This window comes from Schistocerca serialis, unplaced genomic scaffold (genome assembly GCF_023864345.2).
Source record: "Schistocerca serialis cubense isolate TAMUIC-IGC-003099 unplaced genomic scaffold, iqSchSeri2.2 HiC_scaffold_1362, whole genome shotgun sequence".
NCBI lineage: Eukaryota > Metazoa > Arthropoda > Insecta > Orthoptera > Acrididae > Schistocerca > Schistocerca serialis.
In genome coordinates, this window is record NW_026047583.1 from 61,109,878 (window position 1) to 61,254,056 (window position 144,179).

Genomic DNA, 144,179 nt, shown 5'->3' on the forward strand with positions numbered 1-144,179 from the left:
CTATCGTCATTTGGAGGCGCTGAACGTTACAATTAACTTTCAGTTATGCGTTGGATTCGAAAATGTAGACTTACAGGAGAACGACCATAAGGTGCCCGAGGCAGCAATATACCCTTGGAGACAAGTTGGCTGAATGACGATGTATTTAATCTCGATGCAATTTGACTGTTCCGTCGTCATTAGCAGGCCCTGAACGTTACTATTAACTATCAGTTTCGCGTCGAATTCAAAAGTCTTGACTCACAGGAGAAGGACCATATGGTGCCCGAGGCAGCAATATCACCTTGGAGACAATTCGGCTGGAGGACGATGTATTAAATCTCGACGCAATTTGAGTGTTCCATCGTCATTAGGAGGCCATGAACGTAACAATTAACTATCAGTTTTGCGTCGGATTCGAAAACTAGACTCACAGGAGAATGACCATAAGGTGCCCGAGGCAGGAATATTGCATTTGGGCTTAATTAAATATGATTGAAAATACTTTTTAGTAACTATATGTCCGTTTACGCTGTTTCTCGTAAACGGTTGGCCCTGACTAGTATTGTTACGCTATCTGACTGCAAAGAACAACAACAAGAATGAAATGAAATTTTTCGTTGACACAATTAATTAATTGAGTCCCCAGCAACTATAAAACCTACAAAACCAATAAGCTCAAGAGTAACTGATCTGTATGTGGGAGTGTGACTCAACGTACACATCTGGCACGGTTCTTCTCCAACAAGACAAGAATTTTTAAATACCATTTATACAGAAGTAACTAAAGGTAATAAAAATACCATGATTACTCAAGAAAACCAGAATTACACTCTAATACAAGAACACAAGCCAGATGCTTTGTTGACTGAACCTTTCATGACGCATTATTTAAAACATGGAAGTAATGAAAAAAAACACGCAATATTTTACCTTCATATATATTGACGAAAAGCACTCTGATCGTTACAATGTCTTCATTAAAATAACATCTGCTATCTCTCCCATCAAATAACTGGATAAAACATGGAACAAACACTCCTTACTACAACCTCTCGACAAGCCTTGCCCACTCGCACAACTCAACACTGACTGTCTTCTACAAGGTCTGCCCACGCACTGACTACTACAAGTTCTCTCCAAGCACTGTGGAGGCGGCTTAATAATACTCTATGGCGCAATCTCTGGCGCAGTGGCTCAGTGTAGCCACCTTTCATATGCCCTTCCTCCACAGGCCAGAATTTGATGGTATTTCTGCCAGCATTGGTGGTGAAAATACCACCAAATTCGTCCACAAGAATACAGACAAAAATAAAAGATAATATTAATACCTAAATATCACATAATTAGTTAAAATTTTGGCTTTGCACTGACCTTTCAGTAACCTAATATATAAAATACAGTAGGCAATACAAATTCTTTTCATACATGTGGCTTTACATAATAGTTTACACAATACATAAAAAAATCAGTTTATACAAATGTTCACATAAAATGCTTTCAATGATTAGATTATACAAAAAAAAAAAAAAAAAAAAAAAAAACACCAACAGGTGACATCTTTTCAGTAGAAGCAGGCTATCAGTGGCACCCAGTAAAGTTTAGCAGGTACACCCAGCAACAAGTCACGTTAGTTCAGTAGAAGCAATCCATCAGAGGCACCCAGCAATGTTGAGTAGGTGCAGACAGCAACAAGTGACTTCATTTCATTAGTAACAGTTCATCAGTTGCACCCAGCAATGTTGAGCAGGTGCAGACAGCAACAAGTGACTTCATTTCAGTAGAAACAGACTATCAGTTGCACCCAGCAATGTTGAGCAGGTGCAGACACCGACAAGTGACATCATATCAGCAGAAACAGTCCATCAGTTGCACCCAGCAATGTTGAGAGCAGGTGCAGACACCAACAAGTGACATCATTTCAGTAGAAGCAGTCCATCAGTTGCACCCAGCAATGTTGAGAGCTTGTGCAGACACCAACAAGTGACATCATTTCACTAGAAACAGTCCATCAGTTGCACCCAGCAATGTTGAGCAGGTGCAGACACCAACAAGTGACATCATTTCAGTAGAAGCAGTCCATCAGTTGCACCCAGCAATGTTGAGCAGGTGCAGACACCAACAAGTGACATCATTTCAGTAGAAGCAGTCCATCAGTTGCACCCAGCAATGTTGAGCAGGTGCAGACACCAACAAGTGACTTCATTTCAGTAGAAGCAGTCCATCACTTGCACCCAGCAATGTTGAGCAGGTGCAGACACCAACAAGTGACATTATTTCAGTAGAAGCAGTCCATCAGTTGCACCCAGCAATGTTGAGCAGGTGCAGACACCAACAAGTGACATCATTTCAGTAGAAGCAGTCCATCAGTTGCACCCAGCAATGTTGAGCAGGTGCAGACACCAACAAGTGACATCATTTCAGTAGAAGCAGTTCCATCTGTGGCACCCAGTAAAGTTGCAGAGGTACACAGCAACAAGTCACATTAGTTCAGTAGAAGCAGTTCATCAGTGGCACCCAGCAATGTTGAGTAGGTGCAGACAGCAAGAAGTGACTTAATTTCCATACAAGTAGTCCATCAGTTGCACCTAGCAATGATGAGCAGGTCCAGATAGCAGTCCATGATATTCACTATCACTAATCACACTGTTCATCAGCAGAAACTAAACATGTCCTAGTGACACCAATCATGTAGATAAAGTACAAGTAACAGTCCATAATATTCACTATCACTGATCACTCAGTTCATCAGCAGAAATTAATCATTCCTAAGTGTCACACATTACGTTGAAAAGTGCAGGTAACAGTCCATAATATTCACCTTCACTAATCTGACAGTTCAGGCATGAACAATAGTTTGAAAACACATACAAATGCTTTTACAATGCTCTTACACTAAACATACAAATCATAACAAACACACAAATGATGTCAGATAATTTTCATATTAACTATTACAAATACTCAAATATCAGTAAACCTATAATATTTATGGGTGTCAGTGCAAGCCATTACAAACAAATAAAATAATATTTACGAGATAGGTGGGTAGGATTAGGAAAGGAAGACACACAAAACACACTCATTCATCTTTCATCCACATTAAGTACTACTGTGTAATTAAATGGTGTTAACTGTGTAAATGTAATTCTGTCAGAATCTGATGTTCATCATGTGTATCAAGTAGTAGTGGCAGCAATGTATAACAGACAATAATAGTTAGGTCAACGTCATAGTCATCATGTCAAGACCAATGTTTGCCAAGCCAGATCAAATGTACTGTTGTTGAACAACTGTCAGTGAGCCAAGATATGCAATTACTTCCTCTCTTCAAAAAAAAAGTATATACTGCTTAGTGATTTAACAAAGTGTGTGTATAGACTATCTTCCTTCTACTTTAGTGTTCTAGTCTGCTATCTTCATCCTCCTTGTTCCATAAGACCAACAAAAAAAAGATGCATCTCACTTACTTTACCTCTTATACACCAAAACTCCAATAATCATCAGCATCACATAATCTCAATACTTCACTAATACTTCTTACGTCGATACATATAAATCTTATCATCAATATCATTTACCTTACTTCTTGTCTACAAAAACTCCAATAATCATCAACTTCATATAATCTCTATACCTCAATAATACCTCTTTAATACGTCGATAAATATGAACCTTATTACCAATATCATTTCACTTCCATAACAACTCTTTCCTCTAGTCAGTCTCCTCGAACAAGTACAGATAAAATCCTAATGCAAACCTCATCATCCCATACAATCTGAAGACACATTGCCAACACACAACCTCTGTGTAATCCATCTGACCCAAATCTTCTGCTCATTATGAATTATAAACAAAGGAAATGCATACATGACCTCTAACAGACTCAGTTCGAATAACTCTCAGTAATTAAGTACGATTACGTAGTGTGAATGATCATAATATTTCACAGTGTGTACACCACTTCAAGAATTATGGCAAACAGAAGCAAACATGTGGAGTATTTCTTGTGTCAAGTGTCACTTCCTATTTCAATTGCTCACGAAAAATGCAGTGTAATAACTGTCAATGGTCTAAACCTAGTTTTGGTATGTCATGTCGTTAGCTTCCTTCCTATTAGCATACATTTATACAGCTTCCATAAAACCTCAGCTCATGTGACTTCTATGAAGTTTCTTGAACTAATGTAGTTCGTCGAATTATAGCAGTTCATTTTCTTATCTTAAAAATATAAGGCACTGAGCGTAAGCAAAACAAGCAATAGCGAGTAAATATACCAGTAGAGAATAGAATGTCAAAAAGTGGATGCAGCACAAATCCTACAACGAGGCTCTGCCAAGCGAACAATCTATAACCTATACCATAGTGTAACCTAAACTCTATATTCGTACACTGTACATCAGCATTTCAATACACCAAATTAAAGAGTAGTTATGACAACAACAGATATGTATAAATATGCAATCCATACGTAAAGCAGTAAACATGTCATTAGCATCATATCAGCATAAGCAAATAAATGTTCATATGTCATCCTAATAAGTAAACATGAAGGCGCAAGCAGATAAATCACAAAGTACAACTTACATACATATCAGCGCAACTAATCAGGTGACAATTATAATTTAAATAAATAAGCACAGCAGGCACACAGTTAAAAAAAAATGACATCAGTGAAAAAGCAGTGCAGCCAAGCGATGCATAATATATACAAGTTACAACCCAGTTCATTAATAATCATTGTCAAAGTCAGTTAACGTACGCAAGCACGTAGCTTCACACGTAAATTCATAGAACATAAAATTCAGCACAAAGTATGAATCACGTAATCGCGAGCAGCAAATTACGTCTAAAGTACGTACCTAAGTGGAAATATGTTATCTGAAAAATGAACTCAATTAATAGTTACCCTTTTAGTTTATTAGTTTCTTCTTCGAAATTACATTCTTCCTGAAAATTTCTCGATAGCAAGTCCTCTTAACGTCGGACACGCACAGAATTTACCTGAAGTTCTTAAATATTTTATACAACCGTATCCTGAAAAATACTGAATGTTAATAACAGAATTCATCAAGTCACTATAGCTTTATACTGAATTTAGTCGGAGAAATTAAACTGTGTATTTGTTTACGGCTGTCAGTGCATTCGCACTGAGCGCTCGATCAGCTGTAGGCGCGTGACGTAGGAAGCAATTGTTCGCGGTCAACGACTGCCTTGTGCGGCGCGCAGACTTGACTGTTGCTTTGAGTATGTGCCGCCGCCAAAACACAGCGCGGTATCCTTGTACTCTCCGCATTTTTACATGTAGCTGTTAGTTTCTCACAAGTATGTCATTCTACAAACATTTTTTTTCAAAGTATATCATTCCACAAAAATTTTTACGTTAGATATATGATGTATTCCCTTAGAGCGTCGAGATTTAAGAGTTTCTACTTCGACAGTGTTATCATGAATAATTTTACGAATTCTATATGGACCGTAATAAAGCAGAAAAAATTTGCGACACAAGCCTTTTCCTTTGTGCGACAAACGATGAGACTTAATTAACACTTTTTGACCAACTGACAAGATTTTTGAACGACCAGGACGCTTAGCTGATTTCTCTCTTCTAGCAGCCGCAGATGCAATATTTTGCAGAGCCAGGTTGACAACTTCAGAATGCCGCAGTTTCCGTGAAGGCGGAAAAGGAACGATTTCAGATATGCGATTTGTCGGTGCTTTATTTTTTAATACCAGTATAGGCGGTAAAGAAGTTGAATCATTAGAGAGTTCATTCAGAATGTTTTGAAAAATATGAAGATACTGATCCCAAGTTCTGTGATTCTGATGACAATAAAGACGACACAATTTATTGATTTCCTTCATCCATCTCTCTGAAGCGTTTGATTGAGGGTGAAAATGTGAAATGAAGATTGGTTTAATTTTACGACGCCGTAGAGTACGAAGCCAAATTTTAGAACGAAACTGTGATCCATTATCTGATATAACCTTATCAACATGACCCACTTCTTTAAGAAAATGTTTGATGAAAGCGTTAGATACTGAACGAGCTGTTGCTTTGCGTAAAGGTGTAAAACATACATATTTTGATGTCAACTCCACTGCTACGAAAATGTACGCAAAACCATTAGTAGATCGAACCACTGGACCGAACAAATCGACTGCAGCCATCTCCTTTAATTTCGCTGGAATGATAGGAAACATCGGTGCTCTGTGAGAAACTGTTGGCGGCTTAGCCTTTTGACATAATTTGCATTTGGCCAGAACAGATCGAATACGTTTTTCCATATTACTGAAATAGCAATTTTCTCGTAATTTGTGAAAGCATTTTCTGGGACCAAAGTGTGCATAACTGAAATGCGTATACCAAATCAATTTATTGACCCACTCATCAGGAATACAAACTAACCAAACGGAGTTGTTGACCGATTTTCGTTTAAAAAGAATGTCATTGCGAACTGAATAGCATCTAGTTTCTTTGGATCAGGAAGAATACCTTCTGTAGCAATAATGTGACCGAGAAATTTCATCTGAGAACGACCAAATTCAGATTTTTCCAAGTTCTTTGTAATACCAACTCTTGCAAAAATACGTAACAATGAATCCAAAATTTTGTTGTGTTCACTCCTAGAACGTTTAGCGATAAGAATATCGTCGACATATGAAGTAATATTGTTACGAAGATAAACAGGTAAAATTTCATTTAATCTACGAATGAATGCTGCAGCAGATATAGTAAGTCCACACGGTAATTTCCGAAGTCACTTTTGGGTAAATTAGTCATATCAGGTTATTGTTTACTTACTCACTAGATAGATTGATAGTCGAAGAGTTGGTTTGACAGATGCAAAGAATAGTAAAAGAGTAGGCAGCGGTGTAGAAAACTAAAAGAGAAACAGCACCACTACAGCTCGAGGCCCTATGCTCTCTACGGCACATATTCACTTAGAGTAGTGAATCCCCTGAGGACTTTAATAGCCGCACATAATTTCCAGTTTGTGACTTTGTGGCACATCTGACGGAAGTGCGTACGTAAATTGATCTAGCCATGAACATGGATGTATGTCATTCTTAAAATTGCGGAGGATCTTAAATTTCCGAACAGTCAAAAAGTGTTTATAGTCAAAGTTTTCGCCTCGTGGTGACAAAGACCTACCGCGTCTGTCCCAGTCCCAATGTCGATTATTCTCAAGTTCGCGCGCCTGGCGCTCTCTTGTTGCTTCTCGTAAATGAAATAAATTTCTTTCTTCATACCCCTCTGCTATCTGTGATTCTAAGTTTCTTCTACCGTCATTTCCTACTATTTCGCCTTCAATTTGTTTGACTTGCTTTTTTAAAGCCTCAAATTCCCTTTTCACGCGTTCATTAAATTTTCCCTGATTTTCAACATGTTTATTTACGTTCTGATACTCTTCGGTTTCTGCAAATGGCAATGGTGCTGTATCATCCGAATCTCTGTCCCCATGTAAACTAAGATTTGTCAGTTTATCTGAAATTTCCTCAACTCTTTCCGATAAGTCACCTTATTGTTCTTTCTGTTTATTTACGTCTTCCGTAAGTGTCGCGACTCGGGTTTCAGTATTGTCACATTTGGTAGCTAGCTGTTCATATTGTTGTGTTAGGTTATTTAATCTGTCATTTGGTACGGATTCCTCGATTCTCTCAAATATTTCTTCCTTATCCTTTGCACGTTGTAAATTTAACTCTGAAAATTTCTGTACTATCACGCGATCTCTTTCTTCCTGTTCTCTATCCTGTTCCCTTTGTCTGATTTCTACTGCAATTAATCTATTATTGTGAGCATTCAAAATTGGTTGTACTTCTTCTCTGATTTCTTTCTTTAATTCATCTTTCATATTTTTGAAACATGTCCCTATTCGTGAGTCTAACCGTGTTTCCAAAGTTCCCATCTCTGATTTAAATTCAGATCGTAAAGTTCCCATCTCAGTTTTAAATTCAGATCCCATCCGTGTTTCCATTGTTCCCATATCAGTTTTTAATTCAGATCGTAAAGTTCCCATCTCAGTTTTAATTGTTCCTATTTGTGATCCCTGTGAGTCTAACCGTGTTTCCATACGTGCTCCCAAATTTAATATAGCACTCATCAACTGCTCCATGTTAACTGTTTCAAAATTCTTTTCGCCCCTAACATTTCCCGCAAAACCAGCTTCCTTCGTCATAGCTGTAAAGCTATCTGTGTTCGATACTATTTCAGAATCTTCTATCGTTAATCTCGTATTCTGTGAATTTTCTGATTGAGAAAAATTTTGAAATGGTTCCGGACTATTTTCCCGACTTATTACATTGTTTTACACTTCATTATTCATCACACTGTTCTCCTGCGTTGGCGAGTTCGCCATGTTAACAATTTCATCATTCTCACTATCCATCATTTTTGCCTTTTTCATCGATCGCGTAATCATTTACAAAACATACAAAAAATTCGTCACTGTACGGAAATTACACACAATGCCACCTTATCTCCAACAATACCATTCATATGAAATGTTTCCCTCAAACACGATTAACAAACAATTGACACAATTGCACTAGATTGTCAAACGCGTATACAAGACAACAAATCAAATTCTGAGAAAAAAATACCATTAGAAGAATGACAATTACCAAATCTACACATGCAAAATAGACTACAATTACTAACTACAAATTACTACAACAATTCTACCATCTACTATTTTTACAATCAGAAGATTTCCAAGGGACGATCCGAAGCAGCGGCCGCCACGTGCATGGGGGCTTAATTAAATATGATTGAAAATACTTTTTAGTAACTATATGATAGATTACGCTGTTTCTCGTAAACGGTTGGCCCTGACTAGTATTGTTACGCTATCTGACTGCAAAGAACAACAACAAGAATGAAATGAAATTTTTCGTTGACACAATTAATTAATTAAGTCCCCAGCAACTATAAAACCTACAAAACCAATAAGCTCAAGAGTAACTGTTCGTATGTGGGAGTGTGACTCAACGAACACATCTGGCGCGGTTCTTCTCCAACAAGACAAGAATTTTTAAACACCATTTATACAGAAGTAACTAAAGGAAATAAAAATACCATAATTACTCAAGAAAACCAGAATTACACTCTAATACAAGAACACAAGCCAGATGCTTTGTTGACTGAACCTGTCATGACGCATTATTTAAAACATGGAAATAATGAAAAAAAAAAAGAATATTTTACCTTCATATATATTGATGAAAAGCACTCTGATCGTTACAATGTCTTCATTAAAATAACATCTGCTACCTCTCCCATCAAATAACTGGATAAAACATGGAACAAACACTCCTTACTACAACCTCTCGACAAGCCTTGCCCACTCGCACAACTCAACACTGACTGTCTTCTACGAGGTCTGCCCACGCACTGACTACTACGAGTTCTCTCCAAGCACTGTGGAGGCGGCTTAATAATACTCTATGGCGCAATCTCTGGCGCAGTGGCTCAGTGTAGCCACCTTTCAATATACCCTAGGAGACAAGTCGGCTGGAGGACATTGTATTGAATCTCGACGCAATTAGAGTGTTCCATCGTCATTAGGAGGCGCTGAACGTTACAATTAAATATCAGTTATGCGCCGGATTCGATAATCTAGACTCACAGGAGAACGACCATAAGGTGCCCGAGGCAGCAATAGACCCTTGGAGACAAGTCGGCTGGTGGCCGATGTATTGAATCACGACGCAATTTGAGTGTTCCATCGACATTAGGAGGCCCTGAACGTTACAATTAACTATCAGTTTTGCGTCGGATTTGAAAATATAGATTCACAGGAGAACGACCATAAGGTGCCTGTGGCAGCAATAGACCCTTGGAGACAAGTCGGCTAAAGGACGATGTATTGAATCTCGACGCAATTTGAGTGTTCCATCGTCATTAGGAGGCCCTCAACGTTACAATTAACTATCAGTTTCGCGTCGGATTCGAAAATCTAGACTCACATTAGGATGACCATAAGGTGCCCGAGGAAGCAATATCCCCTTGGAGACAAGTCAGCTGGAGGACGATGTATTGAATCTCGACGCAATTTGAGTGTTCCATCGTCATTAGGAGGCCATGAACGTAACAATTAACTACCAGTTTTGCGTCGGATTGGAAAATCTAGACTCACAGGAGAACGACGTGCCCGAGGTGGGAATATCCCCTAGGAGACAAGTCGAATGGAGGACGATGTATTGAATCTCGACGCAATTTGAGTGTTCCATCGTCATTAGGAGGCCATAAACGTTACAATCAACCATAAGTTTTGCGTCGGATTCGAAAATCTAGACTCACAGGAGACGGATCATAAGGTGCCCGAGGCAGCAATATCCCCTTGTAAACAAGTCGGCTGGAGGCCGATGTATTGAATCTCGACGCAATTTGAGTGTTCCATCGTCATTAGGAGGCCCTGAACGTTACAATTAACAATCAGTTTCGCGTCGGATTGAAAAGTCTCGACTCACAGGAGAAGAACCATATGGTGCCCGAGACAGCAATATCACCTTGAAGACAATTTGAGTGTTCCATCGTCATTAGGAGGCCCTGAACGTTACAACTAACTGTCAGTTTTACGTCGGATTTGAAAATCTAGACTCACATAAGGACGACCATAAGGTGCCCGAGGCAGCAATAGACTTTTGGAGACAAGTCGGCTGAATGACAATATATTGAATCTCGACGCAATTTGAGTGTTCCATCGTCATTAGGAGGCCCTGTACTTTACAATTAACTATCAGTTTCGCGTCGCATTCGAAAATCGAGACTCACAGGAGAAGGACCATATGGTGCCCGAGGCAGTCGGCTGGAGGACGATGTATTGAATCTCGACGCAATTTGAGTGTTCCATCGTCATTAGGAGGCCATGAACGTTACAATTAACCATAAGTTTTGCGTCGGATTGGAAAATCTAGACTCACAGGAGACGGAACATAAGGTGCCCGAGGTAGCAATATCCCCTTGTAAACAAGTCGGCTGGAGGACGATGTATCGAATCTCGACGCCATTTGAGTGTTCCATCGACATTAGGTGGCCCTGAACGTTAGAATTAACTATCAGTTTTGCGTCGGATTTGAAAATCTACAGGAGAACAACTATAAGGTGCCCGAGGCAGCAATAGACCCTTGGAGACAAGTCGGCTGAATGATGATGTATTGAATCTCGACGCAAATTGAGTGTTCCGTCGTCATTAGGAGGCCCTGAACGATACAATTAACTATCAGTTTCGCGTCGGATTCAAAAGTCTATACTGACAGGAAACAATTCGGCTGGAGGACGATGTATTAAATCTCGACGCAATTTGAGTGTTCCATCGTCATTAGGAGGCCATGAACGTAACAATAAACTATCAGTTTTGCGTCGGATTCGAAAATCTAGACTCACAGGAGAACGACCATAAGGTGCCCGAGGCAGGAATATCCCCTAGGAGACAAGTCGGCTGGAGGACGATATATTGAATCTCGACGCAATTTGAGTGTTCCATCGTCATTAGAGGCGCTGAACGTTACAATTAACTATCAGTTATGTGTCGGATACCAAAATCTAGACTCACAGGAGAAAGACCATAAGGTGCCCGAGGCAGCAATAGACCCTTGGAGACAATTCGGCTTGTGGCCGATGTATTGAATCACTACGCAATTTGAGTGTTCCATCGTCATTAGGAGGCGCTGAACGTTAAATTTAACTATCAGTTTCGCGTCGGATTCGAAAATCTAGACTCACAAGAAAAGGAACATATGGTGCCCGAGGCAGCAATATCTCCTTGGAGGCAAGTCGGCTGGCGGACGATGTATTGAATCTCGACGCAATTAGAGTGTTCCATCTCATTAGGAGGCCATGAACGTAACAATTAACTATCAGTTTTGCGTCGGATTTGAAAACCTAGACTCACAGGAGAAAGACCATAAGGTGCCCGAGGCAGCAATAGACGCTTGGAGACAAGTCGACTGGTGGCCGATGTATTGAATCTCGACGCAATTTGAGTGTTACATCGTCATTAGGAGGCCCTGAACGTTACAATTAACTATCAGTTTTGCGTCGAATTCGAAAATCTAGACTCCCAGGAGAACGACCATAAGGTGCCCGAGGCAGGAATATCCCCTAGGAGACATGTCGGCTGGAGGACGATGTATTGAATCTCGACGCAATTTGAGTGTTCCATCGTCATTAGGAGGCCCTGAACGTTACAATTAACAATCAGTTTCGCGTCGGATTGAAAAGTCTCGACTCACAGGAGAAGAACCATATGGTGCCCGAGGCAGCAATATCACCTTGAAGACAATTTGAGTGTTCCATCGTCATTAGGAGGCCCTGAACGTTACAACTAACTGTCAGTTTTACGTCGGATTTGAAAATCTAGACTCACATAAGGACGACCATAAGGTGCCCGAGGCAGCAATAGACTTTTGGAGACAAGTCGGCTGAATGACAATATATTGAATCTCGACGCAATTTGAGTGTTCCATCGTCATTAGGAGGCCCTGTACTTTACAATTAACTATCAGTTTCGCGTCGCATTCGAAAATCGAGACTCACAGGAGAAGGACCATATGGTGCCCGAGGCAGTCGGCTGGAGGACGATGTATTGAATCTCGACGCAATTTGAGTGTTCCATCGTCATTAGGAGGCCATGAACGTTACAATTAACCATAAGTTTTGCGTCGGATTGGAAAATCTAGACTCACAGGAGACGGAACATAAGGTGCCCGAGGTAGCAATATCCCCTTGTAAACAAGTCGGCTGGAGGACGATGTATCGAATCTCGACGCCATTTGAGTGTTCCATCGACATTAGGTGGCCCTGAACGTTAGAATTAACTATCAGTTTTGCGTCGGATTTGAAAATCTACAGGAGAACAACTATAAGGTGCCCGAGGCAGCAATAGACCCTTGGAGACAAGTCGGCTGAATGATGATGTATTGAATCTCGACGCAAATTGAGTGTTCCGTCGTCATTAGGAGGCCCTGAACGATACAATTAACTATCAGTTTCGCGTCGGATTCAAAAGTCTATACTGACAGGAAACAATTCGGCTGGAGGACGATGTATTAAATCTCGACGCAATTTGAGTGTTCCATCGTCATTAGGAGGCCATGAACGTAACAATTAACTATCAGTTTTGCGTCGGATTCGAAAATCTAGACTCACAGGAGAACGACCATAAGGTGCCCGAGGCAGGAATATCCCCTAGGAGACAAGTCGGCTGGAGGACGATATATTGAATCTCGACGCAATTTGAGTGTTCCATCGTCATTAGAGGCGCTGAACGTTACAATTAACTATCAGTTATGTGTCGGATACCAAAATCTAGACTCACAGGAGAAAGACCATAAGGTGCCCGAGGCAGCAATAGACACTTGGAGACAATTCGGCTTGTGGCCGATGTATTGAATCACTACGCAATTTGAGTGTTCCATCGTCATTAGGAGGCGCTGAACGTTAAATTTAACTATCAGTTTCGCGTCGGATTCGAAAATCTAGACTCACAAGAAAAGGAACATATGGTGCCCGAGGCAGCAATATCTCCTTGGAGGCAAGTCGGCTGGCGGACGATGTATTGAATCTCGACGCAATTAGAGTGTTCCATCTCATTAGGAGGCCATGAACGTAACAATTAACTATCAGTTTTGCGTCGGATTTGAAAACCTAGACTCACAGGAGAAAGACCATAAGGTGCCCGAGGCAGCAATAGACGCTTGGAGACAAGTCGACTGGTGGCCGATGTATTGAATCTCGACGCAATTTGAGTGTTACATCGTCATTAGGAGGCCCTGAACGTTACAATTAACTATCAGTTTTGCGTCGATTTCGAAAATCTAGACTCCCAGGAGAACGACCATAAGGTGCCCGAGGCAGGAATATCCCCTAGGAGACAAGTCGGCTGGAGGACGATGTATTGAATCTCGACGCAATTTGAGTGTTCCATCGTCATTAGGAGGCCCTGAACGTTACAATTAACAATCAGTTTCGCGTCGGATTGAAAAGTCTCGACTCACAGGAGAAGAACCATATGGTGCCCGAGGCAGCAATATCACCTTGAAGACAATTTGAGTGTTCCATCGTCATTAGGAGGCCCTGAACGTTACAACTAACTGTCAGTTTTACGTCGGATTTGAAAATCTAGACTCACATAAGGACGACCATAAGGTGCCCGAGGCAGCAATAGACTTTTGGAGACAAGTCGGCTGAATGACAATATATTGAATCTCGACGCAATTTGAGTGTTCCGTCGTCATTAGGAGGCCCTGTACTTTACAATTAACTATCAGTTTCGCGTCGCATTCGAAAATCGAGACTCACAGGAGAAGGACCATATGGTGCCCGAGGCAGTCGGCTGGAGGACGATGTATTGAATCTCGACGCAATTTGAGTGTTCCATCGTCATTAGGAAGCCATGAACGTTACAATTAACCATAAGTTTTGCGTCGGATTCGAAAATCTAGACTCACAGGAGACGGAACATAAGGTGCCCGAGGCAGCAATATCCCCTTGTAAACAAGTCGGCTGGAGGACGATGTATCGAATCTCGACGCCATTTGAGTGTTCCATCGACATTAGGTGGCCCTGAACGTTAGAATTAACTATCAGTTTTGCGTCGGATTTGAAAATCTACAGGAGAACAACTATAAGGTGCCCGAGGCAGCAATAGACCCTTGGAGACAAGTCGGCTGAATGACGATGTATTGAATCTCGACGCAAATTGAGTGTTCCGTCGTCATTAGGAGGCCCTGAACGATACAATTAACTATTAGTTTCGCGTCGGATTCAAAAGTCTATACTGACAGGAAACAATTCGGCTGGAGGACGATGTATTAAATCTCGACGCAATTTGAGTGTTCCATCGTCATTAGGAGGCCATGAACGTAACAATTAACTATCAGTTTTGCGTCGGATTCGAAAATCTAGACTCACAGGAGAACGGCCATAAGGTGCCCGAGGCAGGAATATCCCCTAGGAGACAAGTCGGCTGGAGGACGATATATTGAATCTCGACGCAATTTGAGTGTTCCATCGTCATTAGAGGCGCTGAACGTTACAATTAACTATCAGTTATGTGTCGGATACCAAAATCTAGACTCACAGGAGAAAGACCATAAGGTGCCCGAGGCAGCAATAGACCCTTGGAGACAATTCGGCTTGTGGCCGATGTATTGAATCACTACGCAATTTGAGTGTTCCATCGTCATTAGGAGGCGCTGAACGTTAAATTTAACTATCAGTTTCGCGTCGGATTCGAAAATCTAGACTCACAAGAAAAGGAACATATGGTGCCCGAGGCAGCAATATCTCCTTGGAGGCAAGTCGGCTGGCGGACGATGTATTGAATTTTGACGCAATTAGAGTGTTCCATCTCATTAGGAGGCCATGAACGTAACAATTAACTATCAGTTTTGCGTCGGATTTGAAAACCTAGACTCACAGGAGGAAGACCATAAGGTGCCCGAGGCAGCAATAGACGCTTGGAGACAAGTCGACTGGTGGCCGATGTATTGAATCTCGACGCAATTTGAGTGTTACATCGTCATTAGGAGGCCCTGAACGTTACAATTAACTATCAGTTTTGCGTCGAATTCGAAAATCTAGACTCCCAGGAGAACGACCATAAGGTGCCCGAGGCAGGAATATCCCATAGGAGACAAGTCGGCTGGAGGACGATGTATTGAATCTCGACGCAATTTGAGAGTTCCATCGTCATTAGGAGGCCCTCAACGTTACAATAACTATCAGTTACGTGTCCGATTCGAAAATCTATACTCACAGGAGACGAAACGTATGGTGCCCGTGACAGCAATATCCCCTTGGAGACAAGTCGGCTGGAGGACGATGTATTGAATCTCGACGCAATTTGAGTGTTACATCGACATTAGGAGGCCATGAACGTAACAATTAACTATCAGTTTTGCGTCGGATTTGAAAACCTAGACTCACAGGAGAAAGACCATAAGGTGCCCGAGGCAGCAATAGACGCTTGGAGACAAGTCGGCTGGAGGACGATGTATCGAATCTCGACGCAATTTGAGTGTTCCAACGTCATTAGGAGGCCCTCAACGTTACAATTAACTATCAGTTACGTGTCCGATTCGAAAATCTATACTCACAGGAGACGAAACGTATGGTGCCCGAGACAGCAATATACCCTTGGAGACAAGTCGGCTGGACGACGATGTATTGAATCTCGACGCAATTTGAGTGTTCCATAGTCATTAGGAGGCCCTGAACATTATAATTAACTATCAGGTTTGCGTCAGATTCGATAATCTAGACCCACAGGAGAACGACCAAAAGGCGCCCGATGCAACAATAGACCCTTGGTGACAAATCGGCTGGAGGACTATGTATTGAATCGCGACGGAATTTGAGCGTTCCATCGTCATTAGGAGGCTCTGAACGTTACAATTAACTATCATTTTGCGTCGGATTCGATAATCTAGACTCAAAGGAGAACGACCATATGGTGCCCGATGCATCAATAGACCCTTGGACACAAGTCGGCTGTAGGACGATGTATTGAATCGCGACGCAATTTGAGTGTTCCATCGTCATTAGGAGGCACTGAACGTTACAATTAACTATCAGTATCGCGTCGGATTTTATAATCTAGACTCACAAGAGACGGACCGTATGTTGCCCGAGGCAGGAATATCACCTTGAAGACAAGTCGGCTGGAGGACGATGTATTGAATCTCGCGCGCAATTTGAGTGTTCCATCGTCATTAGGTGGCGCTGAACGTTACAATTAACTATCAGTTTCGCGTCGGATTCAAAAGTCTATACTGACAGGAGACAATTCGGCTGGAGGACGATGTATTAAATCTCGACGCAATTTGAGTGTTCCATCGTCATTAGGAGGCCATGAACGTAACAATTAACTCTCAGTTTTGCGTCGGATTCGAAAATCTAGACTCACAGGAGAATGACCATCAGGTGCCCGAGGCAGCAATATCCCTTTGGAGACAAGTCGGCTGGAGGACGATATATTGAATCCCGACGTAATTTGAGTGTTCCATCGTCATTAGGAAGCCCTGAACGTTACAATTAACAATCAGTTTCGCGTCGGATTGAAAAGTCTCGACTCACAGGAGAAGAACCATATGGTGCCCGAGGCAGCAATATCACCTTGGAGACAATTTGAGTGTTCCATCGTCATTAGGAGGCCCTGAACGTTACAACTAACTGTCAGTTTTGCGTCGGATATGAAAATCTAGACTCACATAAGGACGACCATAAGGTGCCCGAGGCAGCAATAGACTTTTGGAGACAAGTCGGCTGAATGACAATATATTGAATCTCGTTGCAATTTGAGTGTTCCATCGTCATTAGGAGGCCCTGTACGTTACAATTAACTATCAGTTTCGCGTCGCATTCGAAAATCGAGACTCACAGAAGGACCATATGGTGCCCGAGGCAGTCGGCTGGAGGACGATGTATTGAATCTCGACGCAATTTGAGTGTTCCATCGTCATTAGGAGGCCATGAACGTTACAATTAACCATAAGTTTTGCGTCGGATTCGAAAATCTAGACTCACAGGAGACGGAATATAAGGTGCCCGAAGCAGCAATATCCCCTTGTAAACAAGTCGGCTGGAGGACGATGTATTGAATCTCGACGCCATTTGAGTGTTCCATCGCCATTAGGTGGCCCTGAACATTACAATCAACTATCAGTTTTGCGTCGGATTTTAAAATCTACAGGAGAACAACTATAAGGTGCCCGAGGCAGCAATAGACCCTTGGAGACAAGTCGGCTGATTGACGATGTATTGAATCTCGACGCAAATTGAGTGTTCCGTCGTCATTAGGAGGCCCTGAACGATAAAATTAACTATCAGTTTCGCGTCGGATTCAAAAGTCTATACTGACAGGAGACAATTCGGCTGGAGGACGATGTATTAAATCTCGACGCAATTTGAGTGTTCCATCGTCATTAGGAGGCCATGAACGTAACAGTTAACTATCAGTTTTGCGTCGGATTCGATAATCTAGACTTACAGGAGAACGACCATAAGGTGCCCGAGGCAGGAATATCCCCTAGGAGACAAGTCGGCTGAAGGACGATATATTGAATCTCGACGCAATTTGAGTGTTCCATCGTCATTAGAGGCGCTGAACGTTACAATTAACTATCAGTTTTGCGTCGGATTTGAAAATCTACGGGAGAACAACTATTAGGTGCCCGAGGCAGCAATAGACCCTTGGAGACAAGTCGGCTGAATGACGATGTATTGAATCTCGACGCAAATTGAGTGTTCCGTCGTCATTAGGACTCCCTGAACGATACAATTAACTATCAGTTTCGCGTCGGATTCAAAAGTCTATACTGACAGGAGACAATTTGGCTGGAGGACGATGTATTAAATCTCGAAGCAATTTGAGTGTTCCATCGTCATTAGGAGGCCATGAACGTAACAATTAACTATCAGTTTTGCGTCGGATTCGAAAATCTAGACTCACAGGAGAACGACCATAAGGTGATCGAGGCAGGAATATCCCCTAGGAGACAAGTCGGCTGGAGGACGATATATTGAATCTCGACGCAATTTGAGTGTTCCATCGTCAATAGAGGCGCTGAACGTTACAATTAACTATCAGTTATGTGTCGGATACCAAAATCTAGACTCACAGGAGAAAGACCATAAGGTGCCCGAGGCAGCAATAGACCCTTGGAGACAATTCGGCTTGTGGCCGATGTATTGAATCACTACGCAATTTGAGTGTTCCATCGTCATTAGGAGGCGCTGAACGTTAAATTTAACTATCAGTTTCGCGTCGGATTCGAAAATCTAGACTCACAAGAAAAGGAACATATGGTGCCCGAGGCAGCAATATCTCCTTGGAGGCAAGTCGGCTGGAGGACGATGTATTGAATCTCGACGCAATTAGAGTGTTCCATCTCATTAGGAGGCCATGAACGTAACAATTAACTATCAGTTTTGCGTCGGATTTGAAAACCTAGACTCACAGGAGAAAGACCATAAGGTGCCCGAGGCAGCAATATCCCTTTGGAGACAAGTCGGCTGGAGGACGATATATTGAATCCCGACGTAATTTGAGTGTTCCATCGTCATTAGGAAGCCCTGAACGTTACAATTAACAATCAGTTTCGCGTCGGATTGAAAAGTCTCGACTCACAGGAGAAGAACCATATGGTGCCCGAGGCAGCAATATCACCTTGAAGACAATTTGAGTGTTCCATCGTCATTAGGAGGCCCTGAACGTTACAACTAACTGTCAGTTTTACGTCGGATTTGAAAATCTAGACTCACATAAGGACGACCATAAGGTGCCCGAGGCAGCAATAGACTTTTGGAGACAAGTCGGCTGAATGACAATATATTGAATCTCGACGCAATTAGAGTGTTCCATCGTCATTAGGAGGCCCTGTACTTTACAATTAACTATCAGTTTCGCGTCGCATTCGAAAATCGAGACTCACAGGAGAAGGACCATATGGTGCCCGAGGCAGTCGGCTGGAGGACGATGTATTGAATCTCGACGCAATTTGAGTGTTCCATCGTCATTAGGAGGCTATTAACGTTACAATTAACCGTAAGTTTTGCGTCGGATTCGAAAATCTAGACTCACAGGAGACGGAACATAAGGTGCCCGAGGCAGCAATATCCCCTTGTAAACAAGTCGGCTGGAGGACGATGTATTGAATCTCGACGCCATTTGAGTGTTCCATCGCCATTAGGTGGCCCTGAACGTTACAATTAACTATCAGTTTTGCGTCGGATTTGAAAATCTACGGGAGAACAACTATTAGGTGCCCGAGGCAGCAATAGACCCTTGGAGACAAGTCGGCTGAATGACGATGTATTGAATCTCGGCGCAAATTGAGTGTTCCGTCGTCGTTAGGACTCCCTGAACGATACAATTAACTATCAGTTTCGCGTCGGATTCAAAAGTCTATACTGACAGGAGACAATTTGGCTGGAGGACGATGTATTAAATCTCGACGCAATTTGAGTGTTCCATCGTCATTAGGAGGCCATGAACGTAACAATTAACTATCAGTTTTGCGTCGGATTCGAAAATCTAGACTCACAGGAGAACGACCATAAGGTGATCGAGGCAGGAATATCCCCTAGGAGACAAGTCGGCTGGAGGACGATATATTGAATCTCGACGCAATTTGAGTGTTCCATCGTCAATAGAGGCGCTGAACGTTACAATTAACTATCAGTTATGTGTCGGATACCAAAATCTAGACTCACAGGAGAAAGACCATAAGGTGCCCGAGGCAGCAATAGACCCTTGGAGACAATTCGGCTTGTGGCCGATGTATTGAATCACTACGCAATTTGAGTGTTCCATCGTCATTAGGAGGCGCTGAACGTTAAATTTAACTATCAGTTTCGCGTCGGATTCGAAAATCTAGACTCACAATAAAAGGAACATATGGTGCCCGAGGCAGCAATATCTCCTTGGAGGCAAGTCGGCTGGAGGACGATGTATTGAATCTCGACGCAATTTGAGTGTTACATCGACATTAGGAGGCCCTGAACGTTACAATTAACTATCAGTTAATTGCCTCGGATTCGAAAACTAGACTCACAGGAGAACGACCATAAGGTGCCCGAGGCAGCAATAGACCCTTGGAGACAAATCGGCTGGTGCCCGATGTATTGAATCTCGACGCAATTTGAGTGTTCCATCGTCATTAGGGGGCCCTGTACGTTACAATTATCTATCAGTTTCGCGTCGGATTTGAAAATCTAGACTCACAGGAGACGGACCATAAGTTGCCCGAGGCAGCAATATCTCCTTGGAGACAAGTCGGCTGGAGGACGATGTATTGAATATCGACGCAATTTGAGTGTTCCATAGTCATTAGGAGGCCCTGAACGTTATAATTAATTATCAGGTTTGCGTCAGATTCGACAATCTAGACCCACAGGAGAACGACCAAGAGGCGCCCGATGCAACAATAGACCCTTGGTGACAAATCGGCTGGAGGACTATGTATTGAATCGCGACGGAATATGAGCGTTCCATCGTCATTAGGAGGCTCTGAACGTTACAATTAACTATCATTTTGCGTCGGATTCGATAATCTAGACTCAAAGGAGAACGACCATATGGTGCCCGATGCATCAATAGACCCTTGGACACAAGTCGGCTGTAGGACGATGTATTGAATCGCGACGCAATTTGAGTGTTCCATCGTCATTAGGAGGCCCTGAACGTTACAATTAACTATCAGTATCGCGTCGGATTTTATAATCTAGACTCACAAGAGACGGACCGTATGTTGCCCGAGGCAGGAATATCACCTTGAAGACAAGTCGGCTGGAGGACGATGTATTGAATCTTGCGCGCAATTTGAGTGTTCCATCGTCATTAGGTGGCGCTGAACGTTATAATTAACTCTCAGTTTTGCGTCGGATTCGAAAATTTATACTCACAGGAGAATGACCATAAGGTGCCCGAGGCAGCAATATCCCTTTGGAGACAAGTCGGCTGGAGGACGATATATTGAATCTCGACGTAATTTGAGTGTTCCATCGTCATTAGGAGGCCCTGATCGTTACAATTAACAATCAGATTCGCGTCGGATTGAAAAGTCTCGACTCACAGGAGAAGAACCATATGGTGCCCGAGGCAGCAATATCACCTTGGAGACAATTTGAATGTTCCATCGTCATTAGGAGGCCCTGAACGTTACAACTAACTGTCAGTTTTGCGTCGGATTTGAAAATCTAGACTCACATAAGGACGACCATAAGGTGCCCGAGGCAGCAATAGACTTTTGGAGACATGTCGGCTGAATGACAATATATTGAATCTCGACGCAATTAGAGTGTTCCATCTCATTAGGAGGCCATGAACGTAACAATTAACTATCAGTTTTGCGTCGGATTTGAAAACCTAGACTCACAGGAGAAAGACCATAAGGTGCCCGAGGCAGCAATAGACACTTGGAGACAAGTCGACTGGTGGCCGATGTATTGAATCTCGACGCAATTTGAGTGTTACATCGTCATTAGGAGGCCCTGAACGTTACAATTAACTATCAGTTTTGCGTCGAATTCGAAAATCTAGACTCACAGGAGAACGACCATAAGGTGCCCGAGGCAGCAATAGACCCTTGGAGACAGGTCGGCTGTAGGACGATGTATAGAATCTCGACGCAATTTGAGTGTTCCATCGTCATTAGGAGGCCCTGAACGATGCAATTAACTGTCAGTTTTGCGTCGGATTCGAAAATCTAGACTCACAGGAGACGGATCATAAGGTGCCCGAGGCAGCAATATCCCCTTGTAAACAAGTCGGCTGGAGGACGATGTATCGAATCTCGACGCAATTTGAGTATTCCATCGTCATTAGGAGGCCCTGAGCGTTACAATTAACAATCAGTTTCGCGTCGGATTGAAAAGTCTCGACTCACAGGAGAAGAACCATATGGTGCCCGAGGCAGCAATATCACCTTGAAGACAATTTGAGAGTTCCATCGTCATTAGGAGGCCCTCAACGTTACAACTAACTGTTCATGAGACCCAGAAAATATTAGATACAGGCTCCCAGGTAGATGCTATTTTTCTTGACTTCCGGAAGGCGTTCGATACAGTTCCGCACTGTCGCCTGATAAACAAAGTAAGAGCCTACGGAATATCAGACCAGCTGTGTGGCTGGATTGAAGAGTTTTTAGCAAACAGAACACAGCATGTTGTTATCAATGGAGAGACATCTACAGACGTTAAAGTAACCTCTGGCGTGCCACAGGGGAGTGTTATGGGACCATTGCTTTTCACAATATATATAAATGACTTAGTAGATAGTGTCGGAAGTTCCATGCGGCTTTTCGCGGATGATGCTGTAGTATACAGAGAAGTTGCTGCATTAGAAAATTGTAGCGAAATACAGGAAGATCTGCAGCGGATAGGCACTTTGTGCAGGGAGTGGCAACTGATCCTTAACATAGACAAATGTAATGTATTGCGAATACATAGAAAGAAGGATCCTTTATTGTATGATTATATGATAGCGGAACAAACACTGGTAGCAGTTACTTCTGTAAAATATCTGGGAGTATGCGTACGGAACGATTTGAAGTGGAATGATCATATAAAACTAATTGTTGGTAAGGCGGGTACCAGGTTGAGATTCATTGGGAGAGTGCTTAGAAAATGTAGTCCATCAACAAAGGAGGTGGCTTACAAAACACTCGTTCGACCTATACTTGAGTATTGCTCATCAGTGTGGGATCCGTACCAGGTCGGGTTGACGGAGGAGATAGAGAAGATCCAAAGAAGAGCGGCGCGTTTCGTCACTGGGTTATTTGGTAACCGTGATAGCGTTACGGAGATGTTTAATAAACTCAAGTGGCAGACTCTGCAAGAGAGGCGCTCTGCATCGCGGTGTAGCTTGCTCGCCAGGTTTCGAGAGGGTGCGTTTCTGGATGAGGTATCGAATATATTGCTTCCCCCTACTTATACTTCCCGAGGAGATCACGAATGTAAAATTAGAGAGATTAGAGCGCGCACGGAGGCTTTCAGACAGTCGTTCTTCCCGCGAACCATACGCGACTGGAACAGGAAAGGGAGGTAATGACAGTGGCACGTAAAGTGCCCTCCGCCACACACCGTTGGGTGGCTTGCGGAGTATCAATGTAGATGTAGATGTAGATGTAGATGTAACTGTCAGTTTTACGTCGGATTTGAAAATCTAGACTCACATAAGGACGACCATAAGGTGCCCGAGGCAGCAATAGACTTTTGGAGACAAGTCGGCTGAATGACAATATATTGAATCTCGACGCAATTTGAGTGTTCCATCGTCATTAGGAGGCCCTGTACTTTACAATTAACTATCAGTTTCGCGTCGCACTCGAAAATCGAAACTCACAGGAGAAGGACCATATGGTGCCCGAGGCAGTCGGCTGGAGGACGATGTATTGAATCTCGACGCAATTTGAGTGTTCCATCGTCATTAGGAGGCCATGAACGTTACAATTAACCATAAGTTTTGCGTCGGATTCGAAAATCTAGACTCACAGGAGACGGAACATAAGGTGCCCGAGGCAGCAATATCCCCTTGTAAACAAGTCGGCTGGAGGACGATGTATTGAATCTCGACGCCATTTGAGTGTTCCATCGCCATTAGGTGGCCCTGAACGTTACAATTAACTATCAGTTTTGCGTCGGATTTGAAAATCTACAGGAGAACAACTATTAGGTGCCCGAGGCAGCAATAGACCCTTGGAGACAAGTCGGCTGAATGACGATGTATTAAATCTCGACGCAATTTGAGTGTTCCATCGTCATTAGGAGGCCATGAACGTAACAATTAACTATCAGTTTTGCGTCGAATTCGAAAATCTAGACTCACAGGAGAACGACCATAAGGTGCCCGAGGCAGGAATATCCCCTAGGAGACAAGTCGGCTGGAGGACGATATATTGAATCTCGACCCAATTTGAGTGTTCCATCGTCATTAGAGGCGCTGAACGTTACAATTAACTATCAGTTATGTGTCGGATACCAAAATCTAGACTCACAGGAGAAAGACCATAAGGTGCCCGAGGCAGCAATAGACCCTTGGAGACAAATCGGCTTGTGGCCGATGTATTGAATCACTACGCAATTTGAGTGTTCCATCGTCATTAGGAGGCGCTGAACGTTAAATTTAACTATCAGTTTCGCGTCGGATTCGAAAATCTAGACTCACAAGAAAAGGAACATATGGTGCCCGAGGCAGCAATATCTCCTTGGAGGCAAGTCGGCTGGAGGACGATGTATTGAATCTCGACGCAATTAGAGTGTTCCATCTCATTAGGAGGCCATGAACGTAACAATTAACTATCAGTTTTGCGTCGGATTTGAAAACCTAGACTCACAGGAGAAAGACCATAAGGTGCCCGAGGCAGCAATAGACGCTTGGAGACAAGTCGACTGGTGGCCGATGTATTGAATCTCGACGCAATTTGAGTGTTACATCGTCATTAGGAGGCCCTGAACGTTACAATTAACTATCAGTTTTGCGTCGAATTCGAAAATCTAGACTCCCAGGAGAACGACCATAAGGTGCCCGAGGCAGGAATATCCCCTAGGAGACAAGTCGGCTGGAGGACGATGTATTGAATCTCGACGCAATTTGAGTGTTCTATCGTCATTAGGAGGCCCTCAACGTTACAATTAACTATCAGTTACGTGTCCGATTCGAAAATCTATACTCACAGGAGACGAACCGTATGGTGCCCGAGACAGCAATATCCCCTTGGAGACAAGTCGGCTGGAGGACGATGTATTGAATCTCGACGCAATTTGAGTGTTACATCGACATTAGGAGGCCCTGAACGTTACAATTAACTATCAGTTATGCGTCGGATTCGAAAACTAGACTCACAGGAGAACGACCATAAGGTGCCCGAGGCAGCAATAGACCCTTGGAGACAAATCGGCTGGTGCCCGATGTATTGAATCTCGACGCAATTTGAGTGTTCCATCGTCATTAGGCGGCCCTGTACGTTACAATTATCTATCAGTTTCGCGTCGGATTTGAAAATCTAGACTCACAGGAGACGGACCATAAGTTGCCCGAGGCAGCAATATCTCCTTGGAGACAAGTCGGCTGGAGGACGGTGTATTGAATATCGACGCAATTTGAGTGTTCCATAGTCATTAGGAGGCCCTGAACGTTATAATTAACTATCAGGTTTGCGTCAGATTCGATAATCTAGACCCACAGGAGAACGACCAAAAGGCGCCCGGTGCAACAATAGTCCCTTGGTGACAAATCGGCTGGAGGACTATGTATTGAATCGCGACGGAATTTGAGCGTTCCATCGTCATTAGGAGGCTCTGAACGTTACAATTAACTATCATTTTGCGTCGGATTCGATAATCTAGACTCAAAGGAGAACGACCATATGGCGCCCGATGCATCAATAGACCCTTGGACACAAGTCGGCTGTAGGACGATGTATTGAAACGCGTTGCAATTTGAGTGTTCCATCGTCATTAGGAGGCCCTGAACGTTACAATTAACTATCAGTATCGCGTCGGATTTCATAATCTAGACTCACAAGAGACGGACCGTATGTTGCCCGAGGCAGGATTATCACCTTGAAGACAAGTCGGCTGGAGGACGATGTATTGAATCTCGCGCGCAATTTGAGTGTTCCATCGTCATTAGGTGGCGCTGAACGTTATAATTAACTCTCAGTTTTGCGTCGGATTCGAAAATCTAGACTCACAGGAGAATGACCATAAGGTGCCCGAGGCAGCAATATCCCTTTGGAGACAAGTCGGCTGGAGGACGATATATTGAATCTCGATGTAATTTGAGTGTTCCATCGTCATTAGGAGGCCCTGAACGTTACAATTAACAATCAGTTTCGCGTCGGATTGAAAAGTCTCGACTCACAGGAGAAGAACCATATGGTGCCCGAGGCAGCAATATCACCTTGGAGACAATTTGAGTGTTCCATCGTCATTAGGAGGCCCTGAACGTTACAACTAACTGTCAGTTTTGCGTCGGATTTGAAAATCTAGACTCACATAAGGACGACCATAAGGTGCCCGAGGCAGCAATAGACTTTTGGAGACAAGTCGGCTGAATGACAATATATTGAATCTCGACGCAATTTGAGTGTTCCATCGTCATTAGGAGGCCCTGTACGTTACAATTAACTATCAGTTTCGCGTCGCATTCGAAAATCGAGACTCACAAGAGAAGGACCATATGGTACCCGAGGCAGTCGGCTGGAGGACGATGTATTGAATCTCGACGCAATTTGAGTGTTCCATCGTCATTAGGAGGCCATGAACGTTACAATTAACCATAAGTTTTGCGTCGGATTCGAAAATCTAGACTCACAGGAGACGGAATATAAGGTGCCCGAGGCAGCAATATCCCCTTGTAAACAAGTCGGCTGGAGGACGATGTATTGAATCTCGACGCCATTTGAGTGTTCCATCGCCATTAGGTGGCCCTGAACGTTACAATTAACTATCAGTTTTGCGTCGGATTTGAAAATCAACAGGAGAACAACTATAATGTGCCCGAGGCAGCAATAGACCCTTGGAGACAAGTCGGCTGAATGACGATGAATTGAATCTCGACGCAAATTGAGTGTTCCATCGTCATTAGGAGGCGCTGAACGTTAATTTTAACTATCAGTTTCGCGTCGGATTCGAAAATCTAGACTCACAAGAAAAGGAACATATGGTGCCCGAGGCAGCAATATCTCCTTGGAGGCAAGTCGGCTGGAGGACGATGTATTGAATCTCGACGCAATTAGAGTGTTCCATCTCATTAGGAGGCCATGAACGTAACAATTAACTATCAGTTTTGCGTCGGATTTGAAAACCTAGACTCACAGGGGAAAGACCATAAGATGCCCGAGGCAGCAATAGACCCTTGGAGGCAAGTCGGCTGATGGACAATGTATTGAATCGCGACGCAATTTCAATGATCCATCGTCATTAGGAGGCCCTGAACGTTACAATTAAGTATCAGTTCTGCGCTGGTTTTGAAATTCTTGACTCACAGGAGACGGACCATTTGGTGCCCGAGGCAGCAATATCCCTATGGAGACAAGTCGGCTGGAGGACGATGTATTGAATCTCGACGCAATTTGAGTGTTCCATCGTCATTAGATGGCCCTGAACGTTATAATTAACTATCAGTTATGCGTCGGATTCGTAAATCTAGACTCACAGGAGAACGACCACAAGGTGCACGAGGCAGCAATAGACCCTTGAAGACAAGTCGGCTGGAGGCCGATGTATTGAATCTCGACGCAATTTGAGTGTTCCATCGTCATTAGGAGCCCCTGAACGTTACAATTAACTTTCAGTTTTGCGTCGTAATCGAAAATCTAGACTCATAGGAGAACGACCATATGACGCCCCAATCAGCAATATCCGCTTGGAGACAAGACGGCTGGAAGACGATGTATTGAATCTCGTCGCAAATTGAGTGTTCCATCGTCATTAGGAGGCCCCGAACGTTACAATTAACTATCAGCTCTGCGTCGGATTCGAAAATCTAGACTCACAGCAGAACGACCATTAGGTGCCACAGGCAGCAATAGACCCTTGGAGACAAAACGGCTGGAGGACGATGGATTGAATCGCGACACAATTTGAGTGTTCCATCGACTTTAGGAGGCCTTGAACGTCACAATTAACTATCATTTTTGCGTCGGATTCGAAAATCTACACTCACAGGAGGATGACCAAAAGGCGCCCGAAGCAACAATAGACCCTTGGAGACAAGTCGGTTGGAGGACAATGTCTTGAATCGCGACGCAATTTGAATGTTCCATCGCCATTAGGAGGCCCTGAACGTTACAATTAAGTAACAGTTTGGGTCGGATTCGAGAATCTCGACTCAAAGGAGATCGACCATAAGGTGCCCGAGGCAGCAATAGACCCTTGGAAACGAGTCGGCTGGAGGACGATGTATTGAATCTCGACGCAATGTGAGTGTTCCATCGTCATTAGGAGGCCCTGAACGTTACAATTAATTATCAGTTTTGCGTCGGATTCTACAATCTAGAGTCACAGGAGAACGACAATAAGGTGCCCGCGGCAGCAATAGACCCTTGGAGGCAAGTCGGCTGAAGGGCACTGTATTGAATCTCGACGCAATTTGAGTGTTCCATCGTCATTAGGAGGCCCCGAACGTTACAATTAATCATCAGTTTTGCGTCGGATTCGAAAATTTAGACTCACAGGACAACGACCATTAGGTGCCACAGGCAGCAATAGACCCTTGGAGACAAAACGGATGGAGGACGATGTATTGAATCGCGACACAATTTGAGTTTTCCATCGTCATTAGGAGGCCTTGAACGTCACAATTAACTATCAGTTTTGCGTCGGATTCAAAAATCTAGAGTCACAGGAGAACGACCATAAGGTGCCCGAGGCAGCAATAGACCCTTGGAGGTAAGTCGGCTGATGGACAATGTATTGAATCGCGACGCAATTTCAATGATCCATCGTCATTAGGAGGGCTTGAACGTTACAATTAACTATCAGTTTTGCGTCGGATTCGACAATTTAGACTCATGGGAGAACGACAATAAGGTGCCCGAGGCAGCAATAGACCCTTCGGGACAAGTCGGCTGGAGAACGATGTATTGAATCTCGACGCAATTTGAGTGTTCCATCGTCATTAGGAGGCCCTGAACGTTACAATTAACTATCAGTTTTGCGTCGGATTCCATAATCTAGACTCACAGGATAACGCCCATAAGGTGCCCGAGGCAGCAATAGACCCTTGGAGACAATTCGGCTGGAGGACGATGTATTGAATCTCGACGCAGTTTGAGTGTTCCATCGTCATTAGGAGGCCCCGAACGATACAATTAATTATCAGTTTTGCGTCGGATTCGAAAATTTAGACTCACAGGAGAACGACCATTAGGTGCCACAGGCAGCAATTGACCCTTGGAGACAAAACGGGTGGAGGACGATGTATTGAATCGCGACACAATTTGAGTGTTCCATCGTCATTAGGAGGCCTTGAACGTCACAATTAACTATCAGTTTTGCGTCGGATTCGAAAATCTAGAGTCACAGAAGAACGACCATAAGGTGCCCGAGGCAGCAATAGACCCTTGGAGGCAAGTCGGCTGATGGACAATGTATTGAATCGCGACGCAATTTCAATGATCCATCGCCATTAGGAGGCCCTGAACGTTACAATTAAGTATCAGTTCTGCGCTGGTTTTGAAATTCTTGACTCACAGGAGACGGACCATTTGGTGCCCGAGGCAGCAATATCCCTATGGAGACAAGTCGGCTGGAGGACGATGTATTGAATCTCGACGCAATTTGAGTGTTCCATCGTCATTAGAAGGCCTTGAAAGTCACAATTAACTATCAGTTTTGCGTCGGATTCGAAAATCTAGACTCACAGGCAGCAATAGACCCTTGGAGACAAATCGGCTGGAGGACGATGTATTGAATTGCGACGCAATCTGAGTGTTCCATCGTTATTAGTAGGCCCTGAACGTTACAATTAACTATTAGTTTAGCGTCGGATTCGAAAATCTAGACTCCCAGGAGAACGACCATAAGGTGCCCTAGGCAGCAATATCCCCTTGGAGCAAGTCGGCTGGAGGACGATGTATTGAATCTCGGCGCAATTTGAGTGTTCCTTCGTCATTAGGAGGCCCTGAAGGTAATTAACTATCAGTTATGCGTCGGATTCGAAAATCTAGACTCACAGGAGAACGACCACAAGGTGCCCGAGGCAGCAATATCCCCTTGGAGACAAGTCGGCTGGAGGACGATGTATTGAATCTCGGCGCAATTTGAGTGTTCCTTCGTCATTAGGAGGCCCTGAAGGTAATTAACTATCAGTTATGCGTCGGATTCGAAAATCTAGACTCACAGGAGAACGACCACAAGGTGCCCGAGGCAGCAATAGACCCTTGAAGACAAGTCGGCTGGAGGCCGATGTATAGAAATCTCGACGCAATTTGAGTGTTCCATCGTCATTAGGAGGCCCTGTACGTCACAATTAACTATCAGTTTTGCGTCGGATTCGAAAATCTAGACTCACAGGCAGCAATACACCCTTCGAGACAAATCGGCTGGAGGACGATGTATTGAATTGCGACGCAATTTGAGTGTTCCATCGTCATTAGGAGACCCTGAACATTGCAATTAACCATCAGTTTTGCGTCGGGATCGATAATCTAGACTCACAGGAGAACGACCATAAGGTGCCCGTAGCAGCAATAGAGCCTTGGAGACAATTCGGCTGGAGGACGATGTATTGAATCTCGACGCAATTTGAGTGTTCCATCGTCATTAGGAGGCCCCGAACGCTACAATTAATTATCAGTTTGGCGTCGGATTCGAAAATTTAGACTCACGGGAGAACGACCATTAGGTGCCACAGGCAGCAATATACCCTTGGAGACAAAACGGGTGGAGGACGATGTATTGAATCGCGACACAAATTGAGTGTTCCATCGTCATTAGGAGGCCTTGAACGTCACAATTAACTATCAGTTTTGCGTCGGATTCGAAAATCTAGAGTCACAGGAGAACGACCATAAGGTGCCCGAGGCAGCAATAGACCCTTGGAGGCAAGTCGGCTGATGGACAATGTATTGAATCGCGACGCAATTTCAATGATCCATCGTCATTAGGAGGCCCTGAACGTTACAATTAAGTATCAGTTCTGCGCTGGTTTTGAAATTCTTGACTCACAGGAGACGGACCATTTGGTGCCTGAGGCAGCAGTATCCCTATGGAGACAAGTCGGCTGGAGGACGATGTATTGAATCTCGACGCAATTTGAATGTTCCATCGTCATTAGGAGGCCCTGTACGTCACAATTAACTATCAGTTTTGCGTCGGATTCGAAAATCTAGACTCACAGGCAGCAATAGACCCTTGGAGACAAATCGGCTGGAGGACGATGTATTGAATTGCGACGCAATTTGAGTGTTCCATCGTCATTAGGAGGCCCTGAACGTTGCAATTAACTATCAGTTTAGCGTCGGATTCGAAAATCTAGACTCACAGGAGAACGACCATAAGGTGCCCGAGGCAGCAATATCCCCTTGGAGACAAGTTGGCAGGAGGACGATGTATTGAATCTCGGCGCAATTTGAGTGTTCCTTCGTCATTAGGAGGCCCTGAAGGTAATTAACTATCAGTTATGCGTCGGATTCGAAAATCTAGACTCACAGGAGAATGACCACAAGGTGCCCGAGGTAGCAATAGACCCTTGGAAACGAGTCGGCTGGAGGACGATGCATTGAATCTCGACGCAAAGTGAGTGTTCCATCGTTATTAGGAGGCCCTGAACGTTACAATTAATTATCAGTTTTGCGTCGGATTCGAAAATCTAGAGTCACAGGAGAACGACCATAAGGTGCCCGCGGCAGAAATAGACCCTTGGAGGCAAGTCGGCTGAAGGGCACTGTATTGAATCTCGACGCAATTTGAGTGTTCCATCGTCATTAGGAGGCCCTGAACGTTACAATTAACTATCAGTTTTGCGTCGGATTCGACAATTTAGACTCACAGGATAACGGCCATAAGGTGCCCGAGGCAGCAATAGACCCTTCGGGACAAGTCGGCTGGAGAACGATGTATTGAATCTCGACGCAATTTGAGTGTTCCATCGTCATTAGGAGGCCCCGAACGCTACAATTAATTATCAGTTTTGCGTCGGATTCGAAAATTTAGACTCACAGGAGAACGACCATTAGGTGCCACAGGCAGCAATAGACCCTTGGAGACAAAACGGCAGGAGGACGATGTTTTGAATCGCGACACAAATTGAGTGTTCCATCGTCATTAGGAGGCCTTGAACGTCACAATTAACTATCAGTTTTGCGTCGGATTCGAAAATCTAGAGTCACAGGAGAACGACCATAAGGTGCCCAAGGCAGCAATAGACCCTTGGAGGCAAGTCGGCTGATGGACAATGTATTGAATCGCGACGCAATTTCAATGATCCATCGCCATTAGGAGGCCCTGAACGTTACAATTAAGTATCAGTTCTGCGCTGGTTTTGAAATTCTTGACTCACAGGAGACGGACCATTAGGTGCCTGAGGCAGCAATATCCCTATAGAGACAAGTCGGCTGGAGGACGATGTATTGAATCTCGACGCAATTTGAAAGTTCCATCGTCATTAGGAGGCCCTGTACGTCACAATTAACTATCAGTTTTGCGTCGGATTCGAAAATCTAGACTCACAGGCAGCAATAGACCCTTGGAGACAAATCGGCTGGAGGACGATGTATTGAATTGCGACGCAATTTGTGTGTTCCATCGTCATTAGGAGGCCTTGAATGTCACAATTAACTATCAGTTTTGCGTCGGATTCGAAAATCTAGAGTCACAGGAGAACGACCATAAGGTGCCCGAGGCAGCAATAGACCCTTGGAGTCAAGTCGGCTGATGGACAATGTATTGAATCGCGACGCAATTTCAATGATTCATCGTCATTAGGAGGCCCTGTACGTCACAATTAACTATCAGTTTTGCGTCGGATTCGAAAATCTAGACTCACAGGCAGCAATACACCCTTGGAGACAAATCGGCTGGAGGACGATGTATTGAATTGCGACGCAATTTGAGTGTTCCATCGTCAGTAGGAGGCCCTGAACATTGCAATTAACCATCAGTTTTGCGTCGGGTTCGATAATCTAGACTCACAGGAGAACGACCATTAGGTGCCACAGGCAGCAATAGATCCTTGGAGACAAAACGGTTGGAGGACGATGTATTGAATCGCGACACAATTTGAGTGTTCCATCGTCATTAGGAGGCCTTGAATGTCACAATTAACTATCAGTTTTGCGTCGGATTTGAAAATCTAGAGTCACAGGAGAACGACCATAAGGTGCCCGAGGCAGCAATAGACCCTTGGAGGCAAGTCGGCTGATGGACAATGTATTGAATCGCGACGCAATTTCAATGATTCATCGTCATTAGGAGGCCCTGAACTTTACAATTAAGTATCAGTTCTGCGTTGGTTTTGAAATTCATGACTCACAGGAGACGGACCATTTGGTGCCCGAGGCAGCAATATCCCTATGGAGACAAGTCGGCTGGAGGACGATGTATTGAATCTCGACGCAATTTGAATGTTCCATCGTCATTAGGAGGCCCTGTACGTCACAATTAACTATCAGTTTTGCGTCGGATTCGAAAATCTAGACTCACAGGCAGCAATAAACCCTTGGAGACAAATCGGCTGGAGGACGATGTATTGAATTGCGACGCAATTTGAGTGTTCCATCGTCATTAGGAGGCCCTGAACGTTACAATTAACTATCAGTTTTGCGTCGGATTCGAAAATCTAGACTCACAGGCTGCAATAAACCCTTGGAGACAAATCGGCTGGAGGACGATGTATTGAATTGCGACGCAATTTGAGTGTTCCATCGTCATTAGGAGGCCCTGAACGTTACAATTAACTATCAGTTTTGCGTCGGATTCGAAAATCTAGACTCACAGGAGACGGACCATTTGGTGCCCGAGGCAGCAATATCCCCCAGGAGACAAGTCGGTTGGAGGACGATGTATTGAATCTCGACGCAATTTGAGTGTTCCATCGTCATTAGGAGGCCTTGATTGTCACAATTAACTATCAGTTTTGCGTCGGATTCGAAAATCTAGAGTCACAGGAGAACGACCATAAGGTGCCCGAGGCAGCAAGTCGGCTGAAGGACAATGTATTGAATCTCGACGCAAATTGAGTGTTCCATCGTCATTAGGAGGCCCTGAATGTTACAATTAACTATCAGTTTTGCGTCGGATTCGAAAATCTAGACTCACAGGAGACGGACCATTTGGTGCCCGAGGCAGCAATATCCCCCTGGAGACAAGTCGGTTGGAGGACGATGTATTGAATCTCGACGCAATTTGAGTGTTCCATCGTCATTAGGAGGCCTTGATTGTCACAATTAACTATCAGTTTTGCGTCGGATTCGAAAATGTAGAGTCACAGGAGAACGACCATAAGGTGCCCGAGGCAGCAAGTCGGCTGAAGGACAATGTATTGAATCTCGACGCAAATTGAGTGTTCCATCGTCATTAGGAGGCCCTGAACGTTACAATTAACCATCAGTTTTGCGTCGGATTCGAAAATCTAGACTCATAGGAGACGGACCATTTGGTGCCCGAGGCAGCAATATCCGCTTGGAGACAAGTCAGCTGGAGGGCGATGTATTGAATCTCGACGCAATTTGAGTGTTCCATCGTCATTAGGAGGCCCTGAACGTTACAATTAACCATCAGTTTTGCGTCGGATTCGATTATCTAGGCTCACAGGAGACGGACCATTTGGTGCCCGAGGCAGCAATATCCCCTTGGAGACAAGTCGGCTGGAGGATGATGTATTGAATCTCGACGCAATTTGAATGTTCCATCGTCATTAGGAGGCCCTGGACGTCAGAATTAACTATCAGTTTTGCGTCGGATTCGGAAATCTAGACTCACAGGCAGCAATAGAACCTTGGAGACAAATCGGCTGGAGGACGATGTATTGAATTGCGACGCGATTTGAGTGTTTATAAAATAAATAAAATAAATAAATAAAAATATATTGTTATTTAGATATTGATTATTCTATCTGTATGATGGTGATTGTGATTGCTATTGTGTTTGCTTATCTGGAACGTGGACGTTTGATTATTCGTTATCAGACGCTTGACAATGGCTTTTTCGTAAAGGCAATGTTACTCGTAGTTGATCGTGAAATAAAACTGAATAATCGGACTTCGTAATTAAATCGTTTCCAAAGACTGCTGCTGTAGGTGCGGACTCATAATCTAAATCTCAATATTACAATTATTTGCCAGCCATGCCAATACGTCGTACGGAGGTGATTGTCTACTAAACATAAAAAAGTTACACAGTTAGTTAAATCAGATATATTCAATGAATAAGCCTACAGTTCATAATCCTACTTACTTTTATAAATATAAATTCTTTACAGAATCGAGTGCCTAGTGTGGTTGCAACTCGCAATATTCTTCTATAACATGAAATATGGCGGTGTGCCAGACAATAAAATAAAATACGTGCTTCTCCCACCACTTCAACCAGAGCTCTCCCTTTCTTAATGAAACATAAGAGTAACGTAATTGTGCTTTTGTTTTATCAGCGACACAGCGCTGCAGTTGTGTGCCATAGGCTTTATTTATTTGTCACTGATTATTTATTTAATTAATATTTCGCGTTTCCGAGGAAACTCACGCTCGGCATGCAAATGTGCCTTTATATTGCCCCCTGAATTGCGAGGCGAGAGGACACACCTGCAGGCGAGCAATTCACCTAAAGGCACAAGAAAATCTAAGTTATCTACAACTATTTACTTGACTTACATTACACATTATACACATTATATACAAAATTTGAATGACCGCGGGTGCGCCGTAAAAGATCTTATTTTGGCATATAGAGTGCGCGCATGCGCAGAAGTGTCTGTGTAAACGGCACTGCCGTTATATCGTACAGTTAGATCACGCGGCACAGTATTGCAGATCATATTGTTCGTGTGCGCGCGTTTTTCAGTCGTTGCACAAAGAAAATATTCAACCAGGATTACATATGAAGACTACGTTATATGACAGGTAACTTAGTTTTAAATTTACAATATTTGTTATAACACAATACAACTTAGATTGTTGAATGTTCTTAGTTACATAGTATTGTTTTGAAATACTTCAAAGAAAAATGTCCGTATTTTTCAGGTGCGTTGACCTATACACACCGTGTCGTTATTACAGTTCATATTCATCCGCTGCACAATAATTTTTTACAGGTTAGTATCGTCGTGGTAAAGTTTTTTGATCACAGTAACATCGTTGTATAACAACGTGATTAATACATAAGCGTGTCCATTTCTCATTTCCATTATAGTCGTAGTGATGCAGTTCGTTGTGACTAAAAGCATTGCTTATTACAGATCAGACGTGACCCGTCGAGTAATTGGTCCACGTGCAGTTCGTTTTTTACATTCCGTGGAAGCTTGGCTGCAGAACCTCGGACGGCACATAACTGGCGTCGATCCTTGGACAGTCCAGGGAAGAGTGTCCGTCACATTTCGAGAACATTTCATTCCCTGAAGTTCCAACCAAAATTCTTCTACCCGTCGTGTTGTTTTCTGGACAGGCACTTTGTGTCCATTTAATCCAGTTAACATGTTGCAGTTGGGTACTGTAGTAATATCACTAGACGATGCACGAATTATGCACTTCACATTTTCAGTTTTTTGCTGAATATAGCTCACCTAAATGTTCGTAGTTATTAATCAAGGAAATCGTTCATCGCGTTCACATAGATACGCTGCATAATGAATGGCATTAACAGTTTCTTTCACATAGGTTTCCGCGTAGTTGCAGAGTTAGTAATGTTCGTTAATGTCCGTGAACAGTGGTTCACTATGCAATGTCTTTTTGGCACTCGTTTTGTTCAAATTTTTTACATAGTAACAGTTACACTATACATCAGTTAAAAAAATAAGTAATTATACATACACACGTCACATATTTTCTTAGCATAAACATAATATAGTTGCACATAAACATGTTTACATCATCATTACATCGCTATAGGTTATTACATTGTGTCACATTTGATTACATGAATTGCAGATATTTACATCCTCTTTAGCGGTTTTGCTGGGATATTATCGATGTTTTTTGTGATGTCATCTGAAATTAAGATAGGTTAGACACAACATTCATTACATCATTAGGCAAGACCAGGCGTTTTCACTACTCAATAAATATTCAAAATAGTAAGAGAGAGAAAATGTTCGATTCCTCGCGTTTTGTGCGTGTGTGTAGAGTGTCTATGTGGCCTTGACTACTGATAGATGCTTTTCGTGTTGAGAGATGTGCGTCTAATCTATTTCTCAAAGTAAAAGATCGCTTCACAGATGACGTCTGTCAGTTCGTCAGATGTCACATCAAGTCAGTGGTACCTTCAGTAACAAATGTTCCGTGAAAAATTAATATGTCATCCACTGCTACGTAATCATAAATTTTACTTTAATATTCCGTCTTTCAGGTGGAGGCGCGCGCTGAAAGAAGAGTTCTTCTGTCTTCAACTGCATCACTGGAACCGCTGAAATGAAAATTTCTATACTACTTATTATCTGTGTTGTAACAACAGAGTTTTTCGAGTTGCTTAGCAATATTTTGATGGGTATGACTTTGACATTATTCAGCATGAAATGCTCTAAGATCTCGGTGTGCGTATAGCCCAATAATTTTGTTAGTTCTAGGATGTTGTAACAGATACGCACCAGGATGCGGTATGTTAACAATTATATAAGGTTCTTCATATAGCAGACGCCACTTAGCGTTGCGTCGTTTGAGTGCTACAGATTTATGATGAGTACGAAGTAGTACAAGCATTCCTACCTCGAATTTTTGTTTTCTTTTTATTATGTTTCTGTGATTTTTGTTTCGTATTTGTGCGTGATGTGTCAATGTAGTCAATACTTCTTTTATTTTCTGTTCAGGTGTGATTTCCTTGTCTGACAACTTAGGTAATGGTTCTATCCACTGATCGTTCTGTTTGCAATTGAACATGATCTCGTTAGGTGTGTAATTCGTATCGTAAGTATTTAAGTTATTGTGTACGTCTTCGAAAAGACTTAGGTAGGACACCCAATTAGTATGTTTTGATGAAATATAGGTCCTCATGAATCGATTTAATTCTCGGAAAAGTCTCTCAGTCGCGTTACATTGTGGACTAAACCTCGAAATAAATATACTTTTAATGTTATTGTCCTTCAAGAAATTTCTCCATTTGTACCCAGAGTAGTATGCTGCATTATCTGATAGAATTGCTTTAGGTTTTCCCACGTGCGTCAGGTAATCACTTGAGAATCTTCGTATTATAGCATTTGCAGTGGCGGATTTTAAAGCATAAAGTTTTACATGTTTAGAAAATATATCGTAAAAAGTTAAGATATATTTGACGCCTCCAGAGCTTGCTGGATGCGGTCCACTGATGTCAGTACACAGAATTTCCAGGGATTTACTAGGTACAATAGAATGTAGATCTGTTTTTGTAGATAAATTCTGAGGTTTTGATTTTTGACATATGACACATGTTTTCAGTTCCCTGTAAATTTTTCTTCTCATATTGCTAAAATAACAGTATGTACTGAGCTTTGCCAAACACTTTTTCATCCCATAATAACCCCAAACTAAGTGTGTGTGCCAAATTAGATTACGTTCAGACTCTTTGGGAATGCATACACACCAGTTAGTAGCATTTGGATGTCGGCGGTAAAATAGCACATCATTGTGTAACTTGTAATACTTAGTCAAAGGATGATTGTGTTTTTCTACCAGTAATGTTATTATCTTATACCAGTGAGGATCAGATTTTTGTAATTCAGCCATGTTTCTGCACATATCAATATAATACTGGTGATACTGCTTGTCTTGCATTAAGAGAATCCTGTAGTCATTTATATTTTCTGAGTCACTGTTGGTATCATTCATACCTTGTGGAAGTCTAGACAAAGTGTCTGCAATGGTGTTGTCCTTACCTCTTATGTACTTAATTTCAAAAGAGTAGTTCTGAAGTGTAACTGCCCATCGTGATAGTCTAAGATGTACAAGTTTACAAGTTAACAAAAATGTCAGGGCCTGGTGATCGGTGTAAATTACCGTATGTTTTCCAAATAAATAATAATTGAATTTCTTGAATGCCCATACTATGGAAAGTGTTTCTAACTCAGTAGTGGAGTATGTACGCTCACATTCAGTTAGAGTGCGACTCGCAAACCCAATAATTCTTATCTGTTCCTCCTCTTTATTCTTTACAACTTGAAATAAGCAACAGCCCAAGCCAGTACGTGAAGCGTCACAAGTCATACAAAAATCTAAATTGAAATCTGGATGGCTCAATATGTTAGCATTCACTAAAGCATGTTTAATTGTATTAAAGTCATTCTGGCACTGTTCCGACCAGATCCAAACTTGATTCTTTCTGAGTAGATTTAGCAGATGTTTACTGTTCAAAAGTGGTTGTGGCAAAAAACGTCTGAAAAATGAACATAGCCCAAGGAATGATTTTAACTGCTTTTTAGTTCGAGGGCTAGGAAAGTTTCTGATAGCATCTAATTTACTGGGATCCGGACGTATGCCCTGTGAATTAATGATATGTCCTAAATACTTTATCTCACTGCAACCAAATTTTGATTTTCTTAGGTTGGCTGTGACTCCAGCTTGTGCAAATTTTTCTACAATTCTTTGAAGAGTGTCAACGTGTTCATTCCAAGATTGTGTAGCTATCAGTATATCATCTACATAGTGTGTGACTGTCTCAACTAAATCGTCGCCAAGCACGGTATCCAGGGCTGTAATGAATACCCCAGAGCTGACATTCAGTCCGAAGGGTAGAACACAAAACTGATAGGTTCGCCCCCCGAACATAAATGCAGTATATTTCCGAGAATCAGGAGTGATACCCACCTGCCAAAACGAATTAGCGAGATCTATTGTGGAAAAATATTTTGCATCTAGAAATTTCTGTAATTGCTCTTCTAAATTTTCAGGTTTTGTGTGAACCGGTAAAATTATTTCATTAATAGCTCGTGCGTCTAACACTAACCTAATGCTTCCATTTGATGTTTTGACAACAAGTAGAGGACTACAATAAGGTGAGGTGGATGGTTCAATGACCTTCCAGTCTAACATTTGTTTTAATTCTTGCCACACAGCAGGTCGTTGAGATAACGGTACGTTATATGTCTTATGGTAGAAGATCTTGTGAGGCTTAACTTCAATCTTGTACACATACGTGTTGATAACACCTAATCGTTTGGTAAAAACTTGTAAATATTTGGATAACACTTCCTGTAGTTTTATACGTTCATGTACACTGAGAGCTGTAGCTTCACTTATCTTATGATCAAGCAATGTTTTCAAGTCCATTAGCTCTGTGTCAGATGAGTGTGTTTGCATGTCTTGAATGTCATTGTCAAGTACTAACTGAACCTTGTACCCTGTACAGTGTTTGTCTTGCTTTAGAGTTCTCCTGTCCAAATCAATAATAATTACACTGCCTTTATCATTTAAAATACATTTACCTTTGGAGAAGTCTATAATGCAGTCCTTCTCTCTCATAATATCTATTCCTAATATGCAATTTGTCACAAGGTTTTGTACAACCAGGAATGGCCATTGTACGGTTCCATTACCTATTTTAACGTTTACAAAAACTTGCTTCGTAACCCTACATGACTTATTACCTAGTGCAGTAGTTATTTTACAGTTTTGGGCAGGAAACTCAGGCACAGGTTCCAATTCACACATCTTTTTATATAAATTAAAAGACAAAACGCTTACAGCTGCACCTGTATCTAGGATAATAGTAGTTGGAATCCCACCTACTACACCAGTAGTAGATGCTAAAACAATTTCATTTGTGTTCAAACGACATTGTGTACTGTCTTGTAAAAGTTCATCTGATATATTGTTATTGTGGTTGTATCTTATAAATAAAACAGGTAGTTTTTGTTTAGAATTACTCGGCATATCATTATTCTGTTGTTCAAGTGTGGTGTCAAATAACTGATTAACATTGAAGTCGCCCCCCAAGAATTCTTCAGCCACGACCTGGGGCAAGGTAGTGACTGTTTCTAGTTTGTTGGATTATCATTTGTACTAGGTACTGACACAGATTGAGGTTGTGCATCAGGTGTCATTTCTATTATATTCACATTCGGATATTGCCTATTATGATCTCCAAACTTTTGCGGTTGTTGTTGCTGTTGCGCATTATAACTTACCTGTCGGTCGTAAGGTATGCTCCGATTTTGACCTGGTGGCTGCTGTGGTAAAGCAGAGTTTGAATGAAAGTACTGATCGTTACGAGTCCAACCTTGATGCTGTCTTGGCTCGTAGTTATTATTATTTCTATTTCTGTTTGTGTTTTTGTTATTACCTTTGTATCCGTTGTTACCGTTGTAGTCATTACCGCGGTGCCTTTTGTATGGATTGCCGCATGAAATGTTATTACTGTTGTAACTATTGTTTGTATTGGAATACGCGTGTTGATTTTGATTTCCGTACTGAGACGGCATGTGAGTTTGCTGTTTTTGTTGTACCGCGTATCCAACTGTGGGCGCGCCAGAATTGAGTTGGCAAGCCTGCATGTTTTGCACACCACTAGTGTAAACATTGTGGATGCTGTTTTGCCGCGCGAAGCGCTGATCTTCAAGTAACATGTCAACCGAATCTAAGGCTGTTAAAAAATAATCTGAATCGTCATCCGGGATATGTAGGAGTTTTTCTTTAATGCTGAAAGGCAATTTGGCCTTCAACGCACGGAGTATATCACGCGTTGCGACTGGTTCGTCTAAAAAATGTCCCATGTTCAAGTATTTTTCAAAATATCTGCGTAAGTTACCATTTTTACTGTTAAAAGTTTCAGGTTCTAAAATTTGTCTCCTGAGTCGCTCCTGGACGGATTGCGACCAGAATTTGTTCAGAAAAGCACGCTCAAACTCACTGTACGTGGTACATACGTCAGCTTGACTGTATGCCCAGACAGCTGCATCGCCTTGGATGTAACCGACAATATATGAAATCTTTTTCCGGTCACTCCAAGTGCGTGGAAATGCGTTACTAAAAGATTTAAGAAAAATCACCGGATGAATGGTTCGTTTTTCTGGGATAAAAATCTGAAATTGCCTGTGTTTCATTAAGCTTTCATCTTCCTTCGCATTGTGATATGGATTTATTCCACTGTAATTACTGGTATGTTCAGCTGGCGAGTAATTACGATAATGTTGCTGTGGTTTACCATGATAATAGCTTGTGTTTGTGCTTCCACATCGTGGTATGTGTTGTAGTCGTGGTGTGTTTTGTTCTTGTGTATTTGTCGTGTGCGGAATGTGTGTATCATACTCGAATGTATATTGGTTTCTGAACTGCACATTTTGACTGATATTTTCGTTACATTCAGACTGTAGTTGATCGGTGAATTGTCTCATGGGTGCAGTGATGGATTGTACTGCGTCACTGATCAGCTGTTTGTTATTAGTAATGTATTGCGCTACGGAGTCGTGCACAATTGTTGGTAAATTTTCACGTAAGCATCTATCAAAATGTTTGTCTTTGTTCTCAACCCAATCATGAAATTCTTTATTAATATTTTGAAAATGAGCTGTGGCATCTGATTGTAAGATGTCAGTCAGGTGTTGTTCAACATTGTCAAATTTATTATGTACGTCAGTAATTCGTTTTTCAAGATTGTCATGTACTGAAGGATATGTTTGAATTTGTTCAGTAAGAACTTCACACGTGGCATTAAGGTTTTTTACTTGTGTCTGTAAAAGTGCTACGTCAGTTGTAGTCTTTTCTTGTCTCGTATTGAGCTGGGAAAATTTAGTACTGAGTTCGGTCATCTGTTTGGTCAGTGTGGCGTCTATAAGTTCCACACGCTTACATAAAGTGTCATTACCTATCTTGATTGCTATGAGATCAGATTTGATTTCGTCATTTTGTGTTTTTAACTGTTCATTTTGTGTCTCTAATTGTGCCTTTAAGGTTGCCATGTTTTCGGCGTTTTGTTTCATTAGCATTTGTAACATGTCGGCAATGTTTACCGTTTGCAAGGTCTCTGCCCCCGCCGCGCCATTAGACGTGACGTCATGCATTAACATGGGCTCTGATTGAGATTTTGAAATTTTTGTAGTGGACGGCCTATCGTCAAAATTTTCGTCAACACTTGCGTCAATGTTTGATGAATCGTCACTACCGGTTGCTGTCGTAAAGTCATTTTCTAACACTTGTCTCACGTCCGAGTCGGATTGCGTCTGAATAGTACGTCCTTGCTGTTCCATTTTTGCGTATTGTTTTCTAGTTATTACCATGCCACACGTGATATATGTTTCAAGAAAATTTTTGACACTGATTTTAAAATAAAATGTAGTTGAGCATGAATCGCTCGTAGCAACAATGGCTGTCTGTTAATTTAAAAATATAAACTGAATTTGAGATTATTGGTAATGGCTGCTGGCCATGTTACATGATATCGTACAGAAGTCGGCCATATTGTACACTCGTGTATTGGTATTGTTGCATACGTTATTGTTTAGGGAAAAGTACTGAGAATGAAATTTATCACTGAAACTGTTATGCGGAAAAGAAACACTACAGAATTTACTGAAATGCTAATACACTGAATTATACGTCTGGTCAAGCCTACCAATGCAAAGATGCTGCGTCTTACCTTATTTTGCTGGAAGTTTCATTGCGTCTTCCCGCAAAATTTCAGAATTGGAAAATATCTTCAGATTTTGTTATCTCTCATACACTGACGTCCAGGTCCAGAAAGTTGATTTTTTACATGAAACAAAGAGAACAATGTAACAAATGACAAAATAACAAGTCCGACACGCAGTCGCCAATATTAAATAAATAAAATAAATAAATAAAAATATATTGTTATTTAGATATTGATTATTCTATCTGTATGATGGTGATTGTGATTGCAATTGTGTTTGCTTATCTGGAACGTGGACGTTTGATTATTCGTTATCAGACGCTTGACAATGGCTTTTTCGTAAAGGCAATGTTACTCGTAGTTGACCGTGAAATAAAACTGAATAATCGGACTTCGTAATTAAATCGTTTCCAAAGACTGCTGCGGTAGGTGCGGACTCATAATCTAAATCTCAATATTACAATAATTTGCCAGCCATGCCAATACGTCGTACGGAGGTGATTGTCTACTAAACATAAAAAAGTTACACAGTTAGTTAAATCAGATATATTCAATGAATAAGCCTACAGTTCATAATCCTACTTACTTTTATAAATATAAATTCTTTACAGAATCGAGTGCCTAGTGTGGTTGCAACTCGCAGTATTCTTCTATAACATGAAATATGGCGGTGTGCCAGACAATAAAATAAAATACGTGCTTCTCCCACCACTTCAACCAGAGCTCTCCCTTTCTTAATGAAACATAAGAGTAACGTAATTGTGCTTTTGTTTTATCAGCGACACAGCGCTGCAGTTGTGTGCCATAGGCTTTATTTATTTGTCACTGATTATTTATTTAATTAATATTTCGCGTTTCCGAGGAAACTCACGCTCGGCATGCAAATGTGCCTTTATATGTTCCATCGTCATTAGGAGGCCCTGAACATTACAATTAACCATCAGTTTTACGTCGGATTCGATAATCTAGACTCACAGGAGGACGACCAAAAGGCGCCCGAAGCAACAATAGACCCTTGGAGACAAGTCGGTTGGAGGAGAATGTATTGAATCGCGACGCAATTTGAATGTTCCATCGTCATTAGGAGGCCCTGAACGTTACAATTAAGTATCAGTTTGGGTCGGATTCGAGAATCTAGACTCAAAGGAGATCGACCATAAGGTGCCCGAGGCAGCAATAGACCCTTGGAGACGAGTCGGCTGGAGGACGATGTATTGAATCTCGACGCAATGTGAGTGTTCCATCGTCATTAGGAGGCCCTGAACGTTACAATTAATTATCAGTTTTGCGTCGGATTCGAAAATCTAGAGTCACAGGAGAACGACCATAAGGTGCCCGCGGCAGCAATAGACCCTTGGAGGCAAGTCGGCTGAAGGGCACTGTATTGAATCTCGACGCAATTTGAGTGTTCCATCGGCATTAGGAGGCCCTGAATATTACAATTAACTATCAGTTTTGCGTCGGATTCGACAATTTAGACTCACGGGAGAACGACAATAGGCTGCCCGAGGCAGCGATAGACAATTCGGGACAAGTCGGCTGGAGAACGATGTATTAAATCTCGACGCAATTTGAGTGTTCCATCGTCATTAGGAGGCCCTGAACGTTACAATTAACTATCAGTTTTGCGTCGGATTCCATAATCTAGACACACAGGATAACGCCCATAAGGTGCCCGAGGCAGCAATAGACCCTTGGAGACAAGTCGGCTGGAGGACGATGTATTGAATCTCGACGCAATTTGAGTGTTCCATCGTCATTAGGAGGCCCTGAAAGTTACAATTACCTACCAGTTTCGCGTCGGATACGAAAATCTAGTCACAGGAGAACGACCATTAGGTGCCACAGGCAGCAATAGACACTTGGAGACAAAACGGCTGGAGGACGATGTATTGAATCGCGACGCAATTTGAGTGTTCCATCGTCATTAGGAGGCCTTGAACGTTGCAATTAACTATCAGTTTTGCGTCGGATTCGAAAATCTAGAGTCACAGGAGAACGACCATAAGGTGCCCGAGGCAGCAATAGACCCTTGGAGGCAAGTCGGCTGATGGACAATGTATTGAATCGCGACGCAATTTGAATGATCCATCGTCATTAGGAGGCCCTGAACGTTACAATTAAGTATCAGTTCTGCGTTCGTTTCGAAATTCTTGACTCACAGGAGACGGACCATTTGGTGCCCAAGGCAGCAATATCCCTATGGAGACAAGTCAGATGGAGGGCGATGTTTTGAATCTCGACGCAATTTGAGTGTTCCATCATCATTAGGAGGCCCTGAACGTTACAATTAACCATCAGTTTTGCGTCGGATTTGAAAATCTAGACTTACAGGCAGCAATAGACCCTTGGAGACAAATCGGCTGGAGGACGATGTATTGAATTGCGACGCAATTTGAGTGTTCCATCGTCATTAGGAGGCCCTGAACGTTACAATTAACTATCAGTTTAGCGTCGGATTCGAAAATCTAGACTCACAGGAGAACGACCATAAGGTGCCCGAGGCAGCAATTTCCCCTTGGAGACAAGTCGGCTGGAGGACGATGTATTGAATCTCGGGGCAATTTGAGTGTTCCTTCGTCATTAGGAGGCCCTGAAGGTAATTAACTATCAGTTATGCGTCGGATTCGAAAATCTAGACTCACAGGAGAACGACCACAAGGTGCCTGAGGCAGCAATAGACCCTTGAAGACAAGTCGGCTGGAGGCCGATGTATTGAATCTCGACGCAATTTGAGTGTTCCATCGTCATTAGGAGGCCCTGAACGTTACAATTAACTATCAGTTTTGCGTCGGATTCGAAAATCTAGAGTCACAGGAGAACGACCATAAGGTGCCCGAGGCAGCAATTTCCCCTTGGAGACAAGTCGGCTGGGGGACGATGTATTGAATCTCGGGGCAATTTGAGTGTTCCTTCGTCATTAGGAGGCCCTGAAGGTAATTAACTATCAGTTATGTGTCGGATTCGAAAATCTAGACTCACAGGAGAACGACCACAAGGTGCCCGAGGCAGCAATAGACCCTTGAAGACAAGTCGGCTGGAGGCCGATGTATTGAATCTCGACGCAATTTGAGTGTTCCATCGTCATTAGGAGGCCCTGAACGTTACAATTAACTATCAGTTTTGCGTCGGATTCGAAAATCTAGACTCACAGGAGAACCACCATAAGGTAACCGAGGAAGCAATATCCCCTTGGAGACAAGTCGGCCGGAGTACGATATATTGAGTCGCGACGCAATTTGAGTGTTCCATCGTCATTATGAGGCCCTGAACGTTACAATTAACTATCAGTTTAGCGTCGGATTCGAAAATCTAGACTCACAGGAGAACGACCATAAGGTGTCCGAGGCAGCAATATCCCCTTGGAGACAAGTCGGCTGGAGGCCGATGTATTGAATCTCGGCGCAATTTGAGTGTTCCTTCGTCATTAGGAGGCCCTGAAGGTAATTAACTATCAGTTATGCGTCGGATTCGAAAATCTAGACTCACAGGAGAACGACCACAATGTGCCCGAGGCAGCAATAGACCCTTGAAGACAAGTCGGCTGGAGGCCGATGTATTGAATCTCGACGCAATTTGAGTGTTCCATCGTCATTAGGAGGCCCTGTACGTCACAATTAACTATCATTTTTGCGTCGGATTCGAAAATATAGACTCACAGGCAGCAATAGACCCTTGGAGACAAATCGGCTGGAGGACGATGTATTGAATTGAGACGCAATTTGAGAGTTCCATCGTCATTAGGAGGCCCTTAACATTGCAATTAACCATTAGTTTTGCGTCGGGTTCGATAATCTAGACTCACAGGAGAACGACCATAAGGTGCGCGTAATAGCAATAGAGCCTTGGAGGCAAGTCGGCTGGAGGACGATGTATTGAATCTCGACGCAATTTGAGTGTTCCATCGTCATTAGGAGGCCCTGAAAGTTACAATTACCTACCAGTTTCGCGTCGGATACGAAAATCTAGAGTCACAGGAGAACGACCATTAGGTGCCACAGGCAGCAATAGAAACTTGGAGACAAAACGGCTGGAGGACGATGTATTGAATCGCGACGCAATTTGAGTGTTCCATCGTCATTAGGAGGCCTTGAACGTTGCAATTAACTATCAGTTTTGCGTCGGATTCGAAAATCTAGAGTCACAGGAGAACGACCATAAGGTGCCTGAGGCAGCAATAGACCCTTGGAGGCAAGTCGGCTGATGGACAATGTATTGAATCGCGACGCAATTTGAATGATCCATCGTCATTAGGAGGCCCTGAACGTTACAATTAAGTATCAGTTCTGCGTTGGTTTCGAAATTCTTGACTCACAGGAGACGGACCATTTGGTGCCCAAGGCAGCAATATCCCTATGGAGACAAGTCAGATGGAGGGCGATGTTTTGAATCTCGACGCAATTTGAGTGTTCCATCATCATTAGGAGGCCCTGAACGTTACAATTAACCATCAGTTTTGCGTCGGATTTGAAAATCTAGACTTACAGGCAGCAATAGACCCTTGGAGACAAATCGGCTGGAGGACGATGTATTGAATTGCGACGCAATTTGAGTGTTCCATCGTCATTAGGAGGCCCTGAACGTTACAATTAACTATCAGTTTAGCGTCGGATTCGAAAATCTAGACTCACAGGAGAACGATCATAAGGTGCCCGAGGCAGCAATTTCCCCTTGGAGACAAGTCGGCTGGAGGACGATGTATTGAATCTCGGGGCAATTTGAGTGTTCCTTCGTCATTAGGAGGCCCTGAAGGTAATTAACTATCAGTTATGCGTCGGATTCGAAAATCTAGACTCACAGGAGAACGACCACAAGGTGCCCGAGGCAGCAATAGACCCTTGAAGACAAGTTGGCTGGAGGCCGATGTATTGAATCTCGACGCAATTTGAGTGTTCCATCGTCATTAGGAGGCCCTGTAAGTCACGATTAACTATCAGTTTTGTGTCGGATTCGAAACTCTAGACTCACAGGTAGCAATAGATTCTTGGAGACAAATCGGCTGGAGGACGATGTATTGAATTGCGACGCAATTTGAGTGTTCCATCGTCATAAGGTGGCCCTGAACATTGCAATTAACCATCGGTTTTGCGTCGGGTTCGATAATCTAGACTCACAGGAGGACGACCAAAAGGCGCCCGAAGCAACAATAGACCCTTGGAGACAAGTCGGTTGCAGGACGATATATTGAATCGCGACGCAATTTGAATGTTCCATCGTCATTAGGAGGCCCTGAACGTTACAATTAAGTATCAGTTTAGCGTCGAATTCGAGAATCTAGACTCAAAGGAGAACGACCATAAGGTGCCCGATGCAGCAATAGACCCTTGGAGACAAGTCGGCTGGAGGACGATGTATTGAATCTCGACGCAATGTGAGTGTTCCATCGTCATTAGGAGGCCCTGAACGTTACAATTAACTATCAGTTTTGCGTCGCATTCGAAAATCTAGACTCACAGGAGAACCACCATAAGGTAACCGAGGAAGCAATATCCCCTTGGAGACAAGTCGGCCGGAGTACGATGTATTGAGTCTCGACGCAATTTGAGTGTTCCATCGTCATTATGAGGCCCTGAACGTTACAATTAACTATCAGTTTAGCGTCGGATTCGAAAATCTAGACTCACAGGAGAACGACCATAAGGTGTCCGAGGCAGCAATATCCCCTTGGAGACAAGTCGGCTGGAGGACGATGTATTGAATCTCGGCGCAATTTGAGTGTTCCTTCGTCATTAGGAGGCCCTGAAGGTAATTAACTATCAGTTATGCGTCGGATTCGAAAGTCTAGACTCACAGGAGAACGACCACAATGTGCCCGAGGCAGCAATAGACCCTTGAAGACAAGTCGGCTGGAGGCCGATGTATTGAATCTCGACGCAATTTGAGTGTTCCATCGTCATTAGGAGGCCCTGTACGTCACAATTAACTATCATTTTTGCGTCGGATTCGAAAATATAGACTCACAGGCAGCAATAGACCCTTGGAGACAAATCGGCTGGAGGACGATGTATTGAATTGAGACGCAATTTGAGTGTTCCATCGTCATTAGGAGGCCCTTAACATTGCAATTAAGCATTAGTTTTGCGTCGGGTTCGATAATCTAGACCCACAGGAGAACGACCATAAGGTGCGCGTAATAGCAATAGAGCCTTGTAGACAAGTCGGCTGGAGGGCGATGTATTGAATCTCGACGCAATTTGAGTGTTCCATCGTCATTAGGAGGCCCTGAACGTTACAATTAACTATCAGTTTTGCGTCGGATTCGAAAATCTAGACTCACAGGAGACGGACCATATGGTGCCCGAGGCAGCAATATCCCCCTGGAGACAAGTCGGTTGGAGGACGATGTATTGAATCTCGACGCAATTTGAGTGTTCCATCGTCATTAGGAGGCCTTGATTGTCACAATTAACTATCAGTTTTGCGTCGGATTCGAAAATCTAGACTCACAGGAGGCGGACCATAAGGTGCCCGGGGCAGCAATATCCCCTTGGAGACAAGTTGTTGATTAATACTGTCAATAATAGTAGTTACTTCCCTTGTAGAGCAAGTTTGTGATAATTGTAATCAGTTTTTAACATTTTCTTATTGTAGTAGCGGAACTTAGATAAAGTTGTTTTCTTGTTTGAATAATTGTGATATTTTACCATGAGTGAGAAGTGTGGGCTTTGCCATAGGTTCGTGAGTAGTGGATTGCGGTGTTAGACTTGTTCGAAGTATTTTCACTGGGGGGAATGCAGTGGGGAAGCCAGTGGGCATTCTGGTGAGATCCTCTCCCGGAACTGCAGGTTATGTAGCAAGAGTAAATTGATAGAGGAGCTCGAGCGTAAGATCTGTGCCCTTCAGGTGCAGTTGAAAAACGCACAGGAGGAGCTAGATAGGATGAGGAGGGAGAAGGGGGTTAGGGAATGGGAGCTGGCTGTTGGCAAGAGATCTGCTGGAGAAGGAGATTTTCAGATAGTTTTACTATTGGTGTATGTAATAGATATGACCAACTGTCAGAGTCTAGTGGAGAGGAATCTCTAGTAGCTGTAGATGTAGGAAGTATGCAGCAGACCTCAGCAGTTACGGTGGCTAGGACAGTTGCAAAGTCTAAGAGAAAGAAGAAGGTTCTGCTGTTAGATAGTTCTCATGGTAGAGGTGTAGGCCAGCAGTTGCAGGAAGTTTTGGGGAGTGAGTACCAGGTCACCAGCATTGTGAAGCCTAATGCAGGATTGGCTCAGGTGACTTTTAACATAGGGGGGTTATGTAGGGATTTTACTAATGAGGATCAGGTAGTGATTGTGGGTGGGGCTGGTAATAGTATTGATAGGGATGGGGAGTATGACGTAGATGGTGACCTGGAAAAGATAGCCACTCAGACTGGCAACACGAATGTGCATTTCGTGAAACTGTTTCAGCGTCACGATCGGCCTCATCTTAATACAGCCGTCAGGCGTAATAACATGAGACTTGGGGGTGCGCTGATGACAGAAGGCATGAGTCACATTTCGGTGGTGTCGGTGGAGTCTATCAGTAGTACGGGTTTCACTAGACATGGCCTGCACCTCAACAGGTATGGGAAGGGGAGGTTGGCAAAACTTATAGGTGACAGCATAGTTGGGGGTGGTGGGATCACTCATGGGAAAATTCCGGTAGTTGTGGGTGTTAGAGCTGTACCTTTTTTAGACTGAAGTCAGCTGATAGGTATTCCTGCTTATGGGAAGTCTCTCTAACAAAGAAACCACTTTCTACAAAGCTTGGGTATCCAATTAATGAGGGAATTAGTATATTTCATCAAAATATACAAGGTATTAGAGATAAAGTTAGTGAACTGCTTATAGATGTTGACTCTGAAATTATTGATGTATCTGAACACTTCTTAAATAAGGAGATAATTCAGAGGCTTCCTTTACCAGGATACAGGTTGGCTGGCAGCTTTTCTAGGAGCTCTTTGCGGTGTGGGGGAGTAGCCATGTATGTGAAAAACGGTATCCCATTTGAGTCAATTGATGTTTCAAAGTACTGCACTGAAAAGGTGTTTGAATGTTGTGCGGGTGTGGTTAAATTTAGTGGAGCTAAACTTCTTACTGTTGTTATTTATAGATCCCCAGACTCCGATTTCACAACATTTTTGCTAAAGCTACAGGAGGTTCTTGGTTCACTTTATAGGAAATACAAAAAGTTAGTTATATGTGGTGACTTCAATATTAATTGTATAAGTGATTGTGCAAGGAAAATAATGCTGGTAGACCTCCTTAATTCATATAATCTTATGCAAACCGTATTCTTTCCAACGAGAGTGCAAGGGAACAGTAGAACAACCATAGACAATATTTTTGTTCATTCGTCATTATTAGAAGGGCATTCTGTTAGCAAAAAGGTGAATGGCCTTTCAGATCATGATGCACAAATTTTAAGTATAAAAGATTTTTGTGCTGCAACACATGTTAAATATAGTTACCAACTTTTTAGGAAAGCTGATCCAGTTGCTGCACAGACTTTTGCAAACCTTATCAAGGAACAAGAGTGGCAAGATGTTTATAGTGCTGATACAGTAGACGATAAATATAATACTTTCCTCAAGACTTTTCTCGTGCTCTTTGAAAGTTGCTTTCCGTTAGAACGTTCAAAACAGGGTACTAGCACAAACAGGCAGCCTGGGTGGCTGACTAAAGGGATAAGGATATCTTGTAGAACAAAGTGGCAATTATATCAAAACGTTAGAAACAGTCAAAATCTAAATGCAGCAGCCCATTACAAACAGTATTGTAAGGTGCTTAAAAAAGTTATTAGGAAGGCAAAAAGTATGTGGTATGCAGATAGAATAGCTAAGTCTCAGGATAAAATTAAAACCATATGGTCAGTCGTAAAGGAAGTGGCTGGTCTGCAGAGACAGGTCGAGAATATAGAATCAGTGCATAGTGGGGATGTCCGTGTTACTGATAAGTCTCATATATGTACAGTACTTAATAATCAATTTCTGAATATAGCAGGTGAACTAAATAGAAACCTAGTCCCAACAGGGAATCATATAGCGCTCTTAGAAAAAAGTGTTCCGAGACTGTTACCTGAAATGCTCCTCCATGATACTGACAAGAGGGAGATTGAGTTAATAATTAAATCACTAAAGACCAAGAACTCTCATGGATATGACGTGGTATCTAGCAGAATACTGAAGTATTGTTCCACGTATGTTAGCTCAGTACTTAGCCATATCTGTAACTTTTCCTTTAGGAGTGGTCGGTTTCCTGACCGATTAAAGTACTCGGTAGTGAAGCCACTTTATAAAAAGGGAGACAGGGATAATGTTGACAATTATAGACCTATTTCTATGCCATCGGTGTTTGCTAAAGTTATCGAGAGGGTTGTATATACAAGGTTACTGCAGCATTTAAATTCATATAATTTGCTGTCAAATGTACAGTTTGGTTTTAGAAATGGCTTAACAACTGAAAATTCTATAGTCTCTTTTCTCTGTGAGGTTTTGGACGGATTAAATAAAAGGTTGCGAACGTTAGGTGTTTTCTTTGATTTAACGAAGGCTTTTGACTGTGTTGACCACAAAATACTACTGCAGAAGTTGGAACATTATGGAGTAAGGGGAGTAGCTTACAATTGGTTCGCCTCCTACTTTAAGAACAGAAAGCAGAAGGTAATCCTCCGCAATACTGAGAGTGGTAATAATGTTCAGTCCCAATGGGGCACTGTTAAATGGGGCGTTCCCCAAGGGTCGGTGCTGGGGCCACTGCTGTTCCTTATTTATGTAAATGATATGCCTTCTAGTATTACAGGTGATTCAAAAATATTTCTGTTTGCTGATGACACCACCTTGGTAGTGAAGGATCTTGTGTGTAATATTGAAACATTATCAAATAATGTAGTTCATGATATAAGTTCGTGGCTTGTGGAAAATAATTTGATGCTAAATCACAGTAAGACTCAGTTTTTACAGTTTCTAACCCACAATTCAACAAGAACTGACATTGTAATCAGACAGAATGGGCATGTTATAAGCGAGACGGAACAGTTCAAGTTCCTAGGCGTACGGATAGATAGTAAGCTGTTGTGGAAAGCCCATGTTCAGGATCTTGTTCAGAAACTAAATGCCGCTTTATTTACCATTAGAACAGTATCTGAAATAAGTGACATTTCAACACGAAAAGTAGTATACTTCGCATATTTTCATACGCATATGTCATATGGTATAATTTCTTGGGGTAATTCTTCTGATTCAAAAAGGGTATTTTTGGCTCAAAAACGGGCTGTTCGTGCTATGTATGGTGTAAGTTAGAAAACCTCTTGTCGACCCCTATTCAATAGTCTGGGAATTTTGATATTGCCCTCACAGTATGTATTTTCTTTAATGTCGTTTGTTGTTAGCAATATTAGCTTATTCTCAAGAGTTAGCAGCTTTCACTCAGTTAATACTAGGCAGAAATCAAATCTGCATGTGGAATGCACTTCCTTGACTCTTGTGCAGAAAGGAGTGCAGTATTCTGCTGCATCCATTTTCAATAAGCTACCACAAGAACTCAAAAATCTTAGCAGTAGCCCAAACACTTTTAAGTCCAAACTGAAGAGTTTCCTCATGGCTCACTCCTTCTATTCTGTCGAGGAGCTCCTGGAAGAGCTAAAAAATTAAGCAAATTCCAGTGTTACATTCTTGATTTTCTTTATTTAAACTAATGACTTGTCGCCTGAATATGTTTCTTCTATTTCATTTTATCTGTTTCTACAATCATGTTATAATTTCATGTATTGACTCGTTCCATGACCAAGGAGACTTCTCCTAAATATGGTCCCACGGAACAATAAATAAATAAATAAATAAACAAGTCGGCTGGAGGACGGTGTATTGAATCTCGACGCAATTTGAGTGTTCCATCGTCATTAGGAAGTCCTTAACGTTACAATTAACTATCAGTTTTGCGTCGGATTCGACAATCTAGACTCACAGGAGAACGACAATAAGGTGCCCGAGGCAGCAATAGACCCTTGGAGACAAGTCGGCTGGAGGACGATGTATTGAATCTCGACGCAATTTGAGTGTTCCATCGTCATTAGGAGGCCCTGAACGTTACAATTAACTAACAGTTTTGCGTCGGATTCGAAAATCTAGATTCACAGTAAAACGACCATTAGGTGCACCAAGCAGCAATAGACCCTTGGAGACAAATCGGCTGGAGGATGATGTATTGAATCGCGACGCAATTTGAGTGTTCCATCGTCATTAGGAGGCCCTGAGCATTACAATTATCCATCAGTTTTGCGTCGGATTCGAAAATCTAGACTCACAGGAGACGTACCATATGGTGACCGAAGCAGCAATATCCCCTTGGAGACAAGTCGGCTGGAGGACGATGTATTGAATCTCGACGCAATTTGAATGTTCCATCGTCATTGAGAAGCCCTGAACGTTACAATTAACTATCAGTTTGCATCGGATTCGAAAATCTATACTCACAGGAGACGGACCATAAGGTGCCCGAGGCAGCAATAGACCCTTGGAGACAAATCGGCTGGAGGCCGATGTATTGAATTGCGACGCAATTTGAGTGTTCCATCGTCATTAGGTGGCCCTGAACGTTACAATTAACTATCAGTTTAGCGTCGGATTCGAAAGTCTAGACTCACAGGAAAACGACCATAAGGTCCCCGAGGCAGCAATATCCCCTTGTTGACAAGTCGGCTACAGGACGATGTATTGAATCTCGGCGCAATTTGAGTGTTCCATCGTCAATAGGAGGCCCTGAACGTAATTAACTATCAGTTATGCGTCGGATTCGAAAATCTAGACTCACAGGAGAACGACCAAAAGGCGCCCGAAGCAACAATAGACCCTTGGAGGCAAGTCGGTTGGAGGACGATGTATTGAATCTCGACGTAATTTGAGTGTTCCATCGTCATTAGGAGGCCATGAACGTTACAATTAACCATCAGTTTTGCGTCGGATTCGAAAATCTAGACTTACAGGAGAACGACCATAAGGTAACCGAGGAAACAATATCCCCTTGGAGACAAGTCGGCTGGAGTACGATGTATTGAATCTCGACGCAATTTGAGTGTTCCATCGTCATTAGGAGGCCCTGAACGTAATTAACTATCAGTTATGCGTCGGATTCAAAAATCTAGACTCACAGGAGAACGACCACAAGGTGCCCGAGGCAGCAATAGACCCTTGGAGACAAGTCGGCTGGAGGCCGATCTGTTGAATCTCGACGCAATTTGAGTGTTCCATCGTCATTAGGAAGTCTTGAACGTTACAATTAAGTATCAGTTTTGCGTCGGATTTGATAATCTAGACTCACAGGAGACGGAGCATATGGTGCCCGAAGTAGCAATATCCCTTTGGAGACAAGTCGGCTGGAGGACGATGCATTGAATCTCGACGCAATTTGAGTGTTCCATCGTCATTAGGAAGCCCTGAAAGTTACAATTAACTATCAGTTATGCGTCGGATTCGAAAATCTAGACTCACAGGAGGACGACCAAAAGGCGCCCGAAGCAACAATATACCCTTGGAGACAAGTCGGCTGGAGGACGATGTATTGAATCGCGACGCAATTTGAGTGTTCCATCGCCATTAGGAGGCCCTGAAGGTTACAATTAACTATCAGTTTAGCGTCGGATTCGAAAATCCAGACTCACAGGAGAACGACCATAAGGTGCCAGAGGCAGCAATATCACCTTGGAGACAAGTCGGCTGAAGGACGATGTATTGAATCTGGACGCAATTTGAGTGTTCCATTGCCATTAGGAGGCCATGAACGTTACAATTATCCATCTGTTTTGCGTCGGATTCGAAATTCTAGACTCACAGGAGACGGACCATAAGGTTCCCGAAGCAGCACTATCCCCTTGGAGACAAGTCGGCTGGAGGGCGATGTATTGCATCTCGACGCAATTTGAACGTTCCATCGCCGATAGGAAGCCCTGAACGTTACAATTAACTATCAGTTATGCGTAGGATTAGAAAATTCTAGTCTCACAGAAGAACGAACAAGAGGCGCCCAAAGCAACAATTGACCCTTGGAGACAACTCGATTGGAAGACGATGTATTGAATCTCGACGCAGTTTGAGTGTTCCATCGTCATTAGGAGGCCATGAACGTTACATTTAACCATCAGTTTTGCGTCGGATTCGAAAATCTAGACTCACAGGAGAACGACCATATGGTGCCCAAGGAAGCAATATCCCCTTGGAGACATGTCGGCTGGAGTACGATGTGATGAAGCTCGACGCAATTTAAATGTTCCATCGTCATTAGGAGGCCCTGAACGTTACAATTTTGCGTCGGATTCGAAATTCAAGACTCACAGGAGACGGACCATATGGTGCCCAAGGCAGCAATATCCCGCTGGAGACAAGTCGGCTGGAGGACGATGTATTGATTGCGATGCAATTTGAGTGTTCCATCGTCATTAGGAGGCCCTGAACGTTACAATTAACTGTCAGTTTTGCGTCGGATTGTAAAATCTAGACTCACAGACAGCAATAGACCCTTGGAGACAAATAGGCTGGAGGAAGATGTATTGAATTGCGACCCAATTTGAGTGTTCCATCGTCATTAGGAGGCCCTGAACTTTACAATTAACTATCAGTTTTGCGTCGAATACGAAAATGTAGACTCACAGGAGCACGACCAAAAGACGTCCGAAGCAACAAAGGACCCTTGGAGACATGTCGGCTGGAGGACGATGTATTGAATCTCATCGCAATTTGAGTTTTCCATCGTCGTTAGGTGGCCATGAACGTTACAATTAACCATCAGTTTTGCGTCGGATTCGAAAATCTGGACTCACAGGACAACGACCATAAGGCGCCCGAAGCAGCAATATCCCCTTGGAGACAAGTCGGCTGGAGGCCGATGTATTGAATCTCGACGCAATTTGAATGTTCCATCGTCATTGAGAAGTCCTGAACGCTACAATTAACTATCAGTTTGCATCGGATTCGAAAATCTATACTCACAGGAGACGGACCATAAGGTGTCCGAGGCAGCAATAGACCCTTGGAGACAAATCGGTTGGAGGCCGATGTATTGAATTGCGACGCAATTTGATTGTTCCATCGTCAGTAGGTGCCCCTGAACGTTACAATTATCTATCAGTTTAGCGTCGGATTCGAAAGTCTAGTCTCACAGGAGAACGACCATAAGGTGCCCGAGGCAGCAATATCCCCTTGTTGACAAGTCGGCTACAGGACGATGTATTGAATCTCGGCGCAATTTGAGTGTTCCATCGTCAATAGGAGGCCCTGAACGTAATTGGCTATCAGTTATGCGTCGGATTCGAAAATCTAGACTCACAGGAGAACGACCAAAAGGCGCCCGAAGCAACAATAGACCCTTGGAGGCAAGTCGGTTGGAGGACGATGTATTCAATCTCGACGCAATTTGAGTGTTCCATCGTCATTAGGAGGCCCTGAACGTAATCAACTATCAGTTATGCGTCGGATTCGAAAATCAAGACTCACAGGAGAACGACCAAAAGGCGTCCGAGGCAACAATAGACCGTTGGAGACAAATCGGCTGGAGGACAATGTATTGAATTGCGACGCAATTTGAGTGTTCCATCGTCATTAGGAGGCCCTGAACGTTACAATTAACTATCAGTTTCGCGTGGGATTCGAAAATCTAGACTCACAGGAGAACGACCATAAGGTGCCCGAGGCAGCAATATCCCCTTGGAGACAAGTCGGCTGGAGAACTATGTATTCAATCTCGACGCAATTTGAGTGTTCCATCGTCATTAGGAAGCTCTGAACGTTACAATTAACTATCAGGTATGCGTCGGATTCGATAATCTACACTCACATGAGGACGACCAATAGACGTCCGAAGCAACAAAAGACCCTTGGAGACAAGTCGGTTGGAGGACGATGTATTGAATCTCGACGCAATTTGAGTGTTCCGTCGTCATTAGGAGGCCCTGAATGTTACAATTAACTATCAGTTTAGCGTCGGATTCGAAAATCTAAACTCATAGGAGAACAACCATAAGGCGCCCGAGGCAGCAATATCCCCATGGTGTCAAGTCGGCTGGAGGACGATGTATTGAATCTCGGCGCAGTTTGAGTGTTCCATCGTCATTAGGAGGCCCTGAACGTAATTAACCATCAGTTACGCGTCGGATTCGAAAATCTAGACTCACAGGAGAACGACCATAAGGTGCCCGAGGCAGCAATATCACCTTGGAGACAAGTCGGCTGGAGGACGATGTATTGAATCTCGACGCAATTTGAGTGTTCCATCGTCATTAGGAGGCCCTGAACGTTACAATTAATGTATCAGTTTTGCGTCGGATTCCATAATCTAGACTCACAGGAGAACGACTAAAAGGCGCCCGAGGCAACAATAGACCCTTGGAGACAAGTCGGCTGGAGGACGATGTATTGAATCGCGACGCAATTTGAGTGTTCCATCGTCATTAGGAGGCCATGAACGTTACAATTAACTATCAGTTTTGCGTCGGATACAAAATTGTAGACTCACAGGAGGACGACCAAAAGATGTCCGAAGCAACAATAGACCCTTGGAGACAAGTCGGTTGGAGGACGAAGTATTGAATCGCGACGCAATTTGAATGTTCCATCGTCATTAGGAGGCCCTGAACGTTACAATTAACTATCAGTTTTTCGTCGGATTCGAAATTCTAGACTCACAGGAGAACGACCATAAGGTGCCCGAGGCAGCAATATCCCCTTGGAGACAAGTCGGCTGGAGGACGATGTTTTGAATCTCGACGCAATTTGAGTGTTCCATCGTCTTTAGGAGGACATGAACGTTACAATTAACCATCAGTTTTGCGTCGGATTCGAAAATCTAGACTCACAATATATAATGAATTCTACTCTGTAAATGATGAAAGTCTATATGAATGCAGCTTGCCGCTAACTTGGTGTAATGTTTTGTCTGTACAGAAGTGTATCTGTCGCCTTTATCGCTCTTTCACCCTCACACATAAATCGGTACAATAAAGTCAGGGCTTCGTGTTTTCTTTTTAGGCTGATCCGTGAAAAGACAGACAAACAATTATGCTAATGGAGGATTCTGAGTAATTTCTCGAATTTCATTCGCTCTCTCTCTCTCTCTCCCTCTCTCTCTCTCTCTCTCTCTGTCCTTTATCTGTGTACAGTTTAACTATATTATTTACGTGAAATCAGCCTAGTAGAATCTCTGGTGGATCCCTTCGTCTTAATGTTCAGCGGCTGGCTTGCTGGAAAAGATCTTTACAATTGTTATTATTATTAAGCGCTGCATTCAGTTGGGAAAATCGATCGTTTGAACACTTCGTTCAGTTTACGACAGATCTAAAATTTCAGATGTGGACGAAGCCTTTTTGGACGATTTATAAAAACTCAGAGATTGCAGGCTCTCTTCGTCACAGCTGAAACTTCCCAATTAATTACAGGGCCCAGACAATCATCAATGGTTCAGACAGAGAACTCATTCGTCATTCACTCTAGAATAAAATGGTCACAAACCTTATTTCTGAGGAAAGTTGTATATTAAATCCATTTCCGTACATGTTCCGTTTTCTGTTGGTTCCAAGACTCATGTAATTTTCTTTTACAGGGTTTTCTTTCTTTTTATCTGTCACGCTAGCGGCACAAACTTTCCTATCTCGCTTTAGCGCGAAGAAGAGTAAAAAAATCTCTTTTAGCAGTCCGAAAACCCTCCAAGCGATACTTCCGAAGATGTTCCTTTCTCCCACTATAATAACCATGGAGCATACATTTCTGTACCTCTGTTGTTCCAAAGAATAAACGTGCTAGAAAAATACCTTGGCGTCGACGAGCTGTCGGTGCATATATTACTAGAAAATCTGATCAGATACTTTTCAAACGTAAATACATGTGGATGATTTGGTTGACCATTATTAATTATTGCGTGGTAGAGGGTAATTTTCCGTGGGGAGATTACAATGCCCCATCAGCGAGCGAAGTTTGTGAGCTCAATTTTGATTCACCGAACACACTTCGCGAGCTATCTATTAGCGTGGATAACCCGGAAGTGATGATTGTCAGTCCTCCGACTGAAAAAGAATACTATATTTGAGACAGACGAAGAAAAGAAATGTTGAAAACAGAAGAAATGAAGAGACCGGTACCGCGGCTGTATTGAGAAATGAAGAGACCGGTACCGCGGCTGTATTGCTTTTACGTGCATCTAGGTGTTCTATTTGCTGTGCACAACCAAGGAAGATGATCTTTCATGAACTGATGTCAGGGTCTACCCATTCGGGAACTTTCTTAAGCAGGGAAACCTTGGAAAACCTCTTAAGCCTAGGCCCCCAGCCAACGGTACGTAGAAGATAGGAAAGCCTATAGAAGAAAAAAAAATATAATTTTGAAATAGATCTCTGAAGGAAAGACAGGGATCAATTTGTATCACGGTTTGGAGAAGAGTGGTTTGTGCCTCTAGCAAAAAAAAAAAAAAAAAAAAAAAAACGTTTTACAATAAATGACGTGAATTCTCGTTTTACAGTCTTGCTCCTGGTACAATATCTTGCGGTGCTAAACTCCCCCGGGTCTTGCATGTCCCCGACGTCCACATTTTTACTCCCTTTTGAATACTCCTTTTGACTTTGCCTCCCCACTTGTGCTTATAAGTCCATAAGTTCTAACACATTTTCTATCACTGATTTGTTCTTCGTAATTTAAAGGATTCATGTAACTTACTATAGATTTTGGATTCAAATCATCGAATAATGGAAAGTGTAGTTCATTTTATACCAAGACATCATCTATATTTCCTTGATAAGTCATATAATTTAGCTATACTCAAAACTTTTTATTCTAAATACATATATTTCTTCGCTTGAGTGCTGAAATGTAAAAGTTATTAGCATTGAGGAATGCGGATTCGCTTCTTTCAATTCCTCTCTGATTCATACGGTGTTCATCCACGCTCATATATGGAAATGGATTTTTCACACAAAATTCCCAAACGAACACGAACCATTAAATTACTACTGAATCTATGAATATTACTTTCTTTAATCATTCATTAATAAATTAAAAACTCGTAACTTCTAATTATAACACCTATTCCTTTTAGAGTTCAACATGAATCAGTTTATCCTCGCGTTTGTTGCGAGTCTCTTACAAAGCATATCTGTATCGTCTATATCGATTTTAACTCTCGCGCCAACGTCAACTGTTTTGCGCGGGAAATTATCTTTGCGGCGTTAACCGTCACTCACGATTCACTGCCACAACACATCCCTTCACACGTTTACACATGTAAGCGTTCATATGAGATTATATATGAATCTTCACTCGAACCTCTTTAGATTATTCAGCGTCATTTGCGGGAAACATTTCATTCTTCTTGAAAGTCAGTTAGATCCTTAATCATTTTTGAGGACATTAGCAATGCTAAAGTTCTATGTTGACCCATACCACAGGTGAAGCCTATCTCCACTATCTTCTTTACAACACTCGATAATAATAGTTAGTCACTATTTCTATACTCTATGTCACTGCTTAACTATTTCAACTTAAAGGTTTCTATCACTACACACACAGTTTATTGTTATGTTTTTTACGAGCGTTCATTTTGCTTTTGGCACGACCAACAATTGGGGAGCAGTATGGGCTTGTAGAGGGTTCGATCAAACCCCATTTCAACATGCAATCTGTTTCTTTTTGAACTTGAGCCTTTAACCTCCAGGGAACAGGATAGAAAGTTCTACAATACGTTTCGTGCGGCTTAACGTAGAGATGGCATATGTATCCCTTAATTACTCCTGGCCTTTCGTCAAACACGTTTTCATACGCTAATAATAATTCTTTGAGCTGCTGCTTCTGATCTTCAATAATGCAGTCGGATTCATTTAACTTCTCATACACTAATTGACCGAAATCTCCTTTGACTTGGAACTCATTATTTACGTGCTGTTTAGAATTTTGTGCAGTCCTGATTACTTGCACACTGATCCCACTATTATATTTTGTGGTAAGGCTTTCCTTTTTCAACAAGTCCAACTCAATTTCTTGTTTATTTACATTTAACCAAATTTTTCCCGTTTTAAAATCTATTCTGCGTCCGTATTGACGTAGGCTGTCGACTCCTATAATGCTGTCTACCACCAAATTTTTTACAACAAGGAATGTGCTTAATATTGCTACATTTCCGACTTCTACACTAAGTAGTGACTGCACTTTTACATTAGCCGATCTTGCCCCAACGGCGCCTATTATTCTGCAATTTTGAACTGGAAAAATTGGTACTCGTCTTATATTTCTGATCTTGTTGAATAGAGCCTCCGAAATAACATTTGTGGTTGCAGCTGTGTCCAAAACCGCCACTATCGGTACAGTCTCTAAAATGACTTGCACTTCGGCTACTGCCACCTGTTCCTTATCCTCATCTTGGGGTTCTAAGTCCTCGGTCAATTCATCTGCCAGTAATCGTCCATCATTATACGTTAGCATGTGTACACATATCCTGTTGCCCCTCAACCAATTGTTGACCGCTCCTCCGGGGCACGAGTGGGTCCTTACAAGTTTGTTGGATTTTGATTCGCCTGGTGGTTGACATCGTCCGTCACTTCGGTAATTACCGGTTGATTCGCAGATGTCCGTCCCCACTGATGTTGGTTATTTGAGTTTATTCCCCCCGGTTGATTCCACTTTCATTACCGTTATTGTTCCAAGCTTGCGGTCTGAAATTCCTTTCGTTTGCCCATACGGGATTGTATCTTTTCCCATTCCTGTTGTTCCTTGGATAGCCCCTCGCAAGACTATTGCCGGTATTATTGTTGAGATTTTGAGGGGTTTCTCCACTATTTATCGATCTCTGTGCGTTTACTTGCCTACCATTTGGCGGAGGTTCTATCTCCCTATATTGGAATCTGTTGTTACGGGCTTTCTGGTTGTTCTCTTCTATAGTGTCTATATGATCTAACGTCGTGAGGAACGACTCCAAGTCTTTATCGTTCCCGTAAATTAATTGATTCCGGATGTTAGTTGGTAATCTTGCCTTAAGTATGTTTATTATGTCTGGCAAAGGCATAGGTCTGTCCCAATATCTAGTTTTGTTTATATATTTTTCAAAATACTTCCTAAGGCTTCCTTTTGAAAAAGAGAAAGGCTCTGGGTAGAGCACCTCCTGCCTTAGGCGTTCCTGTACCCCTTCAGACCAGAATTTTGCTAAAAACGCTTTCTCAAAATCGTCATATGTCGAGCAAACAGAAGTCATGTCCGAGGCCCAGATGGCCCCCGAACCTTGTATATACCCAGTCACGAAACTGATCTTCTGCCACTCCGACCAATTTCTGGGTAGTACTCCTCTAAAACTTCGAATAAAAACAATCGGATGGACCCCCCTTTTGTCAGTGTTAAAAATCTGAAATTGCCGATGATTTAGCATTTTTTCTTCGGCATGGCAAAGGCTTTCGTAATCTCCGTCAGATAAAACTTCACGCGAACAACTAGCTCGTGGCAATTTAATATTCGAGTTACTCACACAAGTCGGTACCGTGTGCGAATGTGCAGTAACTGGCTCTACAGTCGCTGCCAACTTCTGCTGCTGGCCTGTATTCATTTGTTCTGAGCCTTGTTGTGAAACGCGTATCGACTCTGCTATCGTTTGTTTCCAATGCTCGAAATCAGCCCCTAACTGCTGTCGCACTTCCTCAAGTCCTTTCGCAAACAAATTCTCCTCCTGTTTGCCGCATAGACTCTGGAATGCTGCTTTAACATTTTGCTCAACGTTTTCACACATTAGCCTTTTGTTTTCTAATGTGGTTTCGGATAATTTACCCGTTAATACATTAATTTGGTGGTCTATAACTTCTTGACGTTCGGTCAGATGTTCAACACTTTCCTTTAGGTTCGTCTGCGTACGTGCCCATTCAGGAAGTTGCGCAATTGCACATGACGTGGCATCTTGCTTTTGTACTAACTGCGGAACCATTTCCATCTGTTCGCGTACGGTATCTAACTTAATCGCCACATACTCCTTCATTTCTACATGTACGCGGTGAGTAGATTCCTCACATTGAGCTTTCACCAATTCTATTTGTGCAGTTAATTTTCGTTCCGTCTCTTCGGCCTGATCTTTAAGTTCCTTTGTCTTCGCCTCTATCCGCTGCTCTAATTCGGAAAAACTGTCGTGTAACTGCTGCTTAATCTCAGCTTTCAAATTCTCCGGACCTTCTGTAACTGAGGCTAACTTCGTATTCAAATCATTTTGCCCCTCAGTAACTGAGGCTAACTTCGAATTCAAATCATTTTGCCCCTCGGTAACTGAGGCTAACTTCTCATTAATGTCAATTTTCAGATTTTCTTGCCCTTCAGTAACTGAGGCTAGTTTCGCGTTAATGTCGGTTTTCAAATTTTCCTGCCCTTCAGTAACTGAGGCTAATTTCGCGTTAATGTCGATTTTCATGTTATTCATGCTCTCGGTTATCATCTGCATCTGACTCATGATAATTACTAATGGATCTAATCCATGTTGCATACCTGCTGTTACATCTCCAGCCGTGTCTACAGGGCGTTCTATTGCGCTATCTGTAGCGATCGGTTCTACAACACTTCTTACTCCATCATTATCTTCAGTGTTAACAGCTGAAGGCTGTTTCGTGTTGCTCTGCTCTGTTTGACTCATCTTAAGCATTGCCCTAATTAAAACCATATAAATGATCTACAGTCAAGGCGTATATATCTCCCTTCACCCAAGAATACTTCTGTGGCTACTTTCTTATATTATATCCAGGTAAATGCAACTAGGCCAGATCAATCAAACTACATGTAGCATGAACACAATTAGAAAATGTTCCAATCTACGTCTACTTCCTCAATACTAGCAAGCTTTAATAAAACAATTATAGATCTGGCCTTCTTTCTGCGCCCAGAGTGCCGGTTTTATTTGTAGGTCTGACTAACTTGGCTGCGAGTATTTCTTCTCTTTTCCAAGTTAAATTGTCTCGTCGTAGTTCACATGAAACAGAAACCAAAATTATTTTAACAACGTCCAAAAAAGTGTCCTGTCACGGATTGGCCATTATAATGAATTCCACTCTGTAAATGATGAAAGTCTATATGAATGCAGCTTGCCGCTAACTTGGTGTAATGTTTTGTCTGTACAGAAGTGTATCTGTCGTCTTTATCGCTCTTTCACCCTCACACATAAATCGGTACAATAAAGTCAGGGCTTCCTGTTTTCTTACTAAGCTGATCCGTGAAAAGACAGACAAACAATTATGCTAATGGAGGATTCTGAGTAATTTCTCGCATTTCTTCGCTCTCTCTCTCTCCCTCTCTGTCCTTTATCTGTGTACAGTTTAACTGTATTATTTACGTGAAATCAGCCTAGTAGAATCTCTGGTGGAGCCCTTCGTCTTAATATTCAGCGGCTGGCTTGCTGGAAAAGATCTTTACATTTGTTATTATTATTAAGCGCTGCATTCAGTTGGGAAAATCGATCGTTTGAACAATTCGTTCAGTTTACGACAGATCGAAAATTTCAGATGTGGACGAAGCCTTTTTGGACGATTTCAAAAAACTCAGATTGCAGGCTCTCTTCGTCACAGCTGAAACTTCCCAATTAATTACAGGGCCCAGACAATCATCAATGGTTCAGACAGAGAACTCATTCGTCATTCACTCTAGAATAAAATGGTCACAAACCTTATTTCTGAGGAAAATTGTATATTGAATCCATTTCCGTACATGTTCCGTTTTCTGTTGGTTCCAAGACTCATGTAATTTTCTTTTACAGGGTTTTCTTTCTTTTTATCTCTCACGCGAGCAGCACAAATTTTCCTATCTCGCTTTAGCGCGAAGAAGAGTAAATAAATCTCTTTTAGCAGTCCGAAAATCCTCCAACCGATACTTCCGAAGCTGTTCCTTTCTCCCACTATAATAACCATGGAGCATACATTTCTGTACCTCTGTTGTTCCAAAGAATAAACGTTCTAGAAAAATACCTTGGCGTCCACGAGCTGTAGGCGCATATATTACTAGAAAATCTGATCAGATACTTTTCAAACGTAAATACATGTGGATGATTTGGTTGACCATTATTAATTATTGCGTGGTAGAGGGTAATTTTCCGTGGGGAGATTACAAGGAGAACGACCATAAAATGTCCGAGGAAGCAATATCCCCTTGGAGACAAGTCGGCTGGAGTACAATGTACTGAATCTCGACGCAATTTGAGTGTTCCATCGTCATTAGGAGGTCCTGAACGTTACAATAAACTATCAGTTTAGCGCCGGATTCGAAAATCTAGACTCAGAGGAGCACGACTATAAGGTGCCCGAGGCAACAATAGACCCTTGGAGACAAATCGGCTGGATGACGATGTATTGAATTGCGACGCAATTTGAGTGTTCCATCGACATTAGGAGGCCCTGAACGTTACAATTAACTATCAGTTTCGCGTCGGATTCGAAAATCTAGACTCACAGGAGCACGACCATAAGGTGCCAGAGGCAGCAATAGACCCTTGGAGACAAGTCGGCTGGAGGACGATGTATTGAATTGCGACGCAATTTGAGTGTTTCATCGCAATTAGGACGCCCTGAACGTTACAATTAACTATCAGTTTCGCGCCGGATTCGAAAATCGACACTCACAGGAGAACGACCATAAGGTGCCCGAGGCAGCAATATCCCCTTGGATTCAAGTCGGCTGGAGGACGATGTATTGAATCTCGACGCATTTTGAGTGTTCCATCGTCATTAGGAGGCCATGAACGTTACAATTAAGTATCAGTTTCGCGTCGGTTTCGAAAATCTAGACTCACAGGAGCCGGACTATATGGTACCCGAGGAAGCAATATCCCCTTAGAGACATGTCGTCTGGAGTACGATGTATTGAATCTCGACGCAATTTGAGTGTTCCATCGTCATTAGGAGGCCCTGAACGTAATTAACTATCAGTTATGCGTCGGATTCGAAAATCTAGACTCACACGAGAACGACCACAAGGTGCCCGAGGCAGCAATAGACCCTTGGAGACAAGTCGGCTGGAGGCCGATCTATTGAATCTCGACGCAATTTGAGTGTTCCATCGTCATTAGGAAGTCTTGAACGTTACAATTGAGTATCAGTTTTGCGTCGGATTTGATAATCTAGACTCACAGGAGACGGACCATATGGTGCCCGAAGTAGCAATATCCCTTTGGAGACAAGTCGGCTGGAGGACGATGCATTGAATCTCGACGCAATTTGAGTGTTCCATCGTCATTAGGAAGCCCTGAAAGTTACAATTAACTATCAGTTATGCGTCGGATTCGAAAATCTAGACTCACAGGAGGACGACCAAAAGGCGCCCGAAGCAACAATATACCCTTGGAGACAAGTCGGCTGGAGGACGATGTATTGAATCGCGACGCAATTTGAGTGTTCCATCGCCATTAGGAGGCCCTGAAGGTTACAATTAACTATCAGTTTAGCGTCGGATTCGAAAATCCAGACTCACAGGAGAACGACCATAAGGTGCCCGAGGCAGCAATATCACCTTGGAGACAAGTCGGCTGAAGGACGATGTATTGAATCTGGACGCAATTTGAGTGTTCCATCGCCATTAGGAGGCCATGAACGTTACAATTATCCATCTGTTTTGCGTCGGATTCGAAATTCTAGACTCACAGGAGACGGACCATGAGGTTCCCGAAGCAGCACTATCCCCTTGGCGACAAGTCGGCTGGAGGGCGATGTATTGCATCTCGACGCAATTTGAACGTTCCATCGCCGTTAGGAAGCCCTGAACGTTACAATTAACTATCAGTTATGCGTAGGATTAGAAAATCCTAGTCTCACGGAAGAACGAACAAGAGGCGCCCAAAGCAACAATTGACCCTTGGAGACAAGTCGATTGGAAGACGATGTATTGAATCTCGACGCAGTTTGAGTGTTCCATCGTCATTAGGAGGCCATAAACGTTACATTTAACCATCAGTTTTGCGTCGGATTCGAAAATCTAGACTCACAGGAGAACGACCATATGGTGCCCTAGGAAGCAATATCCCCTTGGAGACATGTCGGCTGGAGTACGATGTGATGAAGCTCGACGCAATTTAAATGTTCCATCGTCATTAGGAGGCCCAGAACGTTACAATTTTGCGTCGGATTCGAAATTCAAGACTTACAGGAGACGGACCATATGGTGCCCAAGGCAGCAATATCCCGCTGGAGACAAGTCGGCTGGAGGACGATGTATTGATTGCGATGCAATTTGAGTGTTCCATCGTCATTAGGAGGCCCTGAACGTTACAATTAACTGTCAGTTTTGCGTCGGATTGTAAAATCTAGACTCACAGACACAGACACTTGGAGACAAATAGGCTGGAGGAAGATGTATTGAATTGCGACCCAATTTGAGTGTTCCATCGTCATTAGGAGGCCCTGAACTTTACAATTAACTATCAGTTTTGCGTCGAATACGAAAATGTAGACTCACAGGAGCACGACCAAAAGACGTCCGAAGCAACAAAGGACCCTTGGAGACATGTCGGCTGGAGGACGATGTATCGAATCGCGATGCAATTTGACTGTTCCATCGTCATTAGGAGGCGCTGAACGTTACAATTAACTATCAGTTTTGCGTCGGATTCGAAAATCTAGACTTACAGTAGAACGACCATAAGGTGCCCGAAGCGGCAATATCCCGTTGGAGACAAGTCGGCTGGAGGACGATGTATTGAATCTCATCGCAATTTGAGTTTTCCATCGTCGTTAGGTGGCCATGAACGATACAATTAACCATCAGTTTTGCGTCGGATTCGAAAATCTGGACTCACAGGACAACGACCATAAGGTGCCCGAAGCAGCAATATCCCCTTGGAGACAAGTCGGCTGGAGGCCGATGTATTGAATCTCGACGCAATTTGAATGTTCCATCGTCATTGAGAAGTCCTGAACGCTACAATTAACTATCAGTTTGCATCGGATTCGAAAACCTATACTCACAGGAGACGGACCATAAGGTGTCCGAGGCAGCAATAGACCCTTGGAGACAAATCGGTTGGAGGCCGATGTATTGAATTGCGACGCAATTTGATTGTTCCATCGTCATTAGGAGGCCATGAACGTTACAATTAACTATCAGTTTTGCGTCGGATACAAAACTGTAGACTCACAGGAGGACGACCAGAAGATGTCCGAAGCAACAATAGACCCTTGGAGACAAGTCGGTTGGAGGACGAGGTATTGAATCGCGACGCAATTTGAATGTTCCATCGTCATTAGGAGGCCCTGAACGTTACAATTAACTATCAGTTTTTCGTCGGATTCGAAATTCTAGACTCACAGGAGAACGACCATAAGCTGCCCGTGGCAGCAATATCCCCTCGGAGACAAGTCGGCTGGAGGACGATGTATTGAATCTCAACGCAATTTGAGTGTTCCATCGTCTTTAGGAGGACATCAACGTTACAATTAACCATCAGTTTAGCGTCGGATTCGAAAATCTAGACTCACAGGAGATCGACCATTAGGTGGCGGAGGCAGCAATATCCCCATGGTGACAAGTCGGCTGGAGGACGATGTATTGAATCTCGGCGCAGTTTGAGTGTTCCATCGTCATTAGGAGGCCCTGAACGTAATTAACTATCAGTTTCGCGTCGGATACGAAAATCTAGACCCACAGGAGACGGACCATATGGTGCCCGAAGCAGTAATACCCCCTTGGAGACAAGTCGGCTGGAGTACGATGTACTGAATCTCGACGCAATTTGAGTGTTCCATCGTCATTCGGAGGCCCAGAACGTTACAATTAACTATCAGTTTTTCGTCGGCTTCCATATTCTAGGCTCAGGAGAACGAACAAAAGGCGCCAGAGGCAACAATAGACGCTTGGAAACGAGTCGGCTGGAGGACGATGTATTGAATCGCGACGCAATTTGAGTGTTCCATCGTCATTAGGAAGCCCTGAACGTTACAATTAACTATCAGTTTTGCGTCGGATTCGAAAATGTAGACTCAGAGGAGAACGGCCATGAGGTGCCCGAGGCAGCAATAGACCCTTGGAGACAAGTCGCCTAGAGGACTATGTATTGAATCTCGACGCAATTTGATTGTTCCATCGTCATTAGGAGCCCCTGAACGGTTCAATTAACTATCAGTTACGCGTCGGATTCGTAAATCTAGACTCACAGGAGCACGACCATAAGAAACCAGAGGCAGCAATAGACCCTTGGAGACAAGTCGGCTTTAGGACGATGTATTGAATCTCGACGCAATTTGAGTGTTTCATGGTCACTGGGAGGCCGTTAAAGTTACAATTAACTATCTGTTTTGCGTCGGATTCGATAATATAGACTCACAGGAGAAAGGCCATAAGGTGCCCGAGACAGCAATAGACCCTTGGTGACAAGTCGGCTGAAGGACGATGTACTAAATTTCAACGGAATTAGAGTGTTCCATCGTCATTAGGAGGCCATGAACGTTACAATTAACTATCAGAATCGCGTCGGATTCGAAAATCTAGACTCACAAGAGACGGACCGTATGGTGCTCGAGGCAGCAATAGACCCTTGGAGACAAGTCTCCTGGAGGACGATGTATTGAATCTCGACGCAATTTGAGTGTACCATTGTTATTAGGAGGCCCTGAACGTTATAATTAACTCTCAGTTTTGCGTCGAATTCGAAAATCTAGACTCACAGGAGAACGACAATAAGGTGCCCGAGGCAGCAATATCCCTTTGGAGATAAGCCGGCTTGAGGACGATATATTGAATCTCGACGCAATTTGAGTGTTTCATGGTCATTAGGAGGCCTTGAAAGTAACAATTAACTATCAGGTTTGAGTCGGATTCGATAATATAGACTCACAGGAGAATGCCCGAAAAATGCCCGAGACAGCAATAGACCCTTGGAGACAAGTCGGCTGAAGGACGATGTATTGCATTTCAACGCAATTAGAGTGTTCCATCGCAATTAGGAGGCCATGAATGTTGCAATCAACTATCAGTTTCACGTCGGATTCTAAAATCTAGAATAACAGGAGCCGGACTATATGGTGCCCGAGGCAGCAATATCCCCTTAGAGACAAGTCGGCTGGAGGACGATGTATCGAATCTCGCCACAATTTGAGTGTTCCATCGTCATTAGGATGCCCTGAACGTTATGATTAACTCTCAGTTTTGCGTCGGATTCGAAAATGTAGACACACAGGAGAACGACAATGAGGTACCCGAGGCAGCAATATCCCCTTGGAGACAAGTCGGCTGGAGGACGATAAATTGAATCTCGACGTAATTTGAGTGTTCCATCGCCATTAGGAGCCCCTGAACGGTTCAATTAACTATCAGTTACGCGTCGGATTCGTAAATCTAGACTTACAGGAGCACGACCATAAGAAACCAGAGGCAGCAATAGACCCTTGGAGACAAATCGGCTTTAGGACGATGTATTGAATCTCGACGCAATTTGAGTGTTTCATGGTCATTGGGAGGCCATGAAAGTTACAATTAACTATCTGTTTTGCGTCGAATTCGATAATATAGACCCACAGGAGAACGACCATAAGGTGCCCGCGACAGCAATATCCCCTTGGAGACAAGTCGGCTGGAGGACGATAAATTGAATCTCGACGTAATTTGAGTGTTCCATCGTCATTAGGAGGCCCTGAACGTTACAATTAACTATCAGTTATGCGTAGGATTCGTAAATTTAGACTCACAGGAGAACGACCACAAAGGGCCCGAGGCAGCAATAAACCCTTGGAGACAAGTCGGCTGGAGGCCGATGTATTGAATCTCGACGCATTTTGAGTGTTCCATCGTTATTAGGAGGCCCTGAACGTTACAATTAACTATCAGTTTTGCGTCGGATTCCATAATCTAGGCTCAGGAGATCGACCAAATGGCGCCCGAGGAAAAAATAGACCCTTGGAGACAATTCGGCTGGAGGACGATGTATTGAATTCCAACGCAATTTGAGGGTTCCATCGTCATTAGGAGGCCATGAACGTTACAATGAACTATAAGTTTTGCGTCGGATTCGAAAATCTAGACTCACTGGAGCCGGACTATGTGGTGCCCGAGGCGGCAATATCCCCTTAGAGACAAGTCGGCTGGAGGACGATGTATTGAATTTCGACGCAATTTGAGTGTTCCATCGTCATTAGGAGGCCCTGAACGAAATAATTAACTCTCAGTTTTGCGTCGGATTCGAAAATCTAGACTCACAGGAGAACGACCAAAAGGGGCCCGCGACAGCAATAACCCCTTGGAGACAAGTCGGCTGGAGGACGATGTATTGAATCTAACCGTAATTTGAGTGTTCCATCGTCATTAGGAGGCCCTGAACGTTACAATTAACTATCAGTATCGCGTCGGATTCGAAAATCAATCCTCAGAAGAGACGGACCGTATGGTGCCCGAGACAGCAATATCCCTTTGAAGACAGGTCGGCTGGAGAACGAAGTATTGAATCTCGCCGCAATTTGAGTGTTCCATCGTCATTAGGAGGCCCTGAACGTTATAATTAACTCTCAGTTTTGCGTCGGATTCGATAATGTTGACTCACAGGAGAACGACAATAAGGTACCCGAGGCAGCAATATCCCCTTGGAGACAAGTCGGCTGGAGGACGATATGTTGAATCTCGACGTAATTTCAGTGTTCCATCGTCATTAGGAGGCCCTGAACGTTACAATTAACTATCAGTTATGCGTCGGATTCGTAAATCTAGACTCACAGGAGAACGACCACAAGGGGCCCGAGGCAGCAATAGACCCTTGGAGACAAGTCGGCCGGAGGCCGATGTATTGAATCTCGACGCAATTTGAGTGTTCCATCGTCATTAGGAGGCCCTGAACGTTATAATTAACTCTCAGTTTTGGGTCGGATTGGAAAATCTAGACTCACAGGAGAACGACATTAAGGGGCCCGAGGCAGCAATATCCCCTTGGAGACAAGTCGGCTGGAGGACGATGTATTGAATCTCGACGCAATTTGAGTGTTCCATCGTCATTACGAAGACCTGGACGTTACAATTAACTGTCAGTTATGCGTCGGATTCGAAAATCTAGACGTACAGGAGGACGACAAAAAGGCGCCCGAGGCAACAATAGACCCTTGGTGACAGGATCCTGGAGGACGATGTATCGAATCGCGACGCAATTTGAATTTTCCATCGTCATTACGAGGCCCTGAACGTTACAATTAAATATCAGTTTTGCGTCGGATTCGATATTTTAGACTCACAGGAGAACGACCAAAAGATTCCCGAGGCAGCAGTATCCCCTTGGCGACAAGTCGGCTGGAGGACGATGTATTAAATCTCGACGCAATTTGAGTGTTCCATTGTCATTAGGAGGCCATGAACGTTACAATTAACTATCAGTTTTGCGTCGGATTGGACAATCTAGACTCACAGGAGAACGAAATAAGGTGCCCGAGACAGCAATAGACCCTTGGAGTCAAGTCGGCTGGAGGACGATGTATTGAATCTCGACACAATTTGAGGGTTCCATCGTCATTAGGAGGCCCTGAACGTTACAATTAACTATCAGTTTTGCGTCGGATTCGAAAATCTAGACTCAATGGAGAACGACCATAAGGTGCCCGAGGCAGCAATAGACCCTTGGAGACAAGATAGCTGGAGGACGATGTATTGAATCTCGACGCAATTTGAGTGTTCCTCTATCATTAGGAAGCCTGAACGTTACAATTATCCATCAGTTTTGCGTCGGAATCGAAAATCTAGACACACAGGAGGACGACCAATAGGCGCCCGAGGCAACAATAGCCCCTTCGAGACAAGTTGGCTGGACGACGATGTATTGAATCGCGACGCAATTTTAGTGTTCCATCGTCATTAGGACGCCCTGAACGTTACAATTAACTATCAGTTTCGCGTCGGATACGAAAATCTAGACTCACAGGAGACGGACCATATGGTGCCCGAGGCAGCAATATCCCCTTAGAGACAAGTCGGCTGGAGGACGATGTATTGAATTTCGACGCAATTTGAGTGTTCCATCGTCATTAGGAGGCCCTGAACGTTATAATTAACTCTCAGTTTTGCGTCGGATTCGATAATGTTGACTCACAGGAGAACGACAATAAGGTACCCGAGGCAGCAATATCCCCTTGGAGACAAGTCGGCTGGAGGACGATATGTTGAATCTCGACGTAATTTCAGTGTTCCATCGTCATTAGGTGGCCCTGAACGTTACAATTAACTATCAGTTATGCGTCGGATTCGTAAATCTAGACTCACAGGAGAACGACCACAAGGGGCCCGAGGCAGCAATAGACCCTTGGAGACAAGTCGGCTGGAGGCCGATGTATTGAAACTCGACGCAATTTGAGTGTTCCATCGTTATTAGGAGGCCCTGAACGTTACAATTAACTATCAGTTTTGCGTCGGATTCCATAATCTAGGCTCAAGAGATCGACCAAATGCGCCCGAGGCAGCAATATCCCCTTGGAGACAAGTCGGTTGGAGGCCGATGTATTGAATCTCGACGCAATTTGAGTGTTCCATCGTCAGTAGGAGGCCCTGAACGTTACAATTAACTATTAGTATCGCGTCGGATTCGAAAATGTAGACTCACAAGAGACGGACTATATGGTGCTCGAGGCGGCATTAGACCCTTGGAGACAAGTCTTCTGGAGGACGATGTATTGAATCTCGACGCAATTTGAGTGTACCATTGTTATTAGGAGGCCCTGAACGTTATAATTAACTCTCAGTTTTGCGTCGAATTCGAAAATCTAGACTCACAGGAGAACGACAATAAGGTGCCCGAGTCAGCAATATCCCTTTGGAGATAAGTCGGCTTGAGGACGATATATTGAATCTCGACGTAATCTGAGTGTTCCATCGTCATTAGGAGGCCCTGAACGTTACAATTAACTATCAGTTTTGAGTCGGACTCGATAATCTAGACTCACAGGAGAACGACCATAAGGTGCCAGAGGCAGCAATAGACCCTTGGAGACAAGTCGGTTGGAGGCCAGTGTATTGAATCGCAACGTAATTTGAGTGTTCCATCGCCATTAGGAGCCCCTGAACGGTTCAATTAACTATCAGTTACGCGTCGGATTCGTAAATCTAGACTCACAGGAGCACGACCATAAGAAACCAGAGGCAGCAATAGACCCTTGGAGACAAGTCGGCTTTAGGACGATGTATTGAATCTCGACGCAATTTGAGTGTTTCATGGTCATTGGGAGGCCGTGAAAGTTACAATTAACTATCTGTTTTGCGTCGAATTCGATAATATAGACTCACAGGAGAACGACCATAAGGTGCCCGCGACAGCAATATCCCCTTGGAGACAAGGCGGCTGGAGGACGATAAATTGAATCTCGATGTAATTTGAGTGTTCCATCGTCATTAGGAGGCCCTGAACGTTATAATTAACTCTCAGTTTTGGGTCGGATTGGAAAATCTAGACTCACAGGAGAACGACATTAAGGGGCCCGAGGCAGCAATATCCCCTTGGAGACAAGTCGACTGGAGGACGATATATTGAATCTCGACGCAATTTGAGTGTTCCATCGACATTAGGAGGCCATGAACGTTACAATTAACCATCTGTTTTACGTCGGACTCGAAAATCCAGACTTACAGGACACGGACCATAAGGTTCCCGAGGCAGGAATATACCCTTGGAGACAAGTCGGCTGGAGGACGATGTATTGAATCTCGACGCAATTTGAGTGTTCCATCGTCATTACGAAGACCTGGACGTTACAATTAACTATCAGTTATGCGTCGGATTCGAAAATCTAGACGTACAGGAGGACGACAAAAAGGCGCCCGAGGCAACAATAGACCCTTGGAGACAGGATCCTGGAGGACGATGTATCGAATCGCGACGTAATTTGAATATTCCATCGTCATTACGAGGCCCTGAACGTTACAATTAAATATCAGTTTTGCGTCGGATTCGATATTTTAGACTCACAGGAGAACGACCAAAAGATTCCCGAGGCAGCAGTATCCCCTTGGCGACAAGTCGGCTGGAGGACGATGTATTAAATCTCGACGCAATTTGAGTGTTCCATTGTCATTAGGAGGCTATGAACGTTACAATTAACTATCAGTTTTGCGTGGGATTCGACAATCTAGACTCACAGGAGAACGAAATAAGGTGCCCGAGGCAGCAATAGACCCTTGGAGTCAAGTCGGCTGGAGGGCGATGTATTGAATCTCGACACAATTTGAGGGTTCCATCGTCATTAGGAGGCCCTGAACGTTACAATTAACTATCAGTTTTGCGTCGGATTCGGAAATCTAGACTCAATGGAGAACGACCATAAGGTGCCCGAGGCAGCAATAGACCCTTGGAGACAAGATAGCTGGAGGGCAATGTATTGAATCTCGACGCAATTTGAGTGTTCCATTATCATTAGGAAGCCTGAACGTTACAATTATCCATCAGTTTTGCGTCGGATTCGAAAATCTAGACACACAGGAGGACGACCAATAGGCGCCCGAGGCAACAATAGCCCCTTGGAGACAAGTTGGCTGGACGGCGATGTATTGAATCGCGACGCAATTTTAGTGTTCCATCGTCATTAGGACGCCCTGAACGTTACAATTAACTATCAGTTTCGCGTCGGATACGAAAATCTAGACTCACAGGAGACGGACCATATGGTGCCCGAGGCAGCAATATCCCCTTGGAGACAAGTCGGCTAAAGGACGATGTATTGAATCTCGACGCAATTTGAGTGTTCAATCGTCATTAGGAGGCCCTGAACGTTATAATTAACTCTCAGTTTAGCGTCGGATTCGAAAATCTAGACTCACAGGAGAACGACAATACGGTGCCCGAGGCAGCAATATCCCCTTGGAGACAAGTCGGCTGGAGGACGATATATTTAATCTCGACGTAATTTGAGTGTTCCATCGTAATTAAGAGGCCATGAAGGGTGCAATTAACTATCAGTTATGCGTCGGATTCGTAAATCTAGACTCACAGGTGAACGACCACAAGGTGCCCGAGGCAGCGATAGACCCTTGGAGACAAGTCGGCTGGAGGCCGATGTATTGAATCTCGACGCAATTTGAGTGTTCCATCGTCATTAGGAGGCCCTGAGCGTTACAATTAACTATCAGTTTTCCGTCGGATTCGAAAATGTAGACCCAGAGGAGAACGGCCATAAGATGGCCGAGGCAGCAATAGACCCTTGAAGACAAGTCGCCTCGAGGACTATGTATTGAATCTCGACGCAATTTGATTGTTCCATCGTCATTCGGAGGCCCTGAACGTTACAATTAACTATATGTTCCGCGTCGGATACGAAAATCTAGACTCACAGGAGACTGAGCATATGGTGCCCGAGGCAGCAATATCCCCTTGGAGACAAGTCGGCTGTAGGACGATGTATTGAATCTCCAAGCAATTTTAATGTTGTATCGTCATTAGGAGGCCCTGAACGTTACAAATAACCATCAGTTTTGCGTCGGATTAGACAATCTAGATTCACAGGAGAACTACAATTAGGTGCCCGAAGCAGTAATATCCCCTTGAAGTCAAGTCGGCTGGAGAACGATGTATTCAAACCCGACGCAATTTGAGTGTTCCATCGTCATTAGGAGGCCCTGTACGTAACAATTAACTATTAGTTTCGCGACGGATTCGAATATCTAGACTCACAGGAGAACGACCATAAGGTGCCCAAGGCAGCAATAGACCCTTGGAGACAAGTCGGCTGAAGGACGATGTATTGAATATCGACGCAATTTGAGTGGCCCATAGTCATTAGGAGGCCCTGAACGTTACAATTAACTATCAGTTTCGCGTCGGATACGAAAATCTAAACTCATAGGAGACGGACCATATGGTGCCCGAGGCAGCAATATCCCCTTGGAGACAAATCGGCTGGAGGACGATGCATTGAATCTCTAAGCAATTTGAGTGTTCCATCGTCATTAGGAGGCCCTGAACGTTACAATTAACTATCAGTTATGCGTCGGATTCGTAAATCTAGACTCATAGGAGAACGACCAATAGGTGTCTTGGAGACAAGTCGGCTGGAGGCCGATGTATTGAATCTCGACGCAATTAGAGTGTTGCATCGTCATTAGGAGGCCCTGAATGTTACAATTAACTATCATTTTTGCGTCGGATTCGACAATCTAGACTCACAGGAGAACTACAATAAGGTGCCCGAGGCAGCAAAAGACCCTTGAAGCCAAGTCGGCTGGAGGGCGATGTATTGAATCTCTAAGCAATTTGAGTGTTCCATCGTCATTAGGAGGCCCTAAACGTTACAATTAAATATCAGTTATGCGTCGGATTCGAGAATCTAGACTTACAGGAGGACGACCAAATGGCGCCCGAGGCAACAATAGTCCCTTGGAGACAGGTCGACTTGAGGACGATGTATTGAATCGCGACGCAATTTGAATGTTCCATCGTCATTAGGAGGCCCTTGACGTTACAATTAACTATTAGTTTTACGTCGGATTCGGCAATCTAGACTCACAGGAGAACGGCCATGAGGTGCCCGAGGCACCATTAGACCCTTGGAGACAAGTCGGCTGAAGGACGATGTATTGAATCTCGAAGCAATTTGAGTGTTCCATCGTCATTAGGAGGCCCTTGACGTTACAATTAACTATTAGTTTTACGTCGGATTCGACAATCTAGACTCACAGGAGAACGGCCATGAGGTGCCCGAGGCACCATTAGACCCTTGGAGACAAGTCGGCTGAAGGACGATGTATTGAATCTCGACGCAATTTGAGTGTTCCGTCGTCATTAGGAGGCCCTGAATGTTACAATGAACTATCATTTTTGCGTCGGATTCGACAATCTAGACTCACAGGAGAACTACAAGAAGGTGCCCGAAGCAGCAAAAGACCCTTGGAGACAAGTCGGCTGGAGAGCGATGTATTGAATCTCTAAGCAATTTGAGTGTTCCATCGTCATTTGGAGGCCCTAAACGTACAATTAACTATCAGTTTTGCGTCCGATTCTATAATCTAGGCTCACAGGAGATGGACCATTAGGTGCCTGAGGCAGCAATAGACCCTTGGAGACAAGTCGGCTGGAGGACGATGTATTGAATCTCGACGCAATTTGAGTGCTCCATCGTCATTAGGAGGCTCTGAACGTTACAATTAATTATCAGTTTTGAGTCGGATTCGATATTCTAGACTCAAAGGAGATCGTCCATCAGGTGCCCGAGGCAGCCAGAGACCCTTGGTGACAAGTCGGCTGGAGGACGATGTAATGAATTCCGACGCAATTTGATAGTTCCATCGTCATTAGGAGGCCCTGAACGTTACAATTAACTATTAGTATCGCGTGGGACTCGAAAATGTAGACTCACAAGAGACGGACCGTATGGTGCCCGAAACGGCAATAGACCCTTGGAGTCAAGTCAGCTGGAGGACGATGTATTGAATCTCGACGCAATTTGAGTGTTCCATCGTCATTAGGAGGCCGTGAAAGTTACAATTAACTATCAGTTTTGCGCCGGATTCGATAATATAGGCTGACAGGAGAACGACAATAAGCTGCCCGTGGCAGCAATAGACCACTGGAGACAAGTCGGTAGAAGGACGATGTTTTGATTCTCAGCGCAATTTGAGTGTTCCGTCGTCATTAGGAGGCCCTGAACGTTACAATTAACTATCAGTTTCGCGTCGGATACGAAAATCTAGACTCACAGGAGACGGACCATATGGTGATCGAGGCAGCAATATTCCCTTGGAGACAAATCGGCTGGAGAACGATGTATTGAATCTCGAGGCAATTTGAGTGTTATATCGTAATTAGGAGGCTCTAAACGTTACAATTAACTATCAGTTATGCGTCGGATTCGTTAATCTAGACTCACAGGAGAACGACCACATGGTGCCCGAGGCAGCAATAGACCCTTGAAGACAAGTCGGCTGGAGGCCGATGTATTGAATGTCGACGCAATTTGAGTGTTCCATCGTCATTAGGAGGCCCTGAACGTTACAATTATCTATCAGTATAGCGTCGGAATCGACAATCTAGACTCACAGGAGAACTACAGTAAGGTGCCCGAGGCTGCAACAGACCCCTGGAGACAAGTCGGCTGGAGGACGACGTATTGAATCTCAAAGCAGTTTGAGTGTTCCATCGTCATTAGGAGGCCCTGAACGTTACAATTAATTATCAGTTCTGCGTCGGATTCGACAATCTAGACTCACAGGAGATGGACCATAACGAGCCCGAGGCAGCAATAGACCCTTGGAGACAAGTCGGCTGGAGGACGATGTATTGAATATCGACGCAATTTGAGTGTTCCATCGTCATTAGGAGTCCCTGGACGTTACAATTAACTCTCAGTTTTGCTTCGGATTCGAAAATCTAGATTCACAGGTGAACGACAATAAGGTGCCCGAGGCAGCAATATCCCCTTGGAGACAAGTCAGCTGGAGGACGATGTGTTGAATCTCGACGCAATTTGATTGTTCCATCGTCATTAGGAGCCCGTGAACGGTTCATTTAACAATCAGGTACTCGTCGGATTCGAGAATTTAGACTCACAGGAGCACGACCATAAGATGCCAGAGCCAGAATAGACCCTTGGAGATATAACAGCTGGTGGACGATGTATTGAATCTCGACGCAATTTGAGTGTTCCATCGACATTAAGAGGCCATGAACGTTACAATTCACCATCTGTTTTGCGTCGAATTCGAAATTCTAGACTCACAGGACACGGACCATAAAGGTGCCCGAGGCAGCAATATCCCCTTGGAGACAAGTCGGCTGGAGGACGATATATTGAATCTCGAAGCAATGTGTTCCATCGTCATTACGTTGACCTGAACGTTACAATTAACTATCAGTTATGCGTCGGATTCGAAAATCTAGACTTACAGGAGGACTACCAAAATGCGCCCGAGGCAGCAATAGACCCTTGGAGAGAGGCCGGCTGGAGGACGATGTATTGAATCGCGGCGCAATTTGAATCTTTCATCGTCATTAGGAAGCCCTGAGCGTTACAATTAAGTATCAGTTTTGCGTCGGATTCGATAATCTAGACTCACAGGAGAACGACCATAAGGTGCCCGAGGCAGCAATATGCCCTTGGAGAAAGTCGGCTGGAGGACGATGTGTTGAATCTCGACGCAATTTCAGTGTTCCATCGTCATTCGGAGGCCCTGAACGTTACAATTAACTATATGTTCCGCGTCGGATACGAAAATCTAGACTCACAGGAGACTGAGCATATGGTGCCCGAGGCAGCAATATCCCCTTGGAGACAAGTCGGCTGTAGGACGATGTATTGAATCTCCAAGCAATTTTAATGTTGTATCGTCATTAGGAGGCCCTGAACGTTACAAATAACCATCAGTTTTGCGTCGGATTAGACAATCTAGATTCACAGGAGAACTACAATTAGGTGCCCGAAGCAGTAATATCCCCTTGAAGTCAAGTCGGCTGGAGAACGATGTATTCAAACCCGACGCAATTTGAGTGTTCCATCGTCATTAGGAGGCCCTGAACGTAACAATTAACTATTAGTTTCGCGACGGATTCGAAAATCTAGACTCACAGGAGAACGACCATAAGGTGCCCAAGGCAGCAATAGACCCTTGGAGACAAGTCGGCTGAAGGACGATGTATTGAATATCGACGCAATTTGAGTGGCCCATAGTCATTAGGAGGCCCTGAACGTTACAATTAACTATTAGTTTCGCGTCGGATACGAAAATCTAAACTCATAGGAGACGGACCATATGGTGCCCGAGGCAGCAATATCCTCTTGGAGACAAATCGGCTGGAGGACGATGCATTGAATCTCTAAGCAATTTGAGTGTTCCATCGTCATTAGGAGGCCCTGAACGTTACAATTAACTATCAGTTATGCGTCGGATTCGTAAATCTAGACTCATAGGAGAACGACCAAAAGGTGTCTTGGAGACAAGTCGGCTGGAGGCCGATGTATTGAATCTCGACGCAATTAGAGTGTTGCATCGTCATTAGGAGGCCCTGAATGTTACAATTAACTATCATTTTTGCGTCGGATTCGACAATCTAGACTCACAGGAGAACTACAATAAGGTGCCCGAGGCAGCAAAAGAAACTTGGAGCCAAGTCGGCTGGAGGGCGATGTATTGAATCTCTAAGCAATTTGAGTGTTCCATCGTCATTAGGAGGCCCTAAACGTTACAATTAAATATCAGTTATGCGTCGGATTCGAGAATCTAGACTTACAGGAGGACGACCAAATGGCGCCCGAGGCAACAATAGTCCCTTGGAGACAGGTCGGCTTGAGGACGATGTATTGAATCGCGACGCAATTTGAATGTTCCATCGTCATTAGGAGGCCCTTGACGTTACAATTAACTATTAGTTTTACGTCGGATTCGGCAATCTAGACTCACAGGAGAACGGCCATGAGGTGCCCGAGGCACCATTAGACCCTTGGAGACAAGTCGGCTGAAGGACGATGTATTGAATCTCGACGCAATTTGAGTGTTCCGTCGTCATTAGGAGGCCCTGAATGTTACAATGAACTATCATTTTTGCGTCGGATTCGACAATCTAGACTCACAGGAGAACTACAAGAAGGTGCCCGAAGCAGCAAAAGACCCTTGGAGACAAGTCGGCTGGAGAGCGATGTATTGAATCTCTAAGCAATTTGAGTGTTCCATCGTCATTTGGAGGCCCTAAACGTACAATTAACTATCAGTTTTGCGTCCGATTCTATAATCTAGACTCACAGGAGATGGACCATTAGGTGCCTGAGGCAGCAATAGACCCTTGAAGACAAGTCGGCTGGAGGCCGATGTATTGAATCTCGACGCAATTTGAGTGTTCCATCGTCATTAGGAGGCCCTGAACGTTACAATTATCTATCAGTATAGCGTCGGAATCGACAATCTAGACTCACAGGAGAACTACAGTAAGGTGCCCGAGGCTGCAACAGACCCCTGGAGACAAGTCGGCTGGAGGACGACGTATTGAATCTCTAAGCAGTTTGAGTGTTCCATCGTCATTAGGAGGCCCTGAACGTTACAATTAATTATCAGTTCTGCGTCGGATTCGACAATCTAGACTCACAGGAGATGGACCATAACGAGCCCGAGGCAGCAATAGACCCTTGGAGACAAGCCGGCTGGAGGACGATGTATTGAATATCGACGCAATTTGAGTGTTCCATCGTCATTAGGAGTACCTGGACGTTGCAATTAACTCTCAGTTTTGCTTCGGATTCGAAAATCTAGATTCACAGGTGAACGACAATAAGGTGCCCGAGGCAGCAATATCCCCTTGCAGACAAGTCAGCTGGAGGGCGATGTGTTGAATCTCGACGCAATTTGAGTGTTCCATCGTCATTAGGAGGCCGTGAAAGTTACAATTAACCATCAGTTTTGCGTCGGATTCGATAATCTAGACTCAGGAGAACGACCAAAAGGCGCTCGAGGCAACATAAGGAACTTGGAGACGAGTCGGCTGGAGGACGCTGTATTGAATCGCGACGCAATTTTAGTGTTCCATCGTCATTAGGACGCCCTGAACGTTACAATTAACCACCAGTTTTGCGTTGGATTCGAAAATGTAGACTCAGAGGAGAACGATCATAAGGTGCCCGAGGCAGCAATGGACCCTTGGAGACAAGTCGCGTAGAGGAATATGTATTTAATCTCGACGCAATTTGATTGTTCCATCGTCATTAGTTGACCCTGAACGTTACAATTAACTATCAGTTTCGGGTCGGATTCGTAAATCTAGACTCACAGGAGCACGACCATAAGACGAAAGAGGCAGCAATAGCCCCTTGGAGACAAGTCGGCTGGACGCCGATGTATTGAATCTCGACGCAATTTGAGTGTTGCATCGTCATTAGGAGGCCCTTAACGTTACAATTAACTATCAGTTTTGCGTCGGATTGGACAATCTAGATTCACAGGAGAACTACAATAAGGTGCCCGAGGCAGCAATAGACCCTAGGAGTCAAGTCGGCTGGAGGACGATGTATTGAATCTCGACGCAATTTGAGTGTTCCATCGTCATTAGGAGGCCCTGAACGTTACAATTAACTATCAGTATCGCGTCACATACGAAAATCTTGACTCACAGGAGACGGACCATATGGTGCTCGGGGCAGCAATATCCCCTTGGAGACAAGTCGGCTGGAGGACGATGTATTGAATCTCGAAGCAATTTGAGTGTTATATCGTCATTAGGAGGCCCTGAACGTTACAATTAACTATCAGTTTTGCGTCGGATTGGACAATCTAGATTCGCAGGAGAACTACAATAAGGTGTCCGAATCAGCAATAGACCCTAGGAGTCAAGTCGGCTGGAGGACGATGTATTGAATCTCGACCCATTTTGAGTGTTCTATCGTCATTAGGAGGCTCCGAACGTTACAATTCATTATCAGGTTTGCGTCGGATTCCATATTCTAGACCCACAAGAGAACGACAATAATTTGCCCGAGGCAGCAATAGACCCTTGGAGACTAGTCGGCTGGAGGAGGATGTATTGAATTCCGACGCAATTTGAGAGTTCCATCGTCATTAGGAGGCCCTGAACGATATAATTATCTCTTAGTATCGCGTAGGATTCGAAAAATCTAGACTCGCAAGAGACGGACCGTACGGTGCCCGAAGCAACAATATCCCCTTGAAGACAATTCGGCTGGAGAACGATGTATTGAATCTCGCCGCAAGTTGAGTGTTCCATCGTCATTAGGAGGCACTGAACGTTACAATTAACTATGAGTTATGCGTCGGATTCGTAAATCTAGACTAACAGGAGAACGACCACAAGGTGCCCGAGGCAGCAATATACCCTTGAAGACAAGTCGCCTGGAGGACTATGTATTGAATCTCGACACAATTTGATTGTTCCAGCGTCATTAGTTGACCCTGAACGTTACAATTAACTATCAGTTTCGCGTCGGATTCGTAAATCTAGACCCACAGGAACACGACCATAAGATGAAAGAGGCAGCAATAGCCCCTTGGAGACAAGTCGGCTGGAGGCCGATGTATTGAATCTCGACGCAATTTGAATGTTGCATCGTCATTAGGAGGCCCTGAACGTTACAATTAAGTATCAGTTTTGCGTCGGATTCGATATTCTAGACTCACAGGAGAACGACCATAAGGTGCCCGAAGCAGCAATATCCCCTTGGAGACAAGTCGGCTGGAGGCCGATGTATTAAATCTCGACGCAATTTGAGTAATCCATCGTCATTAGGAGGCCCTGAGCGTTACAATTAACTATCAGTTTTGCGTCGAATTCGACAATCTAGACTCACAGGAGAACTACAATAAGGTGCCCGAGGCAGCAACAGGCCCATTGGAGACAAGTCGGCTGGAGGACGATGTATTAAATCTCTAAGCAATTTGAGTGTTCCATCGTCATTAGGAGGCCCTGAACGTTACAATTAATTATCAGTTTTGCGTCGGATTCGAGAATCTTGACTCACAGGAGATGGACCATAAGGTGCCCTAGGCAGCAATAGACCCTTGGAAACAAGTCGGCTGGAGGACCATGTATTGAATCTCGACGCAATTTGAGTGTTCGATCGTCATTAGGAGGCTCTGAACGTTACAATTAACTATCAGTTTTGAGTCTGATTCGATATTCTAGACTCAAAGGAGATCGACCATTAGGAGCCCGAGGCATCTTAAAAACCTTGGAGACAAGTCGCCTGGAGGACGATGTATTGAATCTCGACGCAATTTGAGAGTTCCATCGTCATTAGGAGGCCCTGAACCTGACAATTAACTATCAGTTTCGCGTCGGATACGAAAATCTAGACTCATAATAGACGAACCATATGGTCCCCGAGGAAGCAATATCCCCTTGGAGACAAATCGGCTGGAGGACGATGCATTGAATCTCTAAGCAATTTGAGCGTTCCATCGTCATTAGGAGGCCCTGAACGTTACAATTAACTATCAGTTATGCGTCGGATTCGTAAATCTAGACACACAGGAGAACGACCAAAAGGTGCCCGAGGCAGCAATAGACCCTTGGAGACAAGTCGGCTGGAGGCCCATGTATTGAATCTCGACGCAATTTGAGTGTTGCATCGTCATTTGGAGGCCCTGACCGTAACAATTAACTATCAGTTTTGCGTCGGATTCGATAATCTAGACTCAGGACAACGACCAAAAGGCTCTCGAGGCAACATAAGACCCTTGGAGACGAGTCGGCTGGAGGACGATGTGTTGAATCGCGACGCAATTTTAGTGTTCCATCGTCTTTAGGAGGCCCTGAACGTTACAATGAACTACCAGTTTTGCGTCGGATTCGAAAATGTAGACTCAGAGGAGAACGATCATAAAGTGCCCGAGGCAGCAATGGACCCTTGGAGACAAGTCGCCTACAGGACTATGTATTTAATCTCGACGCAATTTGATTGTTCCATCGTCATTAGTTGACCCTGAACGTTACAATTAACTATCAGTTTCGCGTCGGATTCGTAAATCTAGACTCACAGGAACACGACCATAAGATGAAAGAGGCTGCAATAGCCCCTTGGAGACAAGTCGGCTGAAGGCCGATGTATTGAATCTCGACGCAATTTGAATGTTGCATCGTCATTAGGAGGCCCTGAACGTTACAATTAACTATCAGTTATGCGTCGGATTCGTAAATCTAGACTAACAGGAGAACGACCACAAGGTGCCCGAGGCAGCAATATACCCTTGAAGACAAGTCGGCTGGAGGGCGATGTATTGAATCTCGACGCAATTTGAGAGTTCCATCGTCATTAGGAGGCCCTGAGCGTTACAATTAACTATCAGTTTTGCGCCGGATTCGATAATATAGACTCACAGGAGAACGACCATAAGGTGCCCGAGGCAGCAATAAAACATTGGAGACAAGTCGGCTGAAGGACGATGTATTGAATCTCGACGCAATTTGAGTGTTCCATCGTCATTAGGAGGCCCTGAACGTTAAAATTAACTATCAGTTTCGCGTCGGATACGAAAATCTAGACTCACAGGAGACGGACCATATGGTGCTCGAGGCAGCAATATCCCCCTGGAGACAAGTCGGCTGGAGGACGATGTGTTGAATCTCGACGCAATTTGAGTCTTCCATCGTCATTAGGAGATCCTTAACGTTATAATTAACTATCAGTTTTGCGTCGTATTCGATATTCTAGACTCAAAGGAGAACGACCATAAGGTGCCCGAGGCAGCAAAAGACCCTTGGAGACAAGTCGGCTGGAGGACGATGTATTGAATCCCGACGCAATTTGGGTGTTCCATCGTCATTAGGAGGCCCTGAACGTTACAATTAACTATCAGTATCGCGTCGGACTCGAAAATCTAGACTCACAAGAGACGGACCGTACGGTGCCCGAGGCAGCAATATCCCCATGATGACAAGTCGGCTGGAGGACGATGTATTGAATCTCGACGCAATTTGGGTGTTCCATCGTCATTAGGAGGCCCTGAACGTTATATTTAACTCTGAGTTTTGTGTCGGATTCGATAATCTAGACTCACAGGAGAACGACAATAAGGTGCCCGAGGCAGCAATATCCCCTTGGAGACAAGTCAGCTGGAGGACGATGTATTGAATCTCGACGCAATTTGAGTGTTCCATCGCCATTAGGTGGCCGTGAAAGTTACAATTAACTATCAGTTTTGCGCCGGATTCGATAATATAGACTCACAGGAGAACGACCTTAAGCTGCAAGAGGCAGCAATAGACCATTGGAGACAGGTCGGTTGAAGGACGATGTATTGAATCTCAACGCAATTTGAGTGTCCCATCGTCATTAGGAGGCCGTGAACGTTACAATTAACTATCAGTATCGCGTCGGATACGAAAATCTTGACTCACAGGAGACGGACCATATGGTGTTCGAGGCAGCAATATCCCCTTGGAGACAAGTCGGCTGGAGGATGATGTACTGAATCTCGAAGCAATTTGAGTGTTATATCGTCATTAGGAGGCCCTGAACGTTACAATTAACTATTAGTTTTGCTTCGGATCCGACAATCTATACTCACAGGAGAACGACAATAAGGTGCCTGAGGCAGCAATCAGCCCTTGGAGACAAGTCGGCTGAAGGACGATTTATTCCATCTCGACGCAATTTGAGTGTTCCATCGTCATTAGGAGGCCCTGAACGTTACAATTAACTATTAGTTTTGCGTCGGATTCGACAATCTATACTCACAGGAGAACGACAATAAGGTGCCTGAGGCAGCAATCAGCCCTTGGAGACAAGTCGACAGGAGGACGATGTATTGAGTCCCGACGCAATTTGAGTGTTCCATCGTCATTAGGAGGCCCTGAACGTTACAATTAACTACCAGTTTTGCGTCGGAATCGAAAATCTAGACTCACAGGAGAACGACCATAAGGTCCCCGAGGCAGCTATAGACCCTTGGAGACACGTCGGCTGGAGGACGATGTATTGAATCTCTAAGCAATTTGAGTGGTCCATCATCATTAGGAAGCCCTGAACCTTACAATTTACTGTCACTTATGCGTCGGATTCGAAAATCTATACTCACAGGAGAACAACCAAAATGCGCCTGAGGCAATAATAGAGCCTTGGAGACATTTCGGCTGGAGGACGATGTATTTAATCGCGACGCAATTTGAATGTTCCATCGTCATTAGGAGGCCCTGAACGTTACAATTAACTATCAGTTTTGCGTCGGATTCCATAATCTAGGCTAAGGAGAACGACCAAATGGCGCCCGAGACAACAATAGTCCCTTGGAGACGAGTCGGCTGCAGGACGATGTATTGAATCGCGACGCAATTTGAGTGCTCCTTCGTCATTAGGAGGCCCTGAACGTTACAATTAACTATCAGTTTTGCGTCGGATTCGTAAATGTTGACTCAGAGGAGAACGGTCATATGGGGCCCGAGACCCTTGGAGACAAGTCGGCTGGAGGACTATGTAATGAATCTCGACGCAATGTGATTGTTCCAACGTCAGTAGGAGCCCCTGAACGGTACAATTAAATATCAGTTTCGCGTTGGATTCGTAAGTCTAGAGTCAAAGGAGAACGACCATAAGGTGCCCGAGGCAGCAATATCCCCTTGTAGCCAAGACGCCTGGAGGATGATGTATTGAATCTCGACGCAATTTGAGTGTTCCATCGTCATTAGGAGGCCGTGAAAGTTACAATTAACTATCAGTTTTGCGTCGGATTCGATAATCTAGACTCACAGTAACCGGACTATATGGTGCCCGAGGCAGCAATATCCCCTTGAAGACAAGTCGGCTGGAGGACGATGTATTGAATATCGAAGCAATACGAGTGTTCCATCTTCATTAGGAGGCCCTGAACGTTACAATTAACTATTAGTTTTGCGTCGGATTCGAAAATATAGAGTCACAGGAGAACGACCATGAAGTGCCCGAGGCACCAATAGACCATTGGAGAAAAGTCGACTGAAGGACGATGTATTGAATCTCGACGCAATTTGAGTGTTCCATTGTTATTAGGAGGCCCTGAACGTTACAATTAACTATCAGTTTTGCGTCGGATTCGACAATCTAGACTCACAGGAGAACGACAATAAGGTGCCCGAGGCAGCACTATACCCTTGGAGACAAGTCGACTGGAGGACGATGTATTGAATCTCGACGCAATTTGAGTGTTCCATCGTCATTAGGAGGCCCTGAACGTTACAATTAAGTATCAGTTTTGCGTCGGATTCGATAATATTCACACAGTAGAACGACCATAAGGTGCCCGAGGCAGCAATAGACCCTTGGAGACAAGTCGCCTGGAGGACTATGTATTGAATCTCGACACAATTTGATTGTTCCAGCGTCATTAGGAGCCCCTGAACATTACAACTAAGTACCAGTTTCGTGTCAGATTCGTAAATCTAGTCTCACAGGAGCACGACCATAAGATGTCAGAGGCAGCAATAGACCCTTGGAGACAAGTCGGCTGGAGGACGATGTATTGAATCTCGACACAATTTCAGTGTTCCATAGTCTTTAGGTGACCCTGAACGTTACAATTAACTATCAGTTTTGCGTCGGATTCGAAAATCTAGACTCACAGGAGAACGACCATAAGGTGCCCGAGGCAGCAATAGACTCTTGGAGTCAAGTTGGGTGGAGAACGATGTATTGAATATCGACGCAATTTGAGTGTTCCATCGTCATTAGGAGGCTCTGAACGTTGCAATTAACTATCAGTTTTGCGTCGGATTCGAAAATCTAGACTTACAGGAGGACGACCAAAAGGCGCCCGAGGCAACAATAGACCCATGTAGACAAGTTGGCTGGAGGCCGATGTATTGAATCTCGACGCAATTTGAGTGTTCCATCGCCATTAAGAGGCCCTGAACGTTACAACTAACTACCAGTTTTGCGTCGGATTCGAAAATGTAGACTCAGATGAGAACGATCATAAAGTGCCCGAAGCAGCAATAGACCCTTGGAGACAAGTCGCCTGGAGGACTATGTATTGAATCTCGACGCAATTTGATTGTTCCATCGTCATTAGCCGACCCTGAACGTTACAATTAACTATCAGTTTCGCGTCGGATTGGGAAATCTAGACTCACAGGAACACGACCATAAGATGAAAGAGGCAGCAATAGACCCCTGGAGACAAGTCGGCTGGAGGACGATGTATTGAATCTCGACACAATTTGAGTGTCCCATCGTCATTACGAAGACCTGAAAGTTACAATTAACTATCACTTAAGCGTCGGATTCGAAAATCTAGACTTACAGGAGGACGACCAAAAGGCGCCCGAGGCAACAATAGACCCTTGGAGACAGGTCGGCTGGAGGACGATGTATTGAATCGCGACGCAATTTGAATGTTCCATCGTCATTAGGAGGCCCAGAACGTTACAATTAACCATCTTTTTTGCGTCGGATTCGATATCCTAGACTCACAGGAGAACGACCATAAGGTGCCCGAGGCAGCAATATCCCCTTGGAGACAAGTCGGCTGGAGGACGATGTAACAAATCTCGACGCAATTTGAAAGATCCATCGTCATTAGGAAGACCTGAACGTTGCAATTAACTATTAGTTATGCGTCGGATTCGAAAATCTAGACTTGCAGGAGGACGACCAAAAGGCGCCCGAGGCAACAATATACCCTAGGAGACAGGTCGGCTGGAGGTCGATGTATTGAATCGCGACGCAATTTGAATGTTCCATCGTTTTTAGGAGGCCCTAAACGTTACAATTAAGTATCAGTTTTGCGTCGGATTCGATATTCTAGACTCACTGGAGAACGACCATAACGTGCCCGAGGCAGTAATATCCCCTTGGAGACAAGTCGGCTGGAGGACGATGTATTGAATCTCGAAGCAATTTGAGTGATCCATCGTCATTTGGAGGCCCTGAACGTTACAATTAACTATTAGTTTTGCGTCGGATTAGACAATCTAGTTTCACAGGAGAACGACCATGAGGTGCCCGATGCACCAATGGACCCTAAGAGACAAGTCGGCTGAAGGACGATGTATTGAATCTCGTCGCAATTTGAGTGTTCCATCGTCATTAGGAGGCCCTGAACGTTACAATTAACTATCAGTTTTGCGTCGGATTCGATAATATTCACACAGTAGAACGACCATAAGGTGCCCGAGGCAGCAATAGACCCTTGGAGACAAGTCGCCTGGAGGACTATGTATTGAATCTCGACAGAATTTGATTGTTCCAGCGTCATTAGGAGCCCCTGAACATTACAACTAAGTACCAGTTTCGTGTCAGATTCGTAAATCTAGTCTCACAGGAGCACGACCATAAGATGTCAGAGGCAGCAATAGACCCTTGGAGACAAGTCGGCTGGAGGACGATGTATTGAATCTCGACGCAATTTCAGTGTTCCATAGTCTTTAGGTGACCCTGAACGTTACAATTAACAATCAGTTATGCGTCGGATTCGTAAATCTAGACTCACAGAAGAACGACCACAATGTGCCCGAGGCAGCAATAGACCCTTGGAGACAGGTCGGCTGGAGGACGATGTATTGAATCGCGACGCAATTTGAATGTTCCATCGTCATTAGGAGGCCCTGAACGTTACAATTAACCATCTGTTTTGCGTCGGATTCGATATTCTAGACTCACAGGAGAACGACCATAAGGTGCCCGAGGCAGCAATATCACCTTGGAGACAAGTCGGCTGGAGGACGATGTATTGAATCTCGAAGCAATTTGAGTATTCCATCGTCATTAAGAGGCCCTGAACGTTACAATTAACTATTAGTTTTGCGTCGGATTCAACAATCTAGACTCACAGGAGAACGACCATGAGGTGCCCGATGCACCAATAGACCCTTTGAGACAAGTCGGCTGAAGGACGATGTATTGAATCTCGACGGAATTTGAGTGTTTCATTGTCATTAGGAGGCCCTGAACGTTACAAATAACTATCAGTATCGCGTCGGATTCGAAAATTTAGACACACAAGAGACGGACCGTATGGTGCCCGATGCAGCAACATCCCCTTGAAGACAAGTCGGCTGGAGGACGATGTATTGAATCCCGCCATAATTTCAGTGTTCCATCGTCATTAGGAGGCCCTGAACGTTACAATTAACTATCATTTTCGCGTCGGATTCGTAAATCTAGACTCACAGGAGCACGACCATAAGGTTCCCCGAGGCAGCAATAGACCCTTGGAGACAAGTCGCCTGGAGGACTATGTATTGAATCTCGACGCAATTTGATTGTTCCATCGTCATTAGTTGACCCTGAACGTTACAATTAACTATCAGTTTCGCGTCGGATTGGTAAATCTAGACTCACAGTAACACGACCATAAGATGAAAGAGGCAGCAATAGAACCCTCGAGACAAGTCGGCTGGAGGACGATGTATTGAATCTCGACGCAATTTGAGTGTTCCATCGTCATTACGAAGACCTGAAATTTACAATTAACTATCAGTTAATCGTCGGATTCGAAAATCTAGACTTACAGGAGGACGACCAAAAGGCGCCCGAGGCAACAATAGACCCTTGGAGACAGGTCGGCTGGAGGACGATGTATTGAATCGCGACGCAATTTGAATGTTCCATCGTCATTAGGAGGCCCAGAACGTTACAATTAACCATCTGTTTTGCGTCGGATTCGATATTCTAGACTCACAGGAGAACGACCATAAGGTGCCCGAGGCAGCAATATCCCCTTGGAGACAAGTCGTCTGGAGGACGATGTAACGAATCTCGACGCAATTTGAAAGATCCATCGTCATTAGGAAGACCTGAACGTTACAATTCACTATTAGTTATGCGTCGGATTCGACAATCTAGACACACCGAAGAACGACCATGAGGTGCCCGAGGCACCAATAGACCCTAAGAGACAAGTCGGCTGAAGGACGATGTATTGAATCTCGTCGCAATTTGAGTGTTCCATCATCATAAGGAAGCCCTGATCGTTACAATTAACTATCAGTATTGCGTCGGATTCGAAAATCTAGACTCACAGGAGGACGACCAAAAGGCGCGCGAGGCAAAAATAGACACTTGGAGACAAGTCGGCTGGAGGACGATGTATTGAATCTCGACGCAATTTGAGTGTTCCATCGTCATTAGGAGGCACTGAACGTTACAATTATATATCAGTTTTGCTTCGGATTCGAAAATCTAGACTCACAGGAGAACGACCATAAGGTGCCCGAGGCAGCAATAGATCCTTAGAGACAAGTCGGCTGGAGGACGATGTATTGATTCCCGACGCAATTTGAGTGTTCTATCGGCATTAGGAGGCCCTGAACGTTACAATTAACTATCAGCATCGCGTCAGATTCGAAAATCTAGACCCACAAGAGACGGACCGTATGGTGCCCGAGGCAGCAATATCCCCTTGAAGACAAGTCGGCTGGAAGATGATGGATTGAATCTCGCCGCAATTTGAGTGTTCCATCGTCATTAGGAGGCCCTGAACGTTATAATTATCTCTCAGTTTTGCGTCGGATTCGAAAATCGAGACTCACAGGAGAACGAACATAAGGTGCCCGAGGCAGCAATAGACACCTGGAGACAAGTCGGCTGAAGGATGATGTATTGAATATCGACGCAATTTGAGTGATCCATCGTCATTAGGATTCCCTGAACGATACAATTAACTATCAGTTTTGCGTCGGATTCGACAATATAGACTCACAGGAGAACTACAATAAGGTGCCCGCGGCAGCAATAGATCCTTGGAGACAAGTCGGCTGGAGGCCGATGTATTGAATCTTGACGCAATTTGAGTGTTCCATCGTCATTAAGTGGTATGAACGTTACAATTAACTATCAGCTTTGCGTCGGATTCCATAATCTAGACTCAGGAGTACGACCAAAAGGCGCCCAAGGCAACAATAGACCCTTGGAGACAAGTCGGCTAGTGGACAATGTATTGAATGGCGACGCAATTTGAGTGTTCCATCGTTATTAGGAGGCCCTGAACATTACAATTAAATATTAGTGTTGCGTCGGATTCGAAAATCTAGACTCTGAGGAGAACATTCATAATTTGCCCGAGGCAGCATAGACCCTTGGAGACAAGACCCCTGGAGGACTATGTATTGAATCAGGGCTCAATTTGATTGTTCCATCGACATTAGGAGCCCTTGAACGTTACAATTAACTATCAGTTTCGCGTCGGATTCGTAAATCTAGACTCACATGAGCACGAACATAAGATGCCAGTGCCGCAATAGACCCTGGGAGACAAGTCGGCTGTAGGACGATGTACTGAATCTCTACGCAATATGAATGATCCATCGTCATTAGGAAGACCTGAACGTTACAATTAACTATCAGTTATGCGTCGGATTCGAAAATCTAGACTCACAGGAGACGGACCATAAGGTGCCCGAGGCAGCAATATCCCCTTGGAGACAAGTCCGCTGGAGGACGATGTATTGCATCTCGTCGCAATTTGAGTGTTCCATCGTCATTAGGAGGCTCTGAACGTTACATTTAACTATCAGTTTTGCGTCGGATTCCATAATCTAGACTCACAGGAGAACGACCACAGGGTGGCCGAGGCAGCAATATCCCCTTGAAGACAAGTCGGCTGGAGGACGATGTATTGAATCTCGACGCAATTTGAGTGTTCCATCGTCATTAGGAGGCCCTGAACTTTATAATTATCTCTCAGTTTTTTGTCGGAACCGAAAATTTGGACTCACAGGAGAACGACAATGAGGTGCCCGGGGCAGCAATAGACCCTAGGAGACAAGTCGGCTGAAGGACGATGTATTGAAACTCGACGCAATTTGAGTGTTCCATCGTCATTAGAAAGCCGTCAAAGTTACAATTAACTATCAGTTTTGCGTCGGATTCGACAATCTAGACTCACAGGAGAACGACAATACGGTGCCCGAGGCAGCAATAGACCCTTGGAGCCAAGTGGGCTGGAGGACGATGTATTGAATCTCGACGCAATTTGAGTGTTCCAGCGGCATTAGGAGGCCCTGAACGTTACAATTAACTATCAGTTTTGCGTCGGATTCGAAAATCTAGACTCACAGGAGAACGACCATAAGGTGCCCGAGGCAGCAATTGACCCTTAGTGACAAGTCGGCTGGAGGACGATGTATTGAAAATCGACGCAATTTGAGTGGTCCGTCGTCATTAGGAGGCCCTGAAAGTTACAATTAACTATAACTTTCGCGTCGGATACGAAAATCAAGACCCACAGAAGACGGAACGTATGGTGCTCGAGGAAGCAATATCCCCTTAGAGACAAGTCGGCTGAAGGACGATGTATTGAATCTCTAAGCAATTTGAGTGTTCCATCGGCATTAGGAGGCCCTGATCGTTACAATATACTATCAGTATCGCGTCGGATTCGAAAATCTAGACTCACAAGAGTCGGACCGTACGGTCCCCGAGGCAGCAATATCCCCTTGGAGACAAGTCGGCTGGAGGCCGATGTATTGAATCTCGACGCAATTTGAGTGTTCCATCGTCATTAGGAGGCCATGAAAGTTACAATAAACCATCAGTTTTGCGTCGGATTCCATAATCTAGACTAAGGAGAACGACCAAAAGGCGCCCGAGGCAATAATAGACCCTCGGAGACAAGTCGGCTGGAGGACGATATAGTGAATCGCGACGCAATTTGAATGTTCCATCGTCATTAGGAGGCCCTGAGCGTTACAATTAAGTATCAGTTTTGCGTCGGATTCGATAATCTAGACTCACAAGAGAACGACCATGAGGTGCCCGAGGTACCAATAGACCCTCGGAGACAAGTCGGCTGGAGGACGATGTATTAAATCGCGACGCAATTTGAATGTTCGATCGTCAATAGGAGGCCCTGAGCGTTACAATTAAGTATCAGTTTTGCGTCGGATTCGATATTCTAGACTCACAGGAGAACGACCATAAGGTGCCCGTGGCAGCAATATCCCTTTGGAGACAAGTCGGCTAGAGGTACGATGTATTGAATCTCGAAGCAATTTGAGTGTTCCATCGTCATTAGGAGGCCCTGAACGTTACAATTAACGTTAGAAACAGTGAAAATCTAAAAGCAGCAGCCCATTACAAACGGTATTGTAAGGTGCTTAAAAAAGTTATTAGGAAGGCAAAAAGTATGTGGTATGCAGATAGAATAGCTAAGTCTCAGGATAAAATTAAAACCATATGGTCAGTCGTAAAGGAAGTGGCTGGTCTGCAGAGACAGGTCGAGAATATAGAATCAGTGCGTAGTGGGGATGTCCGTGTTACTGATAAGTCACATATATGTACAGTATTTAATAATCACTTTCTGAATATAGCAGGTGAACTAAATAGAAACCTAGTCCCAACAGGGAATCATATAGTGCTCTTAGAGAAAAGTGTTCCGAGACTGTTACCTGAAATGCTCCTCCATGATACTGACAAGAGGGAGATTGAGTTAATAATTAAATCACTAAAGACCAAGAACTCTCATGGATATGACGTGGTATCTAGCAGAATACTGAAGTATTGTTCCACGTATGTTAGCTCAGTACTTAGCCATATCTGTAACTTTTCCTTTAGGAGTGGTCGGTTTCCTGACCGATTAAAGTACTCGGTAGTGAAGCCACTTTATAAAAAGGGAGACAGGGATAATGTTGACAATTATAGACCTATTTCTATGCCATCGGTGTTTGCTAAAGTTATCGAGAGGGTTGTATATACAAGGTTACTGCAGCATTTAAATTCACATAATTTGCTGTCAAATGTACAGTTTGGTTTTAGAAATGGCTTAACAACTGAAAATGCTATAGTCTCTTTTCTCTGTGAGGTTTTGGATGGATTAAATAAAAGGTTGTGAACGTTAGGTGTTTTCTTTGATTTAACGAAGGCTTTTGACTGTGTTGACCACAAAATATTACTGCAGAAGTTGGAACATTATGGAGTAAGGGGAGTAGCTTACAATTGGTTCGCCTCCTACTTTAAGAACAGAAAGCAAAAGGTAATCCTCCGCAATATTGAGAGTGGTAATGATGTTCAGTCCCAATGGGGCACTGTTAAATGGGGCGTTCCCCAAGGGTCGGTGCTGGGGCCACTGCTGTTTCTTATTTATGTAAATGATATGCCTTCTAGTATTACAGGTGATTCAAAAATATTTCTGTTTGCTGATGACACCACCTTGGTAGTGAAGGATCTTGTGTGTAATATTGAAACATTATCAAATAACGTAGTTCATGATATAAGTTCGTGGATTGTGGAAAATAATCTGATGCTAAATCACAGTAAGACTCAGTTTTTACAGTTTCTAACCCACAATTCGACAAGAACTGACATTTTAATCAGACAGAATGGGCATGTTATAAGCGAGACGGAACAGTTCAAGTTCCTAGGCGTACAGATAGAGAGTAAGCTGTTGTGGAAAGCCCATGTTCAGGATCTTGTTCAGAAACTAAATGCCGCTCTATTTACCATTAGAACAGTATCTGAAATAAGTGACATTTCAACACGAAAAGTAGTATACTTCGCATATTTTCATACACTTATGTCATATGGTATTATTTTTTGGGGTAATTCTTCTGATTCAAAAAGGGTATTTTTGGCTCAAAAACGGGCTGTTCGAGCTATGTATGGTGTAAGTTCGAAAACCTTTTGTCGACCCCTATTCAATAGTCTGGGAATTTCGACATTGCCCTCACAGTATGTATTTTCTTTAATGTCGTTTGTTGTTAGCAATATTAGCTTATTCCCAAGAGTTAGCAGCTTTCACTCAGTTAATACAAGGCAGAAATCAAATCTGCATGTGGAATGCACTTCCTTGACTCTTGTGCAGAAAGGAGTGCAGTATTCTGCTGCATCCATTTTCAATAAGCTACCACAAGAACTCAAAAATCTTAGCAGTAGCCCAAACACTTTTAAGTCTAAACTGAAGAGTTTCCTCATGGCTCACTCCTTCTATTCTGTCGAGGAGCTAATGGAAGAGCTAAAAAATTAAGCAAATTCCAGTGTTACATTCTTGTTTTCTTTATTTAAACTAACGACTTGTCGCCTGAATATGTTTCTTATATTTCATTTTACCTGTTTCTACAATCGTGTTATAATTTCATGTATTGACTCGTTCCATGACCATGGAGACTTCTCCTAAATGAGGTCCCACGGAACAATAAATAAATAAATAAATAAAAAATACATAAATAAAATCAGTTTTGCGTCGGATTCAACAATCTAGACTCACAGAAGAACGTCAAATAGGTGCCCGAGGCAGCAATAGACCCTTGGAGACAAGTCGGCTGGTGGACGATGTATTGAATCTCGACGCAATTTGAGTGTTCCATCGTCATTAGGACATCCTGAACGTTACAATTAACTTTCAGTTTCGCGTCGGATTCGTAAATCTAGACTCACAGGAGCACGAACATAAGATGCCAGTGCCGCAATAGACCGTTGGAGACAAGTCGGCTGTAGGACAATATGAATGATCCATCGTCATTAGGAAGACCTGAACGTTACAATTAACTATCAGTTATGCGTCGGATTCGAAAATCTAGACTCACAGGAGACGGACCATAAGGTGCCCGAGGCAGCAATATCCCCTTGGAGACAAGTCGGCTGGTGGACGATGTATTGAATCTCGACGCAATTTGAGTGTTCCATCGTCATTGAGAGATCCTGAACGTTACAATTAACTATCAGTTTTGCGTCGGATTCGAAAATCTAAACTCAGGGGAACGACCAAAAGGAGCCCCAGGCAACAATAGACCCTTGGAGACGAGTCGGCTGGAGGACGATGTATTGAATCTCGACGCAATTTGAGTGTTCCATCATCATTAGGATGCCCTGAACGTTACAATTAACTATCAGTTATGCGTCGGATTCGAAAATCTAGACTCACAGGAGAACGACCAAAAGGCGCCCGAGGCAACAATAGAACCTTGGAGACAAGTCGGATGGAGGACGATGTATTGAATCACGACGCAATTTGAATGTTCCATCGTCAATAGGAGGCCCTGAGCGTTACAATTAAGTATCAGTTTTGCGTCGGATTCGATAACCTAGTCTCACAGGAGAACGACCATAAGGTGCCCGAGGCAGCAATAGATCCTTGGAGACAAGTCTGCTGAAGGACGATGTATTGCATCTCGACGCAATTTGAGTGTTCCATCGTCATTAGGAGGCTCTGAACGTTATATTTAACTATCAGTTTTGCGTCGGATTCCATAATCTAGACTCACAGGAGAACGACCACAAGGTGGCCGAGGCAGCAATATCCCCTTGAAGACAAGTCGGCTGGAGGACGATGTATTGAATCTCGACGCAATTTGAGTGTTCCATCGTCATTAGGAGGCCCTGAACGTTACAATTAACCATCAGTTTTGCGTCGGATTCCATAATCTAGACTCAGGAGAACGACCAAAACTCGCCCGAGGCAACAATAGACCGTTGGAGACGAGTCGGCTGGTGGACGATGTATTGAATCTCGACGCAATTTGAGTGTTCCATCGTCATTAGAAAGCCGTCAAAGTTACAAGTAACTATCAGTTTTGCGTCGGATTCGACAATCTAGACTCACAGGAGAACGACAATAAGGTGCCCGAGGCAGCAATAGACCCTTGGAGCCAAGTCGGCTGGAGGACGATGTATTGAATCTCGACGCAATTTGAGTGTTCCATCCTCATTAGGAGGCCCTGAAAGTTACAATTAAATATCAGTTTTGCGTCGGATTCGAAAATCTAGACTCACAGGAGGACGACAATAAGGTGCCCGAGGTAGCAATAGACCCTTAGAGACAAGTCGGGTGGAGGACGATGTATTGAATCTCGACGCAATTTGAGTGTTCCATCATCATTAGGAAGCCCTGAACGTTACAGTTAACTATCAGTTATGCGTCGGATTCGAAAATCTAGACTCACAGGAGGACGACCAAAAGGCGGCCGAGGCAACAAAAGACCCTTAGAGACAAGTCGGCTGGAGGACAATGTATTGAATCGCGACGCTATTTGAATGTTCCATCGTCATTAGTAGGCCCTGAGCGTTACAATTAAGTATCAGTTTTGCGTCGGATTTGATAATCTAGACTCACAGGAGAATGACCATAAGGTGCACGAGGCAGCAATACACTCTTGGAGACAAGTCGGCTGAAGGACGATGTATTGAATATCGACGCAATGTCAGTGATCCAGCGTCATTAGGAGGCCCTGAAAGTTGCAATTAACTATCAGTTTTGCGTCGGACTCGACAATCTAGACCCACAGGAGACTGACCATATGGTGCCCGAGGCAGCAATATCCCCTTGGGGACAAGTCGGCTGGAGTTTTATTGAATCTCTAAGCAACTTGAGTGTTCCATCGTCATTAGGAGGCCATGAACGTTGCAATTAACTATCAGTTTTGCGTCGGATTCGACAATCTACGCTTACAGGAGAACTACAATAAGGTGCCCGAGGCAGCAATAGACCCTTGGAGACAAGTCGGCTGGAGGACTATGTATTGAATCTCGACGCAATTTGAGTGTTCTATCGTTATTAAGAGGCTCTGAACGTTACAATTAGTTTTGCGTCGGATTCGATATTCTAGACTCACAGGAGAACGACCATAAGGTGCCCGAGGCAGCAATAGACCCTTGGAGACAAGACGGCTGGTGGACGATGTATTGAATCCCGACGCAATTTGAGTGTTCATCGTCATTAGGAGGCCCTGAACGTTACAATTAAATATCAGTATCGCGTCGGATTCGAAAAACTAGACTTAAAAGAGACGTACCGTATTGTGCCCGGGGCAGCAATATCCCCTTGAAGACATGTCGGCTGGGGGACGATTTATTGAATCTCGACGTAATTTGAGTGTTACATCGTCATTAGGAGGCCCTGAACGTTACAATTAACTATCAGTTTTGCTTCGGATTCGAAAATGTAGACTCAGTGGAGAACGATCATAAGGTGCCCGAGGCAGCGATAGACCCTTGGAGACAAGTCGGCTGGAGGACGATGTATTGAATCTCGACGCAATTTCAGTGTTCCATCATCATTAGGAAGCCCTGAACGTTACAGTTAACTATCAGTTATGCGTCGGATTCGAAAATCTAGACTCACAGGAGAACTACAATAAGGTGCCCGAGGCAGCAATAGACCCTTGGAGACAAGTCGGCTGGAGGACGATGTATTGAATCTCGACGCAATTTGAGCGTTCCATCGTCATTAGGAGGCTCTGAACGTTACAATTAACTATCAGTTTTGCGTCGGATTCGATATTCTAGACTCACAGGAGAATGACCATTAGGTGCCCAAGGCAGCAATAGACCCTTGGAAACAAGTCGGCTGGAGGACGATGTATTGAATCCCGACGCAATTTGAGTGTTCCATCGTCATTAGGAGGCCCTGAACGTTACAATTAACTATCAGTATCGCGTCGGATTCGAAAATGTAGACTAACAAGAAACGGACCGTTTGGTGCCCGAGGCAGCAATATCCCCTTGAAGACAAGTCGGCTGGAGGCCAATGTATTTAATCTCGACGCAATTTGAGTGTTCCATCGTCATTAGGAGACCCTGATCGTTACAATCAACCATCAGTTTTGCGTCGGATTCCATAATCTAGACTCAGGAGAACGACCAAATGGAGCCCCAGGTAACAACAGACCCTTGAAGACAAGTCGGCTGGAGGCCAATGTATTTAATCTCGACGCAATTTGAGTGTTCCATCGTCATTAGGAGACCCTGATCGTTACAATCAACCATCAGTTTTGCGTCGGATTCCATAATCTAGACTCAGGAGAACGACCAAATGGAGCCCCAGGTAACAACAGACCCTTGGAGACGAGTCGGCTGGAGGACGATGTATTGAATCTCGACGCAATTTGAGTGTTCCATCGTCATTAGGAGGCCCTGAAAGTTACAACTAACTATCAGTTTTGCGTCGGAATCGACAATATCGACTCACAGGAGAACGACAATAAGGTGCCCGAAGCAGCAATAGACCCTTGGACACAATTCGGCTATAGGACGATGTATTGAATCTCGACGCCCTTTGAGTGTTCCATCGTCATTAGGAGGCCCTGAACGTTACAAGTAACTATCAGTTATGCGTCGGATTCGAAAATCTGGACTCACAGGAGGACGACAAAAACGCGCCCTAGGCAACAATAGTCCCATTGAGACAAGTCGGCTGGAGGACGATGTATTGAATCGCGACGCAGTTTAAATGTTCCATCGTCATTAGGAGGCACTGAGCGTTACATTTAAGTATCAGTTTTGCGTCGGATTCGATAATCTAGACTCACAGGAGAACGACCATAAGGTGCCCGAGGCAGCAATAGACCCTTGGAGACAAGTCGGGTGGAGGACGATGTATTGAATCTCGACGCCATTTGAGTGTTCCATCGTCATTAAGAGGCTCTGAACGTTACAATTAACTAACAGTCTTGCGTCGAATTCCATAATCTAGACTCACAGGAGAACGACCATAAGGTGCCCGAGGCAGCAATAGACCCTTGGAGACAAGTCGGCTGGAGGACGATGTATTGAATCCCGACGCCCTTTGAGTGTTCCATCGTCATTAGGAGGCCCTGAACGTTACAATTAACTGTCAGTATCGCGTCGGATTCAAAATCTAGACTCACTAGAGACGGACCGTATGGTGCCGAGGCAGCAATATCCACTTGAAAACAAGTCGGCTGGAGGACGATATATTGAATCTCGCCGCAATTTGAGTGTTCCATCGTCATTAGGAGGCCCAGAACGTTATAATTAACTCTCAGTTTTGCGTTGTTTTCGAAAATCTAGACTCACAGTAAAACGATAGTAAGGTGCCCGAGGCAGCAATATTCCCTTGGAGACAATCGGCTGGAGGACGATATATTGAATCTCGACGTAATTTGAGAGTTCCATCGTCATTAGGAGGCCCTGAACGTTACAATTAACTATTAGTTTTGCGTCGGATTTCATAACCTATACTCAGGAGAACGACCAAAAAGCGCCCGAGGGAACAATAGACCCTTGGAGACAAGTCGGCTGGAGGACGATGTATTGAATCGCGACGCAATTTGAGTGTTCCATCGGCATTAGGAGGCCGTGAACGTTACAATTAACTATAAGTTTTGCGTCGGATTCGTAAATCTAGACTCATAGGAGACGGACCATTTGGTGCCCGACGCAGCTTTATCCCCTTGGAGACAAGTCGGCTGGAGGACGATGTATTGGTTTTCTAAGCGATTTGAGTGTTCCATCGTCATTAGGAGGCCCTGAACGTTACAATTAACTATCAGTTTTGCATCGGATTCGACTATCTAGACTCACACGTGAACTACAATAAGGTGCCCGAGGCAGCAATAGACCCTTGGAGACAAGTCGGCTGGAGGGCGATGTATTGAATCCCGACGCAATTTGAGTGTTCCATCGTCATTAGGAGGCTCTGAACGATACAATTAACTATCAGTGTTGCATCGGATTCGATATTCTAGATTCACAGGAGAACAACCATAAGGTGCCGGAGGCAGCAATAGTCCCTTGGAGACAAGTCGGCTGAAAGACGATGTATTGAATCCTGACGCCATTTGAGTGTTCCATCGTCATTAGGAGGCCCTGAACGTTGCAATTAACTATCAGTATCGCGTCAGATTCGAAAATCAAGACACACAAGAGACGGACCGTATGGTGCCCGAGGCAGCAATATCCTCTTTAAGACAAGTCGGCTGGAGGACGATGTATTGAATCTCGACGCAATTTGAGTGTTCCATCGTCATTGAGAGATCCTGAACGTTACAATTAACTATCAGTTTTGCGTCGGATTCGAAAATCTAAACTCAGGGGAACGACCAAAAGGAGCCCCAGGCAACAATAGACCCTTGGAGACGAGTCGGCTGGAGGACGATGTATTGAATCTCGACGCAATTTGAGTGTTCCATCATCATTAGGATGCCCTGAACGTTACAATTAACTATCAGTTATGCGTCGGATTCGAAAATCTAGACTCACAGGAGAACGACTAAAAGGCGCCCGAGGCAACAATAGAACCTTGGAGACAAGTCGGATGGAGGACGATGTATTGAATCACGACGCAATTTGAATGTTCCATCGTCAATAGGAGGCCCTGAGCGTTACAATTAAGTATCAGTTTTGCGTCGGATTCGATAACCTAGTCTCACAGGAGAACGACCATAAGGTGCCCGAGGCAGCAATAGATCCTTGGAGACAAGTCTGCTGAAGGACGATGTATTGCATCTCGACGCAATTTGAGTGTTCCATCGTCATTAGGAGGCTCTGAACGTTATATTTAACTATCAGTTTTGCGTCGGATTCCATAATCTAGACTCACAGGAGAACGACCACAAGGTGGCCGAGGCAGCAATATCCCCTTGAAGACAAGTCGGCTGGAGGACGATGTATTGAATCTCGACGCAATTTGAGTGTTCCATCGTCATTAGGAGGCCCTGAACGTTACAATTAACCATCAGTTTTGCGTCGGATTCCATAATCTAGACTCAGGAGAACGACCAAAACTCGCCCGAGGCAACAATAGACCGTTGGAGACGAGTCGGCTGGTGGACGATGTATTGAATCTCGACGCAATTTGAGTGTTCCATCGTCATTAGAAAGCCGTCAAAGTTACAAGTAACTATCAGTTTTGCGTCGGATTCGACAATCTAGACTCACAGGAGAACGACAATAAGGTGCCCGAGGCAGCAATTGACCCTTAGTGACAAGTCGGCTGGAGGACGATGTATTGAAAATCGACGCAATTTGAGTGATCCGTCGTCATTAGGAGGCCCTGAAAGTTACAATTAACTATCACTTTCGCGTCGGATACGAAAATCTAGACCCACAGAAGACGGACCGTATGGTGCCCGAGGAAGCAATATCCCCTTAGAGACAAGTCGGCTGAAGGACGATGTATTGAATCTCTAAGCAATTTGAGTGTTCCATCGGCATTAGGAGGCCCTGATCGTTACAATTTACTATCAGTATCGCGTCGGATTCGAAAATCTAGACACACAAGAGACGGACCGTACGATGCCCGAGGCAGCAATATCCCCTTGGAGACAAGTCGGCTTGAGGCCGATGTATTGATTCTCGACGCAATTTGAGTGTTCCATCGTCATTAGGAGGCCATGAAGTGTTACAATAAACCATCAGTTTTGCGTCGGATTCCATAATCTAGACTAAGGAGAACGACCAAAAGGCGCCCGTGGCAACAATAGACCCTCGGAGACAAGTCGGCTGGAGGACGATATACTGAATCGCGACGCAATTTGAATGTTCCATCGTCATCAGGAGGCCCTGAGCGTTACAATTAAGTATCAGTTTTGGGTCGGATTCGATAATCTAGCCTCACAAGAGAACGACCATGAGGTGCCCGAGGCACCAATAGACCCTTGGAGACAAGTCGGCTGGAGGACGATGTATTGAATCGCGACGCAATTTGAGTGTTCCATCGTCATTAGGAGGCCCTGAACGTTACAATTAACTATCTGTTTTGCGTCGGATTCGACAATCTAGACTCACAGGAGAACTACAATATGGGGCCCGAGGCAGCAATAGACCCTTGGAGACAAGTCGGCTGGAGGACGATGTATTGAATCTCGACGCAATTTGAGTGTTCCATCCTCATTAGGAGGCCCTGAACGTTACAATTAAATATCAGTTTTGCGTCGGATTCGAAAATCTAGACTCACAGGAGGACGACAATAAGGTGCCCGAGGTAGCAATAGACCCTTAGAGACAAGTCGGGTGGAGGACGATGTATTGAATCTCGACGCAATTTGAGTGTTCCATCATCATTAGGAAGCCCTGAACGTTACAGTTAACTATCAGTTATGCGTCGGATTCGAAAATCTAGACTCACAGGAGGACGACCAAAAGGCGGCCGAGGCAACAAAAGACCTTTAGAGACAAGTCGGCTGGAGGACAATGTATTGAATCGCGACGCAATTTGAATGTTCCATCGTCATTAGTAGGCCCTGAGCGTTACAATTAAGTATCAGTTTTGCGTCGGATTTGATAATCTAGACTCACAGGAGAATGACCATAAGGTGCACGAGGCAGCAATACACTCTTGGAGACAAGTCGGCTGAAGGACGATGTATTGAATATCGACGCAATGTCAGTGATCCAGCGTCATTAGGAGGCCCTGAAAGTTGCAATTAACTATCAGTTTTGCGTCGGACTCGACAATCTAGACCCACAGGAGACTGACCATATGGTGCCCGAGGCAGCAATATCCCCTTGGGGACAAGTCGGCTTAAGTTTTATTGAATCTCTAAGCAACTTGAGTGTTCCATCGTCATTAGGAGGCCATGAACGTTGCAATTAACTATCAGTTTTGCGTCGGATTCGACAATCTACGCTTACAGGAGAACTACAATAAGGTGCCCGAGGCAGCAATAGACCCTTGGAGACAAGTCGGCTGGAGGACTATGTATTGAATCTCGACGCAATTTGAGTGTTCTATCGTTATTAAGAGGCTCTGAACGTTACAATTAGTTTTGCGTCGGATTCGATATTCTAGACTCACAGGAGAACGACCATAAGGTGCCCGAGGCAGCAATAGACCCTTGGAGACGAGACGGCTGGTGGACGATGTATTGAATCCCGACGCAATTTGAGTGTTCATCGTCATTAGGAGGCCCTGAACGTTACAATTAAATATCAGTATCGCGTCGGATTCGAAAAACTAGACTTAAAAGAGACGTACCGTATTGTGCCCGGGGCAGCAATATCCCCTTGAAGACATGTCGGCTGGGGGACGATTTATTGAATCTCGACGTAATTTGAGTGTTACATCGTCATTAGGAGGCCCTGAACGTTACAATTAACTATCAGTTTTGCTTCGGATTCGAAAATGTAGACTCAGTGGAGAACGATCATAAGGTGCCCGAGGCAGCGATAGACCCTTGGAGACAAGTCGGCTGGAGGACGATGTATTGAATCTCGACGCAATTTCAGTGTTCCATCATCATTAGGAAGCCCTGAACGTTACAGTTAACTATCAGTTATGCGTCGGATTCGAAAATCTAGACTCACAGGAGAACTACAATAAGGTGCCCGAGGCAGCAATAGACCCTTGGAGACAAGTCGGCTGGAGGACGATGTATTGAATCTCGACGCAATTTGAGCGTTCCATCGTCATTAGGAGGCTCTGAACGTTACAATTAACTATCAGTTTTGCGTCGGATTCGATATTCTAGACTCACAGGAGAATGACCATTAGGTGCCCAAGGCAGCAATAGACCCTTGGAAACAAGTCGGCTGGAGGACGATGTATTGAATCCCGACGCAATTTGAGTGTTCCATCGTCATTAGGAGGCTCTGAACGTTACAATTAACTATCAGTATCGCGTCGGATTCGAAAATGTAGACTAACAAGAAACGGACCGTTTGGTGCCCGAGGCAGCAATATCCCCTTGAAGACAAGTCGGCTGGAGGCCAATGTATTTAATCTCGACGCAATTTGAGTGTTCCATCGTCATTAGGAGACCCTGATCGTTACAATCAACCATCAGTTTTGCGTCGGATTCCATAATCTAGACTCAGGAGAACGACCAAATGGAGCCCCAGGTAACAACAGACCCTTGAAGACAAGTCGGCTGGAGGCCAATGTATTTAATCTCGACGCAATTTGAGTGTTCCATCGTCATTAGGAGACCCTGATCGTTACAATCAACCATCAGTTTTGCGTCGGATTCCATAATCTAGACTCAGGAGAACGACCAAATGGAGCCCCAGGTAACAACAGACCCTTGGAGACGAGTCGGCTGGAGGACGATGTATTGAATCTCGACGCAATTTGAGTGTTCCATCGTCATTAGGAGGCCCTGAAAGTTACAACTAACTATCAGTTTTGCGTCGGAATCGACAATATCGACTCACAGGAGAACGACAATAAGGTGCCCGAAGCAGCAATAGACCCTTGGAGACAATTCGGCTGGAGGACGATGTATTGAATCTCGACGCCCTTTGAGTGTTCCATCGTCATTAGGAGGCCCTGAACGTTACAAGTAACTATCAGTTATGCGTCGGATTCGAAAATCTGGACTCACAGGAGGACGACAAAAACGCGCCCTAGGCAACAATAGTCCCATTGAGACAAGTCGGCTGGAGGACGATGTATTGAATCGCGACGCAGTTTAAATGTTCCATCGTCATTAGGAGGCACTGAGCGTTACATTTAAGTATCAGTTTTGCGTCGGATTCGATAATCTAGACTCACAGGAGAACGACCATAAGGTGCCCGAGGCAGCAATAGACCCTTGGAGACAAGTCGGGTGGAGGACGATGTATTGAATCTCGACGCCATTTGAGTGTTCCATCGTCATTAAGAGGCTCTGAACGTTACAATTAACTAACAGTCTTGCGTCGAATTCCATAATCTAGACTCACAGGAGAACGACCATAAGGTGCCCGAGGCAGCAATAGACCCTTGGAGACAAGTCGGCTGGAGGACGATGTATTGAATCCCGACGCCCTTTGAGTGTTCCATCGTCATTAGGAGGCCCTGAACGTTACAATTAACTGTCAGTATCGCGTCGGATTCAAAATCTAGACTCACTAGAGACGGACCGTATGGTGCCGAGGCAGCAATATCCACTTGAAAACAAGTCGGCTGGAGGACGATATATTGAATCTCGCCGCAATTTGAGTGTTCCATCGTCATTAGGAGGCCCAGAACGTTATAATTAACTCTCAGTTTTGCGTTGTTTTCGAAAATCTAGACTCACAGTAAAACGATAATAAGGTGCCCGAGGCAGCAATATTCCCTTGGAGACAATCGGCTGGAGGACGATATATTGAATCTCGACGTAATTTGAGAGTTCCATCGTCATTAGGAGGCCCTGAACGTTACAATTAACTATTAGTTTTGCGTCGGATTCCATAACCTATACTCAGGAGAACGACCAAAAAGCGCCCGAGGGAACAATAGACCCTTGGAGACAAGTCGGCTGGAGGACGATGTATTGAATCGCGACGCAATTTGAGTGTTCCATCGGCATTAGGAGGCCGTGAACGTTACAATTAACCATAAGTTTTGCGTCGGATTCGTAAATCTAGACTCATAGGAGACGGACCATTTGGTGCCCGACGCAGCTTTATCCCCTTGGAGACAAGTCGGCTGGAGGACGATGTATTGGTTTTCTAAGCGATTTGAGTGTTCCATCGTCATTAGGAGGCCCTGAACGTTACAATTAACTATCAGTTTTGCATCGGATTCGACTATCTAGACTCACACGTGAACTACAATAAGGTGCCCGAGGCAGCAATAGACCCTTGGAGACAAGTCGGCTGGAGGGCGATGTATTGAATCCCGACGCAATTTGAGTGTTCCATCGTCATTAGGAGGCTCTGAACGATACAATTAACTATCAGTGTTGCATCGGATTCGATATTCTAGATTCACAGGAGAACAACCATAAGGTGCCGGAGGCAGCAATAGTCCCTTGGAGACAAGTCGGCTGAAAGACGATGTATTGAATCCTGACGCCATTTGAGTGTTCCATCGTCATTAGGAGGCCCTGAACGTTGCAATTAACTATCAGTATCGCGTCAGATTCGAAAATCAAGACACACAAGAGACGGACCGTATGGTGCCCGAGGCAGCAATATCCTCTTTAAGACAAGTCGGCTGGAGGACGATGTATTGAATCTCGCCGCTATTTGAGTGTTCCATCGTCTTTAGGAGGCCCTGAACGTTGTAATTAACTCTCAGTTTTGCGTCGGATTCGAAAATCTAGACTCACAGTAGAACGACAATAAGGTATCCGAGGCAGCAATATCCCCTTGGAGACAAGTCGGCTGGAGGACGATATATTGAATCTGGACGTAATTTGAGTGTTCCATCGTCATTAGGAGGCCCTGAACGTTACAATTAACTATCAGTTTTGCGTCGGATTCCGTAAGCTAGACTCAGGAGAACGACCAAAAGGCGCCCGAGGGAACAATAGACCCTTGGAGACAAGTCGGCTGGAGGACGATGTATTGAATCTCGACGCAATTTGAGTGTTCCATCGGCATTAGGAGGCCCTGAACGTTACAATTAACTATCAGTTTTGCGTTGGATTCGTAAATCTAGACTCATAGGAGACGGACCATTTGATGCCCGACGCAGCATTATCCCCTTGGAGACAAGTCGGCTGGAGGACGATGTATTGAATTTCTAAGCGATTTGTGTGTTCCATCGTCATTAGGAGGCCCTGAACGTTACAATTAACTATCAGCTTTGCATCGGATTCGACTATCTAGACTCACATGAGAACTACAATAAGGTGCCCGAGGCAGTAATAGACACTTGGAGACAAGTCGGCTGGAGGACGATGTATTGAATCCCGACGCAATTTGAGTGTTCCATCGTCATTAGGAGGCTCTGAACGTTACAATCAACTATCAGTGTTGCATCGGATTCGATATTCTAGACTCACAGGAGAACGACCATAAGGTGCCGGAGGCAGCAATAGTCCCTTGGAGACAAGTCGGCTGAAAGACGATGTATTGAATCCCGACGCAATTTGAGTGTTCCATCGTCATTAGGAGGCCCTGAACGTTGCAATTAAATATCAGTATCGCGTCAGATTCGAAAATCAAGACACACAAGAGACGGACCGTATGGTGCCCGAGGCAGCATTATCCCCTTTAAGACAAGTCGGCTGGAGGACGATGTATTGAATCTCACCGCAATTTGAGTGTTCCATCGTCTTTAGGAGGCCCTGAACGTTATAATTAATTCTCAGTTTTGCGTCGGATTCCATAATCTAGACTCACGGGAGAACGACCATACAGTGCCCGAGGCAGCAATAGACCCTTAGAGACAAACGGCTAAAGGTCGATGTATTGAATCTCGACGCAATTTGAATGTTCCATCGTCATTAGGAGGCCCTGAACGTTACAATTATTTTTCAGTTTTGCGTCGGATTCCATAATGTAGACTCAGGAGAACGACCAAAAGGCGCCCGAGGGAATACTAGACCCTTGGAGACAAGTCGCCTGGTGGACGATGTATTGAATCTCGACGCAATTTGAGTGTTCTATCGTCATTAGGAGGCTCTGAACGTTGCAATTAACTATCAGTATCGCGTCGGATTCGAAAATCAAGACACACAAGAGACGGACCGTATGGTGCCCAAGGCAGCAATATCCCCTTGAAGACAAGTCGGCTGAAGGACGATGTAGTGAATCTCGCCGCAATTTGAGTGTTCCATCGTCATTAGGAGGCCCTGAACGTTATAATGAACTCTCAGTTTTGCATCGGATTCGAAAACCTAGACTCACAGTAGAACGACAATAAGGTGCCCGAGGCAGCAATATCCCCTTGGAGACAAGTCGGCTGGAGGACGATATATTGAATCTCGACGCAATTTGAGTGTTCCATCGGCATTAGGAGGCCCTGAACGTTACAATTAACTATCAGTTTTGCATCGGATTCGACAATCTAGACTCACATGAGAACTACAATAAGGTGCCCGAGGCAGCAATAGACCGTTGGAGACAAGTCGGCTGGAGGACGATGTATTGTATCCCGACGCCATTTGACTGTTTCATTGTCATTAGGAGGCCGTAAACGTTACAATTAACTACCAGTATCGCGTCGGATTCGAAAATCTACACTCACAAGAGACGGACCGTATGGTGCCCGAGGCAGCAATATCCCCTTGAAGACAAGTCGGCTGGAGGACGATACATTGAATCTCGCCGTAATTTGAGTGTTCCATCGTCATTAGGAGGCCCTGAACGTTACAATTAACTATCAGTTTTGCGTCGGATTCCATAACCTAGACTCAGGAGAACGACCAATAGGCGCCCGAGGGAACAATAGACCCTTGGAGACAAGTCGGCTGGAGGACGATGTATTGAATCTCGACGCAATTTGAGTGTTCCATCGTCATTAGGAGGCTCTGAACGTTACAATTAACTATCAGTGTTGCGTCGGATTCGATATTCTAGACTCACAGGAGAACGACCATAAGGTGCCGGAGGCAGCAATAGTCCCTTGGAGACAAGTCGGCTGAAAGACGATGTGTTGAATCCCGACGCCATTCGAGTGTTCCATCGTCATTAGGAGGCCGTGAACGTTACAATTAACTATCAGTATCGCGTCGGATTCGAAAATCTAGACTCACAAGAGACGGACCGTATGGTGCCCGAGGCAGCAATATCCCCTTGAAGACAAGTTGGCTGGAGGACGATGTATTGAATCTCGCTGCAATTTGAGTGTTCCATCGTCATTAGGAGGCCCTGAACGTTATAATTAACTCTCAGTTTTGCGTCGGATTCGAAAATCTAGACTCACAGGAGAACGACAATAAGGTGCCCGAGGCAGCAATAGACCCTTGGAGACAAGTCGGCTGGAGGTCGATGTATTGAATCCCGACGCAATTTGAATGTTCCATCGTCATTAGGAAGCCCTGAACGTTACATTTGTTTTTCAGTTTCGCGTCGGATTCCATAATCTAGACTCAGGAGAACGACCAAAAGGCGCCCGTGGGAACAATAGACCCTTTGAGACAAGTCGCCTGGAGGGCGATGTATTGAATCTCGACGCAATTTGTGTGTTCATCGGCATTAGGAGGCCCTGAAGGTTACAATTAACTATCAGTTTTGCGTCGGATTCGAAAAACTAGACTCATAGGAGAACGACCATTAGGTGCCCGAGGCAGCAATAGACCCTTAGAGACAAGTAGGCTGGAGGAAGATGTATCGAATATCGACGTAATTTGAGTGATCCGTCGTCATTAGGAGGCTCTGAAAGTTACAATTAACTATCACTTTGGCGTTGGATACGAAAATCTAGACTCACAGGAGACGGACCATATGGTGCCCGAGGCAGCAATATCCCCTTGGAGACAAGTCGGCTGGAGGACGATGTATTGAATCTCTAAGCAATTTCAGTGTTCCATCGTCATTAGGAGGCCCTGAACGGTACAATTAACTATCAGTTTTGCGTCGGATTCGACAATCTAGTCTCACAGGAGAACGACAATAAGGTGCCCGAGGCAGCAATATCCCCTTGGAGACAAGTCGGCTGGAGGACGGTATATAGAATATCGACGTAATTTGAGTGTTCCATCGTCATTAGGAGGCCCTGGACGTTACAATTAACTATCAGTTATGCGTCGGATTCGTAAATCTAGACTCACAGGAGAACGACCACAATGTGCCCGAGGCAGCAATAGACCCTTGGAGACAAAACGGCTGGAGGTCGATGTATTGAATCTCGATGCTATTTGAATGTTTCATCGTCATTAGGAGGCCCTGAAGGTTACAATTATTTTTCAGTTTTGCGTCGAATTCCATAATCTAGACTCAAGAGAACGACCAAAAGGCGCCCGAGGGAACAATAGACCCTTGGAGACAAGTCGCCTGGAGGACGATGTATTGAATCTCGACGCAATTTGAGTGTTCTATCGTCATTAGGAGGCTCTGAACGTTACAATTAACTATCAGTGTTTCGTCGGATTCGATATTCTAGACTCACAGGAGAACGCCCATATGCTGCCGGAGGCAGCAATAGTGCCTTGGAGACAAGTCGGCTGAAAGACGATTAATGAATCCCGACGCCATTTCAGTGTTCCATCGTCATTAGGAGACCGTTAACGTTACAATTAACTATCAGTATCGCGTCGGATTCGAAAATCAAGACACTCAAGGGACGGACCGTATGGTGCCCGAGGCAGCAATAGACCCTTTGTGACAAAACGGCTGGACGTCGATGTATTGAATCCCGACGCAATTTGAATGTACCATGGTCATTAGGAGGCCGTGAACGTTACATTTATTTTTCAGTTTCGCGTCGGATTCCATAATCTAGACTCAGGAGAACGACCAAAAGGCGCCCGGGGGAACAATAGACCCTTGGAGACAAGTCGCCTGGAGGAAGATGTATTGATTCTCGACGCAATTTGAGTGTTCCATCGGCATTAGGAGGCCCTGAACGTTACAATTAACTATCAGTTTTGCATCGGATTTGAAAATCTAGACTCATAGGAGAACGACCATAAGGTGCCCGAGGCAGCAATAGACCCTTAGAGACAAGTCGGCTGGAGGAAGATGTATTGAATATCGACGTAATTTGAGTGATCCGTCGTCATTAGGAGGCCCTGAAAGTTACAATTAACTATCACTTTCGCGTTGGATACGAAAATCTAGACTCACAGGAGACGGACCATATCGTGCCCGAGGCAGCAATATCCCCTTGGAGTCAAGTCGGCTGGAGGACGATAGATTGAATCTCTAAGCAATTTGAGTGTTCCATCGTCATTAGGAGGCCCTGAACTTTACAATTAACTATCAGTTTTGCGTCGGATTCGACAATCTAGACTCACAGGAGAACTACAATAAGGTGTCGGAGGCAGCAATAGACCCTTGGAGACAAGTCGGCTGGAGGACGATGTATTGAATCTCGACGCAATTTGAGTGTTCTGTCGTCATTAGGAGGCTCTGAACGTTACAATTAACTATCAGTTTTGCGTCGGATTCGATATTCTAGACTCGCAGGAGAACGACCATAAGGTGCCCGAGGCAGCAGTAGACCATATAAGTAGGCTGTTTAGGTTTTTTTATTGGTAACGCCACCTCTGTATGAAAATCTCTGGCTGTGCTGTGTGCAGTCTGTGGCTGCTTTGCATTGTTGTAATACTCGCCATTGTAGTGTTGGGCAGCGGCAGCTGGATGTGAACAGCGCGTAGCGTTGGGCAGTTGGAGGTGAGCCGCCAGCACTGGTGGATGTGGGGAGAGAGATGGCGGAGTTTTGAAATTTGTCATGAACTGCTATATTTATATATGATGATATCAAGGTAAATACATTGTTTGTTCTCTATTAATATCTTTCATTTGCTAACTATCCCTATCAGTAGTTAGTGCCTTCCATAGTTTGAATCTTTTATTTAGCTGGCAGTAGTGGCGCTCGCAGTATTGCAGTAGCTTGAGCAGCGAAGATTTTTGTGAGGTAAGTGATTTGTGAAAGGTATAGTTTAATGTTAGTCAGGGCCATTCTTTAGTAGGGAATTTTGAAAGTCAGATTGCGTTGCGCTAAAAACATTGTGTGTCAGTTTAAGCACAGTCTTGTATAAATTGTTCGAAGGGGAAGTTTCATATCGCGACCTTGCCTGGATACCTCACTGGAATCTTCTGATTTTTTCTTGTAGTTTGTGTATTTAGTGTAGCTTTTGTCTATTGCTAGCGCGTAATTATAGAGAGAATTTTCTTGGTAGTTGTGGTTTTTCATTGTTGCACAGTAAAGCAGTTGTGGCATGCGTGTAGTTTTGCACCAAGTATTTCGCAGCTGCGCTTGCAATTAACTAGATATTATTTTCAGTTCCATGTTAATGTGTTCTCTTATTTTTGATCTTCAAATTGTGTTTTTCTGTGTTGTCGTGTGAAATACTGTGACGTAATACTAGGCTCCAAAGTAAACTGAGAAATGACAGTGAAAATGAAAGCTGTGTGTTAGCGCCACCGAGTAATGAATTAACTGATGTTCAAAGTAGTAATTTGGTAATTGTGCATAGGGAAATGGAGCCGGCGGCAAACAATGGCGTGGACAGTGAAACAATTAGTGAAGGGGGAAACATTATCGATCGATCGGTCGGCAACAGCTCGCCTCAGGAATCCGAAATGACAGGACATAATTTTGCAAATACTGTAGATTCAGGTTTTGCGTCCTCACCGTTTTCTCAAATGAATCAAGACACATTTTCTGCTTGTCAAAATATGAATGTTGCTGGTGAAAATGCACTGCCAAAAAGCATAGAGAAACAGATTCCAGACATTAATACATTATTATTGCAATTAATGCAACAAATGGAACAAAATCAGAGACAAATGGGACAAAATCTTCAAAAGTTAGACACAATGGAACAAAATCTTCAAAAGTTAGACACAATGGAACAAAATCTTCAAAAGTTAGACACAATGGAACAACACCAGAGACAAACACAGCAACAGTTACACACAATGGAACAAAATCAGAGACAAACACAGCAAAAGCTTCAAAAGTTAGACTCATTGGAACAAAGTCTCGAACAAACACGTGAAGATTTAACAGCTGAGTTACATAACATTGAATCGAAATGTCAGAAAGTGTGTAATGACGTAAAAACACAAATTTGTGAGCATTTTCAACCTATTTTTTTCGCGGCATGAAAATGCATTACAGAATCACGAAGCAGCCATAAAAGAACTGCAAACCATTGTTCATGAAAATCATGAGACCCTGTGGGCTAAAATTGACTCAGTTGCATCTACGGATTCGGTTACACAACTTGCAAAAACTCAGGAAAACTTAAAGGACACAGTAGATTCGATTTCAACACAAATGGACACTCTGAAGCTTGGTTCAGAAAAACACACTGAGGAAATGTGTTCATTATCAGAGAAAGTAGTTGAACTTTCGGATCAGCTAAATAATTTATCTACGAAGGTAGATGATAATCTGAATGACGCAAAACCGGCAGTCTTTAATGACACAGAAGAGAGCGAACAAATTAGGAAACTGAAACAAAATCTTAAACAAATTGATACGCAACACCAAAGAGAAATCCGGGAAGTACAAGATCAGCTGACACAGGTAATACAAGAATTACGTATTTCAGAGGACACTCGCGCTCCAACACGGGAAGAGGGACTTAGAAATACGGAAAAGCCGCAAAATAATAACACAGGGCATTTCGGAAGTAATGAAAGAAATTGGCAATGTGCACCGAATTTTGAGATGGAACGGCCGACACGACGTAACAATGACCGATATGCTACTTGCCGACATGATGATTTTGACTATAAGCTGTTCATTACTAGACGTAAATTCACAACATTTAAAAATTCTGGCAACGACATTCATCCACAAGCATGGCTCCATCAATTCTCTCATTGTTTTCCTCCCAACTGGTCGTTAGAACACAGATTAGAATTTATGTGTGGCTACTTAGAGAATGAACCAGCTGTAAGAATGCGATCGGTCATTCACGATTGTCACAGTGAAGGAGAATTTTACCATGCCTTCCTCTCAGCATATTGGTCTCAAGCTACACAAGACCGAGTAAAACATAGCATCATAATGATGAAACATGTCGAACAATCTGAATTTTCCAGTCTTGTGAAATATTTTGAAGACATGTTGCACAAGAATCAGTACCTGTCAAACCCATACAGCCCCTCAGAACTCATCCGCATTTGCTTAATCAAATTGCCTGAACATTTACGACACATTATTTTGGCAGGACGTTGCAAAGACGACGTTGAAGCTTTTCAGGGACTCTTACAAGAATTAGAAATTGACACAAACAGTTGCGGGATGCGAAAACAGGAAAACAATCACTACAGATCACATCAGTCGCAATTCCGCGATGAAAGAAATAATAACTCAACGCGACAAGGCTATTCTCACAACACAAATCGTGACCGAAACAGACACCACCCGTATTACAACCATTGGCAGAGTAGTAATAATTACAGGGAAAGATCACCTCTCTGCGGTAGAGACTATCACAGAGACAATAAGAGAAACAGACAATATGGGAACCAAAAGAAATACTATCAAGGGAGACAGAATAACTTAAGACGCAACGGACCAGCGCGCAGTTACGATTCAGGGAGAAATTCTCCACCATGTGACCGACAAGGAAGAAACTACGGAATCTACCGACATGACGACAGACGATATAATCATAACGACAGACGTCAATTTCATCAGAACTGGCGGGATTCTAACACGGCTGGGCCCTCTCGGCAAGGCGAATTTGTAGAAGTTCGGTCTCCTAATCCCAATAACGGCGCGCGCCAACAAAGAGACAGACAATGACTTGCACAGCAGGCAGCCGCGTGCGCCGGCTGGCTCAGAGAAAAATAACATAGAAGCTAACCTTGAGAAAAATTCCAGTATTCTTTACCGACGTGTACAACATGATAATTGCTTTGAAGTTGAAACTCTGTGCACTAGGAAGAGTAAAGGTTTACACCACATTTCACATGTAAAACCGTTTATTGAAAGATAATCTGCTTTTTAACTTTGTCATTGCCATAAAACTTTTCACTTCACATTTCTAGTATGCTTTGTCTGACTTAAGAAACTGTTAACATACAACAATGTTTGAAGTTAAATATCCAGTCTAGAACCTGGGGAAATTTTTAAACAGAAATGACGAATGCATTGTTGTAGTGAACAGACGACACAGTGTTGTATTTGTACATTCTCGCTTGTTAGTTGCACGATTACGTAACGACTCTCAGGCTTACATACTTAGGACACATACTGGTACTGCTAATGAGATTTTAATGCAACATTTTGGTTTACTTGAAAATACATTCTGGGTTTAAAGTACTTTCTGTGAGATACCAGACGACACAGTGGTTAGTTTATGTGACAACTACACGGTTTTATCACATCGCTACTAATGAGTGACAATTTACAATGTTGCTTTTGCGGTGTATCTGCTTTATATCTGCACAGTTTTTCTGAATTCTTCTGAAAAGCAAAACATGTTTTATTAGTAACTTTTGTGGTATAGCTACAAGGAGACAGCCTTTTCCATAGTACAACAATACGTTACAGCACAGTACTTTCATCATCACAACAATAAGCGTAATAACTAAGATATCTATACGCAAAGCATTTCACGTTTGTTTATCATGAGGTAACTACATTGACTTCTGCAGAACTTAGCTTTCGGAGGACGATAACTACGACACTTCCACAGAGATTATGTTGCAACAAGACGCACATTTAGCGCTACAGGACACGTATTTGAGTGATTGATTTTGTACTTAAAATATTTATTTTTAAAGATTTTTGAATTACAAAGAAGGTTTTCCGTGACACATTTCATTCCATTGCAATAATCTGTAACACCTGAGGGCATTATTCATTAATCCTCAGGGGGGTACACGCTTACTTTGTGTACCATGTGTGTGGCAAGCACAAGGAGCCCTAGCTAAAATGGTATTTGCTTATACAACTTTACACATCGGTACCATATTTCTCTAACACACAAATTACACAGCTATCTGATCATTTAACAGAGAAATAAACTTTTTTATTACATCAGTGACAGATGTTTACGCAATTACGCAGTTGGATAACTTCACACCTACGAAATTGTATTTTGTCTGTACTTTGAGAAATGCTCATATTTTTCGGAACCATTGTGATACTACGAGAGCTTTGAATGATGTATTTGGTAAGGGAGCATGATTTTAAAGTACGTTTGAGGTAGATGACATTATTGAAATGAGCAGAGAATATTTTTTAGGGTTTGAAATTATTGCAGAAAGCTACGACGTTTTTTGAGATTTGACTGAGGTGTTATGATATTATTACGACGACGATGTGTATTATGTTGTTGAGGAATGTTTATTATGCTACGTATTTCTCATGATGAAATATTGAAGAAGTGTCGACGAATGAGGTAAGGAATAATGAGTAGTGATTAGGGACTCTGATTTGTGGAAAAGGTTGTTGGAAACCAAGAATCATACTTTAAGAGTTATGAAATGTGTGTAAATGCATGAATGTATCACAATGCCGACGAAAACGTTTTGAACACTGTTATATTCATAGGATTTTGTTTCTACAGATTTGTACCGCAAATTCTTGAACTGTGAAATATTTTTATGTGAGACTGTCACTGTAGCGGAAACTGCTGTCGTAAATATTTCCGTAGGAAAGTTAAGTGACCACCTGCACGTAATGCGTCGCGGGCACCCAGCTGTGTCAGACGCCTGGAGAAGAAGCCATTATTGCGAGCCGTTTTCAGCGGCACAGGTAGAAAAAAAAAAGGGGAGGACATTATCCTCGCTATTGACGTTCCTTTGTAGAGAGCATCGCAAAAACGACACGGTTGAACTTGAAAACATATGATAACACATTTCACAGCTATTGTCTTGCTAATTGAGAGAAATGCCATATGGTTTGCTTTATGTATTTGTTTACTCATTTTGTTTAATATCTAGTTTCTAGCTGCACTGCAGCATTGGTTAAAATAAAATTTTATAGATGTACTAATACAAATATTTTCTGTCTACAGATCGAGTAAATAATAATTTTTTTCAAAAAAATGAGGGAGCACGAAACGACATTTACCTTCACAGGACCTGCATTCATAATTTTCTTCTTAAGCACTTGGTAATTTCTTTTGTAGAATAAATTGTGATGCATCACTCTAGTGTTAAGATGTGACATAGGTATTAGACATGGCCATTTTAGTGTAATATTCTTTCTGCTTGAGCTATGTCATGTTTAGGTATACGGGTAAGTTACTGCTGTTTGCCAGGCATAGTGCTACTGAATTTGACTTTGTGTTACTCTGGTAAGCCAGTTTACTACTGATTTATTTTTCTTGTTGCTGCACATTGGCTCATATTAGTTGTAATGTTGCATTGCTTGGTAATTTAGATTTACTGTAGCTTGCTTTGCAATTTTCCATTTTTTTGGTCATTGCTGTTTGTGTTACTTATTTTGTGCTGCTGCATTGCCTCGTCCCTTAGTTTAGCATCTGAGCTCAGTAGATTTAAGTTAGCTTAAGAGGGGGTAGCCTCTAAGAGAATGAGTTGCGATGAATTGGAAGAAATGCATTGAGAATCTATACGAAAAACGTACAGAAAGCAGGTATAGGTAGGATTTTCTTGGAAATAAATAATGAGGTAAGAATTATGTGAAATAAATACAGAAAGCATGATTGGATAGGATTTTTTTGGTGGAAGCAAAGGTTGAAATAAGACGAAAGACCTATGGAATGAAGTTTTGGGTTGGACTGCAGTACCAAATGTTACACTGAAAACAAACCCTGTCCTTTCCTTTTGTGTTATCCCACTACGTGTTTGTGTACCCTTGTGTATTTGTTTTCTTCCTGTCTCTGTGTAGTTTCATAGAATTTTTTTTTTCTTCTAATACTCAGCTACATTCACTATGATGAGGAATACTGTTATCCTCAAATATAATTTGCATTAATAATATGTTATTTACTTTGTAAAGATGTTTAGACATTATTTATCTGTTCTGTTTTGTTGCTCATATGTGAAGGTGATGTTTGAAAAGTTATTCTGATCTTTATGTATTTACTTATGTCATTATTTTTGTAACACTGATGTATATGTTTATTTCTATTCTGTTGTAACGCCTGTTTTACTGCAAATGTTATCTGTATTGTTATGTTTTTAATGATGTATTTTGTACCTTTGTAATTGTATTCTCGTGTTATAAAATTGTAATTGACACCAGTTCATCTTATTATTAACTTGTAAGTTACATTTCACTGTACACGTTTCTGTTGGTCATAGTATATGGACAATATGTGAGAAGTAGGGACTGTTAGTGTTTGCACGTGCGTTAATAATTCAGCACGGGACTGGATAACAGCATTGTTGGTTCCAAGGACAGTTCCAAAAACTTTGTGAGTGCACAAGTGGTGGTTTATGGACTTGCTATATTATCCGCAAGACTCTTCAATGGTGATTGTGCACCTGCACAGTCACAACAGATGGCTGCTGGCTATCTCTACAAGGACTACAGTGGGTCTACATCTTTGATGATCCATCAATACCATTATTTCTACAAGGACTGCAGTGGGTCTGCACCTCTGGTGGCCCACCAATACCATATTCTCTACCAGGACTACAGTGGGTCTGCTCTGTGATGACCTACCTACCAATACTCTTCAAAATTTCGACTGACTCTGCTGTGGGTTTGCTCTGTTGTGGCCCATTACCTGTATGCATGTCAAGAGTCAGCACTGTCTTTCCCTTGGAAGGACAACACTACTTCTTCAAGATTGCATGGAAATCCACTAATTCTGTGTGCATTTTCTTTTACTGCTCAGACTTTGAGAAAAACACTGCTATTCTACTGTTATGTACGATTAGGACTGTCTTTATGGACTGTGAGAAAATTTTAGCTTTTGACCAACATTGTATCAATAAGTGTGTGCATTTGATTTCTTTGTTATTGTAATTATGAAAAATTTTTTTCAAATCTGTATTGGCCACCGCCCAATCCAATTTGTAAAATTTTTTGTGGGGAGCATGGGGGCTATGTAAGTAGGCTGTTTAGGTTTTTTTATTGGTAACGCCACCGCTGTATGAAAATCACTGGCTGTGCTGTGTGCAGTCTGTGGCTGCTTTGCATTGTTGTAATACTCGCCATTGTAGTGTTGGGCAGCGGCAGCTGGATGTGAACAGCGCGTAGCGTTGGGCAGTTGGAGGTGAGCCGCCAGCACTGGTGGATGTGGGGAGAGAGATGGCGGAGTTTTGAAATTTGTCATGAACTGCTATATTTATATATGATGATATCAAGGTAAATACATTGTTTGTTCTCTATTAATATCTTTCATTTGCTAACTATCCCTATCAGTAGTTAGTGCCTTCCATAGTTTGAATCTTTTATTTAGCTGGCAGTAGCGGCGCTCGCAGTATTGCAGTAGCTTGAGAAGCGAAGATTTTTGTGAGGTAAGTGATTTGTGAAAGGTATAGTATAATGTTAGTCAGGGCCATTCTTTAGTAGGGAATTTTGAAAGTCAGATTGCGTTGCGCTAAAAACATTGTGTGTCAGTTTAAGCACAGTCTTGTATAAATTGTTCAAAGGGGAAGTTTCAACCCTTGGAGACAAGTCGGCTGGAGGACGATGTATTGAATCCCGACGCAATTTGAGTGTTCCATCGTCATTAGGAGGCCCTGAACGTTACAATTAACTATCAGTTATGCGTCGGATTCGTAAATCTAGACTCACAGGAGATGGACCACAAGGTGCCCGAGGCTGCAATTGACCCTTGGAGACAAGTCGGCAGGAGGCCGATGTATTGAATCTCGACGCAATTTGAGTGTTCCATCGTCATTAAGAGGCCCTGAACGTTACAATTAACTATCAGTCTTGCGTCGGATTCCATAATCTAGACTCAGGAGAACGACCAAAAGGCTCCCGAGGGATCAATAAACCCTTGGAGACAAGTTGGCTCGAGGACGATGTATTGAATCGCGACGCAATATGAGTGTTCCATCGTTATTAGGAGGCCCTGAACGTTACAATTAACTATCAGTTATGCGTCGGATTCGAAAATCTAGTCTCACACGAGGACGGCCAAAAGGCGCCCGAGGCAACAATAGACCCTTGGAGACAAGTCGGCTGGAGGACGATGCATTGAAACGCGACGCAATTTGAATGTTCCATCGTCATTAGGAGGCGCTGAGCGTTACAATTAAGTATCAGTTGTGCGTCGGATTCGATAATCTAGACACACAGGAGATCGACCATAAGGTGCCCGAGGCACCAACAGACCCTTGGAGACAAGTCGGCTGAAGGACCATGTATTGAATTGCGACGCAATTTGAGTGTTCCATCGTCAGTAGGTGGCCATGAACGTTACAATTAACTATCAGTTTCGCGTCAGATTCGAAAATCTAGACTCACAGGAGCCGGACTATATGGTGCCCGAGGCAGGAATATCCCCTTAGAGAGAAGTCGGCTGGAAGACGATGTATTGAATCTCGACGCAATTTGAGTGTTCCATCGTCATTAGGAGGCCCTGAACGTTACAATTAACTATCAGTTTTGCGTCGGATTCGAAAATCTAGCCTCACAAGAGAACGACCATAAGGTGCCCGAGGCAGCAATATCCCCTTGGAGACAAGTCGGCTGGAGGACGATGTATTGAAGCTCGACGCAATTTGAGTGTTCCATCGACAATAGGAGGCCATGAACGTTACAATTAAACATCTGTTTTGCGTCGGATTCGAAAATCCAGACTCACAGGAGACGGACCATAAGGTGCCCGAGGCAGCAATATCCCCTTGGAGACAAGTCGGCTGGAGGACGATGTATAGAATCTCGACGCAATTTGAGTGTTCCATCGTCATTAGGAAGACCTGAACGTTACAACTAACTATCAGTTATGCGTCGGATTCGAAAATCTAGACTCACAGGAGACGGAAGATAAGGTGCCCGAGGCAGCAATATCCCCTTGGAGACAAGTCGGCTGGAGGACGATGTATTGAATCTTGACGCAATTTGAGTGTTCCATCGTCATTAGGAGGACCTGAACGTTACAATTAACTATTAGTTATGCGTCGGATTCGAAAATCTAGACTCACAAGAGACGGACCGTATCGTGCCCGAGGCAGCAATATCCCCTTGAAGACAAGTCGGCTGGAGGACGATATAATGAATTTCGACGTAATTTGAGTGTTGCATCGTCATTAGGAGGCCCTGAACGTTACAATTAACTGTCAGTTTTGCGTCGGATTCCATAATCTAGACTCAGGAGAACGACCAAAAGGCTCCCGAGGCAACAATAGACCCTTGGAGACAAGTCCGCTGGAGGACGATATATTGAATCGCGACGCAATTTGAGTGTTCCATCGTCATTAGGAGGCCCTGAACGTTACAATTAACTAACAGTTTTGCGTGGGATTCGAAAATGTAGACTCAGAGGAGAACGATCATAAGGTGCCCGAGGCAGCGATAGACCCTTGGAGACAAGTCGCCTGGAAGACTATATATTGAATCTCGACGCAATTTGATTGTTCCATCGTCATTAGGTGACCCTCAACGTTACAATTAACTATCAGTTTCGCGTCGGATTCGTAAATCTAGACTCGTAGGAGCACGACCATAAGATGAAGCAGGCAGCAATAGACCCCTGGAGACAAGTCGGCTGGAGGACGATGTATTGAACCTCGACGCAATTTGAGTGTTCCATCGTCATTATGAGGCCCTGAACGGTACAATTAACTATCAGTTATGCGTCGGATTCGTAAGTCAAGACTCACAGGAGAACGACCACAAGGTGCCCGAGGCAGCAATAGACCCTTGGAGACAAGTCGGATAGGGTCCGATGTATTGAATCTCGACGCAATTTGAGTGTTCCATCGTTATTAGGAGGCTCTGAACGTTACAATTAACTCTCAGTTTTGCGTCGGATTCGATATTCTAGGCTCACAGGAGAACGACCATAAAGTGCCCGAGGCAGCAATAGACCCTTGGAGGCAAGACGCCTGGAGGACTATGTATTGAATCTCGACGCAATTTTTATTGTTCCATCGTCATTAGGAGCCCCTGAACTATACAATTAACTATCAGTTTCTCGTCGGATTCGTAAATCTAGACTCACAGGAGCACGATCATAAGATGCCAGAGGCAGCAATAGACCCTTGGAGACAAGTCGGCTGGAGGACGATGTATTGAATCTCGACGCAATTTGAGTGTTCAATCGTCATTAGGAGGCCCTGAACAATACAATTAACTATCAGTTATGCGTCGGATTCGTAAATCTAGACTCACAGGAGAACGACCACAAGATGCCCGAGGCAGCAATATCCCCTTAGAGACAAGACGCCTGGAGGACTATGTATTGAATCTCGACGCAATTTGATTGTTCCATCGTCATTAGGAGCCCCTGAACTTCACAATTAACTATTAGTTATGCGTCGGATTCGAAAATGTAGACTCACAAGAGACGGACCGTATTGTGCCCGAGGCAGCAATATCCCCTTGAAGACAAGTCGGCTGGAGGACGATATATTGAATCTCGACGTAATTTGAGTGTTCCATCGTCATTAGGAGGCCCTGAACGTTACAATTAACTATCAGTTATGCGACGGATTCGTAAATCTAGACTCACAGGAGAACGACCACAAGGTGCCCGAGGCAGCAATAGACCCTTGGAGTCAAGTCGGCTGGAGGCCGATGTATTGAATCTCGACGCAATTTGAGTGTTGCATCGTCATTAGGAGGCCCTGAATGTTACAATTAACTATCAGTTTTGCGTCGGATTCCATAATCTAGACTCAGGAGAACGACCAAAAGGCGCCAGAGGCTAATATAGACGCTGGGAGACGTGTCGGCTGGAGGACGATGTATTGAATCGCGACGCAATTTGAGTGTTCCATCGTCATTAGGAGGCCCTGAACGTTACAATTAACTATCAGTTTCGCGTCGGATTCGAAAATGTAGACTCAGAGGAGAACGATCATAAGGTGCCCGAGGCTGCGATAGACCCTTGGAGACAAGTCGCCTGGAGGATAATATATTGAGCCACGACGCAATTTGATTGTTCCATCGTCATTAGTTGACCCTGAACGTTACAATTAACTATCAGTTTCGCGTCGGATTCGTAAATCTAGACTCATAGGAGCACGACCATAAGATGTAGGAGGCAGCAATGGACCCTTGGAGGCAAGTCGGCTGGAGGACGATGTATTGAATCTCGACGCAATTTGAGTGATCCATCATCATTACGAAGACCTGAACGTTACAATTAACTATCAGTTATGCGTCGGATTCGAAAATGTAGACTCACAGGAGGACGACCAAAAGGCGACCGAGGCAACAATAGGCCCTTGGAGACAAATCGGCTGCCGGACGATGTATTGAATCGCGACGCAATTTGAATGTTCCATCGTCATTAGGAGGCCCTGAGCGTTACAATTAAGTATCAGTTTTGCGTCAGATTCGATAATCTAGACTCACAGGAGACGGACCATAAGGTGCCCGAGACAGCAATATCCCCTTGGAGACAAGTCGGCTGAAGGACCATGTATTGAATAGCGACGCAATTTGAGTGTACCATCGTCATTAGGAGGCCCTGAACATTACAATTAACTATCAGTTTTGCGTCGGATTCGAAAATCTAGACTCAAATGAGAACGAAGATAAGGTGCCCGTGGCAGCAGTATCCCCTTGGAGACAAGTCTGCTGGAGGACGATGTATTGAATCTCGACGCAATTTGAGTGTTCCATCGTCATAAGGAGGCCCTGAACCTTACAATTGACTATCAGTTATGCGTCGGATTCGAAAATCTAGACTCACAGGAGAACGACCACAAGGAGCCCGAGGCAGCAATAGACCATTGGAGACAAGTCGGCTGGAGGCCGATGTATTGAATCTCGACGCAATTTGAGTGTTCCATCGTCATTAGGAGGCCCTGAACGTTACAAGTAACTATCAGTTTTCCATCGCATTCGATATTCTAGTCTCACAGGAGAACGACAATAAGGTGCCCGAGGCAGCAATATCCCCTTGGAGACAAGTCGGCTGGAGGACGATGCATTGAATCTCGACGCAATTTGAGTGTTCCATCGTCATTAGGAGGCCCTGAACGTTACAATTACCTATCAATTTTGCGTCGAATTCAACAATCTAGACTCACAGGAGAACTACAATAAGGTGCCCAAGGCAGCAATAGACCCTTGGAGACATGTCGGATAGTGTCCGATGTATTGAATCTCGACGCAATTTGATTGTTCCATCGTCATTAGGAGCCCCTGAACTTTACAATTAACTATTAGTTATGCGTCGGATTCGAAAATGTAGACTCACAAGAGACGGACCGTATTGTGCCCGAAACAGCTATATCCCCTTGAAGACAAGTCGGCTGGAGGACGATATATTGAATCTCGACGTAATTTGAGTGTTCCATCGTCATTAGGAGGCCCTGAACGTTACAATTAACTATCAGTTATGCGACGGTTTCGTAAATCTAGACTCACAAGAGAACGACCACAAGGTGCCCGAGGCAGCAATAGACCCTTGGAGACAAGTCGTCTGGAGGCCGATGTATTGAATCTCGACGCAATTTGAGTGTTGCATCGTCATTAGGAGGCCCTGAATGTTACAGTTAACTATTAGTTTTGCGTCGGATTCCATAATCTAGACTCAGGAGAACGACCAAAAGGCGCCAGAGGCAAAAATAGACGCTGGGAGACGAGTCGGCTGGAGGACGATGTATTGAATCGCGACGCAATTTGAGTGTTCCATCGTCATTAGGAGGCCCTGAACGTTACAATTAACTGTCAGTTTCGCGTCGGATTCGAAAATGTAGACTCAGAGGAGAACGATCATAAGGTGCCCGAGGCTGCGATAGACCCTTGGAGACAAGTCGTCTGGAGGATAATTTATTGAGCCTCGACGCAATTTGATTGTTCCATCGGCATTAGTTGACCCTGAACGTTACAATTAACTATCAGTTTCGCGTCGGATTCGTAAATCTAGACTCATAGGAGCACGACCATAAGATGTAGGAGGCAGCAATGGACCCCTGGAGACAAGTCGGCTGGAGGACGATGTATTGAATCTCGACGCAGTTTGAGTGATCCATCGTCATTAGGAGGCCCTGAGCGTTACAATTAAGTATCAGTTTTGCGTCGGATTCGATAATCTAGACTCACAGGAGACGGACCATAAGGTGCCCGAGACAGCAATATCCCCTTGGAGACAAGTCGGCTGAAGGTCCATGTATTGAATAGCGAAGCAATTTGAGTGATCCATCGTCATTAGGAGGCCCTGAACGTTACAATTAACTATCAGTTTCGCGTCGGATTCGAAAATCTAGACTCAGAGGAGAACGATCATAAGGTCCCCGAGGCAGCAATATCTCCTTAGAGACAAGCTGGCTGGAGGACGATGTATTGAATCTCGACGCAATGTGAGTGTTCCATCGTCATTAGGAGGCCCTGAACGTTACAATTAACTATCAGTTTTGCGTCGGATTCGAAAATCTAGACTCAAATGAGAACGAAGATAAGGTGCCCGAGGCAGCAATATCCCCTTGGAGACAAGTCGGCTGGAGGCCGATGTATTGAATCTCGACGCAATTTGAGTGTTCCATCGACATTAGGAGGCCATGAACGTTACAATTAACCATCTGTTTTGCGTCGGATTCGAAAATCTAGACTCACAGGAGACGGACCATAAGGTGCCCGAGACAGCAATATCCCCTTGGAGACAAGTCGGCTGGAGGACGATGTAGTGAATCTCGGAGCAATTTGAGTCCGACGCATAACTGATAGTCAATTGTAACGTTCAGGGCCTTCTTATGACGATGGAACCATCGTCATAAGGAGGCCCTGAACGTTACAATTGACTATCAGTTATGCGTCGGATTCGAAAATCTAGACTCACAGGAGAACGACCACAAGGAGCCCGAGGCAGCAATAGACCCTTGGAGACAAGTCGGCTGGAGGCCGATGTATTGAATCTCGACGCAATTTGAGTGTTGCATCGTCATTAGGAGGCCCTGAACGTTACAATTAACTATCAGTTTTGCGTCGGATTCCATAATCTAGACTCAGGAGAACGACTAAAAGGCGCGCGAGGCAACAATAGACCCTGGGAGACGAGTCGGCTGGAGGACGATGTATTGAATCGCGACGCAATTTGAGTGTTCCATCGTCATTAGGAGGCCCTGAGCGTTACAGTTAACTATCAGTTTTGCGTCGGATTCGAAAATGTAGACTCAGAGGAGAACGATCATAAGGTGCCCGAGGCAGCGATAGACCCTTGGAGACAAGTCGCCTGGAGGATTATATATTGAGCCTCGACGCAATTTGATTGTTCAATCGTCATTAGTTGACCTGAACGTTACAATTAACAATCAGTTTCGCTTCGGATTCGTAAATCTAGACTCATAGGAGCACGACCATAAGATGCCAGAGGCAGCAATAGACCCTTGGAGACAAATCGGCTGGAGGACGATGTATTGAATCTCGACACAATTTGAGTGTTCCATCGTCATTTCGAAGACCTGAACGTTACAATTAATTATCAGTTTTGCGTCGGATTCGAAAATCTAGACTCACAGGAGAACGACTATAAGGTGCCCGAGGCAGCGATATCCCCTTGGAGACAAGTCGGCTGTAGGACGACATATTGAATCTCGACGTAATTTGAGTGTTCCATCGTCATTAGGAGGCCCTGAACTTTACAATTAACTATCAGTTTCGCGTCGGATTCGTAAATCTAGACTCACAGGAGCACGACCATAAGATGCCAGAGGCAGCAATAGACCCTTGGAGACAAATCGGCTGGAGGACGATGTATTGAATCTCGACACAATTTGAGTGTTCCATCGTCATTAGGAGGCCCTGTACGTTACAATTAAGTATCAGTTTTGCGTCGGATTCGATATTCTAGACTCACAGCTTTTCCGCCAAATGTGACAACCGTGAAATCCATGACCTAGCAAACTCTTTAATTGATTCCTTGCCTGCATTGAAGCGTTTTCCACTCCAAAATTCTCTCAACACTTTATTTTGCTTATTGCTAGACCAATACTCATTAATAAAAGCTGTTTTAAATTCCGCTAATGTTTTACATTTCAACATAACATCAGCTGACCAACACATGGCGTCACCTGCTAAATGGCTTCTAACAAACGAGATTTTCTCTCGTTCAGACCAAGTTGGTGGAATCACATCTTCAAAATCTTTCCAGAAATCTAGCTGATGGATATTTTTATCTGGATCGAACCGCAAGAACTGCCGACACCCGATAAAAGCGGCGTTTGCAGCTACAACTTGTTGTACATTACCATTACCAGAAGTTACTGAAGCTACTTTACTCTCAATGTTAGCAATGTTAGTACTGATATTTTCTACTTTCATTTCAACATTATCTACTCTTTGCACAATATGAGTAGTGTCAGTTTTAATTGCATCTACATCTGCTTGACATATGTTTACTTTAATGTTAACATCTTTAAATCTATCTGAGCACAGTTCAGATTCCGCCTCGATCTTTTCTGTTAACTTGTGCTCCAGCTTCGCATCTTCCATTCGGAAGTCTTTGCGAACCTCAGCAACTTCGGATTTAACTGTTTTATACATTTCAGAAAACTGTTGAGCAACCTTTTTCTTAATATCCTCATGGTTGTAATCAATTTTATAATTCAAACTGTCCAGATCCTCTTTCAACTTATTTCAACTAGCCTTGAAAGAATTTTCTAATTCAGCTTTATTGGATTCTAATTTATTGTCCATCGCCTCAAACCGTTTATTAAAATTGGTTTGGCTGGCCACAATTTCAGACTTAACTTCAGCATTACTGCTTTTGACCTGTTCACTTATTTCAGATTTTAATTCAGCTGTCATTTGTGCATTACTGGCAGCTATTGCTTGTAATATAACATTTAGATCAACAGCCCCAGCATCTTTGGGTTGCTCACTGGCGGGTTTTTTATCACACTCAGGTGACATAAAACTAGCTCCAATACCCGAATCATCAAAACTACATGAAACTTCTGATTGATTAGTCATATCCAACTGCTCCTTCTTAAACTCTACCATCTCTGATGACTGTTTCATTTTTAATTCATCAGAGAAACTATCTTCCCATAAATTTACAATTTCTACTTTCCGCTTTACTACAGGGGTCTCTATTATTGAATCATTGCCCCTTCCCACACTACTGTCAGGAGACAATACTTCATTTTTCACTTTAACATTACTACTTTCATGCCTATTTACTCTTGAACCGTTGTCTGGATTTACAGTTCCCTCAACAGACATAGGTTCTAATTTACGTTTAAACTCCGTTTCTTTTGGCGGTTCCATCGCCGACAGTCTTTTAGTGCAGGTTAGTAAAATTTTTAACAGCTTTTCACTTAACTTAGTTCCTTCTGCACGACGTATGTCGTTGCCGGCGCGGCGTACCAGGATTCCTGATGCGACGTGGCACGTTGAACTGCAGACGGCTCTCCGACGGCTGTTGTGTGTTAGCGTGGCCCGCAATTGCAGGCTCTGCGCCGGCTGCTCCAGCGAACGACTGCGGTGCGGCGAGACTGGCTTCTCGCAATGCCGGCAGCACCGCTAGACTCAGTGCCAGCTCCGTCAATCCAGATGCGTTGTTAATCCAATTGCGTCGTCCACATGCACACGTAACACTTTCACTGTTTTATACTCAGTTGCGTGTCGAATTCCACTCGCGAATCCGAACAGTTAAAAATCACTTTCACTTAGTTGATTTCCCGGCCGATGCACCATATGTGGGGCGGCGAATAAGTTGTAAAAACAATTAATGTAGTATCCTTGTTTGAATGTTGTAACATTTCCCGGCCGATGCACCATATGTGGGGCGGCGAATAAGTTGTAAAAACAATTAATGTAGTATCCTTGTTTGAATGTTGTAACATTTCCCGGCCGATGCACCATATGTGGGGCGGCGGATGCAGTTTGTGATAAATAATCTAATCTGATTGCTGGATAAACGCTTGCATGTAGAATCAGTTTCTGGCTTTTAGAATGTTGTTAATGCTGTCTTTCGCCGTTCTCAACACTGGCTCTCTATTTACTTTTTTGGCACCCAGATAGTGATTTAATAAAACCTGGAACCAGTAATTAGAGATCCTAGTGCCCACTTCAATTGAGATACCATTATAGCTGCAGCTTATAGCTCTGAGGAATTAGGAGATTGTCCGGTTTTCCAAAATAGTTGAGTATATTCTGAAATTCACTGATAAAAAACACAAGTATCCCTACAACCTAACTAACAGAGCAGTTCAGAGTCTAATGCGCTGATGCAACTATAAATGTCCGAATTAAATGTTTAAAAAAATGCTCGCCATAATTTGATGAAAATATTTCATCAAACGCCACGCTAAATATTTGGTAGAATGTCTGTCCCGCGACGGCACGTGAAAATACGACAATACGCAAACTGAAGCTAGATAATGAAAATCATTCCAGAATTAACACTTCACATAAAATGTTTTCATGGTTCCGCGTATCTCTAGTAACTTAATACGGCACCCGAGGCTGTTTGTAGCAGATACACTGATGCGACGCGACTACCGACACAGATGGCGTGTCATTCAGCGTCTGGAGAGAACTGGGGCCTTGCTTCCTCGCGTAGCGTCCTTATATATAAAGCCGCGGTGCGGAAGGCGAAGGGAACACCTGATCTTTTCGGCTCTCTCGACTAGCCGCTGGGCTAGTAACGCACCACATCAAGTTACATAATAATTTATAGCTTCTTTTGCTGATGGCCGATGAAGCTCTTAATTTAAACGTGCATTCAGCACGCAGGTAAGTATTGATAATAAAATTTTGACGTGGCTAAGTTAAATACTTTGGGCGAGAGAATTAATTAAATTACACTGCACGCAGTAGATGAGCTCTGAACTGCCCCTTTTGAGATCCGCTATCGCTATAATTTTATAGGTATTAAAAAGAAACTTGACACATCTTCATAATCATAGCGGACCTCCAACCTATTTAAATCTAACCATCCTAGCCTTATTTACTAGCCTACTTAATCTATCTTGCTTCCTTCAGTTTTGAGACGAAAACCACAAAATCATGAATTTCTACTAAAATCTTAATTTGTGAAATCCAAAGTACTGTTTTTATTAAATCATTATGAAAGATGAATCTATATATAAATTTTGAAGTCTCTAGCTCTTTTCTGTTGCGCCAATGACTTTTTCAGAAAAACGTCCAAATTTCGAAAATGACTGAAATTATCGAACTGATATTTAACACACATTAATTTAGTATTATTCCTGACATGCTAGAAAAGTTTTAGGTCATTTGCTTGATTTTTAAGGTATTGCGCAACATTTATGACGTCAGAGCTAGTTACAGCAGACTGGCTGGCACACAATGGAAACTGATGTGAATTTACTACAGCGTGAGTAGGCTGCTTCCCTACAAGAGGAGAACGACCATAAGGTGCCCGAGGCAGCAATAGGCCCTTGGAGACAAGTCGCCTAGAGGACGCTGTATTGAATCTCGACGCAATTTGAGTGTTCCATCGTCATTAGGAGGCCCTGAACGTTACAATTAACTATCAGTTTTGCGTCGGATTCGAAAATCAAGACTCACAGGAGCACGACCATAAGGTGCGAGAGGCAGCAATAGAACCTTGGAGACAAGTCGGCTGGAGGACGATGTATTGAATCACGAACCAATTTCAGTGTTCCATCGTCATTAGGACGTCGTGAACGTTACAATTAACTATGAGTTTAGCGTCGGATTCGATAATCTAGACTCACAGGAGGACGACCAAAAGGCGCTCGAGGCAACAATATTCCCTTGGAGACAAGTCGGCTGGAGGATGATGTATAGAATCTCGACGCTATTTCAGTGTTCCATCGTTATTAGGAGGCCCTGAACGTTACAATTAAGTATCAGTTTCGCGTCGGATTCGAAAATGTAGACTCAGAGGAGAACGATCATAAGGTGCGCGAGGCGGCAATAGTCCCTTGGAGACAAGAACCCTGGAGGACTATGTATTGAATCTCGACGAAATTTGAGTGTTCCATCGTCATTAGGAGGCCCTGAACGTTACAATTAACTATCAGTTATGCGACGGATTCGAAAATGTAGACTCACAGGAGCCGGACCATAAGGTGCCCGAGGTAGCGAAATCCCCTTGGAGACCAGTCGGCTGGAGGGCGATATATTGAATCTCAACGCAATTGCGTCATTAGGAAGACCTGAACATTACAATTAACTATTAGTTATGCGTCGGGTTCGAAAATCTAGACTTGCAGGAGGACGACCAAAAGGCGCCCGTGGCAACAATAGACACTTGGAGACAGGTCGCCTGGAGGACGATGTATTGAATCGCGACGCAATTTGAATGTTCCATCGTCATTAGGAGGCCCTGTACGTTACAATTAAGTATCAGCTTTGCGTCGGATTCGATATTCTAGACTCACAGGAGAACGACCATAAGGTGCCCGAGGCAGCAATATCCCCTTGGAGACAAGTCGGCTGGAGGACGATGTATTGAATCTTGAAGCAATTTGAGTGTTCCATCGTCATTACGAGGCCACGAACGTTACAATTAACTACCAGTTTTGCGTCGGATTCGAAAATCTAGACTCACAGGAGAACGACCATAAGGTGCCCGAGGCAGCAATATATCCTTCGAGACAAGTCGGCTGAAGGACGATGTATTGCATCTCGTCGCAATTTGAGTGTTCCATCGTCATTAGGAAGACCAGAACGTTACAATTAACTTTTAGTTATGCGTCGGATTCGAAAAGCTAGACTCAAAGGAGGACGACCAAAAGGCGCCCTAGGCAACAATAGACCCTTGGAGACAAATCCGCTGGAGGACGATGTATTGAATCGCGAAGCAATTTGAATGTTCCATCGTCATTAGGAGGCCCTGAGCGTTACAAATAAGTATCAGTTTTGCGTCGGATTCGATAATCTAGACTCACAGAAGAACAACCATAAGGTGCCCGAGGCAGCAATATCCCCTTGGAGACAAATCGGCTGGAGGACGATATATTGACACTCGACGTAATTTGAGTGTTCCATCGTCATTAGGAGGCCCTGAATGTTACAATTAACTATCAGTTATGCGTCGGATTCGTAAATCTAGACTCACAGGAGAACGACCACAAGGTGCCCGAGGCAGCAATAGACCCTTGGAGACAAGTCGGCTGGAGGCCGATGTATTGAATCTCGACGCAATTTGAGTGTTCCACCGTTATTAGGAGGCCCTGAACAATACAATTAAGTATCAGTTTTGCGTCGGATTCCATTATCTAGACTCAGGAGAACGATCAAATGGCGCCCGAGGCAACAATAGTCCCTTGGATACAAGACGGCTGGAGGACGATGTATTGAATCTCGCTGCAATTTGAGTGTTCCATCGTTATTTGGAGGCCCTGAACGTTATAATTAACTCTCAGTTTTGCGGCGGATTCAAAAATCTAGACTACAGGAGAACGACCATAGGGTGCCCGAGGCAGCAATATCCCCTTGGAGACAAGTCGGCTGGAGAAAGATATACTGAATCTCGACGTAATTTGAGTCTTCCATCGTCATTAGGAGGCAATGAACGTTACAATTAACTATTACTTATACGTCCGATTCGTAAATCTAGACTCACAGGAGAACGACCACAAGGTAACCGAGGCAGCAATAGACCCTTGGAGACAAGTCGGCTGGAGGCCGATGTATTGAATCTCGACGCAATTTGAGTGTTCCATCGTCATTAGGAGGCCCTTAACGTTACAATTAACTATCAGTTTTGCGTCGGATTCGTAAATCTAGACTCACAGGTGAACGACCAAAAGGCGACCGGGGCAACAATATACCTTTGGAGACAAGACGGCTGGAGGACGATGTATTGAATCTTGACGCAATTTGAGTGTTCCATCGTCATTAGGAGGCCCTGAGCGTTACAATTAACTATCAGTTTTGCGTCGGATTCGAAAATGTAGACTGAGAGGAGAACGACCATAAGGTGCCCGAGGCAGCAATAGTCACTTGGCGACAATTCGCCTGCAGGAAGATGTATTGAATCTCGACGCAATTTGAGTGTTCCATCGTCATTAGGAGGCCCTGAACGTTACAATTAACTATCAGTTATGCGTCGGATTCAAAAATGTAGCCTCACAGGTTAACAACCATAAGGTGCCCGGAGCAGCATTAGACCCTCGGAGTCAAGTCGGCTGGAGGACGATGCATTGAATAGCGTCGCAATTTGAGTGTTCCATCGTCATTAGGAGGCCCTGAACGTTACAGTTAACTATCAGTATCGCGTCGGATTTGAAAATCTAGACTCACAAGAGACGGACACTATGGTGCCCGAGGCAGCAATATCCCCTTGAAGACAAGTCGGCTGGAGGACGATGTATTGAATCCCGCTGCAATTTGAGTGTTCCATCGTCATTTGGAGGCCCTGAACGTTATAATTAACTCTCAGTTTTGCGGCGGATTCAAAAATCTAGACTACAGGAGAACGACCATAAGGTGCCCGAGGCAGCAATATCCCCTTGGAGACAAGTCGGCTGGAGGACGATATATTGACTCTCGACGTAATTTGAGTCTTCCATCGTCATTAGGAGGCCCTGAACGTTACAATTGACTATCAGTTTAGCGTCGGATTCGAAAATCCAGACTCACAGGAGAACGACCATGAGGTGCCCGAGGCACCAATAGACCCTTGGAGACAAGTCGGCTGAAGGACGATGTATTGAATCTGGTCGCAATTTGAGTGTTCCATCGACATTAGGAAGACCTGAACGTTACAATTAACTATTTGTTATGCGTCGGATTCCAAAAGCTAGACTCAAAGGAGGACGACCAAAAGGCGCCCGAGGCAACAATACACCCTTGGAGACAAGTCGGCTGGAGGACGATGTATTGAATCGCGACGCAATTTGAATGTTCCATCGTCATTAGGAGGCCCTGAGCGTTACAAATAAGTATCAGTTTTGCGTCGGATTCGATAATCTAGATTCACAGAAGAACGACCATAAAGTGCCCAAATCAGCAATATCCCCTTGGAGACAAGTCGGCTGGAGGACGATGTATTCAATCTCGACGCAATTTCAGTGTTCCATCGACATTAGGAGGCCATGAACGTTTCAAATAACTATCAGTTTTGCGTCGGATTCGAAAATGTAGACTCAGAGGAGAACGACATATGGTGCCCGAGGCAGCAATAGACCCTTGGGGACAAGTCGGCTGGAGGACGATGTATTGAATCTCGACGCAATTTGAGTGTTCCATCCTCATTAGGAGGCCCTGAACGTTACAATTAACTATCAGTATCGCGTCGGATTTGAAAATCTAGACTCACAAGAGACGGACACTATGGTGTCCGAGGCAGCAGTATCCCCTTGAAGACAAGTCGGCTGGAGGACCATGTATTGAATCTCGCCGCAATTTGAGTGTTCCATCGTCATTTGGAGGCCCTGAACGTTATAATTAACTCCCAGTTTTGCGTCGGATTCGAAAATCTAGACTCACAAGAGAACGACCATAAGGTGCCCGAGGCAGCAATAGACCCTTGGGGACAAGTCGGCTGGAGGCCGATGTATTGAATCTCGACGCAATTTGAGTGTTCCATCGTCATTAGGAGGCCCTGAACGTTACAATTAACTATCAGTTTTGCGTCGGATTCGAAAATCTAGACTCACAGGGGGACGAACAAAAGGCGCCCGAGGCAACAATAGACCCTTGGAGACAAGACGGCTGGAGGACGATGTATTGAATCTCGACGCAGTTTGTGTGTTCCATCGTCGTTAGGAAGACCTGTACGTTACAATTAACTATCAGTTATGCGTCGGTATCGAAAATCTAGACTTGCATGAGGACGACCAAAAGGCGCCCGAGGCAAAAATAGACCCTTGGAGACAGGACGGCTGAAGGACGATGTATTGAATCTCGTCGCAATTTGAGTGTTCCATCGTCATTAGGAAGACCTGAACGTTACAATTAACTATTTGTTATGCGTCGGATTCGAAAAGCTAGACTCAAATGAGGACGACCAAAAGGCGCCCGAGGCAACAATAGACCCTTGGAGACAAGTCGGCTGGAGGACGATGTATTGAATCGCGACGCAATTTGAATGTTCCATCGTCCTTAGGAGGCCCTGAGCGTTACCTATAAGTAACAGTTTTGCGTCGGATTCGATAATCTAGACTCACAGAAGAACGATCATAAGGTGTCCGAGGCAGCAATATCCCCTTGGAGACAAGTCGGCTGGCGGACGATATATTGACTCTCGACGTAATTTGAGTCTTCCATCGTCATTAGGAGGCCCTGAACGTTACAATTAACTATCAGTTATGCGTCGGATTCGTAAATCTAGACTCACAGGAGAACGACCACAAGGTGCCCGAGGCAGCAATAGACCCTCGGAGACAAGTCGGCTGGACGCCGATGTATTGAATAGCGACGTAATATGAGTGTTCCATCGTCCTTAGGAGGCTCTGACCGTTACAATTAACTATCAGTATCACGTCGGATTTGAAAATCTAGCCTCACAAGAGACGGACACTATGGTGTCCGAGGCAGCAGTATCCATTTGAAGACAATTCAGCTGGAGGACCATGTATTGAATCTCGCCGCAATTTGAGTGTTCCATCGTCATTTGGAGGCCCTGAACGTCATAATTAACTCTCAGTTTTGCGTCGGATTCGAAAATCTAGACTCACAAGAGAACGACCATAAGGTGCCCGAGGCAGCAATAGACCCTTGGCGACAAGTCGGCTGGAGGCCGATGTATTGAATCGCGACGCAATTTGAATGTTCCATCGTCCTTAGGAGGCCCTGAGCGTTACCAATAAGTATCAGTTTTGCGTCGGATTCGATAATCTACACTCACAGAAGAACGATCATAAGGTGCCCGAGGCAGCAATAGACCCTTGGAGACAGGTCGGCTGGAGGACGATGTATTGAATCTCGACGCAATTTGAATGTTCCATCGTCATTAGGAAGACCTGAACGTTACAATTAACTGTCAGTTGTGCGTCGAATTCGAAAATCTAGACTTGCAGGAGGACGACCAAAAGGTGAACGAGGCAATAACAGACCCTTGGTGACAGGTCGCCTGGATGTCGATGTATTTAATCGCGACGCAATTTGAATGTTCCATCGTCATTAGGAGGCCCTGAACGTTACAATAAAGTATCAGTTTTGCGTCGGATTCGATACTCTAGACTCACAGGAGTACGACCATAGGGTGCCCGTGGCAGCAATATCCCCTTGGAGACAAGTCGCCTGGAGGACGAATTATTGAATCTCGAAGCTATTTGAGTGTTCCATCGTCATTAGGAGGCCCTGAACGTTACAATTAACCATCAATTTTGCGTTGGATTCGTAAATCTAGACTCACAGGAGAACGACCACAAGGTGCCCGAGGCAGCAATACACCCTCGGAGACACGTCGGCTGGACGACGATGTATTGAATAGTGACGCAATTTGAGTGTTCCATCGTCATTAGGAGGCCCTGAACGTTACAATTAACTATCAGTTTTGCGTCGGATTCGAAAATCTAGACTCACAGGGGGACGAACAAAAGGCGCCCAAGGCAACAATAGACCCTTGGAGACAAGACGACTGGAGGACGATGTATTAAGTCTCGACGCAATTTGAGTGTTCCATCGTCATTAGGAGGCCCTGAACGTTACAATTAACTATCAGTTTTGCGTCGGATTCGAAAATGTAGACTCAGAGGAGAACGACCATAAGGTGCCCGAGGCAGCAATAGACCCTTGGAGACATGTCGCCTCGACGACGATGTATTGAATCTCGGCGCAATTTGAGTGTTCCATCGTCATTAAGAGGCCCTGAACGTTACAAATAACTATCAGTTTTGCGTCGGATTCGAAAATGTAGACTCAGAGGAGAACAACCATATGGTGCCCGAGGCAACAATAGACCCTTGGAGACGTGTCGGCTGGCTTACGATGTATTAAATCTCGACGCAATTTGAGCGTTCAATCGTCATTAGGAGGTCCTGAACGTTACAATTAACTATCAGTTTTGCGTCGGATTCGAAAATGTAGACTCAGAGGACAACGACCATAAGGTGCCCGAGGCAGCAATAGACCCTTGGAGTCAAGTCGCCTGTAGGACGATGTATTGAATCTTGACGCAATTTGAGTGTTCCATCGTCATTAGGAGGCCCTGACCGTTACAATTAACTATCAGTTTCGCGTCGGATTCGAAAATCAAGACCCACAGGAGCACGACCATAGAGTGCCAGAGGCAGCAATAGACCCTTGGAGACAAGTCGGCTGGAGGACGATGTATTGAATCTCGACCCAATTTGAGTGTTCCATCGTCATTAGGTGGCCGTGAACGTTACAATTAACTATGAGTTTTGCGTCGGATTCGATAATGTAGACTCACAGGAGAACGACCAAAAGGCGCCCGGGGCAACAATAGACCTTTGGAGACAAGTCGGCTGGAATACGATGTATTGAATCTCGACGCAATTTGAGTGTTCCATCGTAATTAGGGGGCCCTGCACGTTACAATTAACTATCAGTTTTGCGTCGGATGCGTAAATCTAGACTCACAGGAGAACGACCACAAGGTGCCCGAGACAGCAATTGACCCTTGGAGACAAGTCGGCTGGAGGCCGATGTATTGAATCTCGACGCAATTTGAGTTTTCCATCGTTATTAGGAGGCCCTGAACGTTACAATTAAATATCTGTTTCACGTCGGATCCGAAAATGTAGACTCAGTGGAGAACGATCATAAGGTGCGCGAGGCAGCAATAGACCCTTGGAGACAAGAACCCTGGAGGACTATGTATTGAATCTCGACGCAATTTGAGTGTTCCACGGTCATTAGGAGGCCCTTAAAGTTACAATTAACTATCAGTTTTTGGTCGGATTCCATAATCTAGATTCAGGAGAACGACCAAAAGGCGCCCGTAGCAACAATAGTCAGTTGGAGACAAGTCGGCTCAAGGACAATGAATTGAATCGAGACGCAATTTGAGTGTGCCAATGTTATTAGGAGGCCCTGAAAGTTACAATTATATATCAGTTTCGCGTCGGATTCGAAAATGTAGACTCAGAGGAGAACGATCATAAGGTCCACGAGGCAGCAATAGACCCTTGGAGACAATATCCCTGGAGGACTATGTGCTGAATCTCGACGCGATTTGATTGTTCCATCGTCATTAGGAGCCCCTGAACTTTACAATTAACTAACAATTAACTATCAGTTTCGCGTCGGTTTCGTAAATCTAGATTCACAGTTGCACGACCATAAGATGCCAGAGGCAGCAATAGACCCTTGGTGACAAGTCGGCTGGAGGACGATGTATTGAATCTCGACGCAATTTGAGTGTTCCATCGTCATTAGGAGGCCGTAAAAGATTCAATTAACTATCAGTTTTGCGTCGGATTCGATAATCTAGACTCACAGGAGAACGACCATAAGGTGCCCGAGGCAGCAATATCCCCTTGGAGACAAGTCGCCTGGAAGACGAATTATTGAATCTCGAAGCAATTTGAGTGTTGCATCGTCATTAGAAGGCACTGAACGTTACAATTAACTATCAGTTATGCGTCGGATTCGAAAATCTAGACTTGCATGAGGACGGCCAAAAGGCGCCCGAGGTAATTATACACCCTTGGAGACAGGTCGGCTGGAGGACGATGTATTGAATCGCGACGCAATTTGAATGTTCCATCGTCATTAGGAGGCCCTGAACGTTACAATTAACTATCATTTTGCGTCGGATTCGATAATTTAGACTCACAGGAGAACGACCATAAGGTGCCAGAGGCAGCAATAGACCCTTGGAGACAAGTCGGTTGGAGGACGATGTATTGAATCTCGACGCAATTTGAGTATTCCATCGTCATTAGGTGGCCGTGAACGTTACAATTAACTATGAGTTTTGCTTCGGATTCGATAATGTAGACTCACAGGAGAACGACCAAAAGGCGCCCGGGGCAACAATAGACCCTTGGAATCAGGTTGGCTGGGGGGCGATGAATTGAATCGCGACGCAAGTTGAATGTTTCATCGTCGTTAGGAGCCCTGAACGTTACAATTAACTATCAGTTTTGCGTCGGATTCCATAATCCAGACACAGGAGAACGACCAAAAGCCGCCCGAGGCAACAATAGTCCCTTGGAGACAAGTCGGCTCGAGGACGATGTATTGAATCACGACGCAATTTGAGTTTTCCATCGTTATTAGGAGGCCCTGAACGTTACAATTAACTATCAGTTTTGGGTCGGATTCGAAAACCTAGACTCGCAGGAGACGGACCATAAGGAGCCCGAGGCAGCAATATCCCCTTGGAGACAAGTAGGCTGGAGGCCGATGTATTGAATCTCGGCGCAATTTGAGTGTTCCATCGTCAGTAGGAGGCCCTGAACGTTACAATTAACTATCAGTTTTAAGTCGGATTCGAAAATGTAGACTCAGAGGAGAACGACCATTCGGTGCCCGAGGCAGCAGTAGACCCTTGAAGACAAGTCCGCTGGAGGACGATATATTAAATATCGACGTAATTTGAGTGTTCCATCATCATTAGGAGGCCCTGAACGTTACAATTAACTATCAGTTATGCGATGGATTCGTAAATCTAGACTCACAGGAGAACGACCACAAGGTGCCCGAGACAGCAATTGACCCTTGGAGACAAGTCGGCTGGAGGCCGATATATTGAATCTCGACGCAATTTGAGTGTTCTACCGTCATTAGGAGGCCCTGAACGATACAACTAACTATCAGTTTTGCGTCGGATTCCATAATCCAGACACAGGAGAACGACCAAAAGCCGCCCGAGGCAACAATAGTCCCTTGGAGACAAGTCGGCTCGAGGACGATGTATTCAATCGCGACGCAATTTGAGTGTTCCATCGTTATTAGGAGGCCCTGAACGTTACAATTAAATATCTGTTTCACGTCGGATCCGAAAATGTAGACTCAGTGGAGAACGATCATAAGGTGCGCGAGGCAGCAATAGACCCTTGGAGACAAGAACCCTGGAGGACTATGTATTGAATCTCGACGCAATTTGATTGTTCCATCGTCATTAGGAGCCCCTGAACTTTACAATTAACTAACAATTAACTATCAGTTTCGCGCCGGATTCGTAAATCTAGATTCACAGGGGCACGACCAAAAGGTGCCAGAGGCAGCAATAGACCCTTGGAGACAAGCCGGTTGGAGGACGATGTATTGAATCTCGACGCAATTTGAGTGTTCCATCGTCTTTAGGTTTCCCTGAACGTTACAATTAACTATCAGTTTTGCGTCGGATTCGAAAATCTAGACTCATAGGAG